The following is a 144,179-nucleotide window of genomic DNA, read 5'->3' as shown; positions in this document are numbered from 1 at the left end:
ATAAGGTACATCTAATCTATAGGTTATTCTTGTGTCATTGATATCTTACATGTTTTCCTACAGGAACAATTAGGAATATTTCTGTAGACAACAAGTGGGAAATGTTTCTCCTCACAAACCTTACTCTAAGATCCTGTGTCCCTTCTCCCTGGAGAAAACATGTGACAATTGATTAATATTAAACTAAATGTTGTTTATTTAACTGTTAAATGTCAAAACCACCACTGATTAGCAGTTCTTTTTGGAAACAGTGTTACAGAGGTCATCATGTTATCAAAGGGGAGGAAAACCAAGTTGCAGAATTGAGCATTAAGGCTGAGGCTGGTAACAACTCTGGTCAGTCAGTTGGCAAAGCTGTTGGAATTTGCAAAGCTATGAGAACAGGGCTGTTAGATTTGGAAGTCAGACTTCAAGCTGTATTTTTTTGATTGCACAATTGAATTTAACTCTTATCTAACAAGTAAACTTAACATTTGAAGTCACCAGATTCATCTGTTCAGAATTATCTTGCATGATCTTTTTCTCCTAGCTTGGAAGTCTTAGAAAGGACTTCTCTATTTTTTTTGCAATTGCAGTACAATTGATTGCAGAGAAGGCTTAAATGACATTCCAGAAGTCTTCCTTTGTAAGGGGCAGCCAAAAGTTCTTTGGCTCACCTACCAGCTCTGTTCCGCCTCTTACATGTCACACAACTGCTTGCTCGCATCACACTGTTGGATGACTACTGAGTTTATGGGAATATTTGTGACCACTCTTAATTGGGATGAAGGCTACAACTCTAGCAGCCAACAGCAGGCAACATTGGCTGTCTAAAACATGAGCACTCTATTTTATAAAGATGAGTGATAGTTTCTGGCACTTCGTAGGTGGTTGAGCTCAAGTGCTGGAGACTGAGAGTGGGACATTGTGGCTCAGCTGTTTGCTGTGTAGCCTTCATTAATATCTTGCAATTCTTGCACATTTTCCTGCAAGAACAGTTATAAATAATAGTATATAGGAAAGAGTAAACACAATCCTTACTCAGCACCGCTGGGAAATAAGCTTCACATGATCCCTTCCCCTCTTTCTTTCTCTAACACGTTTGCTGTTCCTTGGCTGCTTTTACTACTGGGGTAGTGGGCCCAGCCTGGGCACTGCTGTTGCAGGGACTCCTCACCTAATGGCATGAACAGGAGGGCAAAGAACCATGAGGAACACAAGAAACACAACTCTAACCCCACCTCCACATGCCAGCTAGATCAAATGGCTATAGGTCTGATTCAGGGTCCTGTAAGTCTGTGCAAATATTTGTGTTGATTTCAGTGGGTTTGCATCAACATCTGTGTACACAGATAAAAACAAACTTTTTTTCTCCAAAAGGGATAAAGATGCTTTCCTTTCATAGAGAGAAGGAGAGTGCTGATACCATCTTCCCTGCTCTGCTCCTGGGACCATTTGCTGCTGTCTAGAAAGTCTTCTTCATTCATATCCTCTCATTCTTCTTCATACATACTTCATGTTTTCTGCCTCATAGTTTTAAATGTTAAGGGGGTAATATATGACCAGAAATATGTCCATTCCATGAAAGAGAAAATGTAAGCATTTATTTTTCACAGCAGCTGTATGTCAGTGTGAGTGGCAGAAAACTTTAGTTCTAAAAACAATACATTCCATTTGTACTACCAGGCAATTTCTGTATTTTCTTTAAAGCTTTTGTACCTAAAGTTGTGTGAGTTAATTGTTTGGGGTTTTTTTCTGAAGAATATAGCAACTTGCAAGCAAATAAACACTAAGGTTACAGTCCAGGTAAGTTTACTGTTTCACAAATCATTTAAGTTTGTGTTCCTGCACTTCTCTGATAGTGTGCATATTCCCCTGGCATAGAATCATAGAATCATAGAACTAATCAGGTTGGAAGAGACCTCCAGGATCATCCAGTCCAACCTAGCACCCAGCCCTAGCCAGTCAACTAGACCATGGCACTAAGTGCCTCATCCAGGCTTTTCTTGAACACCTCCAGCAATTGTGCCTCCACCACCTCCCTGGGCAGCCCATTCAAATGCCAATCACTCTCTCTGGCAAGAACTTCCTCCTAACATCCAGCCTGTACCTACCCCGGCACAACTTGAGACTGTGTCCCCTTGTTCTATTGCTGGTTGCCTGGGAGAAGAGGCCTCCCCCCACCTGGCTAAAATGTCCCTTCAAGTAGTTGTAGACAGTAATAAGATCACCCCTGAGCCTCCTCTTCTGCAGGCTAAACACCCCCAGCTCCCTCAGCCTCTCCTCATAGGGTTTGTGTTCCAGGCCCCTCACCAGCTTTGTTGCCCTTCTCTGGACACGTTCCAGCACCTCAACTTCTCTCTTGAATTGAGGGGCCCAGAACTGGACACAGCACTCAAGGTGTGGCCTGACCAGTGCTGAGTACAGGGGAAGAATAACCTCCCTTGTCCTACTGGCCACACTGTTCCTGATGCAGGCCAGGATGTCATTGGCTCTCTTGGCCACCTGGGCACACTGCTGGCTCATCTTCAGCCTACTGTCTATCAGTACCCCCAGGTCCCTTTCCTCCTGGCTGCTCTCAGCCACTCAGTCCCCAGCCTGTAGCGCTGCTTGGGGTTGTTGTGGCCAAAGCGCAGAACCCTGCACTTGGCCTTGTTAAATCTCATCCCATTGGCATGACATACAGCATGGTTTATTTTCAAGAGTTACACTGTTCCATGTTCTAGCCATCAGGATCAGGGGGAAACAAAAAAGTGGAATAAGATCAAGCCCCAGAGAATTGCACAGTTTGTTTTCATTTGAGAAAAGACCTTACAAACCATGACTGCTGTTGAGGTAGTGGCCAGTGTTTAATCCAGCTCCTTCACTTCAATTCCATGGTTTCAAAATGTGTCTCAAAGATTGATCAAGTCACTCACTATAAAATCATGCTCTGAAACTTGGACCATAGAAACTTCCTTGTACATGTTGTCAAGGTCATAATGAAATAGACATTAGAAATATTCTGACAGTAATTTTATAGTATTAAAAATTCATTCCACATTGTTGATTTTCACCTGCAAGGAAAAAAAAATAGTTGTTGTGTCTTTTCAAGTGCAGAGTTCAATTATTCTGCTCCTCGAGTATGTTTTGTTGATCTCTTACAACTCAAATCCATAAGAAGTTTATGGATATATCTCTTCTAAATGAAAAACCTGTAGTTTGGGGAAAACATACAGCAAGGCAGTTTTGAGAACACCTGTCATGTTTGTGTATGTAAGTGATAGTATTTGGACTGTGCTAGTGTGAAGCAGGCTAGAATGTTTTGGTGAGAAGAACTAGATTATAGGCTGTAAAAGGAAAACAATGGTGATGCCTAATTCACTCATAGGCTTGCTGAGATGTATAAAAATATAAGTCAAAACGTAGATAAGACACTCAGTACCACTCTCACTTGCTCTAACCTCACCATCCATTTTGGACTAATCCACTTTGCTTCCTAACCCTCTGGCCAAACCTCCATTCTTCCTTGGGACTGGGGTAAGGTTGAGAGGGGTAGGGGGAAGGTGAAGGGCAGTTGAGAGCCCCTCCTGGGGACTCAGGTTTCTGGGAGGGGAGTTGTGTTTCTATATTACCTTTTATGTTGTTTATTTCTGTCTATAACTGTATATACTGTAAATATCTGCTTGTACATTGTGCCAGCTGTAAATATAAGCTTCATTCATATTTCCAGAGCTGGCTGAGCCTAGTCTGGGTGATTTCTAAAGTGGGGGGGTGGGGAACACCCGAACCATCACAATGACAAAAGCTAAGCTTCTGTGTTCTGCTCAATGATACAAAATTTTCCCAGTCTTCATGTAATGCAGTCCTATAGGGGACAAAATCCTTCTGATTACCTGCTTGGGACTGCATCCAGTAAGGACTGCACCTCCCTTTAACGAGAATGAAATAGGAAGGTCACAACAAGCTAGAATATCTCTATATAGTCCCACTCTTCTTTGTCTCAGGAAGAAACTATCTCCTTTTTTTTTTCTTTTGTCACTGCTTAACTAGGTTTTCTGAAGACATATGAAGTTTCCTTTCATCAGAGAGGAGAGGAACCCAAAGAGATTTGCTTCCTATGCTCTGCAGTAATGGTGCAGAGTTGCAGGAGGTGATGAATGTGGATGTGTTTGTGTACAAGTCAGAAGAAATTAGGGACATACTGGCAACAGGACTCTGCAGCAGTGGCAGATAAGGAGCTTAAGAGAACTGTGGAGGGTCGAAAATCACTGAAACAGGGGATGTTTATTTCTCAGAGGAGAAGACTCCTGCGCTGGAGACTTTCAAAACTCACCTGGGTGTGTTTCTGTGTGGCTTGCCCTAGGTGATCCTGCTCTCTCTAGAGATCCCTTCCAAGCCCTAATATTCTGCAATTCTCTGAAATTCAGAGAAATGTGTGAGATAGATGCTGTCTATCTAGGAGATAGAGGACAGCATCATTTTGTAAGTCAGGAGGGCAGGTTAATCACAGAGAGGGGAACAAGTGACTGTGAGGAAGAAGACTTACTGATCCAAGACCCAAAATCCTGTTTAATCATGGGAGAAATAAGGGTGGTTGAACATGCATGGATGTGGTTATTCTCTGCTGTGGCACATCTGCTTTCCTCAGAATACCGTTTTGTGATACCACCAGTGCCTGGACAGTCAGGCTCAAAACAGTGCAATTGAAATATCAGTTAGCACCAAAGGTATTAAAATGGCAAAATTGTTCTTATGCAGCAAAATAATAGGAGCCTGACCGGCAAAAATCACACTAACATAGACAGGATAAATGGCACATTTCAGGTTTTTAAACGGCGCAAAAGAAAGCTGAATGCCACTCTGGTGAGCAGAAGGTGGCTACCAGGTCTACTAAATTGGACATAAATAGTTTTTAAATGTGTGAACAGTTTAACAGTGACAAATATACTAAGGGTACAATGCAACAACAATACAGATTCTCATTTTCTACCAAAATGCACATGCAATGCAAACAACCCTTTCATTTCAGTGCCTTGTGGAAGAAAGTAAAAGGGTTACCAGAATTAGAATGTGCTAAATTAAGTGAGATGTTAGCTGACTGAAGTGATGATATGATCACTTAGTGCCATGGTTTAGTTGACTGGATAGGGCTGGGGAATGGGTTGGACTGGATAGCTGGGGGGATGATCTTGGAGGTCTCTTCCAACCTGGTTGATTCTATGATTCTACGATTCTATGATCACCATAAACATGTATGGAAGGAGGCAAAGCTATAAACTTATCTCCTAGCTTGTGAGAAGAGCTGAGAAATCAACATTAGATATTTTTTTCTATTCTTTTCTTTTCTCTCCAGACAGTAGTTATGACATCTAGACTTAGAATCTTTTCCTTGGGCAGATAACTTGAAGTGTTTTCACTGCAGGATTTCGCTGCCACATAACACATATCAAAACCTCTTTGACTGGAAATAATGATTGATGTTGTACTTAGCTGGGACAGGAATTACTATGTGTTACAAAAATTTATGTACTGTATGCCAAGCAAAAAAAAAAGCCTTAAATTGAGTGAGAACTAATATCCAGTTGCGATGAGTATTTAGGAAACCTACTATGATTTGTGCATTGTGACAAAGGAATTTGACTGAATGTAAGTGAGGTAATTGGACGAGTGGAAAGGCTTCAAAAAAGAAAGGCCACCCAGAGATTCAAAGACATATGACTATTTCTAAGCAAACCTTTTCCCTGACTTATCATAAATATTCCACTGAGCATATTGCTGGGGACGACAGTGAATGCTCTGTGATTACAAAGGGACAGACTTGGGGAATTTCCACAAAGGAGCTGAAACTAATTTAATGAAGAATTCAAGTCGATGCAAGCTTATGTGAATTACAGACTGCCCTTCTGAGAGAATACAATCTCAGGGCACATCCTTTCAACACACAGATTTAACTGCACTAGAACTATACCCAGATTGAGAAATACAGCTGCTGCTTATTGGATTGACTTACGAGTGGTTTCCTGAACATGTTTGGTAAATCACTTGAGGTAAAAACACAGTCAATATAGCACAGGAATCTATATGATAGCAACTACTCTACAGATAGCCCTCTTAGCCTCAGGAAGTGTCCACAAAATTGGAAAAAAAACCCTTCAATTTGAAATGCTGGCTTGAAAAGGGCATGATTAGAATACCCATGATTAGGAGAGGAAATATAAAGTGGTCTATGAGGGCTCTTTTCAGGGAGATCCTTGCCTAAGCACAGATTTTTGCAAAGGTGTTGGAAGTGTAATGAAACATGCTGAGAGGACATCACTAGGTAGTGTCAAAACGTCCCTGTGCTAACTGTTGGAGAAGTGCCAATGGAATTTTTACAAATCTCTTCTGCTCCTTAGGTCTCATAATGCATAGCTTCCTTTACTTGAAGGACCTGAGTGCATTATCAGGGTTTAAGTATTAACATGTTTCTAAGAAACAGAATGCTGGAAAATAAACAAGGAGTCGAAACAATGGGAAGATCTGGTTCACTTTTGTCTGAATATGATTCATAATTTGTACAAATTACATTATTTGTGTGTTTGTTTTCATTAAAAAGGTCTTGTTTGGAAATCCTGTCAGTTACATTTCATAAAGCAATCATTTATAATTTTGTAGTATAACTCCCTCCCCCCCACCCATACAGGATTCCAGATGAATTAATAACTGATTGTATTCAGCAGTCCATAAATTTCTTCTCTTTTCAGCCAACCTCTTATGAATATTTGCATGGGTTAGCAGAAATACTTTGGTTATGAGAATATATTCTGGAGAGTTTAACAAATCCATTCATACAGAACATTATTGCAAAACATATCCTGCATCTCTCTGTACAGAGATGATGTTAGAGGCTTAGGGATAGAAGAACAAACCTTCCAGTGCCAGAATCTAATGGGTTTCTTGAACTGAAGGTGGTTATCAATGGTTAGCCAAAAGAACTCTATGCATCAAGAATGACAAATAAGGCAGCAAACTTATTCCAAGAATACACAATTTTAGTATGTCTGAGAATATTTCATGAAAAGCAATAAGACTTCTGCCAAGAGAATAAGCTGATAACTTAACAATGTCCTTTCTTATGCGCACTCATGATGGCAAATGCTCTCAGAAGAAGTCATCGGAAGTCACTGGCTTTCTGTTTCCTGAAAACAAATGTGAACAAGCCAATGAACTCATTAGAAATGGAAAGGCACAGGAACAGTAAGTATGACCCTCCAGCAGTGATTCCATTTTCAGAGTTGTCTAGGCAGCTTCATAAGCTTCAGAGTGGGTAGTGACTTTGGGATGGTAATACATTGAGGACTGGAGGTGATTATTCCTAACAGAGATTCAAAACACATCTCTTACAGCATACGAGGAAATTCTGTGAGCTTACCATGCCTTCTTTTCTATAGATATTGAATCGTGCTTTGAAAATTGCATGAATTATCTGTGACACTCATTGGTTTTGGTTGAAATATTAGCTTTTCTTATCTAATTTTCCAAGATTAAAAAATATCTGTACAGCAAGACAATATTATTTCACTACTCAATTCTGTGGTTGGGTATTTTATGACCTAACCCATATCCTATGGCTAATGCCAGGAAATACCAACACTCCTTTGTGTTACATTACAATGTCTGACATGCTGAAAGAATATTGTCTTGCATTACTTGAATCAGTCTTTCAGCAGCTCCTCAAATAAGTCACACAACCAGTAATTTTTCATTCGACAGAAAAGGCTGATACGCTCGCTTTGCAGTTCAGAGATGTCACCCAAACTCTGAGCTGTAACATTAAGACTCTTTTAATGGCTAATCTATTGTTCCCCAATACTACTGCTGCCCACTGGCATGTCACATCCCTCTTCAACGAAGCAATGTACCTATTTAGAAAAAAACCTTAACAACTAATGTTAACTTTTTCATGGTGTTCTGCCTCTGCTACTTCTCAGATTCAGATAACTTTGCCTAGAGATATTTTCAGATCTTTTTCAAGATATATTAGGACACAACTATGCACATTTCACATATTTCTGTACTACTGATCAGCATTTCTGATGTTGACCTGATCAGCATTTCTGATGTTGACTGCAGTCTTTTCTAATGGACTTGTGCATGTGTCTACATACATCCTTGCTGAAAGCCTTTAGTATTAAATAAAGTGTAATCTCAAGGTTCTAGTGAAGACCAGTAGTAATTATATTCCTAGAAAATAAGAAAGTTCAGAAGGTGCTTTCTGCTTGTAAATAAAAATGATGGAAGGAGTTTATCCCATGTAGACACAGGAAAGAAAAATAATTTCAGGTTGTGATGGATTCAGAATGGTTTAAGTGTAGTAATTTGCTTTTATCAGTGATGATGCAGTATCTGTAAAAACCAGAACACTGGAAAGTGTCTTTGACAGGGACAATAAAGATTCTGAGGAAAGTGAATCATGTTTTCAGATAAATGGGAGAACAGTGTACTCTAAAATACAAACTGTTGCATGCTATGGTAGCACAGATTTCAGCCTTTAGTCGCCAATGTAAATTTTCTCATCATAGTTAAAAAATAAGCCAAAACATTTATTTGTCTGCCAGCTGAGGTTTTTTTTCAGGGAAATAGTGAAAATTCTGCATGCAGTCTAGTACATGAAGGATATAAGATATTTGGGGAGCTGGGGAGATAAACTGGACACTATTTTGTAAGTACAGCTGTATCAGAGCAGACAAAATCTATCTGCCCTAGTCCTGTGTCTGCCTGATGGTACATACTTGGGGAAAATACATTAAAAGGTAACATGTGGACAGATAACTTCCACTGGTATAACTGCCTGAAATAGGAGCTTACAAGCCCAGGCATTGCATCTCAGTATTTAATTGCATTTATTTGTTGTTTATAAAAAATATATCAAGACACTTCATGATCTCATGTATGCAGTTATCTTCTCACAAATTCTGCAGCAGAGTTCTGTAGTTAAATAGCATCATATCTATTAAAATACTCATTTTTATTTACTTCAGCTAGCTATCTAACACTTTATTTTGATGACCCCTTGTACTAGTTAGAAGCTAGCTAGAATGTTTTGATGAGTAGAACTAGGTTACAGGCTGTGAAAAGAAAACAATGCTGATGTCTACTTCACTCATAGGCTTGCTCAGATGTATAAGAACAAGAACATAAACATAGATAACAGAGTCACTCTCTGGGCTTTGTGGGCTGCACTTTTCTCTCTCTAACCTAACCTGCCATCTGTGTGACTAATTCACCTGCTTCCTAACCCCCTTGGCTGACCCTCCAAGCTACCTTAAACATAAGGCAAGACCTAGGGTAAGGTATAGGGATGGGAGGAAGGTGGAAGGGTGATTGAGAGCCCCTCCTGGGGACTCAGGTTTTTGGGAGGGGAGTTGTGTTTCTGTATTACCTTTTAACTTGTACTTTTCTGTATATAACTGTATACACTGTAAGTATCTGCTTGTATATTGTGCTAAGCTGTAAATATAAAGCTTCATTCAATTTCCAGAGCCACTGATTCTAGTCTGTGTGATTTTTCCAAAGTGGGGGGTGAGGGGGTAACACCCAAACCATCACACCCCTGTTTTTGTCTATTATAAGCAGTAATTATCATGACTACAGAAAGTCTTACACATACTTAGCTCTCCATGATGGTTTGAGTGTTACCTGCCCTCCACACTTAAGAAAATCACCCAGACTAGACTCAGCGGCTGGAAATTACAGAACGAAGCTTTATATTTACAGCTTAGTACAATATACAAGCAGGAATTTACAATATATACAGCTATATGTAGTAATATACAAGTTGAAAAGGTAATACAGAAACACAACACCCCTCCCAGAAACCAGAGTCCCTTCCACCTCCTTTCCATCCCTCTACCTAATCCCAGACTTTGCCTTATGTTCAAGGTGTGTTTGGAGAATCAGACAGGGGGGGTTAGGAAACAGATTAATTAGTTACACAGACAGCAGGTTAGAGAGAGAAGGGAGGCAGCCACAGCCAGAGAGCAACTGTTTTTCTACGTTTGTGGTTTTGTTTTATACATCTCAGCAAGCCAATGAGTGGAGCAGACACCACCATTGTTTCCTTTACACAGCCTATAATTTAATTCCTCTCACTAAAATACTCCAGCTAGGCTCAAACTAGCACACTCTCATTTGTCTGTTTTACAAGGCTGAGAGGCTGAGGATCTCTTTCTTCTCAAACACAGACTATCCCATGCTTTTGATCCTTCTTATAACACTTTTTTTGTACTGCTTCTACTTCTGGCATATTTTTTAAGAGGTCCCCAGAGCCATTCACATGGTGAATTGATGGTGGGTTTTGTTTTGGTGTTGGCAGCAGATGGTTAGGGAAGTATATTACAGAAGGTTATCATGTAGAATCACTCTACTGCCCCAGTGCCTACAGTTTAGCTAGTAGCAGAATATCTCTTTTGTCAGTTAGAAATGTCTATAGCAAAGGCTAACCCTGAATTGCTTGATTGGTTTACTGTTTGGGCCTGTGTTTTTCAGGGCAAACTTGATTTAGAGAAGGGAAGCAGTGTGAAACTCTGACCTAAGAAATAGTCTGGATTAGAATTGTAGAAGTTGCTACTTTTTCCCCTCCCTTTAGTTACTTGGGGCTGGAGGGGGGAAGTTTGGTGGTTGAACCCAAAACAAATAAGTACTTGTGGTCAGTCCCAAATCAAATTTTTGTGTGAATTCAAACTAATAGTCATTGCCAGCATGAAGGTTCAAACCTGTATGGAGAAAACGTTTCTGATCTCAGCAGCAGTAGTTCTCAACAAATATTCACCTTCTGCACCATATACTTTCATGACCCATTGTAAGATTCCATCCTGTTTTTCTGAATAGGAATAAAGGCTTTCCTATACATGTTTTCATTTTTCCTGTTTCTGAAAGAAATGAGACGTTGTTTAACAGCAAATCTAATTTGGATGTGATTATTACTGTTGAGAGAATAAGTACTGACTGGTTGGATAGAGAGCCAAGAAAGGTTTCTAGCCACAAGCAAAGAAAACAGCAAAATGGGACTCAGAACTTCATCCCTTTGCCAAAAGGTTAATGTAAAGTTTGAGGGAAGGTCTCTCTCACAGGCATAGAGAAAAGACCTTTGCATGTTAGGTACTAGAATATGCCACTGATAAACTACAGTCCCAAAAGAAGTCTAAATGGGAAAAGATCATAACTACCAGGCATTTGTAATGAGAAAATAAACAGGAAAGGCACGGGACTGTTGTTATTTCTTTAAAGTTCTGTGTATCTGAGGGAGAAAACTTGGATGCTTTGATTAAGTCACTAGCACCATCTTGGCTGTGGTTGGTTTGAAGGAATTGAGAAGAAGGGCTGAGCTACTGTGTTTCTCCCACCTCCACTGGTATTACAGCTGCATCCTGCTCTGGACAAAAAGATTATAGTACGAGAAAAATAAATAATCATACAATAACTGTGAGTTAGGGATCAGAGAGGAAGTGGAGGGGAAGAGAATGAGGAAATCAGAGTATTTTCTCTCCCTCCAACACACATCCAGTCCTGGTAGAGCACCGCAGCTTTAAGGACAGCAAACTATGAGATCTTGGGTCCTTATAAGTAAGATATTTAACTCCATTCTGAAACTCCTCAGATTGTACTCAGCCCTCAGATTCCCAGCTTCCATGGAAATTTTCTTTGAAGAAAACTTTTAATGACAGTGGAGAATCAGTGCAAGACAAAATGAATGTATGAGAAGAGTGCCAAAAAAGTTAGTGTCGTGCTCATGCAGACAATAGGTTTTATAACCTGCAGGACTGTAAAAGTTATATATCATTTTGGATACAATAGACTTGCTCTGAGTCAAGTATAAGCTCTTCCATACTGCTTCTACCTCCATTGCATGCTTATATCACTACAGTTGCAACAAATCTACAGTTCGTACTAAGACAGTAGCTGTTACTCCACATATCTGGAGTAGTACCATGAATGAGAACTATGCCCTAGTTAAGTTGAAATGTGGAGTGGTAACTCACTGAGGGACTGCTATAAAAATAGAAAGCATTACTTAAAACAGAAATAGTGATTGTCTCTCTATATACATTAGCTTACAAAGGTTATGAAGAACAAACTATTGCAATTATTAATGCAATTTGGTTGGAAATACTTCTTTCTTTATAAAATTCAGTTGGAAGTGAAAACTGAATTTGGTTTTTAAGCTGTTTGGGTTTTTTGGGTTTTTTGGTTGGTTTTTTTTTTAATAAAATGCTATTCCCCTGCAGAAACCAAGTATCCTTTCAAAAAGTTGCTGGTTTAAGTTTTATTTCTTCTTGCCAAATCCCCACTTTTCTATTGCATAGTTTCAACAAAAACTTTTCAGACAGCCAAAAGAACAAGGAAGATCAAATGAAATCTGTGAAGTGCTCTTAAAATTCAGAGGAGGGGTAAAATTCTGCACAGGAAAAAAAACTGCTAAGTTGTTCGGACCACAGAGGAAGAACTGAGGAGTGTCCTAAGACTTGTCTGTGTCTTGTTGAGTTGCCCTGAAACTACAAAACAACTACTGAAGCAAAAGTTTAACTCAAACACTTTCATCTAGAGATTACTGAAAAAATACTTGAAGTAAAACACTTCAATACCAAATGTTTTGTTTTCTTTTGCCAGAATGAGAACTTTCAGGACAAGCTTTCATTTTCTCCTAAATTTCCATTTTTCTTCTTCTTTTTTTTTTTTTTTCATGGAATCTAATAATATTTTGATCTTCTACTTCTCTCCTTTATTCCCTTCCTTCCTGACATTGAATACAATATAAAGACTAGTATCTAGTAATATCAATGTAAAGACTAATGGCTAATGGCTAATGACCCTTCCACAATTTTCTTAATCTGTTTGCTTTATTCAGGGGGGGGGGGGGGGGGGGGGGGGTTTGCATGTTGTGTTTCTTTTCTAGTTTTGCTTTAAATTTCTGACCTTCCAAAATGTTCTCGAACTTGGAAAGGCTGAGTAGCACAAAAAAAGGCTGAAAAATTTTATTTTACTTCAACCCCACAACTAAAATTACAAAAGCTTTGCAAAGTTGGGGTCTAGCAGATTTTCTGCTCATTGAAATTAGTGATGTTCCCAGAAAAAGAATGGGCTCAAAAATAGAAATTTAATTGAGAATTTGACAAAGCCCCTCATACTTCAAGCCATGTATGAAATCCCATTATCTGTATATCTTCTGTAAAAATGTTTCCTCCAGGGTCCTAAATGTCATTGTGGTGAAGGATTGTCAGGTTATCCAGTTTTCCTGCAAATTGCAGAGCACAGCACATCAGGAGTTTTTCCTGTTTGATCCTAGTACCTGTGACAAATCAGTGTGGGAGCTGGGATCTCTAGTGCACCTCCATTTTGTCCATAGGCTTTCTAGGGTTGGCAGGTGCTCCACTCAAACCTGCCTAAAATAGTTTTGCCATTTGCCTGTAAAGACTGGAGTGCCATAGGCACGTTATATACTTTCCTCAAATCTCACAGTAAATTCATGGTAATGGCTGAGTTTCAGTACAGATGTACCTAAGTTCCTTCAGAAACACCTAGCTTTGATATTATGATTTGTGGCTGCAGAACAAACTCAATTACCTGGATAAATGCTTAGGCATTTAGCTTGCACTGAGCTCCAACCTGCTGCAGGTGGATGTTGACATACTGGAACACGTCCAGAGAAGGGTAACAAAGCTGGTGAAAGGCCTGGAACATAAACCCTATGAGGAGAGGCTGAGGGAGCTGAGGGTGCTTAGCCTGGAGAAGACAAGGCTGGAGGCTCAGTGCTGACCTCATTGCTGTCTACAACTTGCTGTCTACAACTACCTGAGGGGAGGCCATAGCCAGGTGGGGGTTGGTCTCTTCTGCCAGGCAACCAGCAACAGAACAAGGGGACATAGTCTCAAGTTGTGCCGGTGGAGGTACAGGCTGGATGTTAGGAGGAAGTTCTTGCCAGAGAGAGTGATTGGCATTGGAATGAGCTGCCCAGGCAGGTGGTGGAGTCACTGTCCATGAAGGTGTTGAAGAAAAGCCTGGCTGAGGCACTTAGTGCCATGGTCTAGTTGACTGGCTAGGGCTGGGTGCTAGGTTGGACTGGATGATCTTGGAGGTCTCATCCAACGTGGCTGATTCTATGATGATTCTATGATGATGATGACTTCTGCCTGAGGCACCTCAGGTCTTTCTGTACTGCCATTCTAATTGATGAAGAGAGATATTTTTAGACACAAGCTTAAATATTTTATTGACTCTAGATCATAGTTAATTTAAACTATCAGTCAGAGGAGTAACTGGGATTCTGGGAGAACAAACTGGCATAATCTGTGGACTGAATGCAGATGAAACACTAGTAAGGTCACACTTATTGAAATATCTGAAGCACACCCCCAAAGAAGGACAGCAAATAACTGTCAAAGCTTCCTGAGTGTCAATCTATGAATGTGCCAGGCTTTCACTGATGTCTCACTTTAAATCTCAAAACTTGCCAAGTTTTCTAACCTGTCATTTGACAGGTAATAATTGCCTGACACTATAGCCACGATCCCACCATGATGAAACCCACTGGCTTTGATGGAAGTACTCTCTTCTGCTTCCTTGGCTGTGAATAATTTTGGTGTTCACCATTACCATTGTTTTTTTTTAAATTAGAATGTGTAGTGGAAAGTCTGAGAGAAGAGTTAAGGTGCACAGAGACAAGAGGTGATGGAATGGGGCTATGGTTATGAAACAAACAGGAAAGATTTTGCTGGTATCCTGAATTTTAAAGAATGGCTGCAGGAAAAGTATGTCAAAACAATGCAACAAGTAGCTGTCAGACTAGGAAGATGTCCAATAATTATTTTAGATTTTAAACAATATATGGTTAAGAATAAATGCTTAAAGAAAAAAAAAAGAGTTCAAAAGAATAAGACAATCAAACAGAAGACATTTTTTTGTAATTGTGAAGATGAGAGAAAAATATGTAGGAGAGGAGAATTTAAAGTAGAGAAACATAATATAGGGGAAAAAAGTAATGACTTGAGAAATGTGTGTCAAAGTTGATTCAGAAATAATAGCTTTGAGTAGGTGTGAAGGAAAAAAAGGATCACAGTGGAAGTGGCAGGGGATACAGGAAAGATAAGGAGGTAAAAAAAGAGGAGCTCAGAGAAATAATTGTGAGGAAGAATGTGTGGAGGTAAAAGGCAAGGCTGATGAAGGCACACAAAGAAGCCATTACTTTTTCCTTTCTCCCCCTTTATTTTTTTTTCCTGCTGTCTACACCACAGGTAGTCAGGTCTTACCTCAGTCAACGCTGCTGAAACCCTAGCTTTGTGGGTTTGATAGCCATACCGAGCACTAGATAAGTTAGTGTGCAGAAACTAGATTATGGCTGTACATGTTGTCAACCATGCATGCTTAGCTGACAGCACAGGAATCAAGCCTAGATCGACTCTAGCAAATTAAGCAATGCCAGGGAATGTTCCTGAGAGCTGAAGACCACTTTTCTCTATTAAATTAGTGTGGATGCTGCAACATTCTGACCCAGGTCAGATAGTACTCTAGTAGACAATTCCCAAGGATGACTTGGGAGTTAGTGTGGGCCAAGGGCAGTTCCCAGTAGGCAGTTTGGATGCACTCACCCCAGTTTGGCGGGTAAGGGAAGTGAATGGGATTAACACAGTCTGTTCTGTGCCAGATGTGTTGTGGGCCAGGGAACATTCTTTAGCACATTTCGTTTACTAGCATGGATGCAGCTAAAGAGTGCATTGTTTCCTCTTTTAAAAAAATGATGCAGTTACTCCTTAGCTTAGAACTCATGTTCTCACCAAATTGGTCACACTGAATTATCCACAGTGATGCACCTGATTGCTGATGTCTAGGTGCAATTTGTCTCCTGGGCTGGAATTGCCTTGCAGGAGGTGGGTGTCCATTTCTGATTGCAGAAACATGCACCCATTCAGATGATGAAGGGATGGGGTCCTTCGCCAAATTGGAAATGGAGGTTTTGATTTCCTCCTTCAGTTCTTTCATGCTATCCTTAATGTTCTTTCATCCTATCCTTAATGCCATTCTCAATGCCATATTTTATCGCTGTACCCAGAGTTGTTATGGCAGAGATTACAGCAGAATCATAGAATCATAGAATCATAGAATCAACCAGGTTGGAAGAGACCTCCAAGATCATCCAGTCCAACCTATCCCCCAGCCCTGTCCAGTCAACGAGACCATGGCTTTTTTTTAACACCTCCTCTTTTAACACAGAGGATATTTTGTCAGTCACTGCATTGCCTTCTTCAGCAGATAAATTAAGCGATGTGCTTTAGCCAGCATTATTTGTTCAAATACCTATCTTCATTGTGCTATTTGTTCTGGGCATAAAGTAATCAGCTTTGATTACAGATATTGCTATCATCTGTTGTGCTTGTAATTAATTAATCAATCATCATTTAATTAATCTCCTATTGTAACACATCAGATGTGTTGCTACCAGGTGATGCCATTTGCTATTAGCTGGCTACTGGAGTCTCCTCCCACCCCAGGTGTGGCCACTTTGCCCTCCCTGCCCTTTCCCCTTTATATTCTGCCCCAGCAAAGCTAGAAGCTCCAAGTTAGGCCCATTGTGGGCCAAGGGATCCTCCGCCTGGCATCCCTGGTGAGTCCTCATGGTGTGCACCGGGTGAATTGGTGGAGGATTTCAAAGGCCGGGGGGCCTGGTGGCCCCCCGGCTTGCTAGGGTTAGGCTCAATAACTATTGCAATGTACAACATCATCCACAGGTGCTGGGTGTATGTCTTTGCTGGAGCTGGTTTCTTTTGCAGGGCATTTTGGAAGTTTGAGGCTGTCCTCTATCTGTCTCAGCTGGTCAGTGAATTCACCACCAGTGAGAGATTTTCCATTATTACTTCTTACCAAAACATTCTAGCTAGGCTAACACTAGTACAGCAATGCTCATGAAAGTACACATTGTGAATTGTACTACTGTAGGTGTGGACACCCAGTCTAGAAGCAACATGAATCTAGTGTGAATGGAGGTTAGGTACAATGACTTCAAAGTATAGAGCTTTCAGGTTTTTCTCCACCTCCTGTTAGCATTAGTTAATGACCACAGCATATTGAAGATAAAAGATACTTTATAAACTCATAATTATGTATTTACTGGCTTAGGTAATTTATGCATTTGTACCAGTCAGTTGAAATAAAATATTTAGCAAAACCAAAATTTTAATGTGAACTCTGCCAATGAATGCAGCGTTCTCTTGTGCCCAAGTGAAGCTCTCCTACGTTAGCAAGAACAGTCTTCAGGAAGCCTTTTCTTCTGCAGGGCATTGAAGAATTTAACGATGTAGCACAATGCTGTGGTCTTGTCAGATGAAATTCCCTGAAGTTGTGTTCTCCATCTGTTTTCATTCAGATCAAGTGCATATGCTTCTCATTTATTACTGTCTGTTATCTGCATGACAGGAACACCTAGAGTCCCCATCTAAGATCAGCCCTTGCTGATCCTGGACACATATGCAGAGCCTCATATTAAGGCACAGCCCTTAACTCAGAGACTTTAGCGTCCTAAAGGTTAGGTCAGGTGGACCATCAAGAGCTGCAATGTAACCAGAGTAAGATTAAATCCTACCTTCCTATCTATGAGTTTAGTCATTCATTTCCCCATCACATGAATTTCTTTCCTGGCTGACTTGTCCAAAACTATAGAGGAAGTCTGCATCACAGACAGGAATTGAACTCTGAGTCTCTGCCTGGTGACATCACCTTTCCACACAAAGGAATAGGGTTGTTCAGATGTCTATGATTCTCTCAACAAAATTAACGGAAGTTATGCATGTCAAGGCCCTAAAGGCTCAGGCCATTCATCCCTTTTACATTCTTTCCCTTTGTCTCTTTGTAGAACCTCTAAGTTCTGACTGTGAGAGATGAGTGAAGTCAGCAGGTTCACAAAGAAGGCACATATGAACCTCTTGCAGCTTGAGTGTGAGCTTAGAGTTGGAAGGAATTCAAAACCTCAAAAGGAAATTCAGCTGAAATGACCAAGTTTTTGCCTGGTTTGGGGTCAAAACCTAGTAAAAACAATACTTCAGATGGTTTCTATATAAAAAAACATGAAGCCACCCAGGTTTATAGAAAACCACCTCAAATTTTCTAACTGTGCAGCCAGGTTCAGAAAGAAGGTATGGAAAATTGAGTAATACTGCTCAAGTTCCAGGTTGATGGCAGAGTTTCAATATATTTTAAACCTGCTCCATTCTGTATTCATTTCATTTCCAAAGCTTGGCATAAATCCAGCAGCTATCTAAAAAAGCATAGCACCCAGATATTTACCAGACATTTATAGTCTCCTCTACCACACCATCTTAGAAGATTGTTATGGTCTCTGGAGATATTTGACATGTACATTCAAAACTCTTTCCACAGGGACGCACAGTGATCCTGTCAGAAAACTCAGGACTTCAAGGGTTCCCTGGAATTTTATTCTACAAGATTTTATTTCCAGACAAGTCCACTGCAGCAAAGGCAATAAATTACCAAGGTCTAAATTAAATATGGTTCAAGAGTTCTTAAAAACAGGCCACCAACACGTGCCTATGAAAAAGAAAGCTACAGAAATGCCACAGACCAGTTATTGTGATGGAGACAGAGCTCCTGCAATCTCGTTCTTGCAACAGTTGACAGCTTTCAGCTTTGGCATTCTAGAAGGCCCTTCTTTTCCTGGTGGAATGTGAGACAATGAGCCTTCCTGTGGACCACAACTCTGCTGAAACTTCACAGTGCTAGATAAAGGTCTGCAAACAATGATATATCAGACATTTAAACACAACAAGGGCCCTGGAAAAGAACAAATTTACCCCTTAAGAGAAAAATGTCCTGGTTCAAATCTCACAGAAAATAATGCTTGCACTGCTGTTTTTCATAGGATGTGAGTCCTCCATTCCAAACTAGGCAATCCTTTGCTTTTCATTCAGCAATATGATTTCTATAGCCTTTCTTCTTAGGAAACTCTACTAATGATGACACTTTAATGAATCATTCACAAAAGTAAGAATTCACTGAATGTTACTAAAAGCTCTTTTCTGAATGAAAAGTTGTACGCACAGACATACTTGAAGACTTCTGCACAGAATTTCTGGTTCCTGTGGTTTCTGTGCTGCCTGTTATCCATATAGAGCAAAGGAAAGCTACTCGGCATGAAATTCGAGCAATGTTCTTATTGTAAATGTGCTTCAGGACAGTACCTTTAGTCCAGTAATATAACACAAAAGCAGGTAACATAGAGATGAAAAGCAGCTTCTGCAGAAGGCAACACTTTAGTTACTCTGCGTGTGTGTTTTCAGTAGTTTTCTGTTGTCTTTAGTCTTTTCTGAACCAAGAACAACATTTTACTAGGAAAATCAACATTGTATTTTCAGTCTTAATGAATCTAAACCTACCAAAGTTAGCAGCATTAGTCACATCATATGAATACCATTCTTTCTACTATTCTCTCTTATAATGAGGCAAAACAAAATTAAGACAGAGGATATAAATTGGAAGTGAACTAGTTGACACCTAGGCCATGAAAGAACATGATCCATCTTGGATTGTTCTACTTATGTTTGTATTATGTTTGCTGTTGGATAATACAGTAGCTGATAGGGTACAGATGACCTAAGGAATAACCTACAATCAGATCCTGCAAATATTACAAAGGAGGAATTTTGTCCAACCTATGAGAATGATAAGTGCTTTGATAAGAAAACTTCTGATTTCATTTCAGTGCTACCATCTGGTGGGCAAAAAGTGGACAGCAAAATTGCATCGTAACACTGGAACGTTCTGATACAGAGAGTTTCTGTTCTATTTTGTGAAGGATACATACGATATTATTAAAACAACTTGAACATCTGGTTTGGGGATAAAGTCATTTTGCAGTGTTGCTGCCAAGCGTCAGGGCCAGGCACAAAGAAAACAACCTTCCCTTCCAGCCTCTCCATAATGCATAACACCAAACTGTAAAACTTCATGTCCAACACAAATGAAGAACAAAATATACTGGAGCTATAGCTGTACACATCTTAAGAGGTTCACCTGATAGCTTGAAAAGCAGGGCACTGTATGAAACTAAAGACGCAGAATTTTAAAGTCCAGTAGCGGGGAAAGAGAAATCGTGTTTATTTTAATATGTGCAAGTTAAAGGCCAAGTTTCATCAAGCATTCTGAGGAGAAGTAGTGGAAAGACAGATCACCAGGAAATCTTTGTAATCAGTTATTGAAAGGCTGTGTCAAGATGTAATGATGAGCAGTAATTTCTTTGGTACACTTGGAACTTGCATGGCGAAGGTGGGAACAAGGGTCAGATCTGATGTTTTCCGACTACTGCCTCAACTTTGGGCATCTGGAAGAAAAGGGACTGCTTGTTCCAGTTTTGTATTACTTACTTTCAAATGAATCTGGCCTCAAACCTCAACCATTATGCAAACTTCTTGTCTGTTAAAATGTATGTAACTGCAATAACCTCATGACTTTAATTTTTACAAAACTTTGGGAGAAGTTTTACTGAAAACATTTCTTCAGAGTTGAAGCTCTGATGTCACTAACCTTAGCATGGCTGAGATTTTACCCCTGGCATACTTCATTTTTCCAATACTGTCATTTTTGCAGATGTAGGTAAGACCTAGCTGCTGATGTTTCAAATGCTTCTAGTCCCTACTCGATTGCTCTTTGGTCACCTGCCTGCACCAAATAACAAACTATTTTTTAAAGCACAATTGCAGTTGTATATACTATCTGGGATCAGTATGACCCTTAACCTGGCATGAATCTATGACAGTGCAACTCATCTCAGCAAAATTTAATCAATTACAGTTTTTTTTTATTGGAGCAGGTGTAAATAAGCCATTACTGGTCTCTGAGACTGATGCACTGAATCCTTTAACTCATCAGACTTTCTATAACAATATTCTGTGTTTAAGTGCTGATACTAGTATTTTTTGAGTTTTGGGTAATATGAGTTTTCTACTCCAGAAGGTCAGCCAGTAGGTGACTTCATGTCTCTAAGAACTTCCACTAACGAGTACAACAGTAATTCATTATAATTTTAACCTTGGTAATAAGGTTCACAGAGATCTGGTCAAGCATTCCCAAGACTCCAGCTTCATCAGGAAATTTGTAGTGCAGTTGAATAAGAATAAATTACCATTTTCTGAGATTTGTCTCACATATTGTTCTTCTGAGTTCCTGTCACTCTGTAAACTAGAACAAATAACTGTTCTTCTAGTACAGATTAAAATTACTTCTATTTTTCCTACTACAGTCTTGGTTCTTGACTTACATGTAATAGTGATCAGATGCAGGAAAGGCACAGAAGAGTTCTTGTGCTATATGTAAATAAACAGAGACCATTTTTTGACTTGATAAAATATGTTTTTGAGAAAAGAGCCCCTCTACTCGTTACATTGAAAAAGCAAATGAACACAAGAAAGTCTCAGATTTGAGTGCCAGAACAGAAAGAACAACTGCTCTTCATTTAATCTGACTGCCTACATGTATGTTAAGGGCATACAAAAGTTTGGAGTGTGTTTTGGTTTGTCTGTTTATTTCTGTAAATGCAAGTGTATTACTATTATTTGTGGTATGATCTATTTTTGCAGTTGTTGTGGTAGGTCTGAATAGGCCAAAATTGGCTTATATATGCCCTGGTTTGCCCAGACATGTTTTTGTGCTCTCCCTCCTTCTGCTGTGGGGAGAAGCAACCACAGAAAAAAGGACAAAGGACCCAGAGCCACTGCATCTAAGGACTCTGGCTTGCCCAGGCTTGTTTACATCCTGTGGCAAACAAGATACACATACTTAGCTTGTGCCTGCCTTGTGCAAGGTCTATGTTTTTTTCCCAGATTTGGGTAAAGCAAGCCTATGGCTTCACCTAATATGGTCAAGCTTGGATAATTGCCATTCTGATTGTCTATTCTGTGTCCAAAGGGCCATTAGTCTCAGGATGTACTGATAAAAAGAGATGAGCAGCTAACACAATGTGCTCTGCCGTTGTACCCTCTGTTTCTGGAAGTGATTCTGCCATTGTCATCTGTAGCATTATGCTAAAGCTATAAGCTAGCTCTAGCCAGGTGGGGGTTAATCTCTTCTTCCAGGCAACCACCAATAGAACAAGAGGACCCAGTCTCAAGTTGTGCTGGGGGAAGTATAAGCTGGATGTTAGGAGGAAGTTCTTGCCAGAGAGAGTGATTTGCCATTGGAATGGGCTGCCCAGGGAGGTGGTGGAGTCACCATTCCTGGAGGTGTTCAAGAAAAGCCTGGATGAGGCACTTAGTGCCATGGTCTAGTTGACTGCATAGGGCTGGGTGCTAGGTTGGACTGGATGATCTTGGAGGTCTCTTCCAACCTGGTTGGTTCTATGATTCCTGAACTGCCTGGAAACTGTCTGCCTCGAGTTTACCAGGAACAGGCTTTAAATGCCCCCACGTGATCAGCTTGCATAGCCAGCACAACAACATGCTAAGACTGCACATTGCAAGACGTCCGGCCTACACCTGAAAGTCTCTTGCCAAGACAGGAAGCCCTGGATACATGGATCATCCAGAGGACCAAGTCAGAGATAGTCTGCTTCCTTTCCCCAGAAGCCTGGAAGAATCAGAAGCCTCAGTGGCTGACAAGACCAACAGAATTCCCTGAAAGTTTTTGGGTACTGCCTGAAGCTGTAGCTAGCCCCACAAGTTGGGAGATAATATTTTGTGAGTAAATACTTAGAGCCTCTTGTAATTCACCATAGCCTTCTGCCATATGCAGAGCTCCTTGAGTGTGCCTAGTGGGCAAATGGTACAATTAACAGCAAGCAGTTCACTGATTGCAGGAGCCTTCTCTTCCAATTCAATGAATGTTTATGTATTTTTGCTAGTTATTTCTAGATCTAGTTAATCCTTTGTATAATGTTTCCATGACCATGAGAAGAACCAATTATTATTAAAATTAGGGGGGGGGGGGGGGGGGGCACGAGACTCCTGAACACCAACATTAATAAACAATATTAATTTTGGAAAAATATCATCTCACATTAATTAATTACCTCTCCATAACAGCAGTACCCCATAAATTCAGCAGTTACTCCTAGTGAGACTTTCACCACATAGGAAATGACAGATGTTGTCTCAGAGATCCTTCTGCTCTCATATAAAATATTCTATATATTTTTTAGGTGCAATACTAACAGGAACAACTTCTTCCACATCCTAAGCTTGAAAGGACCATGACATCTACCTGGAGGTTTGATACCATGTGCTTTTCCTGGGTTAATTAGACATCTCTTGTCAGAGACAGGCTATTGAGGTAGACAGGGCTTATCTGAGGCTGTAATTGTGTTAGTATGTTTATGTGAGACTCAGTTACCTAGGAGGCAATATTCTACATTTCTTTATAGCGAAATCACTTCAAAACTGCTGAGCCTACTGTGGGAAACATGGCTTCCTCAGAGGAACCTAGGGGTTAGGAGCTGCTGCCTCACATCAGAGGCCCTATCACGAGTCTATGGTACTGGACCTCAGTTACAATTGAATTTGAAGCTTACCATACAGCCTAACTCCTATAGGAATGGAGTTTGTGTAAGAGGCAAACTATTTTGGCTTCCCCTAATGATGAACTATAATCAGTGAACATCCTTCCCTCTTCATTTGAAGCCCTCGCTGTATAACACTAGCCATAAATTATTCCCTGGGAATTCCTTAATTTAACATTTCTTCCTTTTAATTGCTGTGGCATCTTTTAGAAGGAGATCAAATTCTGATTTGAAGGTATGATCTGATAATTTTTTCTTTCTCTCCTCAATGTTCAGTGACCCTACTACATATGTCTGTATGCATTTATTTATTCCTTGGCTTTAAGACAGTACATGGCCAGGAAAAAGACATAAATACCATGCCCAAGGGAAAAAGATGAAAAGAAAACTGTAAGGATTGCTTACTCAGGTTTTAGTGCCTTTTGGCAAAAGAAAAATTGGGTTTTACATTTTTCACAATTTTTGGCTTGCTCTTTGTGATAGTTTAACCACTTTGAGCTAAGCATTCCTCATAGAGCAGGATTGGAAACAACATCTCAGATTGAGGATAAGGTGTTGTTCACACTATAGGAACTTATTCCTGTGAGACAATCTGGGAGATCTGCTACGTTTTTTCTTTCATTATACTGGGGTTTTTTTCCTGATGACCTACTCATCTGAGCACTCAAAAGTTGTCTTAGGTTCTCATCTACCATAGGCAGCATGCTTCCTCCACAGGGGTTCCAAGGTGATTTTTTTAAGCTGAGAGTAGCAAAGACTATATATTTTTTTGATATGTCTAGCAGTACTAGATTTGAGAGAGGCAATTTCCTGTCTTTAATGTTTTAGCATGCTGAGTGGTGAAGTAATGACTATTTTCAATAACAGCACCTTTTTTTTTCCAGTGGAAGCTCATTCCCTTTTCATACAGCAGCTGCTTCTTCCAAGGTGACTTTAAGGTTGTGCACATTATAAAGAGATATTGAAAATGACAATGACAGGACATGCTTCAAGTCTAAAGCAGAAGAGAACTCCACTGGCCCTCAAAGTGCCTGGGATGGGTGGCATGGGATAGGGAGGAGCGGAATGGTACTCCTGTTGCATCCAAAGCTGCAAGAGTTCATCTGCTCTGGACTTTTGTAATTAATCTGTGCATTAGCAATAATTTCACATACATTCTGTCAATTCCCCAGGCTTGTCTAGTTGTAAGGTTCCTTTTGCCAGATTTGTCGACCTGTCTTCTGGAGCTTTTCCCTGGGAGATCACTCCCACCTCCTTTATGTCAAAATGGATAACAAGGCAATTACCTCAGCAAGCCAGCAGAGTTATACAACCTTTTCCAGCAGGCTTCACTTTGGATAATGAGGGAGGTCATCTCTGGCAAGGACTAGTGGATTGTGATACAGTCCTTTTAAAAACCTGTGGTAAAATCGGGTTTACAGTGATACTGGTTAGTGAGAATTTGTGTTGTTCTGGCACTGATAATACAGGGTGGTTTGGCCTTTTTTTTCCTTTTCTTCTTAACAATAGTATCTTTTCACTTTAGGACCTTATGAATGCTTTTATGATCCTTTTGTGGTCAGCAGAAGAATCATGTTTGGCACTAGAACATTTGATTATGGACAGCAGAAGAGAAAGTGAAAATGTAACCTCATCATAGAAATTGTAGGCACTTCTGGGGAAAAGATATATATTGCAGATACAGTTAATGTCTTCAAAATGGATTAGGTTGAATCCATTAGGATTCACTAGAACTTCATTAGAAATAAAGTTTATCTCCTCAGAGCTTATTGATCTATTAATGCAGTTGCTATTGCTACTATAGACACCAATAATAAAAAGCCCAGCTTATACAGTAGCTGAAGGACACCTAAGGCTGATATAAATACATATATTTTGGGTAGCGCTTCATTCGGTATCTAATCTTGGGCAGTTCTTGTTGACATTGGTTATCTTGTCACTGCAGCCCAAGTTGTTCTTCCAGGCACAATTCTCTGTCTTTCTCTCATGATTAATTTGTTTTGCTTTCCAGCTCTTTTTTTGCTGTGAGTGGAAAATTCAGCAACAAACTGACTCTTTTGCATTTAAGGCACAGGGCTCTCTTTTGTGGCAAGACCACTGTGCTTGGGCACAAGCAGCTTTACCGCTTTGCCCACACTCCCATAGAGCATTTGATCAAGCAGTTTCACTGCCACCAGAAGGCCCCTGTATTATGCTGCTCATAGCCCCCAGTGGACTGTTTCTTTAGCTGAAGAGTGTGGGAGAGTGTAAGACCTTTCCACTTACAATGTCATTACCTCACCACCTTGCCCAAGGCAGGGAGGTGAGCAGAGTGCTGCAGCATCTCCAAACTGTCATCCTCTTCCACCACCGTAGGTGGTGAAGCCAGTTGTGATGTCTGTTAGTGTTGCTACCCTGCTGCACAGTAGTCCTACCGAAGTTGGCAGGCTGGCCTGGACAGTAAGCATATTCTGAGAGGCAGGCAATTCAGAAACTCAGGAGCCACTTCTCTGTGTGCTGGCCACAATTCCTGCTTCCCCTGCCAATATGCTTATGGTTTGGCATTTGTAGACACACCACAGCTGTCCAGTTGATAAACTGACACACTCTGGGTGGCCCTCATCTCTTGAGATTTTACAACTGCTGCTTGCTCCACCAGACATGAATTAAGTCTTCCAAACTCTCCCACAGAGACTTTCCTGGTACTCTGGTGTCAAGTTTAGGAAAAGAATCCAGAGCAGACGTTTTATTCCTAGTAACACTTGTTTTCTTACACTGCTTCTCTCCTTCCGTTAACGGGTGCCCAGGATATACCCTCAATTCTGTTCACTGCTTCACCCAGCTCAGCAGAAGTCAGAAGGTATTTACAGTACTGCCCAATCCAGTAGCCCTCTATCTTTGACAGAAAAAGGAATGTATATGCTCTACAGGATTACAGATCAAACATATTGCTGTGCACATACATTTATGATTCCTGAGCCTCCTCCTGGTGTTTCCTACAGCTTCATTGTAATGTCCGTAGCAGAGGTCTTGAAAAATGCAACTGCTGGGATGTCTGCATTCAAGGTAGATTTTGTAGTGGCTTATAGCGACTGGTACGTGTCTTGGATCTTTTGTGTAGTTCTTTATTTACTCACACATTACTCCTGGAATATGTAGTCACTTCAGATAGTAGAAAATGAGGAAAAAATTAGTGCCCATAGGAGGTGATGCTTCAAGCACAAGGAAATGAAATAATTTTATTTTTAGTGGCCAGCATTAATTTTTCAGGTCACAGTGAAAATAGATTTACAGATAGTTTTAATTTCATGCCAAATTGATACCATAGTAGAGCAACTGTTGGATTGTGGACAGAAGGAGAGGTATTCATTTCCGTTTGCTTCTGCAGTAGATTCATTGAAATGTGTTAGCTCAGCTGTGTGCATATATGCTGATGTAATCAAGCCAGGTGCATGCACAGGATTCTCTAACAAGAGGTGGAGATGAGTCTAGATCACGTAAAGAGGAGATGAAGAGCTGTGCAGGATGTTTAAAGGTCACAAGGATGCTTAACATTTTGTACCAGACATGTGAGGAGGGAAAATAGCACAGAGGCACAGAGTTGTTAATATGCTGAATGGCAAGAGGGGCACGAGTTAGGCATTTAAAGGTCCAGAATTCCAAATCATAAATGGTGTAAGGGAGAGGGGAGAGAACTCTGCACCTTTGTGAGTTTAGATAGAAAAGATTAGAGAACCTGATACTCACTGGACAGGCAGGAAATGGAGTAAGGTTTAACTAGGGAGTATTTTACTACATGCCTGAAATCAGTCAGACATTTTGGTAGGCAAATATTTGCTACCAGCAAAACAGACTCAGAAACAGCTCTCATAAAATGTACAAGGGGTTTTTTCAGTCATCCAAACAGTGCATTCAGGTTAAGCCCATCTACTTTTAAGGGGAACTGTTTTTTTCTTTGCATTCTCAGGAGCAAAGAGAGATATGAGACAAGATTGTACAGGAGCCTAAACAAGACTGAGGTTGCAGAGAAAACTTTCCAGATTGATTCTTGCCACCAGGGACTTGTATACCATTAAACTTCCTATATGGCCTCTCAGATTGTATAAGTGAAAAAGACATTACACAATCTGCCAGCATTTTTCTCCTTCTCACTTTGAGAACCACCCTTGTTGGGACAGTTGTAAGGAATTTAGTAGGGTTGGCTGTAGTAGGTTTCTGAGGATAGTACTCTAAATGGTCTTTTTTTCTTGTTCAGTTTTTAAACAGTTGTAGGATTCTACAAAAATGATATGGTTATTGTAAAGGTTTTGTAGGATACTATGGAAAATCTTCGCTTCTTCATTGCATTCTATCACACTTTCAGCATAGAGGAGACACTGTCAGTGGAAGTGGGTATCTGCTCTCAGGCCTCACTAAGAGCTAGTTACATTGTGTGCTTAAACCCAGAACTTCCTGATGGCATGGATTGAGCTGAATCTGTTGATGTTATTTGTTCCATGCTACAGACATGCCAGTTTCAAAACATGAAAGTACTGGCTGGAGCAAAGTATTACGGGGCTTGAAGTGCAGATTGCAGCATGGGAGGCTTCCTGTTGCAGTTGCTGCTTCTGCTTTTTGGGTTCTTGGGAGCTGATCCTTTCTGATCTGCTGGTGGTGGGTCAAGGAGGGATAGGGAAGTAATTTTCTAGCTTGGGCTTTTGGTTCACTTGCTTCTGCTTTGCTCCATGCTTTTTCTGCAGATAGGCTAAGGTAATCATGCATTTTGTACTATGATTATCTGACTCTGCTCAGTAAATCTATTCTCATCTCACTTTTTTTGTCTCAATCTCGAATGTTTGTGTTACTTTCCCCCTCACTTTTGTGTTGGGAAAATAGTTGAACCTGCTGGTTCAATTTGACCTGTTTTGTTCTAAGTTAAAAGATTACACCTGACCGCCACAGGCTGCTTCAGTTTGACACTCTTAACAGTAGTCCACTACTTCAATGGGAATTACAGTTCATAGAATTGTAGAATCAACCAGGTTGGAAGAGACCTCCAAGATCATCCAGGCCAACCCATCACCCAGCCCTATCCAGTCATCTGAGGTACTAAATGCTTCATCCAGGCTTTTCTTGAACACCTCCAGGGACGGTGACTCCACCACCTCCCTGGGCAGCCCATTCCAATGGCAAATCACTCCCTCTGGCATGAACTTCCTCCTAACATCCAGCCTGTACTTCCCCTGGCACAACTTGAGATTGTGTCTCCTTGTTCTGTTGCTGGTTGCCTGGGAGAAGAGGCCAACCCTCACCTGGCTACAATGTCCCTTCAGGTAGTTGTAGACAGCAATGAGGTCACCCCTGAGCCTCTTCTTCTCTAGGCTAAACAACCCCAGTCCCCTCAGGCTCTTCTCATAGGGTTTGTGTTCCAGGCCTTTCACCAGCTTCATTGCCCTTCTCTGGACATGTTCCAGCACCTCAAATTCTCTCTTGAATTGAGGAGCCCAGAACTGGACACAGTACTCAAGGTATGGCCTGACCAGTGGTGAGTACAGGAGAAGAATAACCTCCCTTGTACTACTGGCCACACTGTTCCTGATCCAGGCCAGGATGTCATTGGCTCTCTTGGCCACCTGGGCACACTGCTGGCTCATCTTCAGCCTACTATCTAACAGTACCCTCAGATCCCTTTCTATTGTTAAAAGAAATTACATACTGTTGCAGATCCAGGAAGCTTTCTTGTCCAACTACAAGCTCACAGATAGAGTAGTTGTATGAAGAACTCATGTGTCTCCATGGCAGTCATCAACGATGGCCATCATAAGTAATTGTCACCTTTGTTTATTTACCTCAAGTAAAAATATCCTATGTTCATTCTTTCTTCTAGATGACAACTTCAGTCTGTTAATATTAACATCTCATGAATGGCTTCAGTTTGGGTCCCAGTGTCTATAGTCTGTAATTCTCTTTCATTCTTGACTCCTTTTTTTTCCTAGTTTCACTAAAAGCTTCATGATCCATGAATCCTTGCATGAAATCCAAATCCAGTCAATTTGGTTTCCAGTTTATACAGAGCTCTTAGATCAGCTTCTCCTAAAGAAGTGAAGTTTAACATACCAAATAATGGGCACGTAAAGCATCACTCTCATTTGTTTCAACCTAGAAGATGCCACACTGGTGCCTGCCATTGCTCTTCATGGAGGATACAAAACAATTCATGACCTCTCACAAAGACCTGTCACCAGGTCACACAGGAGAGCCCTGGCTCTTACCTGTCCCACATCAACCCTCTCTCTCTCTCTTGTTCCCTCCCCTCTCACCATGGGGTTGCTCAAAGTCAACTGAATTATGCAATGAAAACTGACCCTTGCATAATAATTCCAGGACTGGTCTTTCTCTTCATCTTCCAAGAAATCTGATAGCTAAAGATTGTCACTGCTGAGTGACTTTTCCAGATCAGTCACCACTCTCTATGAAGGTTTCACCTGTCACTGAATGTTTACAGTAGTTTTGGAAAGAATTTCTTCAATCCCTTTTTACCTACTCCAGTTTGATATCACCAATGTTGCTTCCAAGGTCAAATCTGTGGCAGCATTCATTTTCATACACATCACTAGTAACCTCTTTCAAAAATCATCTCAGAAATTACAATCTTCATCAAAAGCATTTGGAGGAGAACAGTACCGTAGACACTTGCACATGCACTCTGCAGCTGGGGAATAATACTCTTCTCAGCCCTCTTCTTTGTGTACATTTTTGGTAGTGGGAAATTGAAAGAAAACATATGAGTTGGGATGACCAAAGTACATAAAAAGAGCAATTCAGTCTCTTAAAATACTATGAGAAGTTAGATTCCAGTAGTAATTCAGATGGAGGCAGGGGTTTGGGTCATGTCCAAACATCCATGCAATCCCAGTGACCCAAGCTATCACATGTGATACACCTCACTTCTTTATTTGCTTGTTTATTTTGAACAACTACAAGGGCACTTGATGTGATAAAAAGTGGACAATGCCCTGAGTCCAACTGGAGAGAGTTAGAATATTATCTTTCTGGAGCTTCCCCCTGCAGTAATGATGATACCTGTTTTAGGGTTAATTTTCTGTTGAATAAGCATGTCAGGTTTAAAGGCACTGGTCCAGATTGTAAACAAGACAGTCTCTTTGGAGCCTGCTTTGGCAGCTCAGCTGAGGTTGCTATTTGTATTAAAATGTTTGCTAACCTATTCTTCATAAAGCCAGGTATGTTTCTGTGAAAAGGAGAGGCAATGTTGACATCTGTCCTCTTGCCAGCAGCAGCAATCACCTTGTTATCTCAACTAGCCCTCCCCCATGCTGATATGCTAAATAAGGGACTACTAAAATTCTGGTCTGGGGATGGTTACATTTCTGCTTCATACACGACTCTTGAGTATCTATGCTAAAGGAAGGAGCAACTTGGTCCCACTGTTCCAGTGGCAATGAGATCAGAATAAAACTTGCTGCTGAGAGAAATCAGTGATAGAAAGCTCTGGAATGTCCATTTTACATGAGGTAGAGATTTTTCACATGTGGCTGACTAACAATTTTAAGCGCTGAGGAGAGTTCAAGAGGGAGTTAAGTGGTCCATGTAGATATACAGACACTAGAACAAATTGAATGCATTTAGAATGCAGGATGGACAGGGAATTCATTTCATCCCCAAGCTGTTTGGAGCTTTGACTACATTTTGATTTCTCAGCTTGTGCAAAGAGGTTAATATTTCTACTCACTTCAGTAGGAGCAAAGATAGATAAAAGATGAATACATTTGGGATCATTCCCTGTCAAGCGATTAACACTAAGTACGCTGCTGGACAGATCCTAAAGCAACTTAACTAATGCAAATTTGTATGCATTCACTTTACTTGGGGTAGCTGGATCAATTTATATCTGACCCACTGTTCTGGGAATTCCCAGTGAAGAACTGTGATATATCTAGGATGGGCTAAGTCCACAGGCAAAAACAGTTTTGTGGGAAGAGGTGATATATTTGTGATTCCAGCTCAGATTGCTGGAAAACCAGACAACTTTCAGAGCACATAAATCCCTTTTTCCATTTCATATCTGAAGGTTTCCCCATATTTCTGAGGGCATGCTTGGTTTTTTCTAATGTTATTCTCTGAACTGATGTGAGATACTATCTTTCCCTGCAAACTTAGACACAGAGATTCCTTCATGACATGTCTGTTGCATCTCTTTCTCAGGTATCTCTCTAGCACAAGGCAGGCTCTTTTTTTTTCCCCTCACTATTGGCTGCTGTTAATTTCTGCTGGGTTTTTTTTTTCTTCTCCCCACTTCTGCTCATTCCCATCCATTATGGTTCACTTCTTATAATCATCATGCTGAACTCCTATTTAACTTTCTCCCTTATTTGGTGGTGTGGATGGGCTTGCTCCACAAAACAAAGCACTCCACAGTATCTTTATTATTGTGTTTTGATATTTTTTTATTCCTATGTAATTATAGGCTGAGTTACTTAGATATGGACCTGATCCAACATTCAGCCATTTAGTTAGTTTGCATACTGTCAGTGTTAAATAGTACTTTCTTTTTTCTTTTTAAGTTACATGTTTCTCTTGTTTTTCCTATCTTGTTTCCATTAACTTTTCTTTACAATAGGGTAGGTGCTTTCCTATCTCTGCTGCTTCTGTCAACTCCTGATGTTGAAATGGACTTTTAGAGAGGCCATTGTTCTTAGAGATTTCAGAGCAATGTTTGTATGTCGAATAGAGGGGTTTTTTTTCTCCCTCTGTCTTCTTGGCTGTCTCTGCTTCTTGTCTTTTTTTGTTTGGCTTTGGCTTTTGTCTTTCTGTTTTTCTGGCTTGGCTCTTCAGTAGCAGAGGCAAAGTTATTGTTAACTCTGACTGAGAGAAAATACAGGATGCTTCTTTCTTCTGCAGTTTAGTTGAAGTTCAAAAATGTCTTCCATTCTGAGCCCGATTTTGAATCCCACCCTGGCCTTTCCAAGCTGAAATGAATCCACATGAAACTGCACCAGGCAAACTTCTACGTGAGACTGCAATTTTTGGGGAAAACTTGACTGATAGTGGGGAAACCATTTAGGACACAGGAAGATATTTTTAAAAGTTGAGAGATCTCACTTTCTGGAGAATGTCCTGATGTTTATTCTAAAGAATTATCATGACTCAAAGCCATCTTGACCGAGAAACTCCAAATATGGGTTACTCTGTTGTCCCTGGCAAAGATAGGTGCTTTGGACTCAGTTTAGAAGGTATGGGGGGAGTTATAATTTAGAGATTAGTAGCAATAAGTCTACATACATTAGAAGTACACTGGTTTTCTGAATACCACATTTTAACTTCTACATTGTTTATAAACCACATACCCACAGCCTTTATGCTCTTTAAGCAGTACGCAGTCTTACATGCACATTAGGAAGCACATAGCCAAAGGCTACCAGATGCCTGAACATTTGCCATTATATCCACCAAGGAGGATATAAGAAGCACTCAGTTTGAAGCATCTACTGATCTCCACATGAATTTCTACAGTCTGTCAACTTCATGGGCATTCTCAGCATTGTGCTGGCTAAGAAATTCCCCACAGTGCCTCTCAGGGCATATCCCAGAAGTGAGATCTCAATGGACCCTGCTCCTGGCTTTCCGTCTGACTGTGTGTAGCTCCTTGAATTAGCTATGACTTTTAGGAAAGCACTTGCACATTTAAGCTCCAGAATGCTGAAATGTAGAAGTTCCCTAATTAATTCTAAGGGAAAATCTGTAGTTAAAAGGGCAAGTGGGGGATGTGAAAGTAGTTGTGGATAAAAGGGTAAACCTGATATAATGCCATTACCTGAACTTCTCAGTTACTGGTATATAATCATGGAAAGGATAGTCTTAAACTACCTGACAGAGAAATTGACTTTATTATGCTTGAATCTTATTACATTTAAAGGCCACTTGGTCTGCTTTGAGCTCTGCACAGCTTCTAAATATTCCAGTTTGTAACTCCTGGACTATCAACTTTAGGTTTTGCGATATTCTACACCCAATCAGAACTGATGTAGGTCAAGTGCTTAATTAATGGGTATTATTAAGACATATGCTTGCATATCCTAAGAGTGAGCCTTGAGTGAGCTTTGAGTCCACTGAAACATTAAGTCAGCAAAATTAGCTTTTGGCTGCAGAAGAAAGTCAGCAGGGAGAGTCTAGTCATGGGAGCAGGGAATTCAGCAGAGGTTGCAAAACCATACCAAGGTGGGCAGACTAAGTCCCATAAAGATCCATGCTGCACAGTGAGACAGCTACCAGTGCATGAGCAAGGTGGCTCAGGTTAGTTAGATTTACATTACAAAACTACTCTGTCTGCCATGGAGAGAAGTGCTGAAACATTTTGAAATTCTTCTAGTAGCAATTCATGATGAGCCTGTGATGCTGTGCCACATAGTCAAACCATAGTCCAAGCTTATCCAGAATTGAAATGCTCATGGTAATTAAAGCTAACCAGTCAAATCAAATCCACTTCCAATAAAAGGAGACCAACACACCTCCAAGACACCACTTTGAATGCTGAGGGAGCTGGGGTTGTTTAGCCTGGAGAAGAGGAGGCTCAGGGGTGACCTCATTGATGTCTACAACTACCTGAAGGGAAGATGTAGCTAGGTGGGGGTTGGCCTCTTCTCCCAGGCAACCACCAATAGAACAAGGGGACCCAGTCTCAAGTTGTGCTGGGGGAAGTACAGGCTGGATGTTAGGAGGAAGTTGTTCACAGAGACAGTGATTGGCATTGGAATGGGCTGCCCAGGGAGGTGGTGGAGTCACCATCCCTGGAGGTGCTCAAGAAAAGCCTGGATGAGGCACTTAGTGCTATGGTTTAGTTGACTGGATAGGGCTGGGTGATGGGTTGGCCTGGATGATCTTGGAGGTCTCTTCCAACCTGGTTGATTCTATGATTCTGATCCCATGATTCTATGATCCCAGTTATCATGGGGAATGTGGTGAACCTGAATGCAAAATATTTTTTCTGAAATCCTCTGCAGAGCAGTCAACTGATGAGGAAGACAAGTTTTCTTGTTCTGAAATGAATATATTTTGTTATTTTGAACCCAAGACCTCTGTTACCCTCTGGAGGAATGAGAAACTAATTTATTAGACTAGTGAAATTGGCAATCGGTACCTCTTCAGTAAAGACCTTGTGTACTCCAGTGATTAGATTTGGGATAAGTTGTTCAGGGCAAAGGTAAGTGGAACTAAAATAAAAACTAAGTGCATCTTCTGAGAAGTACTATCTGTCTTTTACCTTTGAGAGGGTGAATTTTTTAACAAGTTATGATGTTACAGAACACAGAATATATCCTTCCTTCTAAATAACTCTCAACCATGTTTGCTGTGTCTTTCAAGCAAAATCAGAAACAGTTTGGGGATAAAGGATAATTTTCTAGAGAATACTTTGGTAAGACAAGAGATCTCTAGCCAAATATGACAATAGGCAACATAGTTTCTTCATGTACTTCAGTGTTAAGGAATCTTATTGAAAGTTCAAAGGCTTGGATCAAATTCCTTTTGGATTTCCTGTGATAATCTCAGTTGGATCATCTGCTCATACATGTTAGACCTCAACAATGTCTGATTCTGTTAAGGAAAAATGACATTTATTAGACTCAACTTTTCTTTACAAACCTTCCTGGTTTGGTTGGGACAACACATGCTATTTAAAGGGATGTCTTCCACCTAATGAAGATTTTCATAGAGAAATGGAAAATGGAATCAGATGAGGAAAAAATGAACTGCATTAGCTCTTTACTTAAAAAAATATATCTTGGACTTGGTTTTTCTCCATCCATATGTTAGAATCTATTTAATGGATACTGCAATACCAACTTTGTTAGCAAAGGTTAAATTCATTCTGCTGTGCATTGCTGCAGGATCTGGTTTGAAACAGTCCAAAATGTTTACCAGCATGCTCAGGAGTAGTTGCACAAAATAATGTTTTTCAGCATATGTGCACCAGTCTGAAGGTCCAAAAGGAAGTTCAGAGCATATAACCTGGTGACTATTAAGGGTCAGAGATCTTGGATATAGACTTGCGTTTTGAGAGATGCAGTTTGTGGATGTCGAAGAAGAGAACACCTATCTGACAGACTGATACTTCTTTGGGGCAAAAGTTGGTCTTTATACTTTATATTTTTATTGGCATCCCCTATCAGCTTTTTTTTTTTTAAAGGTATTTTATACTTTGGGAAGGATGCATATAGGTTTGTTGTGTTAAAATCTAAATAGGCTAAACCTTTAGCTATTAAAGATCATCCTAGCCCCACTAATATTAAATTTTCTCCAGCATCTGTTCTGGTTTATGTGAAGCTGTTGGAAGACTTGCTGTTGGCTTTAGACAATCAGATTTCACTCTTTTAAATATTTAAACAACTACATTTAGGAATTGTGACCTTGATGAGTGCTTTGAAATAAATTTGTGATGTGTTGTACCATGTGGAGAGAATGCATACATTGCTATTTTGTTTGGGTTAGTCTATTTTTTTATGGAGTACTTGAGGAAATATGCATACATTTGAGTAGTTTAGTCTACCAGTTAAGTAAGTGTAGTTACCTCTTCTGGGACAGAGCCTCCTGTTTCCTCCGTTTCTAATGCAGGAGTTCTCTTGTAAAGATTTACTTATATGACAGAGGCAAGGCTGCTAATTCTGTTTGTTAACAGATGTGGATTTTTGTTTAAGCAAGGTAAGTAACTGATAGTGATCTACATCATGACTCAAGCACTAATACAGAAGAAAGTTTTTGCTGGCTTCCCTGAAAGAATGCTTTTTCTGATTTTATAGGCTTAATCCAAAACCCAATAACAGAACTCTCCATTGCCATTAGAGAGGCAGAAGCATTTCCAAGAAAAAGGAAAATTTGAAAATCTGCATTTTCAGCAGCAACTACTATTGGTTATTAGTCAGTTTCAAAGTTCAGAAGCAGAGAAATTTTGGAAGGAAATCCAAATGAAAAGGGGCCCCAGCTTCAGGTTGTTGGTACTTTCTGCATTTCAGACTCCTCTCTTAAAATGTCTCCAGCCAGGCAATTGTATCACTACTCATTTTAGAACTCTCTGACTCGTTCTTCTCTTCTCTTCTCTTCTCTTCTCTTCTCTTCTCTTCTCTTCTCTTCTCTTCTCTTCTCTTCTCTTCTCTTCTCTTCTCTTCTCTTCTCTTCTCTTCTCTTCTCTTCTCTTCTCTTCTCTTCTCTTCTCTTCTCTTCTCTTCTCTTCTCTTCTCCTCTCTTCTCTTCTCTTCTCCTCTCTTCTCTTCTCTTCTCCCCTCTTCTCTTCTCTTCTCTTCTCTTCTCTTCTCTTCTCTTCTCTTCTCTTCTCTTCTCTTCTCTTCTCTTCTCTTCTCTTCTCTTCTCTTCTCTTCTCCTCTCCTCTCTTCTCTTCTCTACTCTTCTCTTCTCTTCTCTTCTCTTCTCTTCTCTTCTCTTCTCTTCTCTTCTCTTCTCTTCTCTTCTCTTCTCTTCTCTTCTCTTCTCTTCTCTTCTCTTCTCTTCTCTCTCTATTAAGGTCAAATCCTGCTTCTTCTGATGCCAATAATAAAACTCCCATTGATTTCAACATGAGCAGGAAATATGCAGTTTTCTATTTACCACAACCACCACAATGAATCTCTGGGAAGAATTCATTTGTATTCATTCCAACGATGCCATGAAAAATGAGCTCTTCTAGCTATTTTATCACATCCAAACTGTTGTTCTAACTGTAACATCGTAGCTGTTGCTAACAAGTCAGTGATGATTTGTAAACCAACAATTTATGGTAACCACATTCCATCCCTATTATGATGTGTGGTTTGGAAATGGAAAAGTAATCAAGACCTCCTGTTAAGAGACTTTATTTCAGTTGGATGTTTCTGTAAATAAAAGCATTTTGAAAGGATCATTGCTATACATTTCTAATTCCAAATCGCTCATTTGATCACAGCCCCATCTATACTCCAAATTGCTGCCAGAATCTGTCTGTCAGGACTGTGAGATCCCCAACAGTGGCACGAGCGTGTTGGCAAAACTACTTCCATCAATGTAAGTGTTTTCACTCAACTGGATAGTTTCACTAGACTGGAACAGCAGTTCCATTTCTTGAAGACAGCTCTGTCCATTCTTTGGAAGACTTCATAATACTTTATCACCTTACTATAAGGGTAGCATGACATAAATAAAGGCCTCCTACTAGAGTTACAGTAACAGATGAAGAATTATAGTCAGACCCATGGTATGTAGTAATGCCCTTGGGAAGTAAGAGCCTGCGTAATTTGTGCAACACTTTGTCTTGGTTGTAAGGATCGTGGGCAGTCACTATGACACTAAGGAGGACTTTCCAGCACTTTGATGGGAGACCACCTAGAATTACTGGTAAATAGACTAAAACAAAAGAGGTTTGTTCCAGTAGGAGATTCCAGTACCAACTAGGTTGAAAACCCTCTTCTCATCTCTTTAAAACTAACACACTCCATCCTTTCGAAACTTTGTAAGAAGCCAAACACCCTGAGTTTGAGGTTAGAGTCAATTTTTAATATATAAGGAGATATCAAATTAGGCAGTTTAGGGAGTGCCCTAGTTAATCAACACTAACTATAAAGTGGTGCTTTGACACTAAGAGATAAAGCTCTCTTCCCATGCCTTCCTCTCCAATGAAAAATAACTGCTTGATTAGTTTACATATCCCAGAAAGGGATGTGAGTTGTTGATCACAATTCACTGGGGCTAGGATATCAACTCAAAGAATTTATAGGAATGTGTTAACTTTCTGTTGAATGAAAGACTGACTGCTTTAAATCACTCTCAAAATTACTTTTCTTTTCTGACCTACAAGCATGAAGAGGTTTTGAGTGTGTACCATCCTCATGAGGTACTCATTAACTTGGCTATATCATAGTAATGGTATGGAAAAATAACAAGTATATTGTTATTAAGCAACTTTCTGAGTAGTGATCTCCGTAATGTTAACGTGTTTTATAGATTGAGTTGAATCTGCTGCTGTTATCTATATCATTCTGCAGTCATGCCAGCTTCAAAAAATCAAACTGATGATGAGCAAAGTACTATGGGGCTTGAAGTTCAGATTGCAACGTGGGAAGCTTCCTTTGCTGCTCCTGGGTGCTGGGTTCTTGGGTATTGATTTTTCCCCTCACTTTTGTTTTGGGGGACCAAGCAGGTTAGCCCTTGAGCTAAACCATTACAAAGTGAAATACTATACCAAGGGGCATTTTACCTCATTTGGTTTGACATACTGGAAAATACAACACAAATTCAGGCGCATTATAAAAAGTATACATGGGCTTAACTCCACTTTCTTGTGTTCTTTTCACTCCTCACCCTCCGCTACAAGCGCAATGCCTTCTCGTTAGTGCCGTCGCACAACCGTGCTGGAGCCTGTGTTGTGAACTAGACCTCTAAGATTTATCTGGAAAAAAAAGATATGTGTAAAGGAGAGCACAATGTTGCAGTAATTTCCTGATCTGTTACAGCCATAATGCCTCTTGAGGCATACTGCAGTAAGTGGAGAGTGGGAGGAGACTGTAGATGGGTCTGGCCAAAGCCAGTAAAAGTGTAGCTTTAGAAAAGAGCCTAAATATTTCAATACAGAGATGTCCAAATTGTGTGGGGGATGGGGGTGTGATGATGCAGCAGAGGAGCAATTGAGCTGTGCCATGGCAGGTTTAGGCTGGGTGTTAAGAAAAAGTTCTTTACAGAAAGAGTGATTGGCATTGGAATGGGATGCTCTTGGAGGTGGTGGAGTCACTGTTCCTGGAGGGGTTTAAAAGGAGGCTGGATGAGGCACTTAATACCATGGGTTAGTTAATTAGAAGGTGTTAGGTGATAGGTTGGACTTGACAAAGGTGATAGGTTGGACTTGACAACTTCAAAGATCTTTTCCACCCTGGTTAATTCTATGATTCTGTACGACGAGTTCTACCACACCACACTCTACAGCCAGAGAGACACTCGGGTCTGATATTAGGGACCACTGCACTGCCGGTTTCATTCTCCTTGAGCAGCATTTGATAATATCTGGCCTCACCAGTTGTGGAAACAAGTTTAAAATCTGAAAGCTGGATCTTATCCCTACGGCTCCTTCCTTCCAAAGAGGCTTTTTAGGCATGGAATAGATTTTTGTACCTCATCTTTATTTTCGCAAATATTTACTATCCCAGTGTATACATATTTGGCTTAAGATATGACGCTGTTCTCTAATTAGAGAGCGACCAAATCCACATCTGTCCTGTAGTAGGAGTGTGTCAGGTAAGGGGGTCAAAGCGAGGCGAGCCGCCGTTGCTGCCGTTACTGCTAATGCTGCGCTACCACCTTGTGGACAAAAGGTGAATAGCAGCGAGCTGCTGGGCGCGCAGGTAAACGCCTGCGCCTAAGAAACAGACGCACTGGGAAGGTGACTGTGGGCAGTCTAGCTGACGAGGATAGTCTACTGCGAATCCTCCAGACTGTGCAAGTTCAGCATCTGGACAGCCAACAGAAGCCAGATTATGAAGTTGTGCTTGAGCTGTGAAAAATAGGTGAAGGATACTCCTCAAAGGGAAGTGACAGTCTGCTTCTGCTCTAGGATGTAGCCAGAAGAAAGGAGGAATTGAATCACATTCCTGTGATGCTAGAGTGTCAACACCTTCGTATAAGTGACTCCTCTGATGTGCTCGTTCTCAGCCCCAACTCTTAGAGATACTTGCAGCTACCTTGACTGTCTTCCTACATACAACCTCACTTCTTCCTCAGTCTTCTCTCCACACGTTGAGATTAGAGCAGCTCCCCTGCATATCAGTGCTAAGATGTAGGGTGGAACAGAAGTTGGGACACCACCTAAAAGTTCAGTTGCTGAACAAATTATTTATAAGAATATTATGGGTAGCCTCTTCTTCCCATCAGGATGAAGTGGTCTGTGGCACTTAACATATTTCAGGAGATGAAGACATGTCCAAGCCTTTATCTTCCTTTTCCTTAAAACTGAAGGAATCCCCCTGTAGGTCTGAAGCTCTGCACCATCAGGGAAAGAGGTACTGCTTGATGTGCCTATTCACACATGAACTACAAAGGGAATTGGAAAACAAGTTTTACTCAGATGTCTCAACTATGTACATGCCAAAGACAATTGTCGTAGTTCAATCTGCATCTTACATGGCTGAAGGCAAAAGCTTTTGAGGGTCCAAGCCTTCCATTAGTCAATAGGCTAGAGATTCAGATTTATACTGATGTCAAATTCTCTCAGTGGTGTGATGTGACACAAAATCAAGCTGGGGCTTCCCACATCCCTAGAACTTGTCCCAAAACCTCAATGGATTTGACATTGCAAGCCTTCCTCAGTTGCTTTTCTATTACACTAGTTCTCCTTACTTACTAGATTAGATGTCCACTGGAGCATGCACTTGAACTTGGGTCTCTACCATGACTAAAGATTGCCTTTATGGTAGGTAGTAGAATTCTTTCTGACTTCCTTCCATCTCACCTCCCCCATGCTCTGCATTTTCAGAAGAGAGTTTAACCATCTTTGCCAAGATCATCTCTTCCAAAAGCCAAAATTGGTCTATCCTGACATGCAGGAAGCCAAGGAAAGATGGCAGGAGGCCTGCATCAATAAAGCAGAGAGCTCCAGAAAATTCTCATCATAAAAAAGAAACATGTAAAAGGTGGACTTGGGTTTAGACCTCCCATAAGAATTGCAGACACCTTCTGTAATGCAGGGATGAGGTTACAGAACTCAAAGCTGAGTTGGAGTTGATTCTGGTGAAGGATGTAAAGGGCAAAGAAAAGGGCTTCTACAAGTTTGTCTTTAAAAAAAAAGAAAACAAGAAAACCCCAAACCTGGGGGAAATGTTGGCATGCTGCTGAGTGCGGTCATGGCAAAGACTGAGGAACTCACTGATTCTTACCTGGAGAAGAAGGACAACAGGAGTCTCAAGAAGCTCACATAAGGACTGCCAGCCTCATGCAACAGTGAAATCTGCTTGTCAGGAAAGGCCTTGTGGGTCTGAGGGTGCTGGTGGACAGCAAATTAACTTTAAGCAGGAATCTGCCCTTGAGGCAAAAATTGCCGACAGCATCCTGGGCTGCATCACCAGTGGTGAGACCATATCTGGAGTGCTGCAGCCAGTGCTGGGCTCCCCAGTACAAGGCCATGGACATACTGGGATAAGTCTAACAAAGAACCATGAAGGTGATTTAGGGATTGGAGTATGTGACATATAGGGAAATGTTGGGAGAGCTGAAACTGCTCAGCCTGGAAAAGAGGAGGCTCAGCAGCACCTTATCAATGCATACAAATACCTGATTGGTAGAGGAAAGAAGGTAGAGGCAGATTCTTCCCAGCCATATCCTCTGAGTGGACATGAGGCAATGGTCATGAATTCAAACACAGGAAATTCTATTTAAATGTATAAACCTTTTTTTTTTTTTTTACTGTGAAAGTGTCAGCAAGTAGAAGAGGTTGCTCACAGAGGTAGTGGAGTCTCTGTCCTTGGAGATATTCAAAGCCTGACCAGATACAGCACCAAGCAACCTACTCTAGTTAACCTTATTTTTATTCTAAGTAGGACATTTAACTAGGCAATCTCTAGAGATCCCTTCCAACTGCTGTGACATGTTCAGTAACACATTATTCCAAACATGGTATGGATAGGAGAAGTGCTCCTGTGTACATCTTCCTGCTCTCTTTTAGTCAAAGTGCAGAACAGCATTTCTATCTTTTGATTCTGCTTTCAGGGTAACATTCACCCCACAGGTATTTTGGTACACGAGTGAGTCCTTGTGCTCTCTTCAGCACATTTGTCTGCCTTACTTTTTCCATTGCTCAAAGAAACTTATTGAAGTATCACATTTCCCTTCTGGCCCCAGCTTCTGTCTTACAAGGAGATAAGAAAGACCAAAATGCATGTATTATTTTTTGGTGTGGCAGAAGCATGGGATTAGTTTAGGGCACGAATGGCAGTAAATGCACTGGAGATGTTCTTATACTTCATCTCAGTGGAAGAGCAGTTCCTCAGCTCAGTGTTAGACCGCACTCCTTGTTCTGCTTCAAGCATCAATCTAGGACTCTCTCTCACACTCACCCGTTGTCCTTTTGCTCCTCTCTTTCTCTGACCTGTACTGTGAAATAACATAGGTGCCATGAAGAAATGGGTTCTGTAAGACTTTAAGATGTGTTAATTTTCATCTAGTGAGATCTTGCTGGTGAAAGATTTTAATGTCATGCCAAAAATCACAACATCTATACTGAGAGTGGAAGTCTGGTAATGTGACAAATGCTGAATCTGTTTCTCTGGAGAAAAATTGATAGCAGAAGACTCTGTGATGGCATTGTAGGAGGAATTCAGCGCAAAACAGTTCTTGCTAGGTCTTGTCAGTTCCCTTGGCTATAGGAGTACTTTCTTCCTAATTTATGTCAGTTAAGTTCTTTATTTAAAGTCTTCTTCTTTCTTCACATTTCCCAACTAATATAATTTATCTTGCTCTCTTTTAAACACAGGGTTCCATAATCTCAAAACTGATATATTAGAGGTATAAAACCTGAACTTACTTTCCTGTTCTCATGCAACATAGTAAGTGGTGTAGCATGGTTTAAGACAGGTCTTCTGAAACTAGTGATGCAATACCATTTTATAACAGCTTAGGATACTGAATTAAGCCATCAGTGGGAATCTTACTAGGTCCAACAGTACTGTCATAACTTTAGTTTCTTCATCTGTTAGTCAGCACCCACAAACTGCCCAATTACAAAGAACAATTTGCAAAAATTGATTGGGAAAATCTTTGTACAGCCAGACTTTGTCATTTAAGAACAAGGGGACACAGTCTCAAGTTGTGCTGGGGAAAGTATAAGCTGGATGTTAGGAGGAAGTTGTTCACAGAGACAGTGATTGGCATTGGAATGGGCTGCCCAGGGAGGTGGTGGAGGCACCGTCCCTGGAGGTGTTCAAGAAAAGACTGGATGAGGCACTTAGTGCCATGGTCTAGTTGAAGGCTGAGCAATAGTTTGGACTGGATGATTTTGGAGGTCTCTTCCAACCTGGTTGATTCTATGATTCTAAGATTCTATGATTCTAAAGAGTGATGTGTCCTCTTGTTTCCTCTGTAAAGACATCATTATTTATTCACTTCAGATGTTCAGTCTGGTTCATGGACAAACAGAGATATCAAGGCAATAGGAAAGACAGTTTTCTCTGCTCTCATTTGGGTTTTTATCTATCTTCACCTCCATTTAAGCAAATAAGATCCCAATGTAGAAACTAGTGTTGTATCACAAGACACTGAGAAAATAGTCTTGAATGCTTTGCCCACAACTCAGAGTGGCAATATCTGGCCATTACCACATTAGTTATGGGGAGGAATTATTACCAAACTCTGTATGGGTGTGACAGCACAATTGGATGATACATTTGTAACAGGAAGCCCATTCTGGTCACCTTTAGCTTGTTTCCTGCCTAGGGACAAAGATAGTATTTGGAAGTATCATTTATGACACTTCTTCCTCCTCGAAGCTCCCTGCAGCTCACACAGTGTTTCATAAAGAGAGTTAAAATTGGGATTTGGTTAAAAAGCCTTTGTAGGACGTTAGAGACAAAAGAGTCAAGTGAAATAAATTTGTTTGCTCAGATTTAAACCAAGAAATAGGAACTAATGCTGGAGTCAGAAACAAATTGAAATGTTTGAAGTACAGGGCTTAAATACTGTACAAAATATCATCATCCACCAAACATTCCATTTCCAAACCACCAGTTTTGGGATTCATTCAGGAAATACTTAAAACCAGGGTTTTTTTTTTTGTTTTGTTTTTAAATAGATTCTAGTGAGAATGTTTCTAACGCTCTCATGCAAAACACAGTGTGCTAGTTTGAAGCAAGCTAGAATGTTTTGGTGAAAAGAACTAGATAATTGGCTGAAAAAGGAAAACAATGGTTGTGTCTCCTTCCCTCATCAGTCTGGCTGAGAGCGCTGGGAACAAGAAGTAAACATTAGATAACATTCAAAGTTTTGTTCTCACTTTGCTTTTGCTTTCAGACCAAGCCACATCTCCTTAACCTCACTGCCACTAACCTTCCTTCTTAACCTCTTGGCTGCACCTCTATTCTTTCCCAGGATTTGGGGTAAGGTTGAGAGGGGCAGGAGGAGGTGCAGGGGTGGTTGAGAAACCCCTCCTAGGGACTCAGGTTTCTGGGAGGGGAGTTGTGTTTCTGTATCACTTTTCCTTTGTATATTTCTGTCTATAACTGTATATACTGTAAATAGCTGCTTGTATATTGTGCTGCTGTAAATAAATAGCTTCATTTATATTCCCAGAGCCCTTCTGAGTTAGCTGGGGCAAATTCAAAAGTGTGGGGGGGCAGGTAACAGCCTAAACCACCACACACAGTGATAATCATCTGTGTCATCATGCGAAATGCTTTTGAAAGGCATTTGTTAATTAACAAATTAATAGATATTTTCCTTCTATGAGATCATTTTAATTTATTTATCTCCATGCATAAAGTGTGCCAGTCTTCCACTTCAAGGAATATTTCTATGGTACTGATACCTTTTTTTTTTTTCTCTGACAGTAAATATCAGAGGAAAGGTGTTGTGGAGGCAGGGAATTAATGTGGCCGAGTCAGGAATTTATAGAAAAATAGTTATTTTATCTTCCCAAAAACCTGCCCCAAAACTGTATACAGAAATTAGTTTAGTTTTAATTAGCAGATTCAGTTTGTTTGAGAAGATCTACAAGGATACCATAGGTGATTTGACTATTTTGGAGGTCAGAAGTTGAAAAAGGCTTGAGCTATTAAATATTAGCATGTCCCACTTAATAATAAAGCTGAGCCAAAATTTACTCATAGGTGAGTCAGGCTGGTTGAAAGAAGGGCAGTCCAGCTGCCTGTCCCCTCGCTCTCTTTCAGAGGCCCTCCAAGGGTCGTTAAGGCCTATTGAGCCTGCATAAAGGGTGCTAATGGTGGGAAGCAGGAGTCCAGGGGCTCCTTCTGCAGAATCTATCCAGGCGGGGGAGAAGTCTCAGGTGGGCATGAACTCTCAGGCAGGGGTGAACTCTCAGGTGGGAACCCCAAGGTGGGAAGTCTCCCAATATTTATACCCTTCCTAGACAAAGAGCAGAGTTACCACTGCCTAGGCGCGAAGACCACAGCCAATCCTAGCCCGATTCCAGCGTGGGCACTGCACGGGCACCCCTCGTGCGGAAAGGGCTCCTTGCTCCCCCATTTCATGCCTGCAGGGCCGGGGAGGGGGGGGAGCAGGTCTTTTTCGTGCCTTTTCCTCTCCCATTCAAACCACCGAGGGAGAGGAATTTAGGGGTATACAGGACTCCAGGACAAAAGTATTACAGTGACATGGCTGTAAATGGATCCTTTACTTTTACTTGCACATTTTACCTGTTAGCTTAGTCGATAAAAATGTTGCTGTCTGCAAGTGGGATCAGTCAAAAACAGTTTCCACTAAATTCAACAGCATATCCTGCTCCATTGCACACTGTTGCAAAATGCTGATTATCTTGCCATGGGAACGTGGTCAAGGCCCTCACAGATCAGTGTGATCAAAGGCAAAGTCACAGGTACTCCAGACGATTCAATGTGAATTATGCCAGAGACCTTTATTTATCATTTCAGATCTCAGTATATCCCTCAGGGCATAAGGCACACACCTATACATCAGCATAATTAGTCAGGGACAACCCACTCCAGCAGCATAAACCACACCTTGTTTTCCTCATTAACGAGGTGTTGGTTATCTATCCTTTCTGAGATAAGGTAGCCAGCAGCTGGTGGGAACCAAGGTCAGCATCCGCCTGTTATTATTCTTCTTCACTCTGTTCCCACAATTCCCCCTTTTTGTTTTTAAAAATGAAGGTAGCATTTGTCATCCAATTTGCAGGGCCCTTGCAAAAGGAATAAAAAACACAGAATCCCAAAACACTACTAACAAAGGCAGCTGCACACCACACTCAAACGCTACAATTTCAGCAACAACTGCAATAAGACCATAAGCATAAATGGTGTCTAAAATTGTTGCAAAGCAGCCAATTCAGATACTGAACTTCCACGTTGGAGGATTTTTGTAGTTACTGTTTTTGACAGGTCTTATGTGCTACTTTTTATATTTAAATGTGTTAAGGGCAATTTTGTGAGAGACATACCTTGAGACTACTGCTTTGGGTTCTGGATGGGAAGTTTCTGGATGGGTTTGGAAATATTAAGTGGTAGCTGTCAACTCTTTTAGACAAATGTAGCCATTTTGCCAGGTCTCAATTGACTTCAGCAAGGGCCAGGTTTGAGTTTAAGAAGGTCCATTTGCTGCTGAAATTCTGCTCATTGGGAAAATAGTATTGAGGTTTCTCATGTTCAGCAAGCTAATTTTCCCAATTTGCAAACACAAGTCAAATGACTCAATAATTAGCATTCTAAGTAGAGGGAGGAAAATCAAACTTTGGACAAAATAATTAAGCAGGGCAAAAGACAAAAACTAGCACACAACTACAGCAATAACTATTTTACATTCTTCTGCTGCAGGGGCAGTGTTTGGCCAGCTGCTCATTTTCCCCTCCTGAGGTAGCCTTCCCTCAAAACTTAGGATGCTTGTGTCTTGCAGGGCAATAATGTCTCATCAGTTTCAGCTTTCCTACACACTATGTAAAAAGCTCTTGCCAACATTCTTTTTCTACTTTCTAACCCTTGTACCCCATGTCTAACACACTCCTCAGGCACAGTTAAACAATCTTAACTGACTTTGACTCCTCTGCGCTCTTATAGGTATGAAGAGCAATGTTTAGCATAAAGGAGGACTCCTTTATGCTAAAAACTTCCCCTTCAGACAGAAATGCTTCTCAAATACAAGGAAACAACATATGCAAAGCAAACACATTTTAGGCCTATCTACCAGTCCTTTTAATTCCTTATCCCTTGCTCTGTCAGTTGTCAGCCAGGCTCCTTTTCTAGTCTGACTTTCTTTCCCCTGAGGAATTCTTGTGGTGGGAGAGAGTGCCAGAGATTTGCTTTCACTTTGGGCCTCAGCCACCAGTGTTACCCAAAGTCAATGTATATTTAACACGATACAGTCAGTAACTCTTCCTGCCAGCCTCTGATCATGCTCCAGCTGAAGAATGCTGCGAAGTAATGGCCTTTAACCAAATCTCAAAGCCCACGTATAAACTCCTGATTAGTGGTGGTGGAGATTACTAGGCATGTATGTATGTACCCTTCTGTTTCCCTGCCAGCTGGAATTTCTCCATGCTGTAGGATATCTACAGAAGCAGGCTCCAGAGAACCTTCTGTTTTGCAGTACATGTGTAAGGCAAAACTACTTCAGGGTTTTTCCTAGCAGCTTCATTTTCTTCCTCAAGCAGTCATGGTACATGTTCTGTGAGTTTGTGAGTGGTTTATTGACAGTTATGACTTACTAGGTAAGTTCTGACTTTTCAGTCATAAGTGTAAGGTGATCTTCACGTGTGTTGTTGGCACAATTTCATGTTTCAGGTTTATTCTGGAATAGACTATCATTTCCATGGAAATCTGCTTTTGCTCTTTTGGTGTTTTTTTTGTGGGGTTTGCTGATTTGATTTTTTTTTTGGGGGGGGGGGATTTGGGGGGTTGGGGATGTTTTATTTGCTTGGTGGTTGGTTTTGGTTTGGGGTATTTATTTCCCTTCATGGATTAGCAATGGCAAGGCAGATTGAGTGTAATGAAATTTCCTCTCTTGGGAGATCTCTTTTTCTTTTTTTACCCCTCTGGTATTTCTTCAATTCATTAGGTAAGGATTATATTCACCAGGTAGTACAAAGATCAAAATGCTAAAGGAACCAGAGGGAACTGCTTGAGAAGGTCTTTCTGAGGATGGCAGCTCTGCCTTGTAATACAATACTATTTCTCAGGGGAGTGGGTGGGGGGCCTGCCTAAATTTCTTCTTCCTGTCTTGCCAAATTCCCTACATTGCATAACTGTATTCTCCTTCCACAGTGGTACCCCTGGCATCCCTCATAAATCTGCAGAGAAGCACTGAAGCAGCTGGAGCCTTGAAGGTGGACCAAAACTGGTAGAGGACAGACTTGGTTAGCTAAAAAACAAACCAGTCCAAAGCCACAAAATGAATTTACTAAGTCTCCCATGTACAACAGAGGGACACAATACAGTTTTAATAACATACACTATTTTGCTCTAAATGCACTCCATCTAGGAAAAATAAGTTTATCAGGATAAGCAAAGGACCCATGGGGAGTTCATCAGTTCAGTTTCAAGTCACAAGACGTGTTTTACTTGGCTTTGGAGCCTTCTTGTGCAAGATTAATGTGAATCTGCTGAAATGCAAACTGACAAAAAGACATATTTTTACTGGTTGGTGCTTTTTCCACTGTGCCATTATTTTCATAGAGAGGCCCCAACACTGCCTTCTGTCCAAAACCTTATCTTCCTTTTCCCTAAAACTGAAGGAACCCCCCTGCAGGTCTGAAACACTGCCTTCTTCATCAACCCTGCCTTAAACTGACAGGAGTATGAGGTACTTCTTGGCTACTCTGAGGAAATGAAAGAATGGCTATTAGAGAAGCAGCATGACCAGTGTACCTCATGAGGATATAGCCCTGAGGGCTTTTGCTTTGTCGCTGCACTGAATCAGAAGAGAAGAATTTGAGCCTCCTTAGAGGGGAATGTAAGACATGGGCATCCTGGGGTAGATTTTGCCTGGGTAAGGAGGGAATAATTTGCCTCCTTTGAAAACTATTTGTGCTTCTTTAAAGTTCACATAGCCAAACTCACTACTTTTGAAGCTTCACTGAAGCATACCTTAACCATGTATGCCCACTGTCATTAAGACAGTAAAAACGCCAAGTAAGACACAGAGGTCTGGATATTTCTGCTTTTGTTTTCTATGTACAGCACCTTAAATAGTCTCAACGCTGTCACTGGGATTGCTCCAGAGATTGAGTCCTAGTCAGTGTGTGTAAGGGTAGGAGAATCTGGCTCCAAATGGTTTCTTTTTCTCTCCTTGCTACAGGAACTGGAAAAGACAAGGGTGTGTGGGCGGGCCTGGAGTCCCTCCAAGGAAAGTGTGAGGCCTTGGGCAAAACAAATCCATCAGGTCTCTCATTTCTTCCAAATATAGGTCTGTTCTGAGCAATAGCCAAACTCAAGTCTAAGCTCCACGCTGAACTGTTTCAGAGGGAATACATGAAAAAGACCCCATGGCCTACGGAGTCCATCTATAGAAAATATTTTGATAGCTCTTCCGCTCCAGCATCAACTTCCACTTAAAAAGAAAGAAAAAGAAAACACACAAACGCAGAGCACATGACTGAATTTTCACTGTAAAACAAATGATTGATGAAAATAATACTTCTGAAAACAATCTGCTGTGAACTATCGAGCATTTTGGCCTATGCACCAATTGGCAGGAAGCAGACAGATAAATTATTACAATATGTATCAAAACAATTTGTTCTGAGGAGAAATGGTACTTGTGGCTGTGTGTATGGGCAGGATAAGGAGCATTAAATCCATAAAACTATGCTGAGTGATCATCCTTTATCATAGCAGAAATAGAGTGGAAGGAAATGATTTCAATTCAACTCCGTATCTATGTGAATCTCTGACAAAGTAGAGTTTATGATATGTAAGTGTTCTCCTGATGCAGAATTGAGGACTTAAAAAAAAAGCAAGACCTTGGGATGTTCCTGCTGTTGAGAGGAAGAAGTCTTACAGCCATTTTTGCCAAGAGACATCCAAATTGTTCAGGCATCACCACATTTTAATAAAGTGGAGCAGTTGCAGCAGCTCCCCAGATCTTGAATACTCTATTGCTACTCATGGGAAAAATTTCTGAGATACTTATAGATATGGAGATTTAAGAGACACAATCTCATGAAGTTTCAATAAGACAGTTTAGTCAGAGCCTGGCACATGGACAAATTAGAGTGAGATAAACTCTGTATGAAGTAACCACATGTGAATTGCTTTGTTGTGACTGTCTGTGTACATGTTCCTGTTTTACAGTGACCAGTTAAGACAGAGACACTGACTTCTTTTCCGTCAAGAGCCAAACTGCTTCACATTTACCTCAGTGTCCAGGTTATGTAGACTGGTAGTTAGTGGACAGCAGTCAATGAGCTTACTGTCTGCCATATGCTAAATGTAGTTTTGAAGAAATAAGTAGATCTTGTAAGATGTGCAGAATACATCTGTCTTGATGTTTGCAGATCACTGTCGCCCAGTGTCAGCCATGAGGTCCACATTGCCCCTGCTTATGCAATCTGTGCAACCTGCATGGACACTCATCTGTTTGCACTACTGTTAAGAGGAGAGAAAATCATTGTAAGCATGAGCCTCATCATCTTTTCCTGAACTAGTCTCTCCTTGTGGGTAGCAGAGTAATGAAGGGCATGTGAGAAGTATGAAAGTCTGGAAAATGGCAATTATGAGATTGATTCTGGGAAACATGACCTGCAGAATGTGGATAAATTTCAGACACATCTCAGAGAGGGACTGGTGAGGGAGTCAAGAAGAGTTGGGGTATCTATCTGATATTGTTTCCATAGCAAGTCTATATGGCTGCCACTGGCTGACCTTAGATTTTACTCTAGGTGTTTGTAGACTCACCTTTGGCATATTACTACAATCAACATGACACCAATATAGAAAGAAAGATTTTTAAATGTCTCCAGGAGTACATGAATCTCAAGAAAAAAAAATAGGACCTTATTTCTTAAAGACTTCAAAAATATCTCCTTACATCCAAGTTTCTTTCTCAGAATCCAAATTTCCTTTTCAAATTAAGCATCTTTGTATGTGACAGAGTCAGAGTATCATAAGCTTACATTTACTGTGAAGGAAGTGGAACACTGGAACAGGTTGCCCAGGGAGGTGTCTGGGGCCTCATTCCTGAAGATACTCAAAGTGAGGCTTGACAGGGCTCTGGGCAATCAGATCTAGTTGAGGATGCTTCCTGCAGAGGGGTTCCTTCCAACCCAGACTATTCTATGATTCTGTGATTTGATTTTCTGCTATTTTTTAGCTTGGAGACAAATATTCTGTGATCCCAAATATGACAGGAAATTATTTTGCCATATTAGAAGGCTACTGAATGAGATGAGTGTCTGATGAAAAAATAGCAAGCACAAGTAAAGAGTTCCTCTTACAACCATTGTAAGGGAACCATTCATAGTTTGTGAGCACAATAGATGGGAGTAATTGCTAGCAGAAATGAGCTAGCTGCAGGAATTGCTAACTATAGGCAGCAAGCCAATCTAAAGATTCTGATCATGTCATTTAAGCAGCAAAGTAAAAATCTGTGTGGCTGAAGAGTTACTGTGCTAACTTGAAAAGGTGGCAGGTGAATGAAAGAAAAACCTATGAGTGCAATAATAACAGATAAATACACTCCAAACAGCTGTAGCTCACATCACCTATGAAAAATTGTAGTGATTTGGTCTTGTTTGTCACTGAAACATACTCAGTAGGAACTCATTAATGTAGCTAAGTCATCAGTTTAAATTACAGTGAAAAGATTAACTTGACAGAGCTGCTTTGTGAGTTGAAGATTTTCACAGACAGATACACCTTCATCACCAAAACTTCAAATGCTGGAAACATCTACAAATATCTCAGTGTCCAGTGAGATGTATTTCAGTTTCATGAAAGGTTTTCCAGGGCCAAGCAGAGGCTTTTCAGTTCCTCCTTCATTTGATAAAGTGTCCTCTTGACTTTCTGAGGTATGTTCATAACCTCTATGCTGCTTGTGAACGGGTCAAAGTGCAGAGAAAAAGGCTTCTTGATCTGCATTGCATAGTTCCTGGGGTTGGAAGAAGACAGATGCAAGTTTAGAAGCCATTTCCTTAAACATAAAGCACATAGGATCTGATTTCTCAGTATGCAGGCATAGAATTGTGGGGGAGCAGAGGCTGATGTGACATCTTATTGTTAGTCCTTAATGGTGCATGCTGCAGCATATCCTCCTTGTGGCTGAACTACTCGCAGCTCAATCTCTGCTTTTCAGTGTGGCTGGCTCAAACCCATCTTACAGCTCTGCATTAAAACAATTCAGAGTTCTTACAGCCACAAGCTGAGGAATGCAAGAACACAGCATATCTGCCACCTTCACTTCCAAGAAATAACCAAGAGTGGCTCTTTCTAAGTACCACAGTATCACAGTATCACCAAGGTTGGAAGAGACCTCACAGATCATCAAGTCCAACCCTTTACCACAATTCTCAAGGCTAGACCATGGCACCAAGTGCCACGTCCAATCTTGCCTTGAACAGCTCCAGAGATGGCGACTCCACCACCTCCCCGGGCAGCCCATTCCAGTGTCCAATGACTCAGTGAAGAACTTTCTCCTCACCTTGACCCTAAATTTCCCCTAAGTTCTAACAACCTGTTGACAGTAGGCATCCAGGGATATTTTACTGTCTCCATTAAAAGCAAAAAAAACCTGCTTGCCATTTCGGATGTTTCTATTGAGCACATGCTAGTAGGAGCACCCTGTAATTATGCTGACTTATGTTTTACACTCTGATTCTTATGCCTTTGGTTATTTTGAGTAGTTTCAGCTGCACAACTGTCCTGGAAAAAAAAATGTACAAAAAAGCTTGAAGTTTGAGAAAGGTGAGTTCCTTGAACTTTTAAGTTCTTTTCAGGTTTGTCTGAGTCAAACATTCTTGAAAGCCCTCCTTCCTCTGCCAGTGAGTTCTCAGCCACATTTCTACACAGATTAGTAATTTAATGTGAGCCTTCAGATTTTACGTGAAGGCTCTAATTTTCCATTGCTATAACCCCAGCAAACAATGCTTCTGGAGAAGATGTGGGGGTAGGAAAGAAGTCTGGCACAGGTTCTCTTCCTCTAATAAATTCCTCATTTCAACTTTTACATGCTAGTAGCACCACAGCCTCCTGCCTGCAGCCAGAATTTGCCATATTCTAACTCTTGGGAGATGAAGGCCAGAATTTAAAACTTGCTTGCTTAAAAAATAAATAAATAAATAGAGCATCCTTACTGCATAGCATAATATAGTCAAAGAAATTAATTTAGACATACTCCAAGCTAATTTCAAATAATGTTATTTAGGTTGCAGCCAGCTACTTTGTAGAAATTATATTGCCTGTGAATGCTGATTATGCATTCTTGTGCAGATATAATCGGAGGAGAAAGGCAATCTTGTTTTTAAGCCCCCTGCTGATCCATGTTAATTCCTAAGTCTGCTATAAAATTTCTGTGTGACCTTGGGTAAATCAGTTTGTTATGACCTCCTATTTGTATGGATTACCACAGAGGCACCCCAACTGTGGGATTGCAATCCCACTATTTCATTACAGAACTTACTTTGGAAGTAGCTAAATGAGGCATTGCTAAAATGAAACATGGGACAGGGCATAACAGTGAGTAGTTAGAATTTTCTATGAAGCTTTTCTGAGATAATTAATATGTTTTGCTTTGTGGTAAAAACACCACTGTGCAGATGAGGTGTGCAGTGAGACAGCCTACCATGGTTATTGCATTATTGCATGTATTTGAGATTGGGATTAGAAACCATCCCCCCCCAACCATTGAAAATACCCACAAACACTTCACTTACTGAAGTCTGACCTTGGCATCTTCCAAACTTTCTGCTATGAAATAAACAGGCTGGAAAGCTTGATCTTGATAGGGGTGAACTGCAGTCACTTCTGGATCAAAAGGTTTGTACTCTGGCTTGTTTGACAAAGCGTACTTTGTAAGGGAAACAACACAGGTTAGAGCAGCAAGAATTAATACCAACTGCTGTGAAATGCTCTTTGTGGAGTAGTTCAAGGTAATATCATGTCCTGTTCTTTCAGGTGAAAATTGCTCTTCATAATTTAAACTAGCCAGCAGCAGTGTTGGTGACAGGGTGACAGTGCAGGTATTGACGTTGGTTGTTTAGTACCTGCACAGGGTTTTGGAGAGGCAACAGAGCTCAGGCTTAAAGTGAGTTCCTGCAAAGTTTATCAGCCTCTGAAATCCAAATGAGATAAAACTAGCTGTAAAGGGTGAATCCTCCTGGGGGAGTGGTCTTGACCCTGACCCTAGGTGATCTTGACTCCTCCCTGGGGGTGGGTCCAAACAGTACCAGGTGTGGTGGTTAGCCCACTCCCACTTCCTAAGACCCTGTATAAAAAGTAGAGGAACTTCCTGTTTGTCTCTATTTCGCCCTGCCTCCTGCTTGACAACATCACCATCCGGTTCCTGGTACTATTTATCTTACCCAGTGGCCATGACCCACAAGGTGGACAAACCATTGCCATTAATCTGGTTGTATTTTACATATTTTGTATATGGTTGTCCCTTCCCTATACCTTTTGTAACTTCCCTACCTCACATACCTTTTATTTATTGTTATTTTTTTCTTCTTTTAGCTTCCAAATCAAAGTGAGACTACTTATTTGGATCTGTTTACCTTTTCCTCTCGACAGCTGATTTCCTTTCTTTTGAAAAAAGGGGGAGGGGCAGAAAAAAAAGAAGGAAAGACATCCTATAGATTGTTATTGGCTCTATTAATTATATTTGGGTCTCTGGGAATTTTAAATTAGAACTGAGACAATAGGTCACTACAGTGACATTTGATGGTGCATGATAGAAGTGCCTAAAACCTGGTTTGGACTTCAATTGGCCAGGCCGGTGAGTGCCACGATCACTTTGGTCCTGGGTGCAAACAAAAAAGGCACCTCACCCCAATCAACATCCAGGACTTTCTTTCCACCTTCAGTGTGGACAGGGGACACCACCCACCCAGGGACAGTCTTTTGGTACCCACTCCTTCTTTGAGATCTGCCTGCTTGTCTCTCTTCTTGCCCAGTCTTCAGAATCACAGAACATTAAGGGTTGGAAGGGACCCTTGCTAAAGCAGGTTCATTAGAGCAGGTTGCACAGAATCTCATCCAGGAGTGTTTTGAAATTCTCCAAAGAAGGAGATTCCACAGCCTCTCTGGACAGCCTGTTCCTGTGATCTGTTGCCACCAAGTTAAAGAAGTTCTTCCTCATGAAGAGTCCTTTCACCGCTTTATGACTCAAATGTGAGCTTCTATGGCATTAGTAAATAACTGGTAGGAGTGGATGGCACTGCACCAGTCTTCAGTTCAAGCTGCTAACTGTAAAACTACAGCGAGTTAAGCACATGTTTAGATAGTTCACTCAAGTGAACTTGAACTCTCCATCACCAGAGACTTGCCTTAATCAATATGCTAATTTGCTACGGAACTGCTGCAGAAGTTAATACAACTGGAACAAGAATATCAAATCCCAAAAGATTGTGTTTTTCCTCCTCTTTGCTTGCAGTGTGTAATTGAAGAATAAATCTTGGAGAGCACTCACACAAGTTAAGATGGATGGTATACACACAGAATAGACTGCTCTCTTAGAAGCTCTGGGGACTAATGGGAAAAGATTTCAGAAATTCAAAACCTGACAGGAGTCCCACTATGCTCTCAATGTTGAAGCAGAACTGAAATCCCATTGATTTCAGTGGAAGATCAGCTTGAAACTGGATGGTCTTAAAGGCCTCTTTAAGAGTACTTGTTGTGCTGCAAGAAAAGCATATGTAGCACTGAGTGCTGCCAGAAGTGCGGTGCGAGCCATAAGATTTTACAGTACATAGGACAGAGTCCAGCTGAGTGTTAACAGGAGAAGCATTTTGGATAATGTAGAACAGCTGACAGAATATAGTGAAATAAACAGTGCAATACCAAGAGCTGTTTGGGAGGAATTCTTGTAGTTCAGAGGAGGCAAGGTTGGCCAGCAGTCAGACCCATTACAACTGCTCAGTTTAGACTTGGGTATAGTTATCCGTCCCTTCAGATATTTAGCTGCCGTCACTAAATGCTTTCTCAGGTAACATGTTCAAGTGCAAGTCTCATGCAGAGGGTGTCTTGTTCTACCTTTTAGCCTCTGCCTTTCTCCCAAGCTACACCCTGACTTTGTGCAGTTTCAGCTCATACCCAGAAAATGGGTACCTGAGACTGAGTTCAAACTGGTCAGAGAGGGTGCAGTGCAGAAGAGGAAAACATTTTTAAGATTTCATAGTCAGGATGTGGTTCCCTGGGTTACAGTCACACACATCCACAAACAGTCCAAGCAGCAGTTTAGGGATGTTCCCAGACTCCTTGCTGATGCTAAGTTCTTACATAACATTAGCTGGATGTACTGCTGCTCACCCTCTCCATCTTGTTAGATATTATCTTCTTGTAGCGAACCAACTAGCATTAGTAAGTTACCTCTTTTTTAACTCGTTGGTGACCAAATCATCCTACTATTCTTTGTTCAGAAAAGTTCAGTGATGAAGAGACCTCATCTTTTGGAGGCTGCTGCAGAATGTCTCCTCTGTCACATGAGCTGCAGTGAGTTCGTTTGTGTCAAATATGCTGATTAGTTAAATGATGCAAAGTCAAGTCTGGGGCCTCTATGCACAAGCTTCTGCCCGGGCTCATACTGAGAAGACTGGCAAATAATTATCAGAATAGACAATGGCTTTCTCCCAAGCAGCAGCCAAATTTATCTAGAACTTCCTCAAGAGTCAGTCTAAGATTCTTTTCCCCATTTCTTGCAAAATGAGCTTTGCAAGAAACTGAAGGCTATCATAAGCCTCACTATCTTCTTCATTTTCTCAGAGAACTGTCTATCCACTGCTGTGTTTCTAAAAAAAAACCATCCCTTCTACAAAATAGAGACTGCACTAGGCATATTTCACCACTTCAACCATGAGAGAAACAGTTGGTATACATTTTCAAGTGCTAGCAGGTGCTTGGGCACAGAACTTCAGCACTTTACTCACACTGCCACTGTCTATACTAAAGTTAGCATTAGAATCATAGAACTGTTTTGACTGGAAAAGACCTCTAAGATCATTCAGTCAAACCATTGACCTAACACCACCATGGCCATTAAACAATGTCCCAGATTGCCATGTCTACAAGTTTTTGGGACACCTTCAGGGATGATGACTCCACCACCTCCCTGGGCAGCTTGTTCTAGTGCCTGACCACCCTTTTAGTAACAGTTTTTTTCCTGATATCCAACCTAATCTTTCTCTGGTGACATTTCCTCCTGTTCTTATCGCTTGATACTAGGGAGGAAAGTCTAACTTGCACCTTGCTGCAACCTCTTTTCAGACAGTTGTAGAGAGCAATGAGGCTTTCCTTCAGCCTCTTCTTCTCCAAACGACCCCAATTCCTTCACACAAATTTGTAAATTGCAAGTGCTGGGAGACAATCAGTGCTAAACTCAGCAGGTGGCAAAACAAAGGTTGATGTCTGGGAGGGTTTGCCTTTCTATATGTTAACTTCCAAGCACAGGTCTGGTGGGATTTCTCATAAACATTCTGAGATACATTAATATTTTGTCTTCCTTCTGTCAATTGACTGGGAAGTGAGCTGACCTCTGTTCCCTTAGGAGAGTTTTGAAATGTGTTTCGTGTCATGACAATCCAACCATCTCTAGTTATGGGAGACCAAGCTGTGTTAATCCAGCCATGGTTCCATATGAATGGAACTGTTAAGTTACTGTGTCTATGTGTAAAGCTTAAAATGTACTTCCCATGGGAAAAAAAAATCCTGGTTTATAAAAAATAGTGCCTTTTCTTTTCCTTTGGCTCTTACTGATTCCAAAAATCATCCAGAATCTGCACAACCCATAGTGGCTGAGATCTACTGACACAAGTTTAGGTCTTTTGACTTAGAAATTGATGATCTGCTTCTGTGCTCTGCAAAACTGAGCAGAAATTATTATCTCCCCTATCAGCAGTTTGTCCAAAGGGTGGGAAACCCACATGATGTCCAGTGCCTCTTTCCACATTTAATTTGTCTAGGCAATACAAAATCAAAACTCCGTATATAGATTTTCACCTACGTAAAACTTGATCTGGCATAAGCTTTGGAATCTATTTAGGAATGTAAAGTGCTAAACCTATTTTGGTGTTTCTTTGCACTTTATTTTCAGTTACTCAATGTCTTTCTAATTGAACTCTCAATGGCGCGAAGTATCAGTCTATAGTAGGCATAATATTGCCCTCTAGCGAGCAATTCAGAAATATACAATGATTTTATGCTATAGCAAATTGAGTTACTACTGACCAGGAACGGGAAGAAGCAAATCTAATACTTTAGAGCATGCTTGCTTTAGTTGAGTTTTATCTCTCTAGGTGGAACACATGTAGGCACTATACTTTTATTTTTCCCTATTCAGTAGCTTCTGGGAAGGGAGAACAAAGTTCATTGCAAAAGAAAGATCAGTATTGTAAATTGTATTGGTTTATGTGAAGAAATACTACTCTGTTTTCACCAGGGAGTTAAGAAAACCTTACAGTAGAAAGCTTTCAATATCATACATTTGATACATACCTTAAGTTCCCCATAAGACGAAAGCAGTCCTGCCCCATAAGCTCTGATTGATCCATTTTCTTTGCAGAGACCAAACTCCACAGTGAACCAGTAAAGCTGGTAAGAAGAATGACTTGTGAAAGAGCAGACAGTTAATTTCTAATATTCTCATTATTCCTTTAATTTTCTTTTAGCCTCATTCTTTAATGCCTTCAGATGTTCAATTTTTATAGCTGTGTATTTTAAGAAAGTTAATTTTTCTCTCATCATATATAACACATATAAACTTTAACACTTGTTTGTTTTTTCAGAACATGCAATTCTTCCCATTCTCATTCCACCAAATAATAAGAAAAAAATGCTAGTGGTAATTATATGGCTAAATAAAGCCATAAAGTCCCATTTCCTTTATTTGGAAGATGCTACAAATTGCCCTTACAACCTCTTAACCATAAGCTTCAATGTAGTTGGTGGAAACTGGCAGATTTCAGCCCATAGTCCACAGAAGTATAGGCATACCCCTACAGAGGGTTCAATGCCCTAACAAAGTTACTTGAAATTACAGTTTCCCTCCTCCTTTGTATGATAACATTCAGAAGCACTGAAGAATGTCTTCTCCCTTAGCAGCAATGTACCCTGTAAGACTATGCCAATTACACTTTTATTATGCTCCAACAGAAAATAAAGATTCATCTCTCTGGGCTTTTCTTGCAATAAAGCATGCTTATAACCATACTTCCTTCACCAGCTGGACAGTAGTGGGATAAAAGCAACTCTTGGCTCTGCCAAGCTGTTAAGCCTTCCACTGTTATGGCATCCAAAGATACGGACAGTGAAAGAATACTTCTGGACACAGCTTGATCCCTCAGAAGCTGGACAGGTGGTGTGCAAACTGGAAATGCAGAAAGCATGAAGCATTGAAAAAAATATGGCTTTGAGTTACAACTCTCCAAGGTTACTTTAGGGACATGTAGCTCTTTGCTGCTTCAGGTTTGACTCTGGCTGCAGTTTAGCCATAAGAATTGCCTTCTCTGTAGCCTTCTCCAAGAATTGCAGGCAGTTTGCAAAATAATGGAAGACAGTATGTTACTCTGTCTATTTTATCTTCCTTTCTTTCTCTTTTCTTTTCTTTTCTTTTCTTTTCTTTTCTTTTCTTTTCTTTTCTTTTCTTTTCTTTTCTTTTCTTTTCTTTTCTTTTCTTTTCTTTTCTTTTCTTTTCTTTTCTTTTCTTTTCTTTTCTTTTCTTTTCTTTTCTTTTCTTTTCTTTTTTCTTTTCTCTCTTTTCTTTTCTTTTCTTTTCTTTTCTTTTCTTTTCTTTTCTTTTCTTTTCTTTTCTTTTCTTTTCTTTTCTTTTTTCTTTTCTCTCTTTTCTTTTCTTTTCTTTTCTATTCTTTTCTTTTCTTTTCTTTTCTTTTCTTTTCTTTTCTTTTCTTTTCTTTTCTTTTCTTTTCTTTTCTTTTCTTTTCTTTTCTTTTCTTTTCTTTTCTTTTCTTTTCTTTTCTTTTCTTTTCTTTCTTCCTTTCTCTCCTCCACTCTTTTCTCACATGTCTTAAAATTTTGAAGACTTGGTTTTAGCTAGCATAAGTGCCACTAAATAAACAGCATGCCAGAAATACTTTTTTGTCCTACAGATTTCTGAATCACAGAATTAACCAGGTTGGAAAAGACCATGTAGATCATCGAGTCCAACCTGAGCTGCACTCCCTATAGTTTAGCTAGTAATTCTGTATTTATATTGCATTAATAATCTTTATGCTTATTATTACGTAGTGAAAAGTCTTTTGAGCACTTCCTCACTTTTTAAAAGGTCTTTTTTGACTAAGGAATGAGATGTGGGAAGAGGAAGAATTCTTTTTAGCATTTCATTAAATTTGTATTTGTCTCTTCATTAATGAGGTTCTTTCAGCTCTCACTATCTTAACAGGGGGTACAAGACACAATACTCATTCACTCCATGGATGAGGTGGACACTATCAGCTTTCTGTCTCCTATGCACAGACCCACCTGCTTAGAGAAGTGTAGGGACTGAATAAAATAATGCCGTTTCAAATTTTGTTTTAGAATTGTTACAGACCACAACAAGCAAAGTTGAGATTCTTTAAATAAACTTTTAGTTAGCCCAAATGTTGTGGTATCATCTAAGCTAGTTACCTACATTCTCATTATAAGAAGCAGAGAATGACAGGTACTTAAAGAGAGAAAAAAAGATATTTTGCTGGACACTTTACCAGGATAGCAAATATGTTACAGGTTCCTCTCTACCTTCACTTTCTACTGATGAAACATGAAGAATTAGTCTGGATTGCATGTTTACCTTTTAAACAGGTGAAGACTGAGATGTTAATCTATCATACATTTACTGTTTGGAATATTTGAATGGCATTTTAAAAATTCTATTCTCATAAGATCTTGAATTAAAGGCAGTCTTTTATAAAAGATCTCCTTACTCTACCTCCCCAAACCCTAGTGACAATTTCAGGCATGAGATCCATCATTCTTCTAACCTTAACCTTACCTCTAATCTAGTCCAGGGTCAGCGAGAGGTGCTTGTAAAAGAATGCTATGTAAGCCACTGGCCTTCACCCACCCTCACCAAGATTAGGGTAACAACACAAAATGGCTTTCTGGAATTTGTAATTCTTTTGACTCTATCAAAGTCATGGACCTGCATCTTAACCTAGCCTCTCTAGACCCAGAGAATGGGAAACTGCACAGAATATGTGCGTGTGTCACTGTCTTTTCCCACATAGTTCTCTCATAGCACCAGTTCCAAACCTGGATGATGTCACAAAAAATCATCTTGGGTAAAGCAAGACTATGGTTTCACCTAATATGGACAAGCTTGGCTTACTGCCATTCTGATTGGCTATTCTGTGTCTAAAGGTCCATTAGTCTTGGGAGGGGGGATTGCATTCATAAAAAGAGATGAGCAGGTAACACAACGTGGTCTGCCATTGTATTCGTACTTGCTTGCTGCTTGATACTGCTGCCACTGCCTGCTACCATTGCTCTCTGCCTCTGGCAATAATTCTGCCATTGCCTTCTGCAGCATTATGCTATGCTAAGCTATAAGTTAGCCCAGCTGCATAATAAGAAGCTCTGATGCTTTGGGCCTGAACTGCCTGGAAACTGCCTGCCTCAAGTTTACCAGGAATAGGCACCAAATGGCTCCACATGATAGGCCTGCACAGCCAGCGTGACATATGTGCCAAAACTGCACATTGCAAGACATTCTGCCTACACCTGCAAAGACGAAGAGCCCTGGAAGGGATACAAAGATCATCCACAGAAATCAGGATAAGGTCAGAGATAGTCAGCCTCCTTTCCCCAGCAGCCTGTGAAATCTGGGAAGAATCAGAAGCCTCAGTGGCTGACAAGACATTGACAGAATTCCCTGACAGCATTCTGGGGGCTGTCTGAACCTGTAGCTAGCCCTGTAAGTCGGGAAACAATTTTTGTGAGTACATACTTAAAGCTTCTTGTAATTCATCAATTGCCTTCTGTTGTTAGCAGAAAGGAGCTCCTTGAGTCCAGCTAGTGAGCAAGTGGTGTAATTAACAACAAGACCCTTCTCTTCCAGTTCAATTAATGTTGTGTTATTGCTAGCTATTTCTAGACCTATGTTATCATCTGCATAATGTTTCAAAGACCACTGCAAGAAAACCTAATTTTTATTAAAATCAGTGGTCAGGGGGTGAGACTCCTAAATACTGAAAAGTAATAAGCAATATTAATTTTTTTAAAATACCCTCTTGCATTAATTAGTTACCCCCTCCATTACTCCCACCTGGGTGAGTGTAAGGCTCCTTTCCTCTCCTCAAAAAAATCATCAGGACTGAGGCTGTCATTATCTGTGGATGAGGAGAAGAGACAACCCGGATGATGTTCCCTTTTTTACCTAATCTGATACACTGGAGAAAAGCCTTCCCTGTGCAGTAAGGGATATGTGGTGAATTGTTTCGGGTTTGCCTTCAATACTAAACTGCCATCTGTACTTACTGTGGCCAGTTTCTCAATTTCCGCTTCAGATGATCCAAGAGAAGCCAGTCCAATATCCTAAAGCAAGTAAGCAAGCAGGCAGCATTACACCAGTGTGATTATTCAGCCCAAGGGAGAGAAAAAGGGGAAGGGGGAGTACCACATCATTTCTAACATGAATAGCATGAACTATTCATTGTTTTTGTCACCCAAAATGACCTTCCATGGCTTCCAGTATGCCTACCTCTCCCTGGCCCCCAGCTACTTACCACTGGGAGCCACACTAGATGAGTGTTTAATTCTCAGTGCTCTCTGTATAAAGTTAACCATCTCTTGACTTAGTGCTGGACTATCCCTGGCAGATTTAGGAAGAGGCATAAGAAGGAAGGACAGCAAGATGGGCTTTATCTTTGCCATTACCCTTCTGTTTCTCATTCTCTCTCTGACATCCCTTATGAGCAGGTCAGATTCATGCAGGGAAGATTCTGTTTACTCTCATCTGTACTTCCTGTTAATTGTTATTCACATGATAGGAATCTGTAGATGCCTCTTCCTAGCTATCCCAGGAGCCATATCATGCAGCAAACAAATAAAATCAGGACTTTTTCACCATTCATTGCCTCACGTTGAAATCAAAAGAAAAGAATGTTCATGTGGTGAATTTCAACTGTGAAAATAATTTGTGAGGGAAAAAAAGTGAAATATGAAAATTCATCTACTGTGACCCTGTGTTATACAGTCTGTGGAAAAGGGGGAGAGATGAAAGTTTTGAAATTGCTATAATCTCTTATTTCTAGTGTGCCTTCAGTTCTGGTATTGAACTGAACTGAAGAGGTTTCTTCTAGAATAAATTATAGACCACTAAGATATTTTAAGTACTATTCATCTGAATCTGATAATAACATGTATTTGGGACCAAAATGGAAACTGGTATGTATCCATGTTGATACAAATGAAAACCAATTTATATGAGGTGAACTGGCTTTCTTATTAAGATATTCTGACAAGGACATACATCATGTAACCCCTCTGCTCTCATTACTAGTTTCCATACTGGCCAGTCATTGATAAGCTCAGAATAGGAGTTATCTTCTTCACTTTGCTATGGTTTTGAGACATATACATAGCTCTGAAGTCTTTAATTATATGAGGTCATTGAGTTCACTTGGGTCTGACATTACTGCTTGTACTAAATAGCCCCTTGTTGCACAAAGACATCCTGTTTGCTTTTTTGGAGCCTCCTCAGGATTGCTCAGTGTGAGCAATGCTGTGAGAATCTGGTAAGTTGCAAAAGGAAAAACAACTCTAATGAATGACATGGTGATGGACATAATTAAAGTATCATGTGAGATAAAAATGCACATCTAGAGACAGAACCAGCCTGAGGGCTTGATAGCTGTGCCTTGTTAGATTCATGCGGTCTAGGACAGGAAGCCAGGGGAACAACATGGTCAGTACAACTCAAACACAGCACCTCAGAGGCTCCACTGGCATCCTTCTGCAGACTGACATGGCCTTCCCACAGAGAAGTCCCACAGGCACTGCCTACCCTTCCTTTTACACAATGTCTTTAGAGAGCAGTGCTACCACTCCTTTGGAGTGAAAATATCCTGAGGCACTGCTAGCCCACCATCTCTGGAGGCTGCAACTCAGCCATAGTCAAGTCTTAAAATAGCATGTCAAGCATTGTGAGCTGCATGCCTTTCAGGTATGTCTGGTCTGCTATCCAGAGGACTTGGTTAAACAGCCAACAGAAAAACCTTCTTACCTGTGAGAACTGGGCAAATTCTTTGTCAGCTAGCATGGGAACATGACCCAACAACTCATGGCAGAGGTCTCTGGAAAACAAGTGACTCTTTGTTTCAATAAAGGTTTCCTTTAGTGCTCTACATGAACCTCCCAAGGAGGACTTTACCTGATAGACCCCCAAAGAGAGATAGTGTGAGGACTGTTCTGCACTGTCTGCTTCCATATCTGGGCCTGGCTCTGCAGGGTTCTTGACAGAGCGTTCCCTTCTGCCAGCTGCCCCCCTACTACCTTGGCTATTCTCTCACTTGGAATGCCACAGGCACTAGTGTTCTATGTCAAAACATCTTTGAAAGGCCCCTGTTTTGTCCCAGCATACAACAAAAGCATCTGTGTGAATTTGTCATTTCTCATGAAATGTAATTGCTGTTGTCTGGTCAGCGCTCACTGGGAGGGTTTCACAGCTGGGGATCAAACCCCAGCAAATGGTAACTGAAGGCAGGATGAAAAGATTAAACCAGATATTCTCCAGTCTTTTCCTTCCCAGACAGCTTTTCAAGAGAGACAGAGACACACCCTCTCATGCATGACTTCCTCTTCTAACTCTGCAGCTACCAGTTTATCCAATTGTTTAATTCTGTAAACTACTGGATAGAGTTCCAGAGCTATTCCTCAGAGAATCATCTCCAACACATTTAGAAGAATGGGATTGTGCCAAGGCATCAAACTTACGGTTCTGGGGAATGCACAGGAGAAGAGAAATGCCTTATATATTGTGTGCTCTGGAAGACACGAAATGCCAAGCGAGCAAGGAAGTCACGAGCAGACAGCAGTCCTGCAGCTGGCCTCAGCTGGAAACCTGTCCTCTCTGCAAAGTGAAGTGAGACCAAATGTAGGCATTTCTAGGGTTAACTGCACAACACAGCTATTTCAGTTGAACAATTTCAGAGGATCTTTGAACTCTGTTGCAGTATTTCCCTCCACCTAAGCGCAGTAGGAACATCTTGGCTTTTCATTAGAATCTTAGAATCATAGAACTGTCAGGGTTGGAAGGGACCCCAAGGATCATCTAGTTCCAACTTCCCTGCCATGGACCTCACACTAGATCAGGTTGCTCAGAGCCACATCCAGTCTGACCTTAAAAACTTCTAGGGACAGGGCTTCTACCACCTGTCTGTGCAACCTACTTCAGTGTCTCACCACCATCATGGTGAAGAACTTCTTCATAACATCCAATCTGAATTGTTTCCACTTCTAGTTACACTCCATTCCCCCTAGTGCTATCACTACCCAACACCATAAAAAGTCCCTCACCAGGTTTCTTGTAGGTCCTCTTCAGATACTGGAAGGCCACAATAAGGTTTTCTCAAAGCCTTCTCCAGACCAAGCAGCCTCAACTATCTCAGTCTGTCTTCATAGATGAGGTGCTCCAGCCCTCTGATCATCCTCATGGCCCTTCTCTGGGCACGTTCCAGCATGCCTAGACCTTTCTTGTAATAGGGATTCCAGAACTGAACACAGTACTTCAGGTCTGGATCTGTGCAGATGTGCCCCTGCACTGCTATGTATCCAGTTACTGCAACATCAAGTCACCTAGCCATCATGTCACACACTTTCACGCAGCAATGATAGAAGGTATGGGAGTACTGCCTACCCTGCTTTACACCTTTAGCACATTTATAGGCATTTATCTACTACGTCCTACATGTCAGTGATGTGTCTGAATCTGATCATGATCTTCATGATCAAGCACATGACAGAACCTGGGCTCCTCAATTCAAGAGAGATGTTGAGATTCTGGAATGTGTCCAGAGAAGGGATGACAAAGCTGGTGAAAGGCCTGGAACACAAACCCTATGAGGAGAGGCTGAGGGAGCTGGGGTTGTTTAGCCTGGAGAAGAGGAGGCTCAGGGGGGACCTCATTGCTGTCTAAACTACCTGAAGGGAGGTTGTAGCCAGGTGGTGGTTGGTCTCATCTGCCAGGCAACCACAGTAGAACAAGGGGACACAGTCTCAAGTTGTGTGTGTGGGAGGTACAGGCTGGATGTTGGGAGGAAGTTCTTCCCAGAGAGAGTGATTTGCCTTTGGAATGGGCTGCCCAGGGAGGTGATGGAATCACCATGCCTGGAGGTGCTCAAGAAAAGCCTGGATGAGGCACTTAGTGCCACAGTCTAGTTGAGGGCTGAGCGAAAGTTTGGACTGGATGATTTTGGAGATCTCTTCCAACCTGGTTGAGTCTATGATTCTATAGTCCATAGGGCAGTACCAAACCTGCATTTTAAATACTGGCTAGTCTATTAATCCTTGGATTATCTCTCATTATCTCTCATTCCCTGTATATCTACGTAAAAGAAAAATAAGAGTTAGATAAGGGACACATACTGCCCCTACCTTTGTCCAAGATTGTGTGGCTCTTCCCTGACGTAAGGTTACTGTTTAGTGCCTTCTACAGACTTTCTTATTCATTGCATGGAAACACCTAGTACGTTGGACTGTTGAAGACAGAAGTAGGTGGACCTTGGATCTGCTCCAATTTAAGCAATTCTTCTGTTTCTCAGTGGATCTAATTCAACATACTCCAGAAGAAAAATCAGAGCATACTATTAATTTCATTTAGTCGGGGCATGCTCCACATGCTCCACTAGCTCAGCACTGGCAAATTGCTCTCAGTTTTATCTTCTTGCCTGGACTTTGTTAGAATGTGCACAGGCAGCAGAAAGAGCAAAAAGGCCCTCATCAGAGGTAAGGGTGCTGGAATGTGGCTCTCTATCACTGGAGTTTCCATAAATGCTTCCACCTAATTTTCCCCTCTGGTTTGTCTATTTTTCTGCTTTATGACCACCTAGAACTAACTATGCAGACTCTCAGTGAATGCTCTGCACATGTCCGCAACACCTTTGCAGCATGATTTCAGCTTGTGCTGTCAGTGTTACTCTAGTACACTCCATACTGCTATGAAAGGTCTGTGAGAGGAAACTAGCAAAATAACCAGTCTCATGGTCAACTGAGTACAAAATCTTTTCCATGGGAAACATGTTGGTGGTCTGCAAAGCTAAGAAAACTGAAAAATCACTGCTTTAGAAGAAAGACAACGATAATCTTTTTGAAGTCTCATATTCAAAGTCTGTGTTACATTCTCAGATCCCATAAATGACCTTTCATCTTCTTTAAAGCATAGAGCTGCACTTCAAAAAAACCAGAAAAGGTTTCATCCTTCCTTCTCCATCCATATTCTATTGTGTCATGAAGCCTGGAATCTAATTTATTTTATGTAAACAAATGAAAAAAATCCCACCCAGAAACCAAGTAATTTACAAAATTTGTTTTGGTTTGGTTTTCAATGTTTCTTCCAGAATTCCTTGTTTTGCTCTGTCTGGCTACTAGCACTTTTCTCACTAAAAAAAGTTAAAAAGAGAGAGGGAGAGAAGAAGAAAGGGAGGGAGGGAGAGGAAGTAGGCTGCACTGGAAGAATTAGAAGCAACAAAATAACTGAATCTATATAGGACAAAGAAAAAAAAAAGAATGGACAGCAAGGAATTCTACCTGACAATTGGGAGGGATTAGGTAATTAGCATTTGCCATGGTTATATTGTATTGAGCCACTGAATTCAAAGCTAATGCGTACTGAACTGCCTCAAAGCTCAATACCAAAGAAACCTATGACTATTATGTCTATGCTGAGCGAAGGCATCAGAAATAACCATGGAATCAGAAATGCTTGTAAAGCATCTTGCTATTCTCTCCCTTTCCCAACTAAGTAGGGTGTTCGAGGGAATAGAGCATCAGCTATGTCTCCTTAGGCACTGGCCAGAAGCTGGTATAAGAAGGGTAATCCCTTGCAGCTCACGCCACACTAAACCAAACCAGAGGATTGTGAAAGTTGCAGAATATGGTCATCTTTGGGCTAAATTCTGAGTCTGAGTGAAATGAAAAGTACATCAGCTGAAAAATATATCAGACAAGAGCCAAGCCCTAAGTAACTCAGTTTTGGAAGGACTATGAAAGAGGCTAGGGAAATTTATATTGCTTTAACATCTATGTTGGAGGAGCAAGAGGGAAAATGAAAATTACAGCTTATGTTCCCTGAGATGCCCTTTGAAACACAGGCCAGTGAATGAGACAGTCTGCTGAAGTAACAGACTTGGACACTTGCCTTGAAAAGCCATAGGAAAAAGTTATCTACTGAAGGTAATCTCTGTAAAATCTGAAGTTTTATTTCATTACTGCACAATAAATCCAGCAATTAGTACAGAATTGGGCATGTGGTTAACTGGACCTGCTGCCCAAAGATCTCTGATATCAAAATGATGAAGGGAAGGTCTTGAGCAGTTGACCTAAAGTGATCTGTAGGGCTTAATTCTTGGCCTAAAACCTCATGTATATAGGTCTGTGCATTCTAGTGTGAGCTTGCTTGAGTTCACTTGTGATAATTTCTTCCAGCTGTGCAGGACAATGAATGCCTAAATTCAGACATCTTTCCTAGAAAGAAAGGTGTGCCTAGGTTTGTCAGGTTAACCCTTTAGAAAAACACTTGCCATATTGAACACTTACAGAGTTAACTACTTAAATTCCCTCTAAGTAATTATGAAATACTTATGATGTAGAGTTCATTTCTCTTCAGCCTCACTAATAGGCCAGTTGACACAGATCTTACAGTTCAACTTGTATTAAGTCAAAAGGAATTGCTTGCTTGAGTTCAGAAATATTGCTGAGTAAAACAGAAAATGGGAGTCTGTCTGTGTGGAGTGGTTGAAATATGATCACTTCCCTTACACAATATCTTTCTCTCTCTCCCTCTCTGCATCCCTATAGCTTATTATACTTAAAGTTACACCACAGGAGGTTTAGCAAAGCTGCACAAGGGGACATTTAGACTGGTCACTAAAAAGCATTTATTTACTGAGAGAGTGGTCAAACACTGTAACAGGCTTCCTAGAAAGATGTCCAATGTCCCATGTCTGTCAGTGTTTAAGAGATGTTTGGACAATGCCCTTAATAAACACGCTTTAACTTTTGGTCAGCCCTGAATTGGCCAGGCAGTTGAACTAGTTGATCATTCTAGGCCCCTTCCCCTTGAAATATTCAAGTCTAGCCTAGTCTGATTTCACTGGGACAGAGTCATAGCCCAGCCACAATATGCAGTCCACAGTCAGTTTTGAGTCAGCCAGGACAGGTGACCCCCACTGGCTCATAAGTGTACCTCATACCATAAACATTATACTCATTGTAAGGACAAAAGTTTACTGGAGGTGGAGGGATTTCTTCTTGGGCTTCTCCTTACTCTGCTCATCTTCCTTCACCTGAGGACTTTCTTTTTGTTTATCATGGTCATCATAGACTTGCTGGGATGAGTATAATTTTGTATACTGTACATTGGTAATAGTTTGGCTGTTTCATCCAACTTATTTTGTTTTCAGCCTGCAAGTCTTCTCTCCTTTTCCTGATTCTTCCTCTCTGTTCTAGGAAGTCATCACTGGGTGACTGAGCATGTTATGCCTATGCTAAGGAATGGTCCAGGCTTTTAAGGCATTGTATAACAAAGATAGATGCTTGGGATTAACACCCTCAGTGGGACAGGATAATCTGGGACTTGCCCAGACCTAAGAAGTGACAGGAGGAATTGTTCTATACATCTCCACATGGCCTGTAGTTGAAACACATTCACTGCATGCCAAGGAATTTTGGGACACACATTACAGTCTATTGTTTGGTTAAGGTTTAGTTGGTAGAGCACTGCATACCTGTAACACAGTTGATTGAGCTGTAAGGAGCAAAACTTCTGGCTTTGCTGCTGACAGTGGTAAAAACCACCCAAATTAGTAATAAATTGGAAGAACTCTTTATAAATTGTATCGCTCACTTGGTGACTGCTCGGCTTGAAGCTGTCCTTAACACAGATCTTACAAACTTTGCAGATGCCTCTGGCTCAGATTGAGTTTCTTACAAATAGACCTTGTAGTGTCAGTATTCATGCTACTCTAGAAAGCATTCTGTGAAGTGCAGTGGGACTAAAACAACTTACTCTTAATTGCAGCTAGCTGTAAACATAGTTCTTTCAAACAAACTTTGTTCCGTCTGTGAATAATCTTTTACAAAGCCTGGAAGCTAAATTAATTCAGGTTTCATCTACAGTTTAAGGAGGGTAGGACCAGTATTCCCAAGAATCATTCTTCCAGTTTTCCTTAGACAACCATTTTGGGATGGAATAAAGTTCCTCTGAAATACCCTATTCTCATTCCCAGTCAGAATAGTTCAGACAATTAACTTACACCAGACATCCCATGCTTTTGAGTTGAAACTCACTGCGAACATCTTCCCAACTGTCATTAGCAGAATTTTCAGAATTGCTGCCTTTAGTGTGGAATTGTTTTGGTTTGGTTTGTAGGTGATGGGGTTTTTTGGCTCTTGGGGTGGGTTTCTGTTTTGTTTTAGGACATTTTGTACAGCACAGAAAAAACTTAGAACAAGACTCTACAAAAGAAGCAAGCAGGCCCAGCCCAACCAGTGTGAGCAATACAGATCGTATTATGACAGGGTACTTTTCATGTTATCCTACATTCTCCCACCTTGAATTCATCTGATTTATTTAAATATGAATATTACTGTGAATCAAACCAGCATCACATTTCTGGAGCTCCCTGATATCAGCTTTTTGTGCGTATATGAGAGAATATCAACTACTTTGCAAGAAAAAATATCAGCACAGTTATTACAGGGGAGAAATAAGACTGATAGTTGAATAAAAAGGAAAATACATCATGCATGCACAGAAAAAATCCTGCAGCTGGATGTGATGGTACTCACAAGTGATGATTTTCGTATGCCAGCCCTAAAGGTGCAATAGAAACTTTGTCACCAAACAGCTTAATCTTCCCTAGAAGTGGCAATGTCTTAGAAAACTCTTCAGCAACAGAAAGCTTATTTTGCTTAGTAGCATCACCTACTGATACATGAAGCAGGTCACTTCATTTTCTGGATATTTACATGTAATTTATTTAAAGCTAAGCCATACTTCTTATTCATTTTATCATATTTATCAGCTGTCTTTCTCTCTCCAGCACATCTTGTCACTGAAGAGCAAGGAGGCTTTAAAAAACACTTTCTTAAGTCATTCTTGATAACAGTAGGAAATCATCTGGTTAACCCCAAGTGCTTGTCCTTGGGAATCCATAGCATGTGACATCATAAAGATAACATAAGCTTCCTTCTTTGCCTGCCCCTTGTTAGTCAGCCTAGCAGTGTTATGTGTCCTTTCACCTATGGCCATATCCTCATGCATTTACAGACTAGCCTCACAGCTTTTCTTCTTTCCTGTCAGCCACATGGCAGGTACCAAAGAGTTTAGTGTGATAAGTGGGGCCAAGGAGATAGAAAGAAGCAATGTCACTTCAAGGTGACTGCTGACTGACTAGCAGGACCTCCTGGAAATAATTTCCTCTAGGACACAAGGCCATCCTGCCTCATGCATCAGGAAAAAAGTGGATGTATGAGGTATGTACCTGTAGTTGTGCTTAGGTCCTACCAGCAGTGTACTTAGAGAAGCACAAAATACAGCCAAACCCATATAGAGTTGTGTGCAGAAGCCACTCTCAAACTTACAGTTTGGTCCCTAGATATGCCCTATGCTAGAGCTCAAGGGAACTCTACAGCTAACCAGTTTTGTTCACGAGTCCTACAAGATGGTTTCTGCATGTATGTGGTGTACAAATGCATTCAGGAAATCACAGTTCACAATGACTGACCTTTTAAAAATGTGGAGACATCCTGAAGTTGAGGTATATTATCCTCTTGGTAGCCACAGTATTTCTCCAACTGCTGGAAAGCATCCAAGTACTGTGTACAAGCATGAGTAGGATAAAGGCTGCTCAGCTTCCTGTAGACTTCTCTCCTGAAAATTAAAAGTCATAGAGCATGACCCATCTCAACAAAGCAGTACTTATCTGCCCTATCTTCAGATTCACAGAGAGGCATAAACCCTGAGCACAAGCAGTGGACTGACACCTGGTGTTTGGAAACTGATGCCTGGGCAGATTTAGCAAAGCATAAGGGGGTTTTGTTTCACTTTTGCTTCAGGAGATGGGTTCTTCAGCAAATCTGATTTATGCTTTCCTACACCCTGCTCAATATAACAGGATTCTAATCCTGATTCACAAGTGTTTCTTGCTTAGGTGTAAGGGTGTCCAAGTTAGCAGGGAAATCCTAGGGAAACACTGGAGCTGTGGCCCTCTCTAGGTTGTCCAGTTTAGGGATAGAATGAATAAGGTACTCCTTCCCTCTCTATGCTGGGGTACAATCTGAAGTTCTGGTCACCCCACCTCCTTACTAAAGCCTAGCCTACACTTGAGTCTTACAAACGTCCCCCTAAAAAGGCACCTTTTCTGATACTGAAAAGTAACATCTGGACAGGCAAAGAGATTCATACTTTTGCAGTTCAAAATGCCTGGCATGGGCTACATATTAGAAAGACATGCCAACTTCTTGAAACATTTAGCCCTTTATACAAAAATAGAGTAACTGAAGAAAAATATGTATAACCAGATTTCAGCACAGGCTTCAAGCTTCTCCCAAACTTGATGGTGCCTGGATCTAGAGCTGTGGTTTGGAATATATTTAGCTGCTACAAAGTAAACAAGTAGTAATAGGATGATGGCAAAGAACCTTATAGAAATGGTTATTTTTGTTCAGACATGGCCCTGGGGTATTAGAAATTTTATAAACATTGTTTTATGAAAATTGAGGTCATTCTTGGAAATGCTGGCTACAGAAAATGACCTCTTGTTGGGTTTGTATTGTATTTTTTTGTGTGATGCTGTCGTTGCTATGGAGGTGATAGCCAGTCCCTGGGAATGGCTTTCTTTACTTGTACAAATGTCTTACACAACGTGGGAGTAATGAGCTAGAAGGAAGAAGGGAAGAAAACCTTATGAAGGAAAAATATTAACAGAACAGAACAGTGGCTATTGTCACTATTGCAAAAGCTTCAGGAAACAGAAGAATTAGGGTGGGAATGAGGAGAATTAGAGCTCAAGCATTGCCCTGACTTACTTCCCCATATATCACTACTGCCTTCAGTGGGGTTATATAGGATCTGAACCAGTAGATGGTTCATTCCCAGATTGGTACCTAGAGAGAACAGACTTGTTTACACTTCTACACATATGATCCTTTTTATCAAAGCATCATTCTGCTATGCAGCTAAACACTGACTACCATAGAAACTTAGGAGGACTGATGATGAAAGCTTTGTGTCCCTCCTCTCAAAGTACTTCTAAGAGAATCATGTAAGTCCACTCTAAAGTCAATAGAGAAGCAGATATCCCCGAACAATAATGTAGCATCTCAGATAGGTGTAATATCTCATCATATGGAGATCCTATCACTCAAAGGATCTTTAAGCTGCTATTTGATGGTTCTTCAGTGCACAGATGCAAAGAGAAACTACTGAAAGCATTGTCTATGAAATACTCTAGATAGGAGCCTCATAACAAAGGCTCTTCTTGGTGATGCACAAGGGACAATGGGTGGAAGCTGAAGACCATGAAGTTTCATTTAAACATGAGGAGGAATTTTTGCACTATGAGGGCGACAGAACAGTGGAACAGGCTGCCCAGGGGGATTGTGGAGTCTCCCTCTCTGGAGATATTCAAAACCCACTTGGACACATTCCTGTGTGATCTGGTTTAGGTGATCCTGCTCTGCAGAGTGGTTGGACAGGATGAGCTTTTGAGGTCACTTCCAGCTCCTGACATTCTGTGATTCTGTGATTCCGTGAGACAGACACTTGAGGCTTTAAAGCCAATGACCTTACTTTACATACATGTCATTAATTTTTTAGGAAAAAAAGTGGTACTCTTCAGCTTTATTACAAAGATATGACAGGTGCATCCACATAATTGTCCTAGATTCTCCCATTTTCTTGTATAGCTCTTGCCCATGAAACATCTTTTATGACTAAGTTTCAGAGCCTTCCAAGAAGCCTGCTTGAAAACAGAAATTCAAATCATTTGCACCCTCTTTATGAAAGTCATATTTCTTCACTTGATTAGTTTTCATTTTTACAATCATGTTGCTACAATCTGAAGGCATCCAACAACTCTTCAGAGTGAACACCAAGGGAATTTAGTTTGTGCTACAAATTTCCTGTTCAATTGCAAAGTACTCAATTAAGTTGTGCTGTAATGCAGTTGACTTCAGGGCACAGCCCCAGGGGGCTGTGATAACCATTGGTCTAATTTTGGAAACAGCTTTGCATAACAAGACAACCTGGGTTGCTGGGACTAACTGTCTGGGGAAATAGAAGGATACTCCTTTAAGGGTCTATTCTATTACCACAGTGCAACAAATACTAGGTTGAGAAGAGCTGGAATGACAGAGGTTGGCAACAAAAGAGAAAAACAGGAAAGAACACAAAATTAAGTTTTCTTAAATATGACATTTCCACACACCATCTCATGCCAAGATTGTTGGCTGGTGGTAGCAATCATGAGCATAACACTGACCGTCAGTCTTTCACAATTAAAAGATGTTATAAAGTCCTATTCGAGCTTAATAACATTGTGATCGCCTAGACAACTTGGATGCAAGTTTTCCATGGGATTGTGAGAAACACCCCTCAAGCCTTCTATGGCACAGCAGACTTTATTTAAAACAAAACAATCACTGAGAAAAAGATGGAATGGCTCTATTGTCGAGGTTCTGGAATGAGACATCTAGTGTACAGCTAGAATTCCTGGCATTGACATAAACTTTGTGTGTAACTTTGGACAAATCCCTTAAGCTCAAGCTTTTTCAGTTCCACAGTTATAATATGTGGTCTTCATTTTCCCTTTCCCCCACCTTTAGGCTGACTTTCCATTTATATTGCAAACTTTCCTGAACAAAGACTCTTTCTTATTAGGTGCACATGTGGCACATTCCACAAATCTGGGACGCTGCTTTTAGTTGGGACATTTGGACATATTTATGTTTGTATTATCATACAAATGTGTACTTATTGCTGCTTACTGAGATTTGTAAAAAGTAGTGGGAGAGAGTGGAAACAGAGGTATATGAAATAAGAACTCTGCTTTCTTTCAAATCTGACATGTACTTCACATAAAGTATGCAAACATACTTTGAATTAATTTTCTTTGTTTGGGGATGGATTTTCTAAGTGCAAATCTCCAGGAGAAACAAAGCCCCTGTGAAGAAATGCTGCACACACGTGAAAGTAACTTATCATCCATTCATATAACAACATAGGCTGTTTTACAGTGTAAATAATGTGTCCTGGCAGGGATATAAAGTCCAAAACTTTCTTTACCTCCAGTTTGAAAGAATGATACCTGTTCATGTTAACAGGAATGAATACTTGCGAGGAGAGCAAGCAAGGCTGACTTATGATCATTGGATTAGCCATGTCCTGTGAGTGCCTTTGCATCCTGCAATTAGGCATTTTCTCCTAGCAATAGATTTGGAAAGGTGATATTTCTGTTACCACCATAGCTGCAGTAACTTAGAGGTCAGTGAGATGAAGTCATACTTGGAATGCTGGTATTTTCTGGGGACTGGCAGTCAGGGAGATGGTCAGGAAAAATGTATTTTTGCTCCAGAAAATGAATAGTTAAGACCAGTCCTGAGAACAGATTTCTGCAAACTAAATGACCAAAAAGTAACAAAAAATAAGTAAAATTTGAGGTGAATAAGTAAGGGTTTAAAATGTTATAACTATCTCACATTGCTAGTCTCTCCTGGCACTCCAGTGAAACAGCCCAGGAGTCAGAGTAATATACTCACCAAGTTGCAGTCTCCTGTGCTGTGTACTTGATGTGAGGCAAAGGGTCTCCTCTGTAATGAAGAGAGGAAATAATGCGTGTGTGTAAAGCAGGTTTCTTTTCTGAGGGCTGTTCCTCTCCCCTTTTCCTCACTTTTGCTTCTTCAGTAGGTCTGAGTCAGTTCAGTTCATTTTCGTGCTGATTTGTGCTGATATTTGGTGGCAGTGAGAAAACTATACTCAAAATGAAGTCTCTCCAGACCTGGGAAATTTCACCTGTTCTTGGACACTGATAATCCACAATCAGTTCTACTTATACATCTGATTGATTCTGTCAGACAGCAGCATGATTGTGCTGTTTACATGCAAAGGTAGACACATTTTCAGTCACCCACATGAGACCTGAGATAGCTAATGTATATAGTTAGATACATGTTATCAAACAAATAAAAATAGTAAATCGCCTTTTTGTTGTTAAAAATGTCTCCCTTATAGTTCCTTGGAAAAAAGATTAGTCTCAGCTCAGAAACTAGTCCTAAAAGAACTATTAAATTGAAACAAGAGAGAGTCACATTGAGAAATCACGTTGAGCAATCACCTCTGCTAAGACAAAATGCAACACTGAAGACGTGAATGCAATACTAAGATTTTTATCTTAAGGTATATGTGCTGCATAGTGAGTCAAAGGAGTCAAATGTGCTGTGTCTGAATTCTGTCTTCTAAAACATAACAAAAGATTATGTCTGTGGCATTTCTTGCACAGAAAGATGTCTGAAAGTTCATGTGGGCCACCACAATTTCTCTTCAGCAGCCTTGTACTTACGCTCTGTAATTAAAGGCAAGGTCAGCAAAGAATGCCCTCCGTTTCTTATACTCCAGGTCAGCATATCCCTGAGTCAGAAAACAGTTTGAGAGAAGCTTTACCTTAAGAAAGATCTGTGGGCATAAATAAATTTATTAACAGAAGCATTCAGAAAACCTAGGACTCAAACAGATGCTTTTCTCTGAGGCAATGAATTTTGAACCTTATGAACAGGGCAAGCCAAATTCTGCAGATACATCCATGACATTTAGATGAAAATCCAAGGCCTGTGATCAGAAATAAAAGTAATGTGGATTAATGGGAAGGTTTTGGAGTTGTTCATAGACACTACATTACCATGTGATTACACTTACAGTCAGATTTAAATGCAAATGACACAAAAAATGGAGTTGAAATAGAGGCATCACTTCCACTGGAGAAGAGCTCAATCTCTGAATCATCTCTTTCTTCTGCTAGGCATGAAAGTTGTTGCACAGTGCTGTGATGGTACCAAGGCTAATGCAATCTCACCAGAGAAAGTACACTGTGCCTGCACAATATCCTGCACTTTGGCCAAAGAGTCTTCACAGGCTAGAAATCAACAGTGTCACCACTGCATCTGTAGAAAGTTCAGGCTTTCAGCTCAATGCCCCCTTACCCATTTGTCACTATGTTATGATAAAGACAGATTCAGTTGAATCTGTTTAAAGGGGCAGTCCACCTATTTGATGTCAGTTTTCTTCCTGTCTACTCAGTGTTTACTAGAAGTTGAGCTTTTCCAGCTATTAAGCATGAACAGAGATGTGGACTCAAACTCCTTTGAATTTTACATCATTCAGAATAGGAATAAAATCTGAAATCTGGCACTATGTTACTATTATAACTCACAAAGCAGTGCTGATCAGCATCACTCTACAAATATTTATTATTCTAAAATATTCAGAACTTACTGGAACCACTTAGTACACTACAAGCCAAATTTCTCCCTTAGGTTTATTCAGATAATTGTCAGTGTAGCAATAGCACCAGTAATACTGCAGTTAACAAGTATTGTGTGCATGAATCTGAGGAAAGAACTGGATCCCAAGAGCATGTTTATTTTTGTCATGTGTTGTGGATAATAAGTTCACTCAGATGCCACCCTTACATGTCAGGAACTGTAGCAAGCCCAAGCAAAACATGAAGGAAAGCCACTGGGCCAGACTAGCATCAATGCTGTGACCTGTCAGCTTTGTCCCTGCTGTTCCTAGGGTTCCCTACCTGACTCTGAGCAGCAGGAACCACCCTGGGGAACTGTCACAACCAGTATCAGGGTGCCCCAGAAACTGGTGTTAGGGTGTCATTGGCTTGCTTTTCTGGCCATTAAAGAGACCCTAAAGAACGAAGTGAACCTGCTGAGAAGGACAGCTCAAATTACCTATTTGGTAGTAAATATGTACAATCTTGGCTGAGCCAACTGTACATCAGTGGATTTGACACTCTCCTCCAACCCATCTATTTTTGAGCAATGTTCAGCAGCACAGTAAATGACCCCATGCCATGCTACCTTCCGCCACAGACAGACGATTTTCAATGCCTGTGCTAACTTGTTTCGAGGTGGTTCAGGCATCTCTACAGTGCAGTGTGCTCTGCAGTGTAGATTTATTCTCACTCACTGCTCAGGTAACTGCACCATTGGTGTTTTGTCTCATCCTCTTCTGTGTTCGTCTCTCTTATTTGACAAAGTAGGAGGAGAACTTAGTCCATTTGAAATAATACCCAATGTACATTTATTTCTCTCGTGAGAAAGCTCTGGGAGACCTTACCACAACCTTCTGTAAGTTGAAGGGGCCTACAGGGATTACAGTAACAGGAGGAAAGATAATGTTTTCAAACTGAAAGAGGGTAGACTTAGATTAGACATAGAGGAAACTTTTTACTGTGAGGGTGGTTAGACACCAGAAGAGGTTGCCCAGGGAAGCTGTGTCTGCTAATTCAAAACTTTCTGTAAATTTAAGCTTAATGTTCTCTTCTGTGGGATCTGAGCATGCAGCACTTATTAGTTCTCTGTCACTTGTACTCACTACCATCCTCTGAATATTGAATAGGATCCCTGACACATGCCAAATTAAAAACGCAGATATGGAATACCTGAAAGGTCAAACACAGAGAACAGAAAGCAGTAATCTGGGGAACTTGGCTTTTATGTGGACCAGCTGGTACAAAGTGTGTGTACTTCAAATGTATGAGGTGAAATAATAAATGAGTGTTTTTTTAATTATTATTATTAAACGATTAAATTCAAAGTCATGCTAAAAAATACATTGAATAGAAATTGCTTCATTGTGTATCTTCTGTTAATCATAAGCACACTGGTCAATCAGGGCCCATCATCTTTTCTCAGGATTCTTCCAATTCTGCAGTCCCTAATTCCACCAACAACCAGCCTTTATCTGGCCCTTTATTTTTTCTATCCTTTCATGAGTATTTCTCTAGTCTTGACATTTTCCTTACAAAAAATTCCCTACAGAGACCTTCTTTTTAAATTAAATAATGTTGCCTTGAAACTCACAGGGTGACCATGGTCCAAATTCGGATCATACTTAGTGATCAGATGGTGACAATTGTCCAGATCTTGGACTTTTCTGGGGAACCAAGGCACTGGAAAAAAAGCAGCAAGAGTTAAATGAGATAGGATGAAATAATTTCTAAAGTTGTGCTGCAGACTACAAGCTTAATTTTCATCAGTACCTAAGAATATCCATATCTATGTATCTATACATCAGTAGGTAAATTTATTTATTGACCAAACTGGCTAACTGGATGAAAAATTATCTGAAACTAGCTCACAATGATAAAGTATCAGTTTTAACTGGTACAAACAATTTTTAAAGCCAAAATTTCCTTTTAAGCCAAATGTGCTGTGTGGAGCAGAATGTCTCAACAGAAAGAGCTTTAAAGCCAAACCCTACAAATTCTGAGTTCTTGCTGGTGCCCACACCTAAGGTGTCTCTGTGGGCCACAAATACCAACTCTCTGACCCTTTCATCTTAAAATGCCTTAAGGCACTACTGAATTCTGGGGTCTGAAATGCCTGGGAAAGGTTCATGACATACTAGAGTGCTGTGTGTAAGTCTAAACTAACTTAGAAGCAGAAAGACTCCATTTATTTGCATGCCAATTGTATTAATTCTAGCATCATAACATACAAAATAAACCTATTTTTATTATTTTTGTTCAAAACCATGATTAAAAAGAAAATGTGAAAGGAATGATGTCCTTAATATTCCTGTGCTTTAACCATAAACATACCCTTTTAACAGTACCTGGTTTTTATTGTAGATTCTAGCACCAGCACACCTGAAACTGACTGCTACTTCTGAGCACAAACCTCTCAGCTCCAAGAAACTCCTACTAATCATATGCTTTTTCAGCATTTTAGAAAACCCTCTTTGCCTTTCTGGTTTCCCTGATGATACCTTCTTGATACCCACACAGTCCCTGACAATAGCTTGACAGGGACTGCCTCTCGTCACAAGCCTGAAGGTGAATTTCAAGCAACATCCAGAGATGTCCGAAGAGGACTTGTATTAGATAAAGGGACCCTGGGGATTCCTGCCTGGATTTGTAAGGGTAGGAACTCTATAAATCCTGCATTCAGGCTGTATCTTCAGTCTTCTCATCTGCCAGGGGCTCCTCTGGCATCATCAGGATTGTGTCTCTAACAGCTTGCTGTACTTACCCATCCCCTACCTTTCTGTAAATAGGAGAAATACCAGTTTGCCTCTGGCAAGCTCATTTCACATCCTGATGACTGGTAGAGATTGTGACTCAAATAGAATATAGGCAGTGGAGTAGGACTTGCAGCACTTTTCCAGGTGAAATACCGTTCCTAAACTGCAACCTTTGAAGCTGTCCAACCTCCAAAGAAGCTTGGTAAAACGCCTGATGCTCTGTTACTCCAGATTTGGCAGCAACTCTATTCCCTACAAGAAGCTCATCCCCTGATTCTCCTATCCTGCACAGTGCCTGCAAATTTTTTGCTGACTTTCTTCCTCAAGCACTCTGGAAGCTTCTTTAGAGCTTGTTGCACCCAGCCCTTTTCAGTGAAGAAGCAATGTATCTGCACAGTCCTACTGGACCCAGATGGCAGTAGCCAGGACACTGCTTCTTTGAACAAAACCAAGCAAATGAAATATTTAGACTCTCTGCTCTATCATATTCCCATGAAGTGTATGCATTTGCCTGAGAGCAGTCAGCATTCTGCACAGCTCTCAGCACATAATTTTCCTGTTATCAAGAGGCTTCTAGCTTCTCATTTTGCTGCTCTATCCTTCTCATCTCCCTTTTTGCTGGAATGCTTTTCTCACCTCAGATCCACTAGCTATGACAAAATGTCTCTCACCCCACACAAATGGGAATGATGGCAATTCAGAGAAGACAGTTGTACAGTGAATTAAAATGAATGTGTACTCACCAGCTCTCCAGACAGATTACTGATACGAAGCTAAAGCCAAAAGGTTACTCCAAAAAGAAACAGAACAACACTAAGAGATGCATACATTTCTTACCTTTGTCTTCTCTGCTTGTTTTCACATTCTCTGCTACTCTCTTCAAGGAAGCGATAAGGATACTAATATCAGCACTGCGAATTTCACATTCAACAAAAACATCAAGATCACCATCAGAATTCTTGGACTTTCTGGCTCGTCTGGTTTCAAAGTGATGAATCTCAGTTTCAAACATCTGCAAGAGCCAGATGTTCATACGATGCAGCTTCTCAAAAGACTGAAAATCCAGGTAAGTCTAGATATAATTCTACACTGTCTTTTAAAGACGACTAAAAGAAGTGTTAGCAAGAAGTGCATGTTCAGTAATGAAGCTTAGCAATGCCCAGTTTAGAAGGAGCTGAAATACAGGCAGAGATAAACACTGTAAAATTAGATAGAGATAGATGAAAGATGAGATACTGTTGACTGCAGCATTTTGTCTCGGCAGAAAAAGAGTGGATGAGTGGCTAGGTAACTCTTAAAACCCTGGCCAAAAGAAAGCAGATCTATTGATGTATAATAACACCATAATTATTAAGTAATTGTAACTGAGTGAAAATAAGTAGCAAATACAATACTTTTTTTTTTTTTTTTTTTTTTTAGTTATTAATTTTCATAGATGAGAGTGAGCACCTGGTAGGGATGCTTCAAGTGCCCAGAATAAATAATGCCTGTATGGTTTACAGCTCCAGTATTTTCTCTATCTCCTGCCAAATACACAGAAAAAAAAATCATTGGCTTCTAACATGGAGTCATAGTTGGCCCCTGCAACAGCTAAAAAGAAGGAACAGACTGATGTCTGCTCTAAACAGCCCTTTCATGAAATGATGATTCTTCTGCTAGTCCATCTCTTCAGAGCATTCTCTTTCTACAACTAGAGAGGCCAGCTAACCTTTCCAAGCAGCTGTAGCAAAAGACAATGAGCAAGCGAGAAGGTAGATGAAAGCATAAGTCAGGCAGGGAGCAGAAGGACAACAGAGGAGTGGGAAAGCAGAAGCCAATAGATACAGAAGAGAGGGCTCAGTGGAAAAAAAGGAAGGGTGAAGTCCATACCTCAAAAACTTTGGCTGCCTTAGAGAGCTCAATCTTCCCTACATTGCACAGGGTGAAGGTCAGGATGAGAGTGGCTCTGCCATCCTCCCTGTTGAAGTCCAGGCTGTCTTGTCTGTTCAATGACTGCATGCTATGCATCTCCTTGCTGGCTTCTTTCTTTTGGCCTGAGATTCCCACCAAGTCAGTCTTCATTGGGAGACAGGGGATTGGCCTGCAGTTGCCAGATGCTGAATGGAAACTGCCTTAGAATGTAAATGCTTCTTCCAGAGCAATAGCCAGGGGATATGGTGGTTATGGAAATGCAGTGCACCTGTATGGATGGTGAGCAAAATCAGAACTGCCAAACAGCAGTGAGGCAAGCTGGTTGCTACTGTGTCAGGACATTTATGTTGGCCATGCCAGAGACATCAAGGGAAGCCATGTGCGTAGGATATGCGCAAGAGCCCAAGACCACCTCCTCCTCTGGGTAACTTCAAAGTGCAATCCTTCCACTGTGTTTGAAAGTCTCTGAAAGCTGTTCAACTCTAGAGATGGGCTTCTTTGTGGAGAGGCAATTAGGCTGAGCCCCATTTATGTCCCTCTCTCTGGAGTGTCCTGCAATGTCTGACACTGCCCTTCCTCCTACCTTTTCTTACCTCCCTGGGGCCCCCTGCACTGCCCATGCCCTCAGGGAAACAAAGGGGATCTTTCCCCAAAGCCGAGCCCAGACCAAGTTCTGTTCTCTCTGCACAGACAAAACTGTGACAGTGTCAGGGACCTGAGACAGAACTAAAGCTCATGTCCTGCTTCTGAGATTTTCCTGCCCACAGAATCTAACCTGTTCTACTCTAGCCCTACAAAAGCAGAGTGCTGTGTCCACATTAAATGATTTTGGAATTTGTTTCTGCCATGATTTCATCTCCAATGAAATATATTATCCAAAAGCCCAGGCTTACATCTTCCTCAGAGTTCGCAGGGAAAAGTCAGGGGGAATTCAGCTCTGGTTCTTTCAGGTCATGGCATCCCCTGACATCTACAACCACATCTTCATATCCCAGGTTACAGGGTGTTAGAACCTCTGTGGAAGTTGCCTCACAAGCCCACAGAGAAGGCCACATCTCTGTGCTCGCCTTGCAGAAGGAGCCGCTTCTGATGCGTCCCTTAGCTGATGCTGGCTTGGTCACAGTACTATACTGCTCTTGCCTTCTCCCTGGACAGGGAAGATGAAGACAGTGTAACCAAAATTTGCTCTCCAGGGACAGAACAGCATCATGTTTTGTCTTTGCTCAAGGAAGAACACTGGGGAGACCTTGATTTCCACTCCTATTGCCTGGCTGAGACAAACCCAAGGTGATTTGCATCAGCGTGCCCAGCCAGGCCAGGGCAGGGCAGGACAGGCCACAGTGTTGAACTCAGCCTGGCCCCAAGCTGCAGCATCTCCTTCTCCCTGGCTCAGGTCCCAGGGTGGCTGCAGAGAGGAAAGGAGGCAGGGAGCACTTCAGAGGCAACTGACCTACAGCTGAAAACTGAACAGGGCAGGGGGAGAAGTGGACTTTAAAGGGAAGAAAGGATCATCCCTCTCCCACATTCCCCCGGCGGTGGTGGCAAGGCTGGGTACAGGAGAACAAGGCTTAGCTGAGGCTATCTTGAGTCCGAAGTAGGCCATTCCTGTGACTGGTGGGTGCATGCATTCCCCACATCCAGGCCACATTCGTGGCATAAACAACAAATACCACAAGGTCTCCCACTCAAGCTACAGACAGACGTACAGGTAAATGCTCTAGGACTCAGGATGCATGCCTCCACCCAGCACTGGCCACAAACACTGGCAGACCAGGAATATCAGACTTCTATAGCTATCTGTATGCTCTAGTGTCAGAGTTCCATCTCTATGTATTTGCACAACACTAATCAGAGTTCAGCACATGAATTGAGGTTGCTGTATGACGCCAGACCAGACTCATCAGCCACTGTGATAGCTGAAGTAGTCTCTGTATGACGCCAGACCAGACTCATCAGCCACTGTGATAGCTGAAGTAGCATATGTAGAACTTGGAGCACAGCTTTGTAACTCATTGCAGCACCAGCAAAGAGCTTTGGCACTTCAGGTGGTGAAATGGCCTTTCCTAGCCAGTGAACACTGCAACACCATCTTGAATCCATGCTTGGGACAGGCCCAGGAAGACCATGATATAAGTCATCCCCAGAGTCCTGATTTCATAACTTTTGGGGACCTCTAGGAGTGCAGGAAAAGAGGTCTCAGGTTTGGTGCTGTAGTTTAAAGGGCTACATAAGGACTGGAGCACAATATGTCATCCTTTCCCACTGGGACAGGCAACTTCTCCCAGCAGAAGTTGGGGCTTTCCCACCCCAAGTAGTCTCACCCCCTCTCATGCCTGGATTCCTTAAAAGGCCATGTTGAATCACCACAACCTACCCATTTTTGACCTGTTACCATTGCAGGTATCTACACCACATACAAGCACAGTGCTATTGATTTCAGATGGACACAGCATTAATATTTCTGTTTATTAATTTAAACTGCTACATTCAAACATCAAAAAGACTTCTCTGACAGCTGCAGGCATGGCTTGAAGTGACAAAGAGGCACACTTTAGAAGAACACAGTCCTGTACAATCCTTCCATGCTTAACTGCTTCGTTTCAACAATCTCTGCATCCTTTGAGGAATAGCCTGTCCTTTCTTCAAAGCTGCTGTCACATCTAGGCATCTTAAAGACACCCACTTCCCTGTGTAACCAGTACTGGCAAGCTCTCTTTCCAACACCATCAGTGACCCTAGCAAAGGTCACTGAAAAGGAAAAGGGCTTCATGAAAGAGCTTCACCTGAAACAGAGCTGAAGATGGAGACATTAAGAAATCTGATCATATAAGAGAAGAAGGTTACTTACAATATTAGCTTGGAATGTGTTAGAGTAGCATATAAAGATACACAGAGTATGCAAAGATAGGCAGGCAAGGCTCTGCTGTACATTTATAGGTAATTCCACCAATCAAGAGATTTAATTTTTTTTATATCAGTTTCATGATCTTGTTTAGATGAATGATAGCTGACTAGTGCAAAAGAGCCTTTTTTGAGTTGAAATACACTTCAGATGGTCATAAATACCTATGTAAGTATTTAATTCTGACTAAGCTGTGTGGTTACCTTACAAAGAAGAGTTGCATTGGCCAGACAATGCGAAAAACCACTTTGCTATACAATTTTCAATTTCTTTAAGCATGGAAATAAGAGGGCCTTATTTAAAATGCAATTTATTTGCACTATTTAAAGCACATACACACAAGCTAATTTGTTCTGCAAGAAAATCTACTTTCAATATATTTCCTCTGCTTTTAAAATACTGAGCATGTAAATTTTTGTCATCTCTCAGTCTTGCTCCCGGTCAAGCTATGTTGTGCTGCTTTGGCTGGAGTTATTGCCCATTTAAACCTGCATTAAAGGACACAGGATCTGACATGTGGCATCAATACTCTTTAACCATTCCAGCTTACATGAAAGACAACCATGAATCCTGGGCTCTCCAGATCACTACAGATTTACTGCTGCTGTTGCTCATAACAACAGCCAGAAGCAGAGGAACGTGAAAAGCTGTCTGAGGATTAGTTCGGAAGACTTCATGCTTGAAAAGAAACTGTTTATTATGGTACCTTATGGGTCCTTTTTACAATAACAGAGAAAAATATGGGTTAAAAATAGAAGCCAAGCAGGACTGTAAAATCTACACAGACATTGTCATGAGAAAAAAAAAGATGTAGAGATAAAAAAGCTTACTTCAAAGCACAAAACTGATACCATTTTGCATAAGTATATGTCTATTGAAAAGGGTTTCAGCTGGTATCCTTAGATTAATATTATTACCCACCACAAATACAATGGAAACAGCTGTACTTTCTAGCTTCCTAAAGGCTGATGCTTACGTTAAAGCTGCACTGATTTTCAAACTAAAAATATGAGAGTGGTACAATAGTAGGTATGAGATTCATGGACTTTCAAATCCCTCTCTATCTTTGGATCCTCTAACAGAAATGTGACACTTGAGTCATGTTGGTATCATGATGCAGAATTGTTTCAAGCTGGAAATACTGCTCTGCTTTGCTTTGTTCCATTCTACTCCAATGTGCGAGTGCTGACCTTCCTCCTCCTTCAACTAGGGAATGACAGAGAGGCATTATAGAATGTGAGCCTGTTCAAAAGAGCATTTAGTTGCTCTGAGTGAAAGTTATTGGATAACATACAGAAATAGCATCCTGAGCAGCAGAGTTCTTCTCTCTCCATGGCTCAGATACTGAGTTAAGCTGGAATCACCCTTGCTTCCATTTGCTGCCTCAGTCATGCTATACTTCAGGAATGACAAAACTCCTAAGAAAGGGGGGATGAAGTTCAAGTGGGAGAAGGAAGGAAACTCGCAAATGTATCATGGCTCAGTAGCTGTCTTGAAAAACTCCGTGTTTGATACTGAATGCACTCAGACTGGTACAAAGCTAACCATGTCTTCCATGGCTTTGGTGGGGACTCTAGGCACAGATAGAGTGTGATAGAACTTGGAAGGCTCTGATGCCTTAACTAATCATTCATTTCCAAGATGTTGGCATCCACCTTCTGGATTGCAAGACTGGGAAGTTAGGAGATAACTTTGTAGCAGCACTCTCAGATAAGGACACATACAACACAAGGCAGCCTTTACATGCCAGCCTTCCACAGTGAGTAACTGAGTACATCTATTAAGAGAGTCTCCCCTTCCTATAAGCTGACTGGTCTTGAAACAACTCTGAAGCCATGATGTTACACAACATTACAGCCAGCTGCAACTCTGGGGCACAGAGTCCATGCTCTGAATAAGCAATCGCAGTGCCTTGCTTAGACACTCCATTCTGCAGACCAACGACACATCACAGCACACAGAGTCCTTGATTTGCACAAACCCTTTTGGGATCAGTAAAAGCAGAGATAAAGAGGGCCAAGCAGTATATGCATACCCTCTGAAAGGTCTTGGATTTGTAACTTCATGGGAACTTTGCAAAATTGTGACGGATTGAGGGGAAAGTTACTGTGAGAGAAAGCAAGGTGGCTTAGTTTGTTAGGCGCTGCCATCCCATTCCTGAGTCCAGGGTGGAGATGCAACCTTGGGGCTGCAGCAGACTATAGCTCTGCATGGTGGAGACCTCCTGCTAATCTTTGGCACAAAAGATAGGGAGGTTTTCCCCAGATACCCTGAATTAAGGTAATTTTTATGCATCTGTAAGAAAAAAATAGATTACTCTTTGAAGGCCAAAATAGTCAAGGGTCACCTGCAGATGTCTATTTCTCTTCTAATCTATAGTAATTAAGATATATAACATAAGCATTTATGCAGTAGACAGGAAGATAATAAACTGAGGCTAGATGAAGACTGGCTTATGCACGTGGCAGCTTCTAGTCAGTAGCCAGTGATTAACAAGTTACAAGAAGTCTTCATTTTATCTTCTGGAGGGCATTGCAAAGGATCCCCATCTCACCTGCAAAGGAAATAATCAGAGCAGTTAATTCAACTAGTAGCCCATTTCTAATATTCCTGTGTATATTTACCCTTTGAAGTCATTCCCTAAAAGAACAAGGTGAGCAAAGTGTTGCATTGGACACATTTATAAGGATCTTACTGGAGTAATGTCTGCAGTTAGCTCTTTGCCTTCATCAGCCATATAAGAATGGCTCACAAGACCAGGGCTTGCTGGCTCTCAGCAGACTAGCCAATGTTAGGGGGATAATGTATAAGGAAAAAGGCTAGGAATGTGACTAAAGCCAGATTTTTCCTTTCCTTCCTTACTAAGAACAGCTTGACAAACATCAGAACCCATAACAAGGCCTTATGACCTTTTCTAGCACCTCCACTAAACTTGATATTTCAGATGTAACAAACTACAGTCAGGTGGAAATGCTATTTTGAAGCTTGTCTAGAATTAGGGAGCAATTTTTGCACCAGAAAGGAGATACGTGTTGCTTTATCTTGGTTGGGCTCAGAGCGTTTAATGCCACCAGACAGGATCTGATTCGTGGCTACCATTTCTGATGTGAGGAACAAAAAGTAACAATTATGCTCTTCCTTACTATTGATAGTGTCAGCTAAGTTCTTCAGCTGCTTTGCGTTGTCCAAGACTTCAATCCTCTGTGTGTAAGGATTGTACCGAACAGAGAAAGGACGAGGAATCGTTTGAGCAAATTTCCTGTGGCAAAAACACAAAAAGGTATACAAACATTAAAAGCTCCTTACTATTTTCCTGGTGTGTGCATTTGCTAATGAGGGGGGTACAAAAATCTATGGGAGGAAATACGTTAAATTCTTACTCATTGATCTGAGACCTACAGCATTCTGTACACCCTTAAATCTGCATTTGTCCTTTCCACCTTTATTCTTTACTAATTATGCTACTGGCATGGCAACACTGCTCCTGCTATAGATCATGTTTGGATTTGCCAAACATGAAAACTTCATTTTCCTCTCAGTAGTGTAAAATTAGTGAATTCTGATCCATGTCTGCAATTCCTGGGGAAATAAGGTCATACATCTATGCCAACCAGGCATACCAAGGAGCAAACAAAGTGCTAACTTCTGGCCTCCAGGTTACTGCAAAGATAGAGGATAGTCAATGCAGTGAAGGAGCATTCTTGCTAACTCTTACTTACAGACTTCCCTGCTATAAAATAGTTAATTACATGGCAGAAGCATTAAGATTTTGGGGTCTTGGGAAAACATTAATTTGCATAACCACAAAACTGTGGAAAGAAGGACTCTGAAGGGGATGAGACGGTCAGAACTATTGTTCCACGCTCCTTGTAGACCCCAGCAGGATACTGGTTTATATATCTGCTTCAGATTACTGCAGTTATTGCTGAAAGAAGAAGAAAAGCATGCAGGAATTGATTATGGAGTCCAAGTACACAGACTGTGACTCAGCATGGCAAATCCCATATGTCCAGAACAGTGGAATACGTTGGGTGCCACCTCCACATTGGCCTTTCTGTTTATTCCTGATTACTACTTGCTAAGGCCATTGTCTCAAAGAGAGTTCAGTGTGAGCAGGCCACAAGGTGTGACAATGGAAAAAAATTATGTTAGCTACGATGAAAGGTTTCAGTGGCATCAGCCCAGTGTTTCTAAGAGGAGAAATCCTTCTTAGACAGTCTTCCTGATTAGCCAAGTTCCTAATCAGAAGACGGATGCCTTAAAATGAAATATTTTAAGTCAGCCTCAGAATAATTTTCCAGGGAGGTTTTCTGTTGCACACAAAGACACATAGCCAGGTGCAAGTCACAAACACAGGCACACATAGCCAGGTGCAAACCACCAACCCTCAGACCTCTGTTTCAATTTAACCCCTTTTTCAATTTGGTCACTGAAACAAATAAAGGAAGCTCCAAGACAACTCATATAGAGTAAGGCAGGATCTTCCACTTTCTCAAAGAACAATTAAGGAGGTATCGAGAGGAAGCAAAAACTGTGTGCAGGCTGTTAATAGCACAAACCAGAAGAGAATGCCATCTTTCTCAGGTATTACACTGGAAAAAAAGGGCGAAAGGAGATGCTACATGCTTTTGGCAACTGAGAAAGCAGCAGAGGAGGTAGCTAGGAAGCCTAGGGGAGCAGAACGTCTTGGATATCAGTATGTGATTATCTGTGAACGGGAAGAGAGAGAAGAGACTGTAGGTCTGACACAAGTCCCTGTGCAGCATCTCCAAGTGAAAGATTTGTTGAGTTTGAACCAAGGCTGACCCCCAGTGGCTTGGCCAGCATCCAGGAATACAGTGGCGTTTTTTAAACAGAAATAGAAATACTGTTGTGAGATGGAACCCAAGCTGAACGCTAAACACAGTCTGAGACATTTCTGTTTCAAGAACCAGAAATGAACCTGGACAATTTGTTGAACTGGAACGGAATCTGTATTTGAGTCACAGATGGCTGAAAGATTTGCTGCATAGCCCTGCAGTCTTGTAAACACACTGCTGCTAACAAACTGGAGGCTCTGTATTAAACTAACCACACAGGCCTTGGGACTGGGGTTATCAGGCTTGCTTCAAGTTTTGTTAAGCTGTAATAACAACTGTCTAATGACCATACAGTCATTACCTAATTTGTTTTAGTTTTGCTTAATTCTGAATAATTGTGTGCTAAATTGCCTACCATTAACAATTTTATAAAGGCAGGAACAGTAAGTACTTATGCTGTACACACTGAACTTAAATAGTACTGATGCAGCATAGGTTGATAACACAGGCCTTAAAAGGGCAAGCATAGGATGGTGCTGGTGGTTCCTGGGTTATCAACAACTCCTGGCTGGTCAGGTAAGTCACAGCAAAACAAACTTAGGAGCTGAGAGAAAAAAAAAAAAAAAACCCAAAGCAAAAACCAACAAACCAACAGCTTTAGAGGAAACAAAAGGGACAAAGAAAAGAATATTTAACATAAACAGTAAAGTCAAGTAGCACAGATTTGCAGACCAGTGTAGAAAGGGCAAGATGTAAAGCATGTTAGGAAACATTAACATAGCCTTGGGGAAACCTTGGGCTGAGAAGGAAGAAAGGAAGTATCAACATCATCCAACTCCTCACAAGAAAGAAGAAACTTCATTCATTATTATCACAGCCCCGCTCTGAAACTTTCGAGATGTTGATTACTTGCCAATTTCATGCCTGCTCCTGTTCCCCCTTCCCTCCTGCCCTGGCTAAAACTGTTAACTCACAAAGTAAAGAGTGTGCATAACTTCAGAGGAAAAGTAGATACTCAGAGATTCTTCACATAAGAATTTTTAACTCTACTAATCTTAACGAGGTTTGTTTTGTGTTAATTAGCTTTGACTCTAAGCTTTTGTATTATTGCAACTGCACTAATAATATCTTTGTGTTTCTTTTTGTTGTACACATTAATTTCTTAATTATGCTGACTACAAATTCTTGACTTTGTGAATGAAGTATATTCCCCTTATTGCTTATAAAAAGATTTTGAGTGTAACAACTCTCTTTAGGCATTGCACAGCCTTATACAATGCCTCTCAAAACATCACTCTCAATCCAAAACCTTGTAAGGCAATGGGATGCATTGTATTTGTGACAAGAAACTGTCTTCTGTGGGATGAGTGGGTTACCTTAGCTTTTCTTTTGCATCTTGAAAACTTTCAGCAACATAGTAGACAGGCTGGAACTCAGTAACAGGATACTTCTGCACAGAAGTCTTCTCCAGGACAAGAGGCTGAATCTCAGGCTCACTTGATAAACAATACTACAAGCAAAAGGTAAGAAATTTATAACTATTAAAAAGTGCTTGAATTTGCTGTGGAGAAAAAAATATGGAGCTACTGAATTCCATCTAGTTTCAGACAGAAAATTGTTGCTCCCCTGGAATACAATGACAGTGTCACCAGGAAAGAATCAGGTATGAGTCCCCTGTGTATATATACACTGGCACATTCATTAGAGGTTTTTAATGAAGTACAACATCTCATGCTGCTTCCAGGCACAGGGTAAAAAGTAAAAAAATAAGGATATGAAGACATTTAGCAGTAAAATTCAAGCAATTATAAATGTCTTTGAAATGTTGTCCTATAGAACACACCTGCAGCTCTCCAAACGAAGACAGCAGCCCTGCGCCATATGCCTTCAGTGAATCACCTTCCTTACACAGTCCAAACTCCACTGTAAACCAATACACCTAAAGCAAAATTAGACAGAACCATGACTCCTCAATGAGAAAGAGTAGGTGCACATCACCAATTTGAATACATATGGAATCTGCTTTTCTATTTAAAATGTTGCCACGTGTCAAGTATCAACTGTATAAATACAATAAACATCCCCACAGACTGGAATTCTTCTTCTCAAAGGGGCATAGTGCTTCAGAGTGCCAGCAAATCAGTTCAGCTCTCTGACAACACATTTGTGTTTTACCGTGCTTACATTTGTTAGCACAGTGGAGACAGTGAAAATACAGCAACAACATTTCATTTTGGCTGGCCAAAGCAGTTAAGTTTCAGTGCTAGCTGATAGAGGCTTGTCTGCAGTTTCATAAAGAGGGTGTCCAGCTGCAGCAGCAAGAGAGAAAATGGGCTGCTAGAGCGATATTGGAGGAAGATGATGTGTGGTCTAGCTTGACTACTTGGTCTGTCATTTTGAAAAGCTAACATCTCTGGCTCAGAAGAACTATTTCATCTGTCAGAAGGTGCAAAGTTGGTGCAAAGTTGGTGCAATGCTTTGCCCACATGTGCTGCCACCAAGAATGCTGATCTCATGGGCATATACTTGGTTATATTTAAAGCCTGCAACTCTGGATCTCAGTAATCTCAAAGTAGGATCCAGATGAGCCACACTGACTGCAGAGCACATTATCTGGCTGGCAGGGTGGAAGAGACACTTGCAGGTAGAACAGCTACTGAAGCTGCCTCCTAAAATTTCCTGTGGGGATGTAGTAATATATCATCTCTTCTTGCCCAATATGTTTGTGCTGGAGGAAATCTTGTCTGTGCTTCTGTGTTTAATCACAACTGTCACTTCAAATACAGTGTCAAAGCTATTTTCTTTTAATACAACTGCTTCAGGGTAAGGTTCTCCAATCACAGACTTCACTCTGTTCCCATTCAGCTCTATGGGAGTTCTATCAGTGACTTCAGTGGCAGTAGAATTAAGACAACACAGAGTGCTTTAGAAAAGTGATCCCTCACTTATTAAATTACCGTAGCAAGTTTCTCGATGAAATCATCTGGAGCTCCCAGAGATGCCAGTCCAATTTCCTGTAACAATAAACCATTAGTCTTCCAGCTGTTTATTGCAAACATTCTTCCTGTCTCATCTTAAGTAATTTCTCACATTTTAAATGTTACCATTGCTTACTACCACACACAAATGTTTACAGGACAAGTTCCTATCATGCAGCATCAACTCTAAACCATAAATCTCTGCAGCAATGAACAAAAGGTCTTGTCCAAATGTCATTTACAAGGCATGATCCTTTATGCCCTGGTACAAAGCCCAGTGAAGTCAAATAAAACTTTCCTCTTGCTTTGACAGACTTTTGATCAAGTCTACAATGCACATCTGAGAGAATGATATGGTCTTAAAGAGGTAAATCACTCACATCTATACACCTTAAATATTTAGCTTTGTTTTGATAGGCCTAGAGTTTCTCCTGGGGCCTTGAATGAGTTGGGTTGTTTTTTTGTTTTTTTTTTTCTGAATGAGAGAGTATGATTTGAAAGAGCTTATTCATGCTTTGGGAGCTGATAGAGACTTTCCTGGGAGGCAGTAATGGCTGGGTTGGTTCAGAAGATAGATACACAATACTGTATACACCCAGGTACCTGTCTCAGTTTGCTCCTGTGAGGACTGCACAGTGCAAACATCAGAATGCCACACACACATGCCAAGACCATGGAAGCAGGCAACACCATGTCAAATTCTAACAAGCCAAAGGGTAGTAGAGCTTATCTTGAAGGAAACCTCGGGTTTGAGAAGGGGCAGAGCCTGAGGGCAATACTGAGAGGTTGCTACCTCCACCAAGTCAATTTTCATCTTTTGAGCAGGATGTCACATCAAGTCCATTTTTTTTTAACTTCCTGACCAACTGACCTTTCTTTGTCTTTTCATGTTTTCTGGTAAGATGCAGACAGAAGTTTGCTCCTTCACTGAGGTTTGGCTTCTTTTCCAGAGACATTAACACTACTAAAGACTCTTTTCCAGCCTTCTGCCATGCTTTCAGCTAAGACAGTTTCTCACTTTACACTGCCTCCACTGTGGCTTCAATAGAAAAACAAAATGAAACAAAAAGTCTCCACTTTCCCTAACATTTGCAGTAATTCATCTGACTCATGAGCCATTTCACTTTGCTGAGAAAGATCAACATCTACAATAACTTTTTTAGCTGGTGGCCTCTCAGTGAGTTTGCCTGTAAAAAACTGCTCACAGGACCTTTGGAGTTTGAATGTATGAGTTCACCTGAGTGGTTTGTGCCAAGATTTCAAGCAATAAATAAATAAATAAATGAGCCTCAACCACTCTTGAAAGAGTATTCTTAAAGGTGAATCCACCCCACACTTCATAGGTTTTGGCTCATCCTCTGAACCACCTAGTCTCTGATGTGCTTGACTTTATTAATAATATCATAGAATCACAGAATCATTTGATTCTATGACATTAGAATGGTTTAGGTTGGAAGAGACCTCAAAGATTATCCAGTTCCAAGGCCGTGCCATAGGCAAGGACACCTGCCACTAGAACAGGTCTCTTAAGGCCTCATCCAACCTGGCCTTGAACACCTGCAGGGAGGGAGCATCCACAACCTCCCTGGGCAATCTGTTCTAGTGTTTCATTACCCTCACTGTAAAGAACTTCTTCCTAACATCTAGTTTAAATCTCCCCTCTTCCAGTTTAATATAAGCTCTGAGTAACTTACCTGGGAAAACTGAGCAAAACTGGGATCAGCAAAAAGAGGCACATGTCCTAGTAGCTCGTGACAAATATCACTGCAGAAAAACATCATATTTTAATGACTTGAATTTAGGAAAAGTCCATCAATGTAGGATGAACATAGTCAAGAGTGCAATGCTTTTCTCCTACCATCAAGTAATGCTCAAGACTCAACAGGAAAACATTTTGCTCTAAAATTACTCCTGTGATAGAAATGCTTGCACAATTCAGAGGTTTTGGTGCTTTTATTATCACATATCCCTCAGGTGAAGAATTATACATTATTTGTTTTTCCTTATCAAAGAAAATCATCCATTCAACTGCCAACCCACCTCAGAAAAGCCCAGAGAGAAATTGCCCCACTAAAAGGCACATGGACTCTTCAGTCTCTTTAGACAAAGCCCAGGCTACTTAGACAATTCACTAGGGTGTCAACATGTACCCCAAGAGCTCAACTCCAATCTTTCTTCAAGCCCACAGCCTCCCACTCATGCTTCCTCAGACATGACTATTTTCATAACGAAGTTGGCAGCTGGACAAGCATATCTGGGGAAGAACTCACATAGAGACAGATAGATGTTTCAAAGTCTGAAAAGTGATTTGCCAAGATTGAGAGGGAAGAGAGATGAGATACTCCCAGGAGGGCCAGGTCTGTAGAAGATATTTCAGCCTGTGTCTGTCCAGGATGAGAATGGGGTGAGCAGGGAGGAAAATCAGAAGAATGAAGGATAGAAAAACACAGGGGGAAAGCAGGTTGTGAGAAGGAGTAGGAAGCGGGGAAATGGTAAGGGACAGGAAGAATTGAAGCAATATAGAGCAGAGGAAGAAAACTGTGTTGTAAATGGTGAAAAAGGACAATGGAACAAGGACAGAAAGAAAACATTACAGAATAAAGCTGAAAAAGAGAAGGGATCAATGATCTGGCTTCCTGTCTTGCTGCCAGAAGCTTGCCTGCAACATGTTGAGTCATTCCAGCATTAGAATTCACACCGTTTGGGTGCTAATAGCTAAGTTAAATGCCTTTTTACACTGTTCTCTTACACCCCTGCCACCACACAAGCATTCTTACAGTAGCAAAACTGTCTCATCTGTCCCATAAGAACTTGCAGGAGAGGATGCAGCTCACTGAACAGAATAGAAATCTTCAGAAGATATTTTCAGGAGAGAGCAGTCACTTGGTCATTCTTCATTAGCTCTGTTCCCAGGAGTGCTCCAGAGTTCCTCGCAGTTATTGTCAGCTGAGCTGGCCCTGTTGTTATCCTATTGTAACTTTACACATGTTCTATATCGAAGTACTTACGGCTCTGGTGTGTACATGGGTTTGGACGCGTGGCGGATATACTGCGTAGAGTGGAATACTCGGAATGCCAGCCCAGCCAAGAAATCCCGAGAGGAGAGCAAGCCTGCAACAGGGCGCAGGCGAAACCCTGTGCAGCCTGAAGGGACAAAAAACCCCCGACATCTTAAAAACAGTTAGTGTGCTTGATGTATCCTTTTCTGGGCTACTCAGAGTGGAAAGAGTTTGTTGACTGTTTTCTTTGCTCTCCTTGTGTTAAATATCGAACTGTGAAAGAGTAAGGTATTTTCCACCCATGTACACCACCATCACAGTATCTGAGCATCTGTACCATTGCACCCCTGGAAGTTTTAGCTAGGGGCCTGGGACACAGACTAAGTGACCTTGAGTACTGTGTCCAGTTCTGGGCTCCTCAATTCAAGAGAGATGTTGAGGTGCTGGAAGGTGTCCAGAGAAGGGCAACAAAGCTGGTGAGGGGCCTGGAACACAAACCCTATGAGGAGAGACTGAGGGAGATGGGGTTGTTTAGCTTAGAGATGAGGAGGCTCGGGAGTGACCTCATTGCTGTCTACAACTACCTGAAGGGAGGTTGTAGCCAGGTGGAGGTTGGTCTCTTCTCCCAGGCAACCAGCAATAGAACAAGGGGAAGTATGGGATGGATGTTAGGAGAAAGTTCTTCACAGAGAGAGTGATTTGCCATTAGAATGGGCTGCCCAGGGAGCTGGTGGAGTCACCATCCCTGGAGGTGTTCAAGAAAAGCCTGGATGAGGCACTTAGTACCATGGTCTAGTTGACTGGATAGGGCTGGGTGCTAGGTTGGACTGGATGCTCTTGGAGGTCTCTTCCAACCTGTTTGATTCTATGATGATTCTATGATGATGATGATGTGCCTAAGCACCATAGGGAGCCTGTGATAATTTAGGGATTGCTTTTCCACCTCTGGAAGCACCACCTCAAGTGAGACCTGAGGCCTTTCATTTGATTTGATGCTTCTATATGCTTTAAACTTACTCTGCAAGAATTTGGAAATATCTTCAAGCTGGGGAATGTTGTCCTCCCTGTAGCCACAGTACTTCTCCAGTAGTGGGAACACGTGGTTGTGTTCATAACAAGCATGAGTTGGATAGAGAGTCTTCAGTTCTCTGAAGACAGTACCCCATGTTTTCTTTTCTTCTTCTGTGTAGATGACTCGAGGAATAGGTTGGCCACTGAAAAGAAAATGGATACCTTCCACAGGAGTGACAGAGAAAACGTTCAATGCCAGCAGCAGCATCACATTTAGGAGCTTTATATGAACTGGTTAGGAGCAGCTAGTTCAAAAGGGGAGGTGCATTAGGCCTGGCATGCAGGTGCAAAGGGAGGCTCACTTGTCCTTAGACACAAGCTGGGAAGGAATCTCTTGACCTCAGCCAATTCCTTGCATTATTGTGATAAAAAGTAAATTAGCGCTTATTTGTCTTATGAAGATGTTCTTCTAAAAATATTTGCTGTCTGTTGATTTCCATTTATTTTCATTTTCAGATATGCAGCAGCTGTTGCATTTCTTGCTCTAATGCACATTACATTACTTGGTTTGGTCGCAACAGGGAACCTATCAGCTCCAGAAAACTCTGCTTCTTGGAAGAGCAGAGAAATTCTGATCTATGGATTATGTTGTAACAGATGCAGACTGCAGCCAGTTTAACTTTTTATAACTGCAATGAGTAGTTTTGAGTCAAATTTCACCCTCAGGCATGCATATGCTTAGCTCATGTTGAAATTAACAAGAATTAGACAATCACAAGCAATGTAGTTTGGCCTCCTGTGAACAGTCAGTTCTTTAGTAATAATGACAGGTCCATTGGTGAATCCAGCAGCTTTGAAAATTCAAAGAATTTTTAAGTACACTAATAGGGTTAACATCACTGCTGAAATAATGCTGGAGCCTTTTTAAGCCTCAGAGATCCATTGTTAAACTCCTGATGACACTTCACTATCTCCTACTCCCTCCTTTTTGCCTTGGGCCCCAGGGCAGCTTCTCTGGAGTATCATTATTTCCTGTCTCTCTGTATCAACCCTCCTTGATCTGTGAAGCTTCAAACATCATCCTGAATTATGAGGATTTCTGGTGGATTGTTGTCCCTGTTGTCTCCTAAGTAATTCTCAGCTACCTTTCAGGGCTACAAGGGGGAAGCCTTGGCTTAAAAAACTTGCAAATTTCAGTTTAAAAATTTCAAGGATTAACAGGGCCAGAAGTAAAGCAAGGCAAAGGGAAAAGGCAAACTAAAAGTAAAGTCATGGAAATTAAACATTCAACAAAACAAATAGATAAGTGTATCAAGACAGAAGGCAAAAGATCAAAGGTGGAGAGGCAAACAGCTGGAAGAAAGGGGACAAAGTAGATGTAAAAGAATGAACACAGAAGCTGAAATTGATAGCGGGAAGAAAGGTACAAGACAAGCAACAACAGACCCACCTCACCTTTATGGCTGGGTAGTACCTTCACAAGCAAAGTACATTTACCTTTTCAGATATTTCACATGAAGCCTGATAACTTTGATTGTCCCTCTCCTCTTGTTCTCTGCCCAGTTTTCTGCATCTCTGTCTTCCCATGCTGGAGAAACCCCTTTGACCTCTCATCCCCACTCTAGACCCTGAAAGGCACATCTGCCAGGTATAACACCTGGGGTAAAGACATCATAAATTCATTTGAGCCTTCCTGAATCAACACCCAGGCACAAAACCCACACGCCTCCATTCCAAGAGTTCCAGAAACGTAGCTTTGTCACTGTTTCTAATTGCAAAATCCCAGAACTTGACATAAAAAGGTACTCTGGGGACATGGATCTTGGTCTGTATAAGATCTATTTCCAGTGTGTCCAAGAACCTGGTTAATAGACCAAATATTAATAAATTACATCTTGGAATGTGATAACTTCACCTTTCTAGAACAGTTTTAGTTTGAATCTTGGGGGAGGAGGTGCTTAACATGGGGTTTGGTTTATGTTATTATGGGTTGAGTTGAATTTGCTGCTGTCATGCCAGCTTCGAAATCAAAGTTCTGGCTGGAGCAACATATCATGGAGTGTGAAGTTTAGATTGTTACATGAGAAGCTTTGTGTTCTGGCTCTGCTTTTGGTTTCGAGATTTGGGTTGTTGGCTTTTTCGTGGGGATGGAGGCGAGTTGGGGGATAGGGGGAAGCCCCTGGCTTCAGCTACTGCTTCTGCATTTTTGCTGTGCTCTTCTGCAAAGAGGCTAAGGTAATTGTGCATCTTATCATCTTATTAAACTCTCTTTATCTCAATGCAGAGGGGGGGTTGTGTTGCTTTCTCTTCCATCTGTGTGTAGAGAGGAGGGCTTGCGAGAGAAGGAGGATTTGGTGAAAGCCTGCGAGCTAGAGACCACAATTTGCCAAAAAGGCAAATCTTCAGCAGGACACCTATTAATGGACATAGATCCATCCAAATCTGGCCACAAAGTCTCATCCAAATTTTCTAGCTATGAACTGGGCTCCTGACTTTTTTCATCTGATTTTTTTCACTATCAATCAGTCCAATTTTGTCTCTCTTTTTTTGATTTGATTATTAGCTCTTTGGCTGAGGGACTATTCCTTGAGGTCCTGTACAAAGTGCAGCCCTAATTGTACAACATATGTTACCTTAGCCTTTGCAATCACAATTTTTACCAGTCTCAGCAGGAATTTTGCCCAGCAGTACTGACATAAATGAAAGGCTCTGGGAACAGAATTTTATCTCCTCCAGATCTGATCACTGAAAGCAGCCAAGCAAGCCTGTTCTAACTGAATTTATCATTTCCATTTATTTTTCTTGGGAAGTAAGAGCTCAAATTGCTGATGCAGCTGGGTCAGACATGATACAAGTAGAGTATCAGGCGCTGGATTAGCATCAGAACCGTAAGTTATTCATTATTTAAATAGTGTATGCAGCTCCTGCTTTAATGTAAGCGATCAGCGCTCCTCCCCCAGCCCCGTTTTAATGGGGAGAAGACCAGAAGCAGCTTTATTCAATGCTCAGGTCTTTGTAGTAGCAATGGAGTCCCTGCTCAATTAGACAACAAAGCAGGGGAAGAGCTGTGTTGTGGAGAAAGAAGGGAGGTGACATTCTCTTTTGAATGTGTGGCTGGAACAATTTACTTTTGTTTTACTGTGATTTGGGCATAAATGAGTGAACAGGAAGCTTTAAACACCAACAACAGCGAATAGAGACGCCAACAACAGCCATCAGAGAACCCAGCAACAGGAGGATACTTTTGGAAAACCAGGACTTGCCAACAGAGTAAAAGCCTTAGGAGACAGCCGGAAACATCGGCTTGGTCTCTGCCCACACATTGAGAACTCACTGTCTGTAGTTGTAGGCAATATCTGCAAACTCTTTCCTCCGAGCCCGATACACAGGATCTTTGAACCCCTAAAGAGAAACAGCAATGGTCAATGCTTGCATAAATGCAGATGATGAATAGCATTCCTCTCACTGAGCATCCTTGGGAGTGGCTGGTGCTCTCCCAAGTGCAAGAGGGCGATGTGGGAAGCTGCCGCCATACCGCCTGGTTACGCTCACACAGAGCACTATTCCTTCCCAGTTTGCAGGGGCCAGCAGAGCAGCCATTCAGACTCATCCTCCCAGCACCTCTCGCTGCTCAAATATCTTCATTTTCTCATTTTCACTTGCTAAAAAAAAAAAAAAAAAAAAAAAAAAGAAACCTGCTCCTTTAGGGCATCAGCAAGGTGCTCCCGCACAAGCAATACACAGAATTCACAAGTGCCCTGATAACCATGTCCTTCTGGCTTCTCACAAAGCTTGTTGAAGTTCCTGGCCCAGCTGAGCTCATCTAGAGAAGCACAGCTAAAATACATTTGAAACACACTCATCCACTCAATCAGAATTTTAGGTGGATTTTCAGCATGAGCCGTGCTTAAAGATGCTCATTTGCAAACTGTTGGAAGAGCAGTAGGCACTTGGCAGCTTTAGCCCTAAAAGCCCTATTTGCTCTACAAATTTGACGATCTGAAGGGATTTAATTCCTACAGAGAATGTCTAATAGGCCTTGTGGTTAGGAGACTGACCATTGCAGCTAATTACCAATAAAACTAGGGGTAAAAAACATAATCTCTAAATCTTCATCTAGGATAATGACTCTCTTATCACAGTGTGCCTGCTATTTAGACTAAATGTTCCTCAGGGCTAAGAGTGGAGAAATGTTCTTTCAAGTTAGGACACGCTTCTGTAGTACAAACAGCAACAACCCACTGGGTACTGAAGCATTTCACAAGTGTATCTCTTAGTGGTGTACGACACAAATTAATTGAGGGGCCATGAAACACAACCAAGTACAGGAGATGGCTAAAGTCAAGTGGAGATCTAACAACACAGTCAGAAAGAGACAATCAACGGCCTAAACATGCACTGCCCAAGACTAACCTGGCATAGAGGGTTTTGTAATTAAATCCCATATCACTTAACTACTCAAAACGCAGGCTTCTTTAACTTCTCTTTCTTTCTGCACTCTGTGTACTGCCACACCTATTTACCCAGGCAGCTGGATTTCCTTTTTAAGGCATAAACTGCTCACTAATTCTAGGAACTAGAGCAGAGACGTTTAGTTCCTTTTAGTATCTTTTTGTTCTGTGTTCTCTTTTCAAATACAATCTTGGTCTATTCCTGCATGACACATAAGGGGCTATTGACTCAGTGTACCTCCTTTCATATGACCACACTGAACATCACGAATCATTGTACATGATACATAGCACATCTCAAATTAAGCAATAGGTAGTGAATGACTAATCACCCCATCTCAATTAAACTAATAGCAGCAATTTTTGTTGTGCTGCATGTAATTTATTTATAATCACCCTATCTCAATTAAACTAATAGCAGCAATTTCTGTTGCACTGCACGGAGCTCAGTGTGTTTTGACAAATGAAAATAAGTTGTTGTTTGCTTGGAGACAGAATTGAAGCAGGAAATATTCTTGTATATGTAAAAGCTGAAAAGCTGTTGAATAATATTTTTTAGCAGCTAATCCAATGAACAAAACTTTCTGACCCTACCACTTAAACCACGAACTTTTCGAAACAAGGATCTTGGGTTTTGTTGTCTTTCACCATACAAGAATCATGTCAGATTTAACAAGCACATAACCATAATCAAAGATAAAAAAGCCAAAACAAAGCAAACCCAAAACCAGTGTTCCTGTTTCTGGGATATTGTGTATTGCTTCTGAAGTTTTTGTTGCTAGTGATTCACAAAATGAGTCTGAAGTCACCAGATCAGAGCCACCTGGGAAAACCAGAAGTGTCTTTGCAGTACCACAGTATCACAGTATCACCAATGTTGGAAGAGACCTCATAGATCATCAAGTCCAACCCTTTACCACAGAGCTCAAGGCTAGACCATGGCACCAAGTGCCACGTCCAATCTTGCCTTGAACAGTCCCAGGGATGGCGACTCCACCACCTCCCCAGGCAGCCCATTCCAGTATCCAATGACTCTCTCAGTGAAGAACTTTCACTACGAATTTTAAGGTCTCCTGGTATTTGCTAGAATTAAAACAGCCTTTGGCTTGATTTACTTCAGCACCAGGGATTGAGCTAATTCTAACTCTAGAAATGTGATACTCTTCTTGTCCTAATCATGTCACACTTAGTCTACTGGACATGTCCTAAAGCAGAGCAGATGTAAATGACAGGAACATATTGGGCCAAATAACTAGAAGCATATTAAAAATATAAAGCTCTGGTTCTTACAGGATGATCAGCATCCAGTTCTGCTCCGTAACTTAGGATCTGATTGGCAAACCTGTCCAGCTCCTCGATACTTCTTGGGAACCACGGCACTGCAAAATAGAAAAGAAGCAGAGACTTCATTATTTGTTTGAGGCCACCTTCTTGTCTTTCCATTTTTATACTATAAAGGAATATAAGCAAGGGGCTAAATTCTTTGGACAGTAATGGTCTTTCCCTGTAGTACAAGAACAAGTCCTACAAGTTGTCTTGAATTTGTGGCTGGTTTGCACTTTTGGAAGAATTTAGAGCATCGGGAATGTGTAGTGCTTGGTGGAGAGCTGGCTTGTAATGTTTATTATTTTCTGTTTATTATTCTGGTCTCTTCATTTACCAAAAGGTAGCATTTTTTCCAGAGTATCCTTCCTTTCACAGCAGCCAGAATCAGCCATTTCAGAGGAACAGCAAGAAATTCCATTGCAAGGTTACGGGACTATTTGACCCTCTGAAAATCTCTTTCTAGGACCTACTTGGTGGCCTCTCTTAAGGCCACCAAAGATGCTGAAATAAAATTTATAAATGGCACCCTAATACCTCAGACAGGCACTGGATAACTGCAGTCCTTATACAATAATGTATTAATTTAATTAATATTTAATTTATATACTTTCTGCTGCCTCATTCTCACATTTTTGGCCCTTTGATCTAGCTGCCTTTTTCCTTTTTTTTTTTTTTTTTCTTTTTTTTCTTTCCCTTCCCTTCTGTTTAAGTCAGATGCTGCAACCATGCCTGAATTTAATAGCCTGGGATGAACTTCTGACAGATAAGACTCATTGCTCTTTGAGCCCACGTACACATCCATCTCCAAGAAACTCTGCAGCACTTACCAGTTCTTTACATGCAATATTAAAAATTATCCCCTTTTGTTTTAAACTTGATTATTTCATTTGATGTTAATTAGTTCCTGCAAACAAACATAATGTGTTGTTATTCACCTTCTCCAGGCCACCTAGGATTTTATAACTCTCTGTCAGATCCTCCATCTACCACTCATCTTCCTGGCTGAAGCTGCCTGTGTATTTCAAGCAGAAAAACCGTGGGCTGTCTTTGAGCACTCTTATCACTTCTCTGCACCGCTTGCAGTTCTACCACACTTGTTCTAAGGATAGGGCACAAAAGTTCCATCTGAGTGTGTACTAGACACTTGAGCCATGCAACCATGTCCCATATGCTCCCTACACTGAGTACAAGTCAGCAATAAGGATTTCAAGCCTACTACCACCCAAAGATCTTCTGATCCCAGCCATGGGGCTCTTGGCAGTCTATCAGGAAAACATTTGCATTTCTTTTAGTGCCTTTCTTGCACAAATGGGTGTCACTTGCTCGGTTAGTGCTTGGAAAGCAGCTCGTTGACTGTGTGTGTCTCTGCTCAGCTGGGAGGACTGCCATTCAGCCATACCTCCCCGTCTAATTTTGCAGCTTGTGCCTAGTGAACATGACCTCCAGCTTTGCAACTGCTGCATGAGCTCCCTGCAGCGCCTTGCTGGCGCGGCTCATCCCAGACCTGGTGGATCACCTATGGGCTAAGAGGATCGCTCTGTCTCCAGAATCACTCAGCTTTGCTTTCTGTTGAGCTTAACAACACGGAGAGCGTTTGCGGTTCTGTTTCTTCAAGCACCTGAGGGGCAAAAGGCAGCAGCAGCAGATTTACAAGACACATTTGGAGTGGCTGCAGCTCAGCCCGACGCAGAACGCTCGTTCTGGCTGACCTGAGGCACCCAGCAGCCTGTCTGCATCCAGCACTGCCGCTGGGAGCTCTCGGGTTTGTTTCAGCCGGGCCGAGGAAAGCAGGCAGCTGCTGGCTGCCAGCCAGGGGAGGTCTCGGGCTAAGCGAGCTGCAGAGCCCCCGACCAGCAGCACCGCAGTGTTCCCAGATGTCCATCGCCTTCTCTTCCCCGGCAAGCTCAGGTTTTGTGCCCGCTCCTTCTGCGTTGCCCGGGAAAGCAGGCCTGATAAAGTCACTAGATGGCGACAGCAGCCTCTGCAAGGCCTCCCCGAAATGACTATTGCTGCCCGGACCGGCGCTCTCCTCTCTTCTCTAGACACCATTACTGCTGGCAACCTTCCTGTGCCTCCCACCCTTCCAGTTCAAACTAGTCAGAGGGAATGAGTAAAACAGGTGTATCTGAGTCCTGGAGAGGAGTCACTACTCATACCATGAGCACATCCATCTGCCCGTGATTTCTGTACGGCAGCCAGGCACCTATCCTCTCTCCTGGCTCTGCCGCTGAGCTGGGTGCGCCGGTCGGGGAGTCACTTCACTGTTGTACTTCAGACACCTCGCATGAGACACACTGATGTTTTGAAAGTAGGTAGTTGAAGGGGGAAGCTGCCTGGCAGATTCACAGCAAAAGATCTGTCAGTATTGGAGCAAATAACACACCATGACCTTCATGGTCGGAGCTGCACAGGCAGATTGGTGTGCAGTGGATGTCAGTGGTGATGTCTGCAAGGTTTTGCTGCTTTGAATCAGAAAGGGCTAGGTGAGCACTATGTGAATCATAGCAACTTCAAGAAGGGAGAAAAGGATATAGAATAGTCACTTACTTTCATTAAACACATTTTATTCTCAACATCCCCAGAGTACAGCTCATGATGAAATCTGGGACAGACTGGCTCCTGGACTAAAGCAGTATGAGTCCCAAGCACGGAGATAGGTGGCTTCTTTTTATCCCTACTCATGAGTAACAACTTGCACTCATGAAGCTCCTGTAGGTACCTGACCTATTTTCTGAAGATCTCTGCCCTGCCCCAGGCACCAGTGGTAAGAGAACAGCTCTGAGTTCACAGAGATAGATGAAAGCGGAAGATTGTGAAAGGGAAACCCTGAAGGATGCTTACTGCTATTTCCACCAGCATAGTTGATGTTAAGCTGGGTTCTGGAGAGCCCTGAGCTTTCTCAACTTTCATGGAATAAAAGGATTGAAGTTCCTGTACACAGCTCGAGTGGACACCAAATCCATATAGACCTCACATTAGGGACTAGGACACAAAAGAGCTGCTGGGTCTTCTGCCTAGCCATGGTGTGCCAGAGGGCTATCTCCAGTCCTCCCAGCAACTATTTAAAAGATCAAATCAAATTACCCCCTGGCTGAATCTAGCCCGTATTTTGTTTGCAGCATTCTCCTCCAGCCTGTTCACCAGACTCGCTGTCTGCCTGCACAGCCATTAATGAATTGCCAGGGCAAGCTGTTGCAACACTGGGCCTCTGTGAAGGTCTGAGGAGAAAACGTGGGCTGATCAGTAATAAATATTGATTTGTCTCTAAGTGAAACAGCAGCATTTATGGGATCATGCTGGACACCCAAGTGGTGACCAAATTACCGTGGGGTCAAACGCTTAGCTGAATGCTAATAAGCCATTTATATAAGAGGCAGCAAAGCAGTGGCAGAGAGGACTTCTGCGAAACTCCTCCATTTGGACTATTGTGGAGAGGGTCAAAGACAGGTCTATGCAATTTATAGCAGTTCAGGGCCCAGGTTTAGCCCTTTTTAAAACAGTCCCAAATGCTTTGGCCAGCCTCAGGGTTTGTCAAACAAGGCCCCTACAGAACCCCAGCTCCCAGTCTGTCTCAGAAATGCAATAAATTGTCTGTATTTTCCTGATGCTGCAACGAATAATATTTAGTTCTTTTTATCTGTGGGCTCCAAGTGGACTGCAGCTTCTTAACAAAAAAAGCCACAACAAAACTTTCCATTTCTACACAGGGCTTTTGCCCCAGTGACTGCTACCCTAACTCATCTGAAACTCGAAAATTACCTTTAGATTTAGACCTTTTTACTGGCCTGTTCTCAGCGAAAATTACACTATTAATACAAATCTCATATTTGTAACTACTTGAGTGTGTCAAATGGAAACAAAAAAGACCCTAAGAGTAGTTAAAGTGACAAAAAAATCATCTGTCCCTTGCCTAATACAACACATACACACATGGTTAGCACTGAGCAGAAGGGGCAGAACACAGAAGTTTCATCTGACTGTCTGCAGATCAGTGCACCAAGAATGTCACTCTCTGATTTCTACAGGAAACTGAGCAAAATAGATTTTTCTTTTCTCAAATCATGAAGACCAGCAAAATGAATTCTTAGCAAGGAATGCCTGAGAGCATCTCTAGACAGCAGGGAAAGAATTGATCCCATGGGAGCCTGAACAGCATTGAGGATAAAAATTCCCCAGCCTTTACCTGCCCACTGAGGAGAGCGTGACAATATTTCCACAAGGCATATTTCTGATATTTTTATCCCTGGAGATTTTTTTGCTCTCATTCTGTGTTTTAGGAAGAAAACTCCACACAAGTGCACTTGTAAATTATGAAAAGATTTGCCAGGAGGATATATTTGAAAACAAGCTGACCTGAAAGGCATCACGAGGCTTGTTATTTGTTAATATCATCACTGATAAAGGACAGCAGCTTACCACACTTCCTACAACTCAGACTGCTCCCTCGCACTCTTCTGCTGTACCTGCTTCAGCCCAGAATTTGCAGCTCATACCCTAACGAGAACTGGTTTGACCTTTCAAAATGTGGCTCTTTGGGGATTTTGGTTCAAATGGACCCTTGCTACTTAAGAGGGAAGTTGAAGATGAGAGAAAAGTTTTTATTTTTCTTTTCAAAACCAAAACAAAAATATAAGAGAAAGAAAAAAGGAAAGGGCAAAAAGAAATATCAGTCTTCCTCTCTTTGGCAATCAATTGCTCCCACTTTATACTATTTCTAATTCACTGGAACTAACAAACAAACACAAGTTATCCTCTCAGACAGAGTGGGATCAAGTTCTTTTCTGCAGCACTGACAGGATAATCTAGCTCAAAAAATCCCTTTGATCAGCACAGTATCATGCAGTGAAATCCTAATCCTACAGCTGACCACAGGAGTTTTGATTTCTGTGAGGTCAGAATTTCACTCACAAGCTTTTCTTGGCAGATATGTAGAGCTTTATCTCTATCTGACTATGGCCTATGCTTATACATAACTTTATTATTTAATAAACTTTACTATTAGTAATAATAATTGAAAAACAAAATTAATGGCAAGCCCTGCCAGGCTCTGGAGCATTCTTCTGGAAATAAGAAATTAAAAAAAATAAACTCTTTGATTTGATGTGATCATAAATCACCTAATCAATCTTTTGTCCCTTCGTCTCATGAATGAAAAGGACTGACTCCAAAGACTATCTGCCTTCTTTTTCATCTTCAAATGTAATGTCATGGGTAGGACACAAAGGAAATGGTAAAAGGATTACCAGCACTGATCTCAAGAAGGTATTAATGTCCTTTCATGTCGTTCCTGGGAAGGAAGAGGAAGATCCAGACCTAAAGTATTTAAAGTCTGAAATCCTATTGAAATCACATCTGTTATCTGAAGAGGCATTTAAGTGTGTCTCAGACTGGATGCTGTGCAGCCACCACTATACCCAGCAGCCTGAACTCCAGCAAATCTCTAAGAATTAGGAGCATGGACAGGTCACAAAATCTTTCCTTATTTTCTTCCAAGGGCAGAATTACCACTGACCTCCCTGGGAGAGGAATAGAGAGTTTCTCTGCTCCCACCGGAGTGGGTGGTAGACCCTTCTTAGTTTCAATAGCAGGAGTGAGGGACATTCACAAGTCCAACAAGTGGAGAGATGGTTGGTCACCTTGTGGGACTTTTCCTCCTATTCTCTCATCTCATCTCAGAGATACAAGTGTCCCACAGGTTTGGAGCTACAGCAGCCAGAAGGCAAAAAACAGAAGGTAAATCTAAGTGTTCAAAAGGGCATGTCAAACTCAGGGAGCACAGGAAGGCAGTCTTTCCCTCTACTTCATGAGGATGCCAACACTCCATACCAGGTCTTGCACAGGACTAGGCTCTAGTCATGTCTGCTGCACTTGGTTAATTATCCTGATATCCTTCAATGACAAGGTCACTAGCTTAGTGCAGGAGAAGAAGGCTGTGGGTATTATCTGGACTCCAGTAAGGCATTTGACATTGTCTCCCACAGTATCTTCCTAGAGAAACTGGTTGTTTGAATGGGTAGATGTTTTGCTGGGTGAAAAACTGGCTGGATAGCCTAAACAGTGGCAGTGAATGGAGTTAAAGCCAGTTGGCAGCTGATCTCAAGTGGTGTTCCCCAGGACTCAGTGTTATGGCCAGTTCTGTTTAACATCTTTATCAATGATCTGGATGAGGCAATGGAGTGCACCCTCAATAATTTTGCAGATGACACCAAATTAGGTGAGAGTGTTGATGTGCTTGAAAGTAGGAAGGAGCAGACTGGATGGATGGGCTGAGTTCAGTTGTGTGAAGTTTAACAAGGCCAAGTGCTGGGTCCTGCACTTGAGTCACAACAACCTCATGCAATTCTACAGGCTTGGGGCAGAGTGGCTGAAATGCTGCTCTGCAGAAAAGGAGCAGGGGCCGCTGGTTAACAGTCATCTGAACGTGAACCATCAGTGTGCCCAGATGGCCAAGAAGGCCAAAAGCACCCTGGCCTGTTTCAGGAATAGTGTGGCCAGCAGTAGTGAGGAAGCAATTGTCCCCTGAGCACTTGTGAGGCCACACCTTGAGTTCTGGGTTCAGTTTTGGGCCACTCACTACAAGAACATTGAATTACAGGAACAAGGCAACAAAGCTGGTGAAGGGCCTTGAGAACAAGTCATATCAGGAATGGTGGAGGGAACTGGGGTTGTTTAGCCTGGAGAAGAGGATGCTGAGGGGAGAATTTACTGCTCTCTACAAATACCTGAAAGGAGGTTGTAATGAGGTGGGCGTTGGTCCCTTTTCCCTAGTATCACATCGTAGAATGAGAGGAAATGGCCTGAAATTATGCCAGGGAGGTTTAGATTGGATATTAGGAAAAAATCCTTTATTGAGAGAGGGTTCAGGCATTGGAATAGGCTGCCCAGGGAGGTGATGGAGTCAGCATCCCCATAGTGTTCAAAAAAGCATGTACACATGCAGACTTCAAGATATGACCTCGTTGCTGTCTACAACTACCTGAAGGGAGGTGGTGGAGTCACCATCCCTGGAGGTGTTCAAAAAAGACTGGATGAGGCACTTAGTGCCATGGTCTAGTTGACTGGATAGGGCTGGGTGCTAGGTTGGACTGGAGGATCTTGGAGGTCTCTTCCAACCTGTTTGATTCTATGATTCTGTATGGTTTAATGGCCATGGTGGTGTTAGGTCAACAGTTGGACTCAGTCTTACAGGTATTTTTCAACCAAAATAATTCTATGATTCTCTAACAAGCTTTGTGCCAGTGATTTGTGCGTTCATAAATATATTTGGCAAGGGGAAAGGCACTGTAACAGCACTTTATTGTCACGTTTTCATATGTTAGGCCTTCACCACTGGCTCCTATCTGAATAAAAGAATCTGAAGAGCAGATGGACTTCATGTGAAAGATGATTCAAATAAACAGTACACAAGCAACAAGTGGTTTGATAAATAGTAAATCAAATGCTCACCAGAGCAATAAAGTCATTGTAGCCCATAGTTACATCTAGATTTTATCTATCTACTATAGACACTCCAGAGAAGAACAATATGATTCTCCAAGAGCCCCTAAACCATGTGTCCCAAGAAGGGAAGGCTGAGGTCAGTCAGGATATTGTCATCAGAGAGCAAAAAGGCTGATCTAAAGAGGACAAGTATCTTCTGTTGCCAGTGTCCAAGGCAGGCATGGGAAGAAGTCATCAGGTGTCAGTTCAGCAACTTAGACTGGTCAGAGGAGGGGAACTCCACAGTGCAGAGCGTGGAGCCCAGAAATCTCCAGTGCTCAGGGAACATGGTGGTTTATCTGGTCCTGCCTTTTGCCAGAGAAAAGATCACATAACCTCTTGCAGGACTTTTTCCCTCTCTTCTGATTTAAAATTTTACATCTATTTTTAAGATGCCCTGTCACAGTTGTACTCACCTGCCAGTGTTGGCACTATATGGACAGACTCTGAATGGACTCACTACATAAGATGGCAAAGTCTGACTGGGTTCACAGCATCGGTGTATCACTTACAAGTTAAAATACTGCTTCTTTTCACCCAAGTTCTCCCTGGGGAAGTGTTCAAGATAGGGAAGTTGCCCATCTTGGACACACAATATGCAGGCATTGTAAACATCTCCAGGACACCCTTTTGGTAAGGTGCCTGGGGACTCCAAGGAGCCATCCTTTCTTAGGATGGCAAAAGCAGTCTTCAACAGGTGGCAGTTTTCCATAAAATGGTACTGTAGAAGTTTGACTTCGCTGAGTACTAAGCAGACACATTTATTATGAGGATGGAGTGGAAGGGAGAAGAAGGCAGATCAAGGCCTGGGTTTCTCAGGGGATTTGATCTTCCATCTGCAAGTCAAGCCCATGGTTGAAGTTGCAGATTTTCCTGGAACTGTTTACATTCTAAAATTGTAATTGGTTCTGTGTGGGCTTTTTGAATCAGGACAACAAGCAACTTGACAGATGTAGTGCAGCCCACACAGAGATCCTTGTTGCACCTCTCAATCTAAGTTCTCAGAGAATATAGGGAAAGGCTAAAAATGTACCAGCCCTGCAGTGGCTTTCATTGCTTAGTAGTCCAAAGACTATGGAATGGTAGACAGAGATTCCAAGGGACATGTCAGTAGGCTTAATAAGCTTAACCCATCTGTATTAAACACAGTGGTTCAGATTCACCTGCAACAATCAACAAAACATGACACCATAACACCATAACATCATTTCCCAGAAGACCTAGTCAGAAGCATGGCAAAACATAATTTAAACTGAGAGAAAATCTCCAAATGAAAAAGCTTACAATATAGAGAAATTGGACAGAAAGATGGAAATGCAGCTATACAGATCCAAGAAGAAGTTCTTTGTAACAGGAAAAAGAAGTCATTTCTGGATGTGACATAATTCTTGTCAGTGTATCCTTACCAGTGTCCTTCTTCTTTGTTCGTGAAAGCTCATGGACTGTTGCTCCAATATCATTTCTCAAGGACTTGATGATCTTATCCAGTGCTGGGACATTCTTGCCTTCCAAGTTAATGAAGAATTCATACTCATCTTTGTTGAGACGAGAAGGTCGGGACTCAATGTGGGTCAGGTTTATGCCTTTTTCCTGTAAGAAAGATTTTGGTCCCACCAAGTTTGGGTCAGTCAACAACCAAGACCATACAATCAAAATTACTTGCAAGTAGAGACTTGCCTCTGGTGGCTGTTGGGCTGAGGACTTTCACAACTGGGAGAGAGATGAAAAGAAATAATTATGAGGATGCAGAATTCATCATTGTGCAGAGCACCAAAATAAAGACTATGCACTATGTAAAACTTTGCCAAGGTAGAAGTAAAACACAAGTGATAAACAGGCTATGTGTTGCAAATGGTGACTCCTGTACCACAAGTACATAATGGAAGCTTGTCTGTGTAGACAAGAATATTTCTCCAGGTTCAAAACAAGAAGCAGGCATTCCCCCTGTAGAGAACCCTCTCCTGAGAAAGTCAATGCCATATTTATAAGCATCTTGATAGGTTGGAAAAGCAAGCAGCTAGGCAGCCTGTAAGATAACCTTCTAGCCAAGCCACTACACAGTCACCTGCAAAGCCACCTGCACAATTTCCTGGGCTGTGAGCAGGTCTTGGGCAGAAATTCAATGGGAAATGTGGATCTGCACCAAAAACATAGCCCAGCTTTGTGCAAATAAAAACAGAACCACAGAGCTGATGAGATTGGATGTGGCCTCTGAAAATCATCTGCTCAGGCAGACTCCACTACAGCAGATTGCTCAGGACTGTGTCGTGGAATTTTGAGTATCTCCACAGATGAAGGCTCCACCTTCTCACGGGGCAATTGTTCCAGACTGTGATAATGCTCACAGCAAAGAAGTCTTTTCTTCAAAGGCAAATTCACGTTTTGTCTCACTAGGTATATTCATTGACCAGCAGCAGTTCCACCTAGCTCTGAAGAGAGAGATCACTCTCAACTATAGTCTTGATGACTATGTCTGGTTGGTACCTGACCTCACACATGCCACCACATCAATGTATACAGAAACAAATAGATTAAAAAAAAAACCAACAACAACAATAACAATTTTTTCAGTCACTTAAACAGATGTCCAGAAAAATCTACTTCAGTGTAACTGAACTCAAATGCTTTCTTGAGCACTGTAATTTGAGTATAAAAAATTGTTTGATGCTAACTTTGCCACCTCACCTTCTTGTCAGGCTCATGGTGGAGCCTGCAAGCATGCTCAGCAGGTCTGACCTTCTGTCCTACTGGAGGAATAAGCAGACCCCTGGAGGAAATTTAGGCATGAAGATCAACCACAGGCGAGTCAGAGGATCTGGCACACAAGTGTTCAGCAGGTGGAGAAGCTTTTGTTTTGCTGCTTTCAGGCTTAAGAAGATGCCACACTGCGTGGGGTAAAGTGATGTCCCCACCGGTGTTAGTGTCAAACCCCCTGCTGTAGTGGGGTCAGGATTTCATCCATGAAGGAACACTGCAAGAATCTACTTGTTACCTGCAGGGAAGAAAGGAGGAAGGGTTTTTTTCTGTACCTCCCTCTAGTCTGAGCTTCTCAAGCCCTTTAAGGCTTTCTTTGCTCCCCTCAGTGCCTGCACAGCACAGGGCAGCATCTGGCCATCAGCAGCAAAGTCCTCATTCACTCCACAACAAAAGGCAGTTTATTACTTGTTAGGAAACAGCATGCATGTCATCCCTCTGTTTCCTGAGTGTCACCCGCTACAGATGAACTTAAATTGTTTGGCTAGATACCAATACAATAAGTTGAAAAGGTCAAAAGCGCATTTGCCGACTGCTGCTCTTGAGAGATGCTGTCCTCTCGGGGCCATGTGTGGGAGAGAATAGGCAACACTGTCCTGGGCCTTGAGGACAATTTGTTTTAGGCCTCCAAAGCCCCTTTTCACAAACAGACCACACATTGTAACCCCCAGTTGGTGAAGAGCTGGGAAGTGGGGCAGGTCGGTGCTTAAAGTTCAGATGACTTGGGGCTGGAAAGCTTTTGGCAGACCAGGCACAGGGCTGCAGGCCCCCTTGCCATGACTGTGCTGTGGAGCACAATGCAGCAATGTGGGGCTAGCACCCTGATCCAGGGGCGCTTTGGCTGCTCTGCTTAGCCAGAGATGAAGCTTGGCTCAGGTACACTGAGGGGCTGCTTCACTTTCACCTTGCACTGATGTATCAAGATATTGTATTTTGCCTTCATGGTGGAACAGGGGCTTTCTGCATCTTGCGAATACCGGGATAACATGGACTCTGTTTGGCTGTTATCTTGCTTCACTCCTCCCTCAACCTTTCATCCCTGCCTTAACATCCCCCTCCTGGAGACAGAAGAGATCACACAGGTACCTCAGCCATATCCTTTTTCCATTTCACCAGCTCTCCAGCCTGGTTCAGCAAGCAGCTGCACAAACGGTGGAGCCCACAAAAGGGAATGATGGTTGGGAATGAGGAGACAAGACGCAGTGTGGACAGAAGGCATGTGCAGGGCAAGGAGGAGCATCAATGCCTCCCAAAGTATCTTCACAATGTAAGAAAGTAGGAAAACAGAAGAGAGGAGAGGAGAGGAGAGGAGAGGAGAGGAGAGGAGAGGAGAGGAGAGGAGAGGAGAGGAGAGGAGAGGAGAGGAGAGGAGAGGAGAGGAGAGGAGAGGAGAGGAGAGGAGAGGGAGAGGAGAGGAGAGGAGAGGAGAGGAGAGGAGAGGAGAGGAGAGGAGAGGAGAGGAGAGGAGAGGAGAGGAGAGGAGAGGGAAGGAGAGGAGAGAGAGGAGAGGAGAGGAGAGGAGAGGAGAGGAGAGGAGAGGAGAGGAGAGGAGAGGAGAGGAGAGGAGAGGAGAGGAGAGGAGAGGAGAGGAGAGGAGAGGAGAGGAGAGGAGAGGAGAGGAGAGGAGAGGAGGAGAGGAGAGGAGAGGAGAGGAGAGGAGGAAGGAGCTCGTGGAGAGACACCTCCTTTCTTACAAGATATATAAAGATAAGCAGAACAGCTTCTGGCAGAGTGTGAAACTGGTTTGCTGTTTACACGGGGGTTGCCTACAGCTGAGCCATGTGCAAAGCCAACCCATTATTTCTTTGTCCTGAAGCTTCAAGACCTCAGAGCAGATAAAGTGAAGGAAGGACTCTTGTTGTGAGTGTTTCCAAAGAATTAAGCAGCGTAAGTCCAGCTCCCTGAGCTGGTGCTTCTGAAGAAGCATGCTGTCATAGCTGTGCCCCAGTTTCAGAATATTTACAGAGGTGGCTCTGATGTTAGAGTGGCTTTACAAATCTGGATTAAATTCTAGTCCAACTACTCCATCTAGTGTTTAATTTTCATAGTTTCACGTAGTTCAAAACTGGGTTTTATCCTTGGGATCGCCAGATCTTGTGCAATTGCATCAGGCTTCTCACAGGAGTTGATGCTTTATTTAAAGCTTCAACTTCTGGAGACAAATGGTTACCTGAGGAAGGCAAATAGGGACATTTTTGTTTAGCTGTTTATTTTAAGCAGTTTTCAGTCTTTTTGTGTTTGAAATATTGGCAATATATGCCCCCAAAAGACAGCCAATAGAAGTTCCATGTATATTTTATGGATTTTGTGATTCCTGAGTTATTTTTCTTTGATGGAACCTATCTCCTAACCTAACCAGTTTTGAAAGATCTGGGGCTGTCACATGTTTGAGGCTGGATTCACAACTATCAACTTTGGTCTCTTCTGCCTTTAGTGTTTTAGAGCTGGTGGGAATCGCATGGCTTGACACTAGCTGTGCCTTTGCTGATTTCACTCCATCATTCACTGAAGCTGCAAAGAACTTGGAGCAGGTTGGTGTTTCCCCACTTCCTTGCAGGTTTACAACCAGCTCAGAGTTTGAGACTCTACTACATCGACATATCCTATCATACAACCATGTAATGCTGAAGTGCTTCTGTGTTGGAAGAGAAGGGGTAGCTGTTCAGCTTGTATTTATTTCAAAGCAGTGCACTGGGCCATTTCTAATACACATTTTATCAAGTATTAACAATTTTGCCTTGAGGGCTGAGGGAGAATTAGATCTAACACCTAATGAAGATCACAGGGATGTAATACTGCCAGATCATTTGAAGTTAGCAGAATTCACTCAAAAATTCTTGAATATCCAAAGGAACTCTATCACTGCTCATTAGGGGAAATAAGTCTCAAAAACATTGTCAGAGCTCAAAAAACAAGGTAAGGATAAGGTCTCTTATTGTGTAAGTCATGATTTTCGAATGGACAGGGGTTAGAATAAAGACAGCAGTTTACTACACAGACAATGGTGGGTGCCCGTGTTCCTCCCTGCCTTAGCCCACAAAGTTGAGATCTTAGCCTTGGATCCCTCTCAGAGGCCATGAAGCAGCTCCAGCCCCTTCTGCAGGCTGTTGCAGTTAGGTCATATGGCAACTGCCCCATACTGGGGGTCAAACCAGCCTGGTGTTACTACTGACAATGTAGTCAGTCTTGCAGAGGTTACTGCCAAGATAATTTAGTCCCACCCTCAAAGAGTTTAATGGTATGATCATTGGAAAAGTGGTGTTTTCATAGCTACATGAGGAAGTTTTCAGTAGGGATGGATACTTTCTGGAAATGTAATTGGCTACTGCTCCCCACTACATTCATATGTCTTTCTATTTACACATTACTGTACATGGCTGCTAAAACTAAGTACAGCTGTGAAATACATCTGCACCTTGTTTTCATGACACTTGTCATTAAGTTTGGCTTCATCAGGCAACCAAACATTGTTACCAGATGAAGAACCATTGGCAGCACTATGTTGCTGCTGATCAACATTCAGTGAGAACTTGAATTAAATCTTCCAGTCCAAGGATTTATGTAAACTTTCCTGATAGGAAAATAAAAAAGAGTGATGCCTTCAGACATGATTTCCCAAAATGAAAGTAAAGGCAGCATCTGGTTCAACTTTACTGTTCAGGGGCATGCTTCTCATAAGACTAGAGTCTTCTTCATATGACAAGCTTCAGAGGCAAAGGGACCCAGGGTTGGCCTGTGCCAACAAACAGCTCCAATGGGCAGTTGGCCCTGGAACAGTGGTTGATGTCCATCACTCAGCACTTCAGCTCCAAGTCTAGCATCTGGTATGAGGCATTCAGCACAATCTAGCCACAAAACACATGGAGCAGATCAATCCAAAAAGCATCTGTGACAATATATGGCACTACACAAGCACCTAGTAAGATGGCACTCCTGTCTTCATGCTGATGTTGATTTACTAGATCAAGGAGTTCTGCTCTCCTGGCCCTGGAAAAAAGAGAGCTCAGGCTGAGGACATGGATTTGGAACAGTGAGTTCTGATGTAATAAAATTATTATAGCTGAGCATATGCACATTATGATGAAAGCCCAAGTCTCTTGTCAGAGGCATGCCTGATGTATTCACCTATCACTGTGGACAACTCCAACATACCCCCTAACCGAAGTGACCACTCACCTCTCCTGATTTGGAAAGAACTCAAAATACTGCAGAGCCAAATTCCTTCGTGAGGGCCAAAGAGATAACAGTCACTTTGGACTTTCTGTTTGAATAAACTAAACTCCTAAGCATAGAAAGAACACAAGCATCTTTCCAGACTCTGAAAGCACAAGGTCTCATTTTGGATAGCCTGTAACTCTCATGCAGTCCTCTTAGACAGCATAACTTACTGTGGGAGCAGGAGTACTAATGAGTGCAAATCAATGGGGCTGCTTTTGAGCTAAAGCCTTACCCACTGTAAGTGACACCAATGATGGCTAAACCTTGTACTGAAGTCCTACTCTCTATTTGGGTAGGTCATATCTTTGAAGAGAAGACAGAAGGCTCATGTATGAGAATGAGTTGACACAAGCCAGTGTTTGCTACATACTACAGCTGAATATGTCTTCTACTACTTCTAAACCGATCAGGAAAAGATCTTTGAAGGAGATTAATGTATTCAGAACTTATGTGGAAAAAAAATAATGTAAAACTGAGCCAAATCCTTTTTACTTTTAGTTCTGGTGGGTTTTAATGATTAATTTAATTTTGGCAATGCCAGTCATGGAGGAAAAAAACATTTCTATTTTTATTTCAGAATGGACTTTGTGTTATTTTAAAAAGTGATTTCAATTTCAATAGGCTTTTATCACTACAGAGAAAAAATAGCATTCCCATCAAGTGCAACACATGAATTAACTCAAATTGTTCTGCTTTGCTTTTCCAGTTTTTATAAGAAACCTGGAAGAGTCTGTCCTTTTCTAACCTGGACTTACACTCCTTACCTTCTTGATGTGTCCAATAAATCAAAAAGAAACATAATCCCACAATCATTATTCTGTCTTCCTGATTTTAAGCATGATACTTTACTTATATGTGATGTTCTATTTCAGATAGGCATTTATTAGAGTTTTGGCTTCCTAACTACTATCTTCTATAATAGTATGAATAAGACAAGAAGCATATGGCTGTGCCAAGCAATGCCCTAGTGTAGAGCAGGTCCTATCAAAATGAAGCCGGTGTAAAGACTGCTGGCAGGTTTATGCGGTCTCTACAGCCACTCTCCAGCCTGCAATAAGGACAGAGATGTTGTCCAAGCAGAATCTATAAGAAAGCACACTAGGACAGATACAAATTACAAACAGGATTTCAAGTGCCAAAGCAGATAGTGTGGAAGAAAAGTGGATTCCCTTTTAATAATCTGCTTATTGCTGGACATTGCCAAGTTGCTATTACATTATACTACATAATCAGAGTGCAAGTCTGACCCTGCAGACACTGCATTTCCACAGGGAAGATGGAGAAGAGACTACAGGGACTGTACCGTCAACAGTAGCATACGGCATCCTGGCCACAGAGCAGTCCAGGGAGAGCAGATTCATGCACACAGGCAAGGAATAATATGCAAAACAGAGGGGAAACAAGAGACAGGAGTCAGAAGAGCTTAGGAACCTGCTGAGGTCTGGTGTTTGAGGGGCTTTTCCTGAATAGTGATTATTTTTGTGTGTGAGACCAGGAAAAGACTCTCTGCTTATCCAAAGTGGACACTGAACCCTTACATTTGCTTTTAGAGACAGAAATGCTTTCAGCCTGAGACATAAAGTCTTTCTTTAAATATCTGCCTTGCCCCTCTGAGGGTCCAACTCTTCTTCCATTCAGATTCACTTTCTCTTTTTGGACATTGTGCAGTGGCCCAAATCTGTGTCATGGAGGGCCTGCAGGCCCAAAAAGAGGCTTGTTTACGCCTTGCCTTGCCTGGACATGTTTTTCTGCCAGGACCCCTGGTTGTAAGCATGTTGTGTAAGCCCCCACACACCCAGCTCGTGTCTCCCTGGGGTAAGTCCATGTGATCCCCATATTTGGGAAAGTCCAGGCAAGTGCTTTTGCCTATTATGGTAAGGTTTGGCTGACTGCCAACCTGATTGGTCATTCTAGAGGCCAAAGGGCCCATTAATCTCAGCCACATTCAATAAAGAGGGGTGCACAGGTAAACAAAGTGCTCAGACACTCAGGCACTACCTTGATAGCTCAGCTGCTCAGACCCCCACGCTCAGGCTTCATTGCATAACTCCGATGCTCAGAGGCTCAGACCCTCATGCTTTGACTCACTCACCTGTCTGCATACCTTAGATGCAGAGCTCATTTAAGCCTGTCTATAATATATATATATATGTATATATATATATATATATATGGAGCATAGTCTCCCACCAGCTGTGCACATCTGCACACCACTGTGTTATCAGGACCAGATCCTGTATTGCCTGCATTTATCTATGGAGCTCAGTCTCCCAGCGGCTGCGCACACTTTGCGTGCCCTCTGCCTATCACTGCCTGGTAAGCGTGCCGCTGCCACTGAGGTAACCAGGAAGCAGACTCTGGATTGTCTGCACACACACACACACACACATGGCCTGCTAGCCATGAGAAGCATACCAGAGATAGCATGATATCCTCCTCCAGTACCTGAGATCTTGCCAGCTAGAATCCCTGAACAACGCATCCAGAAGAAGCCAGCAGCACAAAGGCAGAGATTGCATCCTTGCCAGGAGAACAAGGTTAGAGACCACCATTTCCCCAGAAACTGGGAAGATTCATCCTTTCCCCTCAAGGCAGGAGGATTCCAGCCTCAGAGTCCACGGGCAGAGATCCCCTGCAGTTTGGACACTAGGCACAGTCTGTGACATTGCCCCGGAGGGTGATTATTGATTAATAAGAATTGTGAGTGAATGCTTTAATACCTCTGTAAATATCTGTTGCCTCTGCCATAGAGCAGAATCAGTTTCAGCCCGCTCTGCTGGGCAAACAGCATATAGACCCCAAATGGTATTTGCCTCGGGGGAAAACTCCTCTCTCTGTTTATAGTTTGAATGTTTGCTAGTTAATTAATAAGTTTCTGTACATAATTTATCCTAGAATGTTTTCATAACCATGTAACAAATATTAATATTAAAATACAGTGGTTGGGGGCAGCCAGAGTCCAGATTATTGAGTTTAATAAATCTATATTTTTATATAATATTATCTCACCCCAATTAATTTCTCCCCTCTGCCAAATTGGCGAAGGTCACAGAATACCTTCTCTGCCACAATCTGAAATGCATTACAGGGAACATGGATCAAGAGTAAACATAAGAGAAAAGTGGATGTCAGCATTTTGGACAGCAGACCTAAGGAGCCGAGTACATAGAAGATATTCCTCAGAAAAAAAGTCTTCAAGCTACGCAGGAGAAATATCTGATCTCATTGTAGCATGTACTTGTGTGCGGCTAGGGCCTGAAGAAAAAAATGAGAGATTGGGTCTTTGAAGAAAAACAAACAGAACAAACAAAAAAACCAACCCAACCAACCAAACAAACAAAAAAATAAAACCCAAACAGGAGAGAGCATGCAGGACTATGTCAACTGCATGAGGACCCCTGAGGGATGTTCGATCAAGACAAACAATGTTTCCCCAAAACACATTGAAATTCTTCTAAACTTGGTACCTCAGCTGGGTGGGATTCTGTGGTGCTAACCTTGTGTCTTCACCTACTCTGGTATAATGCTCTCCTCTGAGCCCATCCTGGCCCACAGTGGGGCCTTACCTGGTTCACCTGGGCTGTGTTTACACACAACTTCCTTCCCTGGGAGATTTCCCTCCAGGCTGGACTGGGGAGCAATTATGGCACTTAAGCCAGCAGACCTGGACCGGCTGTTGCATAGCTCCCTCTGGGCTATTGGTCCCCAGGGAGATCAAGCTATGGTAGGGGCTAATGCCTAGCCCAGTTTCACCACAGCATAGCAGCAGGACATGGACAGGATGTGAACCTGTGAGGAGATCCTGCATCCCGGGAAAGGGACACGAGTGACTGAACAGCCTTCCAGAGGAACAGATTATTTTTCTCCATCTCTTAAATCCAGGAGAGGATGAACCTCCCGAGACCCACACCAACACCTTTACAGAGAGGCAAGTTGGCTGCTGAAGGCACTGCAAGATTTCTCCTCTCTTTAACATATCCCTTTCAATTCCCTGTGTGGGAGTCTAGCTTTTGCTTCCATGCTGTGTTCTCTGTCTTGAGAAAGGATTTCTTTTTAAGATGTTCATATTTACAGCCCACTTAACCATCATCCTCCCCTCTTCATGTCTCAGAGTAGTTTTAGAGTGTGGTCAGAGAAAAGGCAAAATCCTCAAAGCATATGCTGGAGACAGTGTCCCTTAATCACTCCCAGCATGAATTAGGAGGAGGAGAGGGTTAAGCTGTGCAAGCACATTCCCATACAGGGGCCCAGAGAGACCGCAGCAGCCAGGGCAGCCCCCCCAGCCTCAGCAAGGGTCAGAGGTGCTCCAAACAAGCCCACAAATGACCGTCAGCAGGAGCGGCTGCACAAAGTCTGGCCCTCCATGGAAGTCAATGACTGCAGTGCCACACCTCCTCTGGGGAACAGTCTGATCATATTTTGTCACTTTTTGTGTTTTCTTTTTTCCTGCTCCATGTGGTTGTGTGAAGCAACAGCTAGAGCAGCCATCCTCACATCTCCTTGTGCCGTTCCTCTGAGACAAGCCCACTGTGTTTCCCCAGGCCAGCACCAAGCCTGCAATAGAAACCATGAGGACAAGGTCTCCCCCACCCAGATGAGCCCACCCACAGAGGGTCTGAACTAACTCCTATAGCTAACCTTCATTTAACAGCTGATTTTATTTATCTTAAGCTGGGAAGAGGTAGAAAAAATCCTCTTACATTTTCCTTCTTGTTCCCACACTTCACCTGTGTATCACCACCTTCCCCATCTCTGCTGCAGTTGTCAGTGAGCTCAAAGTCTGTGTCTCTGAGCCACTATGGTTATGGTCCAGGTGGAAAGAAATTGAGGGTATCTCATCCATGCCTGTGCACAAGTCACCCACTGCTGTCTGTACACAGGGCAAGGTCCCTTGCACCAAGTTAGAGAATCTCAAAGGCTGCTCTGGTGCTGGGGCACTCGTGAATTTACTGATGACAGCCCTGAAGAGCTGAATCTGCAGGTCAGGCTTGTACCATTAAATCCCTTTCCTCAAGCCATCCATCTGTTTCCCTACTATATTGCCAATACCATGCAAAACTGATATAAGAGCAACTATACCAGGTTACTTGTCAAGCCTTGGTGCTGGGAGAAACTGCAAGTTTGCACTGAAGGAATTGGCTTTGTTACAGTGGGGAAGCACCCAGCCACCAGTGCAGACACCTTTAGCTGACATCTGAATCCTCTCAGTTGCCATCAAAGTTACCAGGGAAAATCATGATTCAGCCAGTCCAGCTTAGGTACCTCCTTCATTGCAAGAAGAGTCACATGCAAGAAATCCCTACTTCTCTCTTTCCTGTACTAGCTCCAGTGCAGATCTTCCTTTAGAGCTGGCAGTAATTTGGTTAGTAGACAGAAATGCATGTAAGGAGAGAGTATTAACATCCTCCTTAATTCACTTACAGACATGCACTGCACTGAGCTTTCTGCAGGCCTGCATTACAGAGGTCAGCTCACAGATTCAGACTACCTCCACTGTCATTGGTAGGAATTTCCCTTCATCTTAATCAATCAAACATGTCTTGTAACTGATCATTATTTTTCATTTGTATTCATACCACACAAACTCTTTCATTTCCTAGTACAGATGGAAAGTATTCAGGCCAGAGTTTTTACAATGTTCTAGAGAAGGAGTGCTTTCAAAAACAACTAATGATGTTTTTGAAGGGAAAGGAAAAAAAAAGAACTCACAAAACCAATATAACACTGTATTTGCTTGAGAGCATAGAGTACACAGCTGCATGTGTTGCAACATAACCCTCCTGAATTGCAGAGAGTTTGTGCTTTTTAAACAGCATCCATGACATCTGGGAAATATTTCTGCACGAATAAATAGACACATAATGTCCTGAAAGGTAAACAGCTCCTCATTTCCCCAAAAGATTTCCAAGTTGCAGAGTCTCTTTGATGTAAACATAGTCTTTTTCATGCTGTTTCGTAAGTACCCTCTGTCCACTGTGTAGGAGGGTGGGAGATGGTGGGCCTCTCTATATCAGCTTTACTGAGGTGGACAAGGGCTAAGAGGGTGGTGGCTGCCTCTTGTAGAAATTCTTCATGCAACAATGTGCCATGAATCATATGGCTCACATGCAGAATCCATTTGCCTTTATATACATATACATCCACATACTCAAATGTCAGTTGCAAGTTATGGCCCAGTTCACTTCTACCTCTCATCCAAGCAGTTACAGTGGAATATTTCCTTCTCAGATGGAGAAAGTGCAGAGGCTTTAATTTAAAAGCTTGAAATAAAAATGTAACTTTTAGAAAGATTTTAACTTTAGAAAGATTTTAGGTTATTTTAGCCTAATGCATGCTGGTTTCCCCCATTATGGCAATCATATGTAGTCACAAACATGACTGAAAATACCCTGATCAGACGTTGCTGTGGTGCAAAAGCATAAAGACCTGGGCAGGTCCCTGATCAGATGTTGCTGTGGTGCAAAAGCATAAAGACCTGGTCAGGTCTCCTGAAGCAACTCTTTACCTCAAAGGTACGCAGCACTTTAGCCAATGCCCCAACTTCTTCTTTCAGAGAAAAAAATCAAAGAAATCACACCACTCTTGTTTGAGGACTCTTCAATGTACCTGGATTCCTGGAAGAAAAGAAAATAAGCAGGTTTACATTCACATTAGGGGTCAGTTTTGCTCTGCTCTGTTTCCCTATTGCACACCATCAGCAATGTGAATGGTGTCTGAAGTAGCTCTAAGTAGGAATCAGGGCAACCATTGCTGCTAGAAGTCAGGCAGCTCTGGGACTTCACTGATTTATCATATTAAAGGCACAAATCCTTTCTCTCATACTAGGGCCCAAGTGGGGAGCAAGGTTAGTAAAAAAATGCATGAAAATAGACTGATATCTCCACTTTGCTTCAAGTCTCCAGTGGGTCAAGCTCAGGGATGACCAAAAGCACTACTGCAGTCTAGTTTCAGAGTCAGTGCAGAGACCCTTCCTCAGGCTTTCATTAACATTCTGGATGAAACACAGCAATGTAGATGCAAAGATACAGGCTATGATCTTTGTTTCCATTTAGTTTTGTTTGTACTTCAGGGTAGCCCAAGAATCGGTATTCACAATGGGGATATGGGAAGGTGGTTTAAAAACAAGATAACAAGAATGAAGAAAAGGAAAAAAGGAGGAAAAAAAGGTTGGGAGGGCAGAATGTTGAGCTAATGTTCAGCTCTTCCTTAAAATCCCACAGTGAGAAAAGGCTTAGCTAGTACAAGAAGTGTTCCCTTTCTTTTACTGATTTTCTGCTCTGCAAATTCCAGAATGCAATTTCCAATATTCCCCAAACATGGAAAATATTTATTTTAATTATTCTCATGGTTGTTCCTACCAGAATGTCTTAGCATGTCTAAGTGCACATGTTTCTTTTCACAAAATTCCTAAGTATGGAAGAACTATTTCACCACTTTGGAAACAGGAAACTGAGTCCCCAAAGTGTGGTCAGACTTTCAACTTATTTGAGTACCTGACCATGGCAGTTAAGTGCCTGCTGAGACTTCTAGAATCACGTAATTCTCTGATGTCAATTTGATGTATAATCATCACAAACTTTTGCAAGTCACATTAATTCCTTACTTGCTGGGAGTTTTTAAACACCTTAGGCCAAATTACACCTGGTTGATATTTCAAAGATTACACAGACATCTGCAAGGGATGGGCACTGATGCAACACAATCCTAGGCTAAACTTGACTCACGGTTATCCATTCAATTTTTATTTATGAAGAGCTGTAGTTTCAGTTGGCCTGTCCTCATTATACCTATTGCTTAATTTAACTTTTAAATCAGAGTATGAAGAGTCTCAGGTCTCAAATATTGTCCATAGAAATGAGTCTATGACAAACCATATCCAGCTGCATTGAAGCCATATAGTTTTATGTGGGACTGTATTTTCTGAGCCAAGATTATAAGGAACTGCCTTATTTTGTAAAGTAAATAATTACTGATTCTTTGAACTGTCTCTAAAACTGCTGCTAATCTGAGAATTCATTGTCAGAGAGTGGCACCAGATTTTTCTGTCTAGCTTTATTTCCAACAATTATTCAAGTACTCTGGTAGTGTAGAAATACTGGGTTTATGCACTAGAGCTACAGTTGACACTTCCTGCAGCATCTTTGTGTCTCCTGGTTCCTCACACAGCCAGGAAGGTGACCCAGCTCTCACAAGTGGGGAGCAAGAGCAAAAGCAGTCAGGAGTGGTGTGGCAGATGGCTCAAGTAACCCACAAGGCAAAATAATGACAGAAGTCTGTCAAAAAGCAACCCTAAACATTGGTAGTTCAGAAATTTTACTGCAATATAACCAAAAACTGTAATCAGAAATATTGTCCATGCACTGCTTTGCCTTTTTACTTTTCCCCACCATAGACAAAGGCATGTTTAGAACAAAACTGTACTAGACCAGGATCTGCCCCAATGGACTGAGAGTTTGCTTTTTGTGGTATGCACTGGAATTGTTTCAAAAGTCACACAGTTACATAATAGACTCTTGCCAAGTCATGCCATGAGGACTAATTTAGACAGGTTGACACAAATCTGCATGACAAAGGAAGAATTTCTAGTTTGGACACCTCTGCAGGAGATATAATGCAAGGTTCAAATTCTGCAAGATAAATATCTTTCTACCATAATATTACCCAAAATTCACAGATTCACAGATTGCATCAGGTTGGAAGGGTCCCTCAGAGGTCATCTTGTCCCACTCCCTGCAGTGAACAGGGGCACTCCCAACTAGATCCAGAGTCACATCGAGTCTGATCCTGAACATCACCAAGGACGGGGCCTCAACCACATCCTTGGGCAACCTGTTCTAGTATTTTATCACTCTCATTGTAAAGAACTTCCTCCTTATGTCTACCCTAAATCTACCCTGCTTCAGTTTAAAACCCTTGCCCTTTGCCCTGTCACTACAAGCCCTTCTAAACATTCCTTCCCCAGCTTTCCTGCAGATATTAAAATGTAGCTGTAAGGTCTCCCCAGAACTTTCTCTTCTCCAGGATGAACAGCCCCAATTTTTTAGCCTGTCTTCGTAGGAGAGGTGCTCCAGCCCTCCTTTATGGCACTCTGGACCTGCTCCAACAGGTCTATGTCTCTCTCATGTTGGGGATCCCATAGCTGGATACAGTACTCTGAGTGAGGTCTCACCAACACAGAGCAGAATGGCAGAATCACCTCTCTCAATCTGCTGCCACATTTCTTTTGATGCAGCCAGGATGCAACTGTCCCTCTGGGCTGCAAGTGTACATTGCTGGCTCATGTCCAGCTTTCATCCACCCCAGTACTCCCACATCCTTTTCTTCAAGGCTGCTCTCAATTTCATCATCCCCCAGCCTGTATTGACATCAAGGATTGCCTGAACGTAGGTGCATGACCTTGCATTTTACCTTATTGAACCTCAAGAGATTCTCGTCAGCCCATTCTCCAGCCTGTCCAGGTTCTTTTGGATAGCATCTTTCAGTCTCATCAACCTCACCACTCAGCAGTTCATGTCTTTAAAACTTTCTTTCCAACTCAAATAGACTTGTGTTAAAATTGGCCACTTTCAATCTGTCCCTAATCATTTTCCTACCCTTGTAAATGCTTAGCTTCTTGCACATCTGCATACGCACTCAGTTCTCTGGAATATCTCTGTACAAATGCTAGTTCATGCCTGAGTCAGTCCATGGTGATGACCGCTTTCATTGCAAGAGGAAAGAGTAAATGATTGCTTTTCCTGGTACTGACTTCTTATCAATATATACAGAGGCAATACACTCCCTGGAGACAATATGCATCAGCACACACAGAGGCACTCAGGTTTATTGCTCAGCCTTGTATGGTACCTATGAATAGTTTTAACTGTTGATTACAGTTTAATCCATTCTCAATTCTAATTCTTTTGTTTGCTTTGCTTCTTTGTTTTTCAATATGCAGAGAGGATCACAGCTTTAGGATAGTTCTAATGTTCTGCAACTACAGAAATAATGATTAAGAGTTGAAGAAATTGTTTCATTGTGATTGAAATATTGCATATATGACACGTATAAGTGATTTATAAATGTAGTGAGAAACAAATTAAGCTCTAACTTTCTTACTTTTTTTTCAGGAAGTAAAGAATCAGTTGAAGAATATGAACATTCATTTCTGGACCTAGTACAATCTCAAAGACAGGTGATGTGTAGATGCAAGGATGGGTTTACCTAAGAGCAATGCAAACCTACATTTTTAGTTAACCACACATGGATTGACATTGCCTTTCTGACACACATAGCACTACTGGAAGTCAATAACATAGACCTGTTGGCCTTCTAATCTGTTTCTAATCTAGTTAGACAAATTCAGGGTGAATTCCAACACTGTTAAAGCCAAAGAAAGTTTTGCTTGCAGTTTCTGTAAGAGAAAAGTTTCACCTCTGTGTTGTTAAATTCCAGAGTTAACAGATGCACAGACTAGTGGGGGAAACAATGGCAACAAAAGAGAAGAAAATATTTCAAAGGAAATAAGATTCCTAAGTTACTTATTAAAATTGGACCTGGTTTACAAGGTCACACTTATTAAGGTATTTAGATGTTCAGCTACCCTAGATGTCATTGGGAACAAGCAATTATAGAACTTGGAAAAGCAGCGTGGTGAGAGTCTAGTGAATGATTGTGGGAGTCAGCCTCAGCACACAAAGCAGTAGGAAAGCAGGCTTCCTTGGCTGCTTTGCTCCTAAAAAGGCTTGTAGAAAATGAAGCCCCTTTTTTTGCACACCTTCATCAGCATGTCTCTGGCTTCAGCAGCATTCTATTGGACAAATTACACGCAGAATTTTCTACTAATAATTAACCATGCTGGCCTCACATTGTCACTTGCCCCTGCAGCCACTGTAGTACCTCAAAGGGCACCATCAAAGGGCATGAGCTCCAGGACTTTCCTGTATTTCCCAAAGCAAAGGGTTCAAAGTAAGTCGGTAAACATTAAAGAAAAGGACATCAGACTCCCAAAACCAAACAAGTAACTCCACTGCAAAAGCATGTAACTTCAGTTGCTCTCCTTTAAAGAAGGGAACAGTTTTCTTTTATCACATAGGTCTAAGACCTCTAATTACCTGCTGGTCTTACCTGCTGCTTCTCTTTTCCATAAATGCAAGTATACTGTTGCAATGTTTAATTTTCATTCTCACTGCACTTTTGTGAGCATAATTAACAACAGACAAGTATGTCAGCTGCCAAAAGGGGGGACAGTGGCCACCAGACACTGCAAAGCTTCAAGATAGGCACACTGTCTTCTCCCATCTTGGGTCACATCACCTCTCAGAGAGAAGGGGACAATAATTGGAAGCACAGGGGGCAGCAGGGAAACAGCCCATCTTGCAAAAAGCAGGCTTACCTGGAAAGGGTCACCATTCATTTTGCTGTGCTGTGAGTCCATGTTGCAGAGGCAGCAATGCCCACACGGGAAGGTCTCTGTGTCACTGTGAGTGAAAGCCTTCTGACCTTACTACAGTAGCCAGAGCTCTGTTTAAAGGTATTTAAAGTGGAGCAATCAAGGCAAAGCCATCCCCTTTCCTCCCCCTCCCCTGGATTCTGTTCCAAAGGGGTGTTCTCCTTACACGCCCCCCCACACCCACACGCCCCTGGCACATGGATAAGCCACTCCACGGAGGCTGGCCCCTGTGAGTCCCACTGCGGTGCGTAGCAGCTCTCCAGCATACTGTTTCTATTGCTGCCCACCACGGACATGCGGTATGCTTCAAATTAACACTCTTCCTCCTCTTGAGCAACATCAGACACTGTTTTTCTTTTCACATGTCTGCATGTCTTCTTCACTTCAGCCTCCCCCAGCCCCTGTGCATTCCCATCACTGTATGCCATGTTCAGCCTCAGGTGGGTTTCCTATCAGGGCTCTCTCCACATGACCAGAGATCAGATGTACTCCAAGATCTGCTCCTTAGTTGCAGACACGGGACCCAATGAGGACTGTAGAAAAGCACAGCATCTGGGGATTTGTCTTTCAGTAGGGCTTTTTGGGACCAGGAGGTCAGAGAGCAGAAGACACCACTGCACACACCAGACATTGGAGAGAGACACCTGATGTAAAAGAAAGCATGAGACAGGACTTAGCTTCATGAATCTCACTGAGATGGGAGAAAGGGAAGAAGGTAAGGGGGGGGGGGGGGGGGGGGGGGAAGAAGAAGCAGGGAAGAATAGACCAGACAGAGAGGGCAATAGGATGCAGAACTGCAGAAGATGTCTCTCTGCTTGTATCAGCCATGGAGATCTGCAAGAGGAATGGCACAGGGGTGTCAATTATTTCAGCAAAGGTTGGTAACAGACTGGTGTAAAAGAGCCCAGATATAGTTTAGATAGAGTCACCAAAGGAACTGAAGGAATAAGGGGAAGCTGCAGCCAAATACCAGAGGGCAGATGAAACATAAAACAAACAAACAAAACAATAAAAAATGGTCAAGTACCTATCTTGCCCTTTGGGAAGATGAAGTCTGTATCAAAATGCACTATGTTCAGTCAGGTAATTTTGCTATAGTTTTGTGATGTAAGTAAATTCTGTGGAACAGATAAATCATATATTTATTTTAGTCTTGAGAGTGACTCTACTGCATTGCACCAGTGCAAACTCAGAATGGCAAATACCAACAAAAGCTTTATGTGCATTACTGGTGCTTGCAATATCCAAAAGTGGCCTAAATCAAATCTGCTTTGTAACAGGAGAACTGAGAGGAGGCACTTTCAGAGATCTCAGTCAGAGTCTATGTGGATTTTCATGACTGTGGAGTCAAAATCCAGTTGTGATGGTATGGGTGTTCCCTGTCCCCCCCACACTTATAAATCGCCAGACTAGACTCAGCCAGCTCTGGGAATATGAATGAAGCTATTTATTTACAGCTAGCACAATATACAAGCAGATATTTACAGTATATGCAGTTATATACAGAAATATACAAGGTAAAAGGTAATACAGGAACACAACTCCCCTCCCAGAAACCGAGTCCCCAGGAGGGGCTCTCAACCACCCCTGCACCTTACCCCTACCCCTCTCAACCTTACTCCAGTCCCAAGGAAGAACGGAGGTTTGGCCAAGAGGTTAAGAAGCAAAGGTGGGTTAGTCCAAATGAAGGGTGAGGTTAGAGGGTAAGATGTTGCTCAGCCAGCAGCCCAAGCAGGAGTGAGAGAAAATGGCAAGAGTGTTATCTAATGTTTTCATTTCTTGTTCAGCAAGACTGTGAGCAAAGTAGACATCACCATTGTTTTCCTTTCACAGCCTGTGATCTAGTTCTTCTCACCAAAACATTCTAGCTAGCTTCAAACTAGCACACCAGTCCATCTAAATTTTCGACAATATAATGTGCATCTGAAGTAACTCAGTGCATTGGGCATGAATACATACCTTTTTCAGAAGAACTTACTTTCTGAAGTAAAAATCAAGCCTGTGATATGGGCTGGCAGGTCAAAGCAGGCAGTCAAGTGCAGTACACATAACAGGCCCGCTGATACCATGGCAGCAGGTTGGGGCACAGAGAGACAGGGAAATAGGAGAAAGTTCCTAACAGCCAGCAATATAAAAACTACTATTTTTTAACTGCTCAGTCAGTTAAGTCCACTACTGGAGAAAATATTTTATGTCCTGGCACAGCCCTATCCATGCTAGGACAGAGAAGGACACTTTGGGGAAAAAAATAAAAGCACTCAGTGAGATAAGGATGGTGATAACAGTGGTTTATAGCAGCCCTTGTGCAGGGCAGGACAGTCTCTAGCAACTTCTCTGATTTCTTTCCTTTTACACAGCATGCCTCGCTACTTGGTGTATTTTTCTGCTAGATAGACGTCCAAGTTTTCTGCTAGATAGATGTCCCACATCACCTCAACGAAACCTTTTTGCCTTCAGAAGCACACCACTGTCTTGGGGCACACACACATACACACCACATGCATCCATCCCTGGCTGTGCTGCTCAGCCACAACTAAGAGAGCTCTTTACACTGAAAGTTGGCAGGTACCCTGGCCAGCACAATGCAAGTTCAAAGGGCCATGGGGTTTGGCTGCTCTTCAGATTGCTCTTTCCTGCCTCTGCCTTTTGCCAGTATTTGCAGAACACCAGCTTCCTGGAGCAGTGCGTTTTCTGTTTTGGGCAGACAAGTCTCTTCCTATGCATGGGACTATTCTTGGCCTGCATGAATATTCCTTCCCACTTTGCTGCCTCAAGATGTCAAGTCAATGTGAGGGAGCAGTGATAAAACAGGGAGGGTGGGGGATGGGGGATTTTATAGGAAACCCCAGTGTGGACATGGCACTTCAAAACATGGTTTAATGGTCATGGTAGTGTTAGGTTGATGGTTGGACTCAATCTTAGAGATCATTTCCAGCTGAAACAATTCTGTGAATCTATAATATTGTGTATGCATTTACCAGAAGCATCTGATGCTGCAGCTCTCCACTGAGTGCTAACCAAGCTGCACTTCCTCACACCTGATCTACGTAGAATCACTTAGGTTGGATAAGACCTTCAAGATCATCAAATTCAACCATTAATCCTACTCTACCAAGCTCACCACTAAGCCATATCCCCAAGCACCACATCTACGTGGCTTTTAAACACATCCAGGGATGGTGACTTAACCGCCTCCCTAAGCAGACTGTTCCAATGCCTGACAACACTTTCAATGAAAAAAAAATGACTAATGTCCAGCTTAAACCTCCTCTGGCACAGCTTGAGGCCATAGTCTCTTGCTCTATCACTAGTTACTGGGCAGATGAGACCAATACTCACTTCACGACAACCTTCATTCAGAGAACTGTAGAGACCAATAAGGTCTCCCCTTCAGCCTCCTTTTCATCAGACTAAACAGCCCCAGTTCCCTCAGCCCATTCCTCACAAGACCTGTTCTCCAGACCCTTCGCCAGCGTCGCCACTCTTCGTGGTTGCTAGACCAGACCCGCCCAGCCACATCCCCCCCGCCTTGCAGCCGCGGTCGCTAAACCAGCGTGCCGCCCTCTGCCAAATGCGTCCTCGCTGCACCTCGTTCCCTCCTCAGACGACTTGTGTCTTCCTTCCCTCCTCGGCGCGGTGTGGCCGGGAGGTGGCACTGTGTCCTCACGGCAGCGCCCGCCGCAGCCGGCAGCGGCTGGGGGACACCAGTCTGTGCCCTGCAGCTCCTGCCGGGGACGGTCAACCTCCCAGATTGCGGCAGGCATCACCCCAAACTTCTCCCACTCCTTTGATGCCCCGGGGGCTAGGGAAAAAAAACACCCTCAGCCTCCAAACTGTAGCTCTCCAAAAAGTGACAGGGGGAGGGAGGCAGCCCGGTGTCATTGATCCCCCGGGGCTGTGATGGACGCGGAACGCGTGGCCGCACAATGGGGCCACCCGACGGGGCCGGGGGGCAAAGGGCTCCGCTCCGCGGGCGCGCAGAGCTGAGGATTCCGTGCACCCCGGCGCTGGCGGGCGGCAGCGCCTGGCAGGGACCTGAGGGAGCGGCGGAGGATTAGAACGAGGCAATCCTGGGGACGGGGCCGCGGCGGGGCCGGGGGGAGCGACTGGCCCGGCTGTTGCTGCTTTTCTACTTCTTTCTCTCTCGGGTTTTTTTTTTCTTTCAGCCCTATATGCAAACTGTCACTTTAAGTTAGCACAAGACCTGATGTAGCTCATTAGCATGAGCTGCATCTAATGTGCTTTAAACCTCTAATTATTTATTATGCCCTAATTGGCAGCTCAAGAAATGTCTACAAAGTGATGAGTGTTCAGCCCAAGACGCCTTGCGAGACGAATTCAACAGTGTCGTCCCTGGTCAAACGCAATTTTTAATTCTTCACCGGGGCAAAGGCTTTATTCCTCTTGTAGATGATACAACGCTAAGAAAAGTCGCACAACTTGCTATTCCAAGAATTAGCCTCCCTCCGTTCTGGGCAGGGTGGGCAACAATTACACGTGAACACGATTTAAGGTTCAAAGTCCTCCCATCTGTACAGGGACGTTAAAGTTTATCAATTCTACAAAAGTGGAAGCAGATGCTCCCTGTAAATTACTTGCCAGAAGGAAGTAGTCATCAGAGAGAAAACTGCTTTCTTGCCTCTTAAAGTAGCGAAGTTTTTTAAAATTATATTCACATAGAAACTGTTTCAAAGTTAGTTTACCTCTCCGGGGTCACCCCTCTCCCTCCTAATTGCTGCTTGCTTTTTTTCTTTTTTTTTTTTTTTCCTTCCCTCTTCTTTCCAGCCTGTATTATGTTTCTTTGGGCTGTGCCAACTATTTATTTATCTTTATTCTTTTTCTTTTCATTCATTATTCTCCTTTTTTTTTTCCCCCCCTTTCCTTGTGTGTGTGGCTTCTCGGTCTGATCTGTAGCTTGTTACCACCCACTGCACGCTCTCTCCTGCAACCGAGGTGTTTCTATACAAACTTCAGCGTCCAGTTGTCATATTAATTATTACACTGAGTAATGACTGAAATAGTCAAAATAAGAGGAGACTCAAGAGAGCTTTTTCTTGCTGCTCAAAGATTCAGCAAAGAAGCCTTGCAAACAAAGCACTAATTGGTCCCCCAGAAATACTCTGACAAGGCATGGAAGATAGGTTTCATAAAGCCCAGCAATTGTGAAGGGGAAAAGATCCTTGAATAGACCCACGCTTCTTTTCTAAACTCTCTTGCTGAGCAAAAAAATGGACTGCTTCTTGAATACTGGACTGATCTTGAATGCTATACCCAGCAGAGAAAAAAATGCACATTTATTGTAAGTTTTTTTTCCAGCTATTCATGTGTTCTATGTGGAGAATAAGCTGGTTTTGTTTACCATGAAAGACCTTTTACTTTATTTTCACTCTTGGGGGGGAAGCTGGAAAGGGGAGGGGGAGGGCGAGGGGAGAGGAGGGAAAGAAACACATGTGCCCAAATCCAGACGAGCTGCCTACTGTAAGAAAATGGAGTGTAACAAATCCTACAGAAGTCTCGAATGTATCGATTCTTTGAAGACCTATATAGATTAACGACTTTCGTTCTGCTTTTCCAAGACACCATTTAATCATAACGTAAACAGCCTTTAAAAAATAAAAGAAAAAGAAAAAAAAAAAGGGGGGGGGGGGGGAAGAAAAAAAAAAAGACAGAATAGAAAGAAAAACACAAAAGTTCTGGGCTTGTGGGTTTTTTAGGATTTCTTTTTTTAAAGGCAAGGACTTCAAAAGACCTCATGAGTGTGGCTACAGTTTAGGCACACAAAAAAGCCACTATAAAATAATGACAGTTCAAGATTAAAAAAAAAGGGGGGGGGGAGGGGAGGGGAGGGGGGAGAGAGAGGGGGGGGAAAGCCCAGTGAAAAGGGGCGAGGGCTATTTATCATTATGTTAGAACCTAAGAGTTTCAAAGTGCAGGTGCAGGACTGTGCATACAAGGAGTGGGTGGAAATAGGGGACCTTGAAAACAATATTTATTATCTATAAATCTGACAACCCCAGACCCTTCTCTGCATAGTGAGCTGAAAGGGGAACTGGCAAAACTGGCATTACTTCAGGCAAGGCAAGAGGTGAGTGTGTGCTGGCAGCTGTGCATGGCAAGAGACATGCTGGGTGAAGGGAGGAAAGCTGTGCCCTATACCACTCACCAAACACTCTCTCCCAGGCCGGCCAGCTGGGGGACCCAAGCAGGGAAAGAGGTACAGCAGCAAAATTACATGCAAGTTACACTCAGTGACCTCTTGGGACTCACATCTTTTGCCTTTTTAAGAGCCCTCTGAGACTCAAGAATGAGGGAGCCAAATTTTTTATCTCATTCAGCCATTTCAGAGGAAACAGGGCAGGAATTTCCTACATGGCATTTTCCATGCCACTTCTGGTAGCAGGCTGCTCAGAAGAATTATCCTATCTAAACACATACATAGTTTTCATGGCTGTAATTGTTTTGATGGTTCTGATGCCACTTCCCAGAGGCACTGGGATGGAAGTCACAGGGCTGGTTCATTGCTATGCTCTCACTCAAGTGATTTCACAATGTGGAGCAGATGATGTGGCTGTTTCCGGTATGGAAAATTCTGATGTCAGAGAAGGAAGATTGAACAAACCATCCAGAAGACAGAAAGTAAGATGGAGAGTTCCCCATACAGAAAACAACAAACAAACAAACAAAAACTCCAAACACCCCACAACCCACAAATGTTTTATCCTCTTAAGTCTGGCTGTCCTGCCCAGGAGAGAATAAAATCTTTTTGTATGTTTCACAATGCAGTGAGGCAGTAAGCCAAAAGTCAGAAAGAAACAGTGTTTTCAGGGCCCTGAAACAAAAATGCTGAGGTTCCACCAGACAGTGCTAATTCACCTTTTTCACCATACAGGTACAGTAAAAACTGGCATGTTAAGAATTACTAAAAGACTGCTTAGTTGGTACACATTAAGGCTCTGCCATGTGACATTGCTGCTTGTTTCCATTTAAAACACATGTGCCCAGCCAGGGCCAGGGATCCAGTGGCAGATGAGAAGAAGCAATGTCTACAGCTCCAGGCCTGCTGTAATTCAGGCCAACATCAGAGCTGGTCTTATTTTGCACTCATTACCACTGCAACCTGAAAAGGGTCTGTGCAGGTCTGTTCCTTTCATGCTTTGGGGCTGGTGTGAGCACCAGGGATGAAAAACACTTGCCAGAGACTTCCCAGAGCCATAGTCTCACCCATGGCAAGACTGTCATACGATGGGGGGGCTTTTTTTTTTTTTTTTTTTTTTTTTGGTATTAAGAGTGCACACACATCTGTGTATTCAGAGTGGAGACATGCAGACAGAAGTGGAGATGTGGCAAAGCTAAAGGTAAAAAACGCATTAAAGGTTGTGCAGACATGGATATGTGATGTGAAAGGCTGGAGGACACAGATATGTGGATATGTGATGTGAAAGGCTGGAGGGCAGGGACAGAAGGCCAGAAGTTCCTCACTGCTGCTCATGCCAAGGGCAGGGACACCAGCATGCCCTGGTGCTAAGCCTGGCCACGTCTTTCAGGTTGTCCACATCCTCACAGCCCTACATCTAGTCATGCCAGCCTTGAGCTGTTGGTGCTACTTTTCCACTTTTGTCCCTGAATCACAAGTGAGATTTTCCCTGGCAGCAGTTAATTTCTCATGTATAGGCCAGGTCCATTCTGACTCCTCAGTTACAAGCAAATTCCGCTGTCTGTTTGGAAAGGTGGTGACATGCTCCCAAGTTGAAGCATGGATGGGAGCATGGGCTCAGATAAGTCTCTGAGACCAGCAAGTGCACAGCATGACCTAGGAAACAGGCTCTGGCAGCAAAGGGAGAGCTGACTACGCATCTGCTTGTTCTGCTTAGCACCCCCAGACTTCATGTTGCTCTCCGAGACTAATCTCCTTCCCCCGTACCAGTGACCGTGCCATGACACGGGTACTGTCCACTTTGGACACAACCACGGCGGGGTCAGAAGGTGTGTGCTTGTGCTACTCTTTCTCTCCAGACAGGCTTGCCCGTTGGCACTCAGCATTTCAAAGGGGTAGCTCAAAGTGGCTTCTCCCGGGCTGTGCTCGCTACTGGTCTGAGCAGCGCTCCTCCTCAGACCGGCACCGCTTCACCCTCCGTTGTCGCAAGGTAATAGAGCCATCAGGCCGCCCGCGGGGCGTGCGCTGTGCCGGGCACAGGCGTCTCCTGCGCTGCGAGGGGAGCAGCCCCGGGCAGCGGAGTGCGGATACTCATAGCTCGATCCTCAGGCTCGCAGCACTTGGTGAGCCGAGGAAGCGGTACGAGGCTTCCCGGTGCTTCCCAGGGCCAAGGATACTCGCCCTTCAGTGGTCCCGCGCACGGAGAAGTTTCCCTTCTCACGCCGCGTCCTGGCGCTGGCAAAGGTGTTTCTTCAGTGGGCATACATCGGCCTACGCCATGGAATACTTCCGTGCCAGCACTTATCGCACCGTGGCTCCCCTCTCCAAAACCGGCCATAGTCATCCCGGTAGCTGCACCTCCTGAGACTGCCCAAACCTGCCTGCACTCCGGCTTCACCGGCAGCCACAGCCTCCCTCGCCCCCCATCCCATAGCCGCAGCAGCGCCTAAGTGCGCACCCCGCCTCGGCAGGGAGCGGGAGCCCAAGACAGCAAACGGCGTTTCGGCACCACCTTCCCAGGGAAGGGTCCCCCTTCTTTCTCTTTCTTCTGCGCCCAGTCCCCGCCATCGAACTACAGCGCCGGACACCCCATCCCAGCCACCTCCTCGCAGCGCGCCGCCGCCCGCCCCATCGGACCGCGCCCGCCGCCACCGCCCCGCGCGGCGCCCCGGCGCGGGTGTTTGCTCAGGGCCGGGAGCGCGGCACGCGCCAGGCGCACGCACTTGCAACAACAAACCCGCGAGGGGTGGGGGCGGCAGGGCAGGGGAGGGGGGGCGGGCAGAGGGGGGGCGGGGGGAGGCGGGGCCGGCGCTGCGTCCAGCGCGTGTGCGAGAAGTGCGGGGGGGGTGGGGGCGGCTGGGGGTATACGAGTGTATGTGTGTGTGTGTGTGAGTGTGCGCGTGTGTGTGCGGGGGGGGGAGGTGCGGAGTGGGAGTGCGTGCCTCTCTGTGTGCGGTGTGCCTCCCCCCGCGCTGAAAAGGCGGCGGCGCTCCGTGGCCGGTAAAGCCGAGGAGCGTGGAAGACGCAAGGTGCAGTGTGTGTGTGTGTGTGGGTGTGTGTGTCAGAGTGCGCGGAGGGGCTGCGGGGGTAGAGCGGTGCGTGTGTGTGTCTGTGTGTGTGTGTAGACGAGGGGGGGCGAGCCCCGGCCGCCCCTTATAAGAGACACAATCCCCAGCCACTTTTTTGCAAAAGGGGCTTTGCAAAGCAGGCTGCGCACACGCGAGCGCCACGAGCCTCCCCGCGGCAGACGCACGGAGGGTGAAGGGGAGGGGGGCGGGCAGCGCCTCCCGCCAGCGCCGGCTGCTCCAGCGCCCGCCCGGTTCCGCCGCCCGCTGCCTTTGGTCGCAGCAGCCCCTCTGCCCCTGCCATCCCTTGCCTGTCTCTTTGGGTTTTTTTAAGCGAACGACTCAAATTCTTCCACCGTCCCCCTTCCCCCCTTCCTCAGTCTTCTCACAGTTTTTTTGGTGGTGAGTGGACAGGGACCGGCCGCCGATCGGGCGCCCTCTCCTCGAAGGACGCTCCCGCGCCTATGGCCAGCGGCAGCCCTGCCAGGATGGCCAGCAGCGCCGGGCAGCAGCCGCCCTTCCTGCAGCCGGCGTGCTTCTTCGCCGCGGCGGTGGCCGCCGCCGCCGCCGCAGCCGCTCCTCCCGGCCCGCCGCCGGGGGCGCCGCCGCCGCAACTGAGCCCTGCGAGCGGGCAGCCGTCTCCAGGCGGCAAGACCTCTGTTCCGCGGACCGCCAAGCGGCAGCGCTCAGCCTCGCCGGAGCTGATGCGCTGCAAGCGGCGACTCAACTTCAGCGGCTTCGGTTACAGCCTGCCGCAGCAGCAGCCAGCGGCCGTGGCGCGGCGCAACGAGCGCGAACGGAACCGGGTGAAGCTGGTGAATCTGGGCTTCGCCACTCTGCGGGAGCACGTCCCCAACGGCGCCGCCAACAAGAAGATGAGCAAAGTGGAGACTCTCCGCTCCGCCGTCGAGTACATCCGCGCCCTTCAGCAACTACTTGATGAGCACGATGCCGTCAGTGCCGCCTTCCAGGCCGGGTGTTCTCTCTCCACCATCTCACCAGCTACTCGCACGATATGAACTCCATGGCGGGCTCCCCCGTCTCCTCCTACTCCTCCGACGAAGGCTCCTACGATCCTCTCAGCCCCGAGGAGCAGGAGCTGCTCGACTTCACTAGCTGGTTCTGAGCGCCGGAGGCCCCTGCAGAAGGTGGGTACGCGCCCGCGGAGGGCTGCGGCGACGAGGCGGGGGAGGGCACGGGAACGTGAGGCGGTGGGAGTGCAGCCGCCGGGGAAGGGGGCGCATCCAGGCTTCCTGCGGTACTTAGGAGCGGCTCCGGTACCCTGGCGCTGCGCTGGTCCCGGCGTGGATCTGATCTCCTCTCTCTTTTGTTACAGGACAGTTGGAAAAGGGAAAAACAAACAAACAAACACAATCACTCATAAAAAAGACAGACAAAAATCCACACAGAAAGAGAACCTGTTGCATGTCCCCATTCCCCGCCGTCGGAGGGCGGTGCGGGCACGTCTCTTGGCGGGCGAGCACAGCGTAGCGCCGCGGGGGCGGTCGAGGCAGCCACCCCTAGGCCCGGAGCCTGGCCGGCCTTTGCACTTCGTCGCGCCGCCACGGACTGCGCCTCGGCGGAGCAGGTGTCCCGCGGGGAAGCCGCTGCAGCCTCGGCCCCGGATTGCCGTGGGGCAGGACGCTGCGCTCCTGGGCCTGGGGAGGAGCCGTTTCTCACCCTCCCCTCCAAGGCACAGCGGCATCCACCCCCTCCGCACCCCGCCGCCACAACGACCCTTCGGAGACTGGCGTTCATCATTCTGTGGACAAAGTTAGTTCCCCGATGTTTGTGGAGATGTTGAAATTAAACTATGCTGTACTCAAAGAAGCCCCTGCTGCCCCGCCACCCCCTCTTTCCAGTGCCTCTTCCTCCCGTTGCTCCAAGCTCCTCTAGTTTCCATCATAGAATGCTTCCAATCTTTTTGTGATTTTTTTAATTATAAAAAATCTATTTGTATCTATCTTAACCCATTTTGGGGATATATTAAGCTATTTTTGTACATAAGAGAGAGAGATTTATAGAGGTTTTGTACAAATGGTTTAAAATGTGTATATCTTGATACTTTTTTAATATGTAATGCTTATTACCTCCTCATGTTTAAACTTGTAGTCAATGTTACCTTACAACTGCCATTTTTGTATGTGGTTTTGTAAAGGACTTGGATTTCCTCCAGATGTACTTTAGCACCAATGTGTCTTACTTTATAGAAACTTCGTTAATGTATTAATAATGTTATTAAACTATGTTCAAAGTGAACAAAGTTTATGCAGCTGTTGTCCAAACGCAAAGTGGTAGCCATTTGTTTTTATATACTGCCTTTTAGTGGGTAAACAAAACAAACAAAAAAAAGAAAAGAAAAAGAAAACCCCCCCACAAATAAACAAACAAACAAAAAAAGAATCCCTATGCCACTGCCTTTTCTTACTGTTTTATTACAAAGGTACAAAGGTCCTGTATAACCCTGTTTTATACAAACTAGTTTTCATAATAAAACTTTTTTTAATTAAAATGATTGGCTGCCTATTGCATGCAATTTTTTTTTTGTTCCCTCTGCCGTTGACAACGATGAATGTAAGGACAAAATGTTAAATGATGTTATGCCGGAGCTAAGTTGCATATGAAGTGTTTGTATCTGATGGATGTAACATATATATCTTTATCTATCGCCATATAAATATGCAAAGATCTAGCAGTATCACTATTGTTTTCTTGACCTTCTGTGTTGCAAATGTGTATCCAAATCAAAAGGCCAGGGAATGATTAGTGATTGCATTGTCCTTCCTGAAATCACTCTACGTTAAAGAATTCCCCAAAAGCTTAAGTCCTAAAAAGAGAGGGCGCTGCATCCCGCGTTTCGGTGGCGTGACCCTTTCCACCGCGGCTCTGACCCAATGGGTCAGAAAAACGCGGGGGAAGGCACAGCCTTCGCCGCCGAAATATGGGGCTGCAGTGTTGCTTATGTAGAGAGGGCGGATGGATAAATAAAACCGTCTTGGGGGCACGGAAAACGAGAGACGAAGGGAGATAAAATTAAATAAATAAAGTAGCAGAAATGGGTAGCAGCTTAGTGGAGACACTGGTCTTTCTGAGCTTGTTATTCTACCCAAATAGCGTGATCTGCCTGTAAAAGTACCCAATTACCAAGACTCAAAAAGAAATTGGGCTCTCCCCCTCCACACACAGCCCTTTTTCTTTTTTTTTTTTTTTTTTTTTTTTTGGGCTGGCCCTGCTTGTTGTCAGTTAGCAAGGACGTGACCAGAATTATTCTTCTCCTTTTCGCCTGGCTCCTGCATCACTTGCAAATTCAGTTTGCGTGCACCAAGCCAAGCGGAAAGCAAAGCACAAAATAGATCTATTAAAAAAAAAAAAAAAAAAAAAAAAAAAAAAAAAAAAGCCAACCAAAAAACCCAAACAAAGACCGGGGAGAACCGAAGTGTCGTAGGGAGTTTTTAAAAAGTCTCACCCGCTGAGCTACAAATGTGCCATCGAGTTGCGAGGGATGCTCTATTTAAAAAAAAATGGAGGGAAAAACTTCGGTGGAGCACGTCGGGATTTTCTCTGCGTGTGTATGTATGTGTAATGATATCTATATGCACACACGCATGTACATGCATACACATACGGACGTGAGCATATCAATGTATAGTCCTTTCTGCATTGCTTCAAAAGTTCATGCACGTTTGCTCCTTCGCCTTCCCCGTTCCCCTCCCCGCCCTGAAATGATCAATATGTGATTTAATCGGGGGGTGGAGAGGGGGTGGACGCTTGGGTGAAGGGGGAGGGGGACGGGACAAGCTAGGGTCACGAAATCCCTCATTACTTCAGCACAAACACTCATTGTTTTAACCGCTCGTGGAACCAATGTTTAGTTATGAAAATAATAACCGTTATATGCCTCCATTCGCTCTCCCTTTACAGCATCTCCCTTTTTATTTACCCACTTTCGCAAGTGTACAGATAAGGTATGCAAAGAAAGTGCAGCGAGTAATTTATAGCTATGAATATAACATTAGGATAATGTTTCATTCTGTTACAAAGGCGAAATTTCTCTTCCTTGTGTAGACAGGTGTTCTTTTTTGCTCACTTCTGAATAGTAAATATCCAGACTCATTAAACTAAAGGCAAAGTTACGCTGTTGTTCGCTACAATGTATAAGGCAGGCTCAGAAATTCACCACCTCCTCCCTCCCTTTTCCCCTCAGCCTCCTCCCGAAAGAAAGAAAGAAAGAAAACACACACACACACACACACACAATTTTACTGAAGATAGGGAAAGGGCAAAGCAGGATTGGGGTAAATCTCATTACATCTGCTCTAATCGCTTAGCAACACAAAGCCTTTTCTTGTATTAGCGCGGAGAGCCTTTCAGCGCTGCCTGACAGACAGTATTCAGTTAGCATTAGTAAACTCCATAAATCAGAGACTTCTTTGGGCGCAGGATAAGTTTGGGCGCAGTATCAGGGCTGGGGAGGGCGGGTGTAGGAAAGCGGAGGTGGAGGTGTGCATATGGAGACTGCTGGGCCACGTATTTATTAGTTTATTTACTTTTGTATTTGTTTATCGCAATGCTGGAAAAGTATCCCGTTAACAAATGCTTCTTCCCGAGTCCCCCTCACCTCCCACGCCCTCAAATCAAGACCTTCGGGCTGCGACAGGGAAGCATGGTGGCCGCGCTGAGCAGCAAAGGTGAGCAGCACTGCCACCTGCTCCCAGTCCCCGTCGTGGGGAGCCGAGGGCATTCTCCTCGCGGTGTGGGTTTTCCGCTCTCCCCAAAGCACTGCCCCCGTCGCTGCCCCTTTCCCACAGACCCCTCTGCTGCCCAAACCTTTTTCCGCGTGCGGGACCAGCTTTGGGCCCTTGAAGTCTCTGCACCGCTCCCTCCTTACCCCATCCCTGATCTCAGGTAAGAACGGAGGGGGGAAGTCCCACCGACCCTGCTCCCGGAAAGGGACATGAGCACCTCGGAGAGCCTTCCCTTGCTTCTACCCCTCCTGTCCCGCCCGTCCCTCGGAGAGAGGCGCTGACTTGCACCCAGCCATTCATGCACCGGGGGCTGGGGAGCCTGGGGCTCTTTCACCCTTTTCAAAATATTTTTCCTCTCTCTCTCTCTCTCTTTTTTTTTTTTTTAATTTTTTTTTCTTTTCTTCTCTTTTTTTTTTTTTAAATTTTTTTTTTTAAATTTTAAATGTGGTTGCCGGTCCTCCTTTTCTGCCTGTCTTTTCCTCCCCCAGTCTGCCTTTCCCCCGCCTCGTCCCCGTCCCGGAGGCACAGGTCCTGCCTTTTGTGTGCGGGCTCCCAGGGACACACAGGGGGGCGGCGGGGGCCGGGCAGGCAGCGGGCAGCGCTGCCCCCGCGCGTGTCACTCCTCGGCCTTTATTGCGGCGACGGCGGCGCGGCAGGGGCTCGCCGGGCCTCGGGGGCGGCGTGCGCCCGCCGCAGCTGCCGCCCGCCCCGCTCCGTCCCGTCCCGCTTCGCTCCACTCAGCAGCGGCCCGCTTCTTGCCTCCCTTGGCCGTGCTGCAGCCGGGAGCTAGGGGGACAGGGGGTGCGATCAGCACGCGAGAAGAGCGGGCACCTGCCCAAGGGAGACGGCGGGGACGCCCCCGCTGGCCGGTGCGCGTAGCTCCATAATGCAGCGCCTATTACTCAGTGCATTCAGGGATTAGCTCGCCTTGAAGTGTTGGGGGAATTCTGTGTCTCCCCCTTCCTCGCCTTTTGGAAGGGGGAGAGGGGAGAAGCCCCCCCCCGTCCGCCGCCCCGCCACACTGGTCCATCTCGGCGCACTGCAACTTCTTGCTCCCAAGCGAGCTCGCTTTTAGCGTGTCAGCCGGCACAATGCAGGGCTAATTCCTGCTGCAAAAGGCAAGTGGTGAGGAATCAATCGCAGGCTTTATGCAATCAAAAGGGATGATGAGTTTGGGGTTTGGATTTTTTTTTTAAAG

The 144,179-nt window shown here is 42.5% G+C and overlaps 3 protein-coding genes and 1 long non-coding RNA gene across 4 annotated transcripts; 2 read left to right on the top strand and 2 right to left on the bottom strand.

Annotated features, from left to right (window-relative positions):
- Positions 1-16,531: 16,531 nt before the first annotated feature.
- Positions 16,532-20,318, top strand: LOC135181573 (uncharacterized). Its single transcript, XR_010304928.1, has 2 exons — positions 16,532-16,597; positions 18,367-20,318. It is a non-coding gene; the product is annotated as an uncharacterized LOC135181573 (long non-coding RNA).
- Positions 20,319-52,074: 31,756 nt separating this feature from the next.
- LOC135181620 (tyrosine 3-monooxygenase-like) lies at positions 52,075-82,819 on the bottom strand. Its single transcript, XM_064154854.1, has 12 exons — positions 82,628-82,819; positions 81,596-81,770; positions 79,597-79,685; positions 77,067-77,134; positions 76,267-76,317; positions 72,234-72,379; positions 65,224-65,359; positions 64,514-64,583; positions 62,767-62,823; positions 58,789-58,884; positions 54,015-54,148; positions 52,075-52,234 (listed from the first exon to the last, which is right to left on the bottom strand). Exons 1-12 carry the CDS (start codon positions 82,817-82,819, stop codon positions 52,075-52,077), a joined length of 1,374 nt encoding a protein of 457 aa, XP_064010924.1.
- Positions 82,820-87,974: 5,155 nt separating this feature from the next.
- PAH (phenylalanine hydroxylase) lies at positions 87,975-129,002 on the bottom strand. The gene is given in 14 exon segments (XM_064154815.1): positions 87,975-88,125; positions 88,715-88,830; positions 91,747-91,880; positions 92,214-92,309; positions 93,328-93,384; positions 95,043-95,112; positions 96,357-96,492; positions 97,365-97,561; positions 100,693-100,760; positions 103,100-103,188; positions 112,021-112,204; positions 124,092-124,145; positions 124,147-124,200; positions 128,961-129,002. Coding segments are annotated over 14 exon segments (1,341 nt in total). The 3' UTR covers positions 87,975-88,081.
- Positions 129,003-138,091: 9,089 nt separating this feature from the next.
- On the top strand, positions 138,092-140,748 carry ASCL1 (achaete-scute family bHLH transcription factor 1). The gene is given in 3 exon segments (XM_064155443.1): positions 138,092-139,202; positions 139,205-139,384; positions 139,573-140,748. Coding segments are annotated over 2 exon segments (660 nt in total). The 5' UTR covers positions 138,092-138,700; the 3' UTR covers positions 139,363-139,384; positions 139,573-140,748.
- Positions 140,749-144,179: the final 3,431 nt, after the last annotated feature.

This window comes from Pogoniulus pusillus, chromosome 15 (assembly GCF_015220805.1).
Source record: "Pogoniulus pusillus isolate bPogPus1 chromosome 15, bPogPus1.pri, whole genome shotgun sequence".
NCBI lineage: Eukaryota > Metazoa > Chordata > Aves > Piciformes > Lybiidae > Pogoniulus > Pogoniulus pusillus.
This window is presented reverse-complemented; position numbering and strand designations above follow the sequence as displayed.

Coding starts and splice junctions, on each gene's coding strand:
- LOC135181620 (XM_064154854.1), bottom strand. CDS start 82,819: ATGAAGACTGACTTGGTGGGAATCTCAGGCCAAAAGAAAGAAGCCAGC. Junction 65,360..72,233: donor TGTCTCCACATTTTTAAAAG/GTCAGTCATTGT, acceptor TTCACTTTGCAG/AGAGGACAGGTTTCCAGCTG. Junction 52,235..54,014: donor GATGCCAAGGTCAGACTTCA/GTAAGTGAAGTG, acceptor TTCCAACCCCAG/GAACTATGCAATGCAGATCA.